The 144,179-nt window shown below is 39.7% G+C and overlaps 3 protein-coding genes and 2 long non-coding RNA genes across 6 annotated transcripts; 3 read left to right on the top strand and 2 right to left on the bottom strand.

Moving 5' to 3' along the window:
* Positions 1-24,906: 24,906 nt before the first annotated feature.
* LOC134638040 (uncharacterized) lies at positions 24,907-46,667 on the bottom strand. The gene is made up of 3 exons (XR_010095218.1): positions 46,559-46,667; positions 26,010-26,064; positions 24,907-25,917 (listed from the first exon to the last, which is right to left on the bottom strand). It is a non-coding gene; the product is annotated as an uncharacterized LOC134638040 (long non-coding RNA).
* A 32-nt stretch (positions 46,668-46,699) lies between these two features.
* LOC134638039 (ubiquitin-conjugating enzyme E2 E2) lies at positions 46,700-86,934 on the top strand. Its single transcript, XM_063488678.1, has 6 exons — positions 46,700-46,823; positions 50,133-50,316; positions 52,702-52,752; positions 75,295-75,427; positions 83,469-83,616; positions 86,101-86,934. Exons 2-6 carry the CDS (start codon positions 50,141-50,143, stop codon positions 86,196-86,198), a joined length of 606 nt encoding a protein of 201 aa, XP_063344748.1. The 5' UTR covers positions 46,700-46,823; positions 50,133-50,140; the 3' UTR covers positions 86,199-86,934.
* Positions 86,935-90,693: 3,759 nt separating this feature from the next.
* LOC134636544 (ubiquitin-conjugating enzyme E2 E1) lies at positions 90,694-104,731 on the top strand. Of its 2 annotated transcripts, none has more exons than XM_063486569.1 (6): positions 90,694-90,822; positions 92,863-93,046; positions 93,503-93,553; positions 98,050-98,182; positions 101,676-101,823; positions 104,452-104,731. In XM_063486569.1, exons 2-6 carry the CDS (start codon positions 92,892-92,894, stop codon positions 104,547-104,549), a joined length of 585 nt encoding a protein of 194 aa, XP_063342639.1. In that variant the 5' UTR covers positions 90,694-90,822; positions 92,863-92,891; the 3' UTR covers positions 104,550-104,731. The 2 variants fall into 2 exon arrangements, with proteins under 2 accessions (XP_063342639.1, XP_063342640.1); XM_063486570.1 differs by having other exon boundaries at positions 90,705-90,818.
* Positions 104,732-110,895: 6,164 nt separating this feature from the next.
* On the top strand, positions 110,896-117,641 carry nr1d2a (nuclear receptor subfamily 1, group D, member 2a). Its single transcript, XM_063486279.1, has 8 exons — positions 110,896-111,244; positions 113,841-114,077; positions 114,164-114,252; positions 114,355-114,499; positions 114,600-115,300; positions 115,406-115,591; positions 116,075-116,285; positions 116,412-117,641. Exons 1-8 carry the CDS (start codon positions 111,214-111,216, stop codon positions 116,609-116,611), a joined length of 1,800 nt encoding a protein of 599 aa, XP_063342349.1. The 5' UTR covers positions 110,896-111,213; the 3' UTR covers positions 116,612-117,641.
* An 11,090-nt stretch (positions 117,642-128,731) lies between these two features.
* On the bottom strand, positions 128,732-132,018 carry LOC134637459 (uncharacterized). The gene is made up of 5 exons (XR_010095121.1): positions 131,719-132,018; positions 131,371-131,437; positions 130,751-130,901; positions 130,336-130,412; positions 128,732-129,027 (listed from the first exon to the last, which is right to left on the bottom strand). It is a non-coding gene; the product is annotated as an uncharacterized LOC134637459 (long non-coding RNA).
* Between the last annotated feature and the right edge of the window lie 12,161 nt (positions 132,019-144,179).

The raw sequence follows: 144,179 nt of genomic DNA, 5'->3' as shown, positions 1-144,179 counted from the left end.
GACCTGGATGGTGGAGCCCTTCGTGCCTCTCAGAAGCATTTTCAGCACCTAACAGTATTTCAGATTTCAAAGGCTGATATGAGTCCCAGATTTCTGCTCACATTTCTCTTTGAGCAGCAGTCGCACTCTGTCCCACATCTGTTCCTGTCCCTTCCTGTTTTACAGCACACTGTCCTTGGATAGCCTGATAGGTTCTTAAAGTCCAATTTATCATTGTTATGCATTTCTGCGAACAGCCTCCAGCAATTATTCAAATGAGGACGGCGAAGAACAGACTCCTTGTGTGGGTTCAGACTCATTCTGATGGAGTCAGCGGCGAAACCGAATCTGATCCTCTTAAAAAGTGATCGTTTCCAAATGTAACTGCGATTAGAAGGAAATACTGTATATAGCTGTCATCTGTGCGTGTGTGTGTGTGTGTGTGTTAGGTGGAGAAGGGGTGGGGGTGCTGCTCATGGTGTGGTCATATACAGGGATGCAGTGTGGCTGGGGGAACGGAGGAGGGGAGTTGGGCTGATGGTGACGTTCATTACACGCACCGGTGCACACGCATAACCCTGGCTGAGACACACAGCCATCATTCATACACACACACACACACACACGAATACAAACTGGCCACACACACACATTACAGATATTCCTGCAGACAGACACGACAAACTTCCTGTCACACTCACCTCACAGAGACAAACAGGAATTCAATCCTGCCTTACCTTCTTTCTTTCATGGAACTGCAAATGTGCAGCTTCATCCATTCCTTTTCTTCTCTGACCTTCTCCTTCTTCAGAAACAGTCACATGAGTCCTGAGGTAAAACATCAGACAAAATTAATGATTTCTCTTGGAACCCCCCCCCCCCCAAAAAAGAAAAATGCTGTGAGTGCAATTATTTAATTTGCTGTGAAAACAAAAGTTTTGTGAAAAGCACGCCAGGCCTGTATGACTCCTTCTTTGGTTTTACAGAGTGAGTGGGCCCGTTGGGTTTCTCTTAATCATAAAATGCTCCAAAAACAAGTAAAAGTAATGCAATTAACTCAGCTACAGTGGTTTCAGGGTCTCTATCTGAAAACTCTATGTCCAGATAAACAGTAATTTGGGGATTTCCATACCATTAACAGAATATTATAATATCAAAAACACCAAGAATAGATCTCAAAAACAGCTGTTAAGTTAAAAAAATAAAATAAAAAACTGGAGTGCAGCGCCAACAATAAAAGAAAAACATGTCACAAAAGTTAAGAAAGAAAGAAAGGCTCTAATATAAATACTGGAGAAGAAGAAAAAAAGAATGAGTGAGGCGGGTGTGAGAAACGAAACTGCCACGGTCTCAGGATGTGTGTTGTTTTTGAGTTTTAGATTCTGGTGAATCACTGTTGAGTTCCTGTTTTGACTTCATTCTTTTATAATCACGTTAAGCTTCAGTTCTTCTGTTATCCTTCATCTCAGCTTCCTGTTTGGATTTCACTGTTTTTGTCTTTTGCTTTCTGTTTTGATTTTACTATTCTAGTCTCTCGTCTTTGCTCCCTCTGTCCCATTTATGAGTAGGCTCTCAGTAGCCTGAGAACTTGTTCAGTCGTCTGAGTGTTAGTTGCCTTTTGGTTGTTTTCTGTTTTATTTTTGGAGTTGTCTTTTTCATCTTCTGGTTTTACCTCTTACTTTGAGATAATTGTCTTCACCTGAGTTAACTGTTTCCACCTGCTGACCCTCAGGTGTGTTTTGTCGTCTGTGTGTATAAATATCTCTGCTGTCTGTTCTGCTTCTCGGTTTGCGTTACTTTTTACTCCTCGTGCTGTGTTGACCTTCCTTGTGTCTGAGCTGGATTCAGTTTTATGTTGGACTGTGTTCACTGTGCAGTTTCAGCCAGATAGAGGAGACACCTTTTGTACTTCACCTCCTTACATATCTCCAGAAACATCAAATCAATTCTAAAACAAATGACCAGCCAGTGCTGAATGTGCTCACTCTTCCTGGTTCTCATACAAACTGATGCATTTTGAACAATTTAAAGTCTGTTGATTGATTTCTTAATGCCTGCTAAAAGACCACTGCAGCCATCTAACAGAGAGGACATAAGCATGAATGACCATTTGAGTCTTGGTAAAACTCAGTATTGATCGTGTCCTGGCAATATTCCTCAGATGATAGTAGCAGCGCTGGACAACCTTGTTTATGTGTTTTTCTGAAAAGTGAAGCTCATATCAAATAGCACACGCAGCTTCCTGACAATTGATTTAACATTAACTGACAGGGGACCAAGGAAGGGCTGGATGATAGGATGGAGTTTATTGTAACTAATGATATGTGGTCGAAAGGAGAAACATCCCCCCCCCCCCCCCCCCCCCATTTTCCACCCAGCTGCAGATAAGTTTCTCAGTTTAATCAGTGTTTATTTTAGAAAAATCAGCAAACATTTTTTAAATATAAAACTATTTATAAGATGGGTTTTGTTAACGTGTCCGCTCTTTGCTTGTGACATGAGCTTTTGATTCACTAAAGGCCTGTTTAGTTGTGGGAAAGTGTTTTTTTTTTTGTTTTGTTTTTTTTGAATTATAGTATGCTGCGACAAATTAACCCTGCACAGTGGAAAAAACAAAGCTTTCCAGCATGTTTAAATAGAGCATCTGGCCCATTCCAGTATCGCCTTATTCCCAATGTCAGAGTAACAAATATTAATAAAACTGCAGTTTTTCAACACTGGGAAGAAAAATGTCTATGCAATGTGAAGAACTGCAACAATGTGTCCTTTACTGAAGATAAACAGCTAATAGTTTGATGTTTTATATATTTTAAATTAATTACATTTAAATAATTCAGATTGTGCTATTGAAATCTAAGTGGGCTATTTATTAAGGATTTTCTGGTGGTTTGTATTGTTTGTATCATTTTTGTGATGTGACCATGGTGCATACTCATCAGCTCAGTATTATTAAAGTCCTTAAGGGCGACTTCAAAATTTTAAACAAAGATCTTTTTATTTGAAAGCTGGTCAAACCAGACTGCTGTGATCATTAAGATAATCTATCTCATACACGCCCGGAGCTAGCTGCCTTCTTGAAACTATTGACCGTGGAAGGGGCTGGGAATTTTGTTGGTTTCCATCACTGCTCTGCTCCAACCCATTACAACAGATTCAGGTCAAGGAACATGACAAATGATTGGCTGTGTTTTGGTGACCCTCCAGGCCAATCAGCGCAGCACATGTGGATGAAATTGCAGGGCAGATAATGTTGCTGGCAGACTAATCATTAATTACTGCCCTTCTATCAATATCTAATTATACTGGCTGTCTGGCTGTGCAGTAAGGAAGATGAACCTCATACTGGAAGTCTGTATTGGCAATATAGCCAGCAATCCGTGATGCTGTCTGTCTGAAAGCAGCTGTTACCCAGCCAGGTCATCACTGCCCAGAGCTCTGCCGGATTTCATTTTAGCTGTTTAATCACAGACTATTTTACTGTAGGGATGCCAAGTGAATGCAATTAATTTCCATTAACCACCTTGCAGGACAGATAAAAAAGCAGCGGTGATGGATTGAGAAATGCCGCTTTAAAACACGCCCTTTCGCTCACAGCTCGTGTGTGTGTGTGTGTGTGTGTGTGTGTGTGTGTGTGTGTGTGTGTGTGTGTGTGTGTGTGTGTGTGTGTGTGTGTGTGTGTGTGTATTGGGTTGGTTCCTGTTCATTTTCACCTTATATTTGTAACAGCATAACAAGTTTGAACTGGGAAAAAAGATTTTCACACGGATGCTATCCCGCCATACGCTGCAAAAGATAGCAGCCAGAGTTTAATAAAAACAAGATGCTCTTTTAATATACTGCTTAGAAGATCATCCAAGTCAGAAAATAAAGCAAAAATGCTTGCTGAAAGAGGCCCATAGACTGGATTTTATGAATATTTAGGTCACAGTTCCCTTTAGAGGAAACCTAAGAATATCTTTTGACTAGTAAGTAACCAAACTGTGTACATTATGTTGGGGATTTAACCACAAAAATGCACAAAAAACTATATAAAACCTTTTTTTTTTGGGTTGCCAGTGGACACAAGATGCATAAGTAACCCTCTTTTATATATTTATAGATATTTTCCACACCACCATATCAATCACTGATGTTCTCTGCTTCAGCTGCCCTGAAGTTGAGAATTTTTTCAACTCAGTACTTCTCTCTTCATATCACTGTTATTTGCCTGTCATCACTACATGGAGCTGCATTTCACTGAGATTTCATGGTCTCTTGTAGCTATATCACTGAGAGTCTCTTTCAAACAGCAACCTCTGGAACTAAAAATGAAGCCACCGTGGACGTGCCACATGCCAGTGATAGTTTGCCCCTTCATAACAGCTGTGACAGCTGGTTTATTATTGTTCATTTTCATCCATTTGGACACTTGTAAGGTTAGGGGCTTGGAGACTTTAATTGGTGGGTGTGCCGCACAGGCAGCTGTAGCTGATTGATAGCTGTCTGCTAAGTCTCACCTCCACCAACTGGAGTCATTAAACTGGAACCCTCCAACCATGTTTGTGGTTTTGGTGCATTTTGGAGACTTTTTAACAGAAGAACCTGAAGAATAATATGATGTGGTGAGTGGTGTAGACTGACAATGAAGACTTTGGTTTTCAGAAGTTCTAGTTTTTTTATTAGTCTTAGTTCTAATAGGCAATCAGGCAACATGGCTTTAATCAAAATGCTGACAGTGAGGACTCAAACCAAAACCAAAGAGTAATGTTACAGGGGCTATATCCATGTTTATAGTCTGTTGACTTTCTAAACCTAACCAGATACTGCAAGCAAAATATCTAAGTTCAAAACAGCTTAGAAACAGAACATGCTGACAAACGTCTGAGTTGCTCCACAGCCGCCGATCCACCATCCAAAGGCAGACTTTGACGCTCTTTATCTCTCCTCGTACAATACTGCAGCTGCACAGACAACAAAGGACACCTTGTGCATATCTCTGCAATGCCAGCAGCATCGCACAGAACTGTATTTCACACCCTCAGATGACACTGCGCTGTATTGTTTTTCACAGAGAAGCCTAATAAATCTATCTCCAAAAGTTGATTCTGTTCATCTGGACGTAGCGTTTTCAGTGGGAGAAACGTTTCGTCACTCATCCAAGTGACTTTTTCAGTCTCAGCTGACTGCAGGTTTCCCCAATGGGCTGGGAGGTCACCTTCATCGTAATTATGAAAATTCTCATGCCTGTTTATAAGACTGGGGAAACTTACCTGGATGATTGAGAATGCATCAAGACCTAATAAATCTAGATCCCTAGACTTTTTAAACTATATAATGTTGTTAAATAACAAACTGAAAATATTCCTATAGATTTTTTGAGGGGGTGGAATTTAGGATGCGAAAGGTATCAATTTAAGATCTGATTATTCTTTGAGTTGATGTTGATCTAATGTTATTAAATGTGATTAACTCTGAGGAGTGCAGATCAAGAGAGTTGAAATCAGCTAGCGGCCTGCCAGTGTTTCCAGTGTCTAAATCTGCATCATTTGGAAAGAAAATGAAACCCCCTCTCACAAATGGTGCCATAAAGTCTTGAGGAGTTATAGCAGTGATAAACCTTAGCTATTTATTTTTATCAAAATAGATGTTTATATGGTGTATAATTTCTCAGAAATACAGTTCTTTGTATATTACATCAATAAAAACAGCTGAGAAGAAAGGTACTGCCAGATGAAAGTTTGGACCTGCAACAAAAACACCATTAAGGTTTTAATCAGCGTGCAGTGGGCAGAGACACAGTGCATTAACTGAGCTACGTAGCACAGAGCAGGCCAGTTATTTTGGCAGTTAGATCATTGTTTCATTAATGTGTTTTCCTCAAGAGGACAGTGCAGCTGTCCTTGAGTAAAGCACTTTAAATGCTATTGCTTCAATAAGCACTCGGCTACGGAGCATTCAAACAAGGGAAAAGACTACAGATGGACGGCCCTGCTGTTGTGCTATACACGAGAGTCGGGTTAAAGAACGAGAGCAGGATTTAATAATGTGCAATATATTTAAATCCAGATTTTATGAGTGAGCAAACGTGGTTAAACCTCATAATTTCCACCAGAGATTGTCTGAATAAAATAAGCTTGAATAAATAAAAACATGCAGGGTGCCGCTCAGTTAACTGTTAGTACAAACAAACACCAGATTCTCACAATATGGTGTTATGGTATGGTAGAGTCAAATTAAACTAGCCGGCGAAACTATGTTAATCTTATCAAAAGAACATGACATGCTGACAACAGGTTGGAAAATACAGCAGTAGTAGGGTCATTTCTCATTTTCTGTTGGTTTTTTTATTATTTTTTTTAATGCATTTAATTTAAAAAAAATTTTTAAAAAAAGCATGACTAGAGCCTCTATAGATAATTTTCTCCTTTATGACGACTGTACAACATTCATTTTTTTATATATTTCACCTCTTTAAATTTTTTGAACAACAGCAGACCAAGTTGGCACTAGTGCCTTCGTTAGGTGAATAATTTTGTGGGCTTGATTTCCTTCGACGCATTTTTAGTTCAGCTATCTGACAAAAAGATTATATATTTATTAAAAATAAAAAATAGACAGCCAAGATGCCAAACCCAAGGCTTAAAAAGGCCACAAATTACTGAATGCGTCAAGGTGGCTGTGTCTATGCTTTATATCAGTGACCTTGCATCGGGGGAAGCGAGGCAAGCGATGCTTACCCTTTAAAATCTGTGGACCTGCAATTTTAGGTGGTTGTGCTTTTATATGAATGTATGATCGTGTTGGTTTTTGATCACCATTTTTATGGATATGTCAGGGCAGAAACTCAGAGCTTCTCAGATTATGCAGAATTCGTGTTGACACAACCTAAAAAAATGCATTGTCCTCAGCACTAATATAAATTGTGATGCCACCATCTAAAACAGCACTCTTGTCCTCTGAAGCTTCTCCTGTTGCCTGTTGGTAAATTACTGCCATCTTGTGGCTGCAGTTGGATCTTGTCTCTGGAAGCAGGTTTAACTCTGCTGCTCAATTGGGATCTTCGGTTTCGAATTTGTTAACAAAGTCTGGATTTGCACAAGCTGAGAGGCCAGCACCTTTTCCTGGTTCGTTGGACATGTGCAGTGCAGGTAAACCTCTCATACATGAGACTGACAGAAGACCAGCATACGATACAAGCTGCTTTTGGCTCTGCATACATTCAACTTCTTCAGCTCTTTAGCATTGAAATCTAGAGAGGAGGACATCCATTTCCACAGTTTTCAGTTTAATAAAATAAACATTCTTCCACATCATTTGTCTGCTATTTCAAGTTAGTTGAACTGTATTTATTTATATAGCGCCAAATCATAACAACAATCGTCTCAAGGTGCATTACTGTATATTGTAAGGCAAAGACCAGACCCTACAATAATGCAGAGAAAACCCCAACAACTTCTGCCAAAAAGTGTGTGAGTAGAGAAAGCCAGCAGCACCATGTGAATCAGATCTAGTTGTCACATTTTTTGCTGCCTTCCTTTCCTGCAGATTTTAAAAGTATGAAAACTGCAGGCAGCTGCAGGTCAACTATCTTCAGTAAGCCAATGAGCACAGATTCTTTCACAAACAACTTATCAGTGATAATCAGTGTTGCCAGCTGTCAGCAGGAGTTACTTCAAAATTATTAACAAGACCAGAACAAGCTGTGGAGTACTTATATTTTTTAAGAAAAAAAAATTCTTTTAATTTATTTCTTTGTTCAGACACTCCTTATTATGCTTTCACACCAAATTATTCTCTCTCCTGTGTTCACTGGTCTTTAGATCTTTCAGGGAGGCTCAGCCAGAGGAAAACTTATTTAATATCTTGTATGCAAGAGATGTCTGCCATCTTTTTCTTTGCACAGACAAATTCATGCGGTGTTCTTGCAGAAACACGCTGACCTGTGCAAACCATTTAAAGGTCCAAATAGTATGATTTAACTCAGATGACTCCTGTACGTGAAACAGAATAGAGAACAACACAACACTGTAAGATATTTACAAATGTAACGCATATAAAAGTCTATCTTCAAAACGATGATATCTGACAAACTGCACTGTAAACTTTTACATAAAATAAAATGACGTTTGTTATTAAATGTTTACCATTTGTGTCCCCATAGGTAGACTGTGACATAGTTCTTTTGACATCATTTTGAACCCTCACTGTTAGTATTTTGGCTGCTACACCATACTTGGGGGTGGTGGGTGGGTGGGGTGGGGGTTGAGCCAACAGTAAGGTGCTTAGTTACGAGATGCCTTTTTCTGTCTTGGTTAGCTGCACGTATAATGTATGGATGTAATGCAAAGACATATATAACTGCTGATTTACATACTAGTAAAATAATAGAATTTCATTTACTAAAACTGAAGCATTTAGCATCTCACAATGAATGCTTTCAAATGCTGTAAAGTCATCAAGTTTAAAACATGGGTCCGTAGGGCTTCATTAACTTTTAACAATTGCAGATTTTTTAAATTTATTTATTAAACCACTTTGTGGCTGTAAACAAGTTATGAAGACAAAGCTAGCATATTATCAATTTTTAAATGAATAATGTTATTATAAGGCAATTTCTCGTTTGCACATCCAGCAGTTGTTGCGTAGTGATAGTGTAAATACCAGCATTCTAACACATATTGGTCTCACCCATATTTGCTGTTTTAGAGATCTAAAGAACAGGACCTGTGTTAGGAGGTCAGAGGGGTGACGGTGGAATAACCTACAGGTTTACAAATCAGGTGACCCGACCATGCTTTCAGTCTTATTTGTCTTCTTTGTGTTTTGCTTTTTCTTTTTAGTCATTTTGTTTTGCTTGTACTTTCTCTGGCTGGGTTATGTTCATGCTACAAAATGCCACCTTACAGCAGTAACCCTAGCAGCTGAAAAATGACAAGTTTGGAGATACGCAGCTACATGACGTGTAGTGCGTCACACATCGCTGCCAAAGGACACCTTGTGTGTCGGTGTGACACTCCACCAACTTTGAAGAAAAAAATGCATAATTTTACACCTCAGGGAGGAGGACAGGCTGAATATTGACTCTTCTTTTAGCTCTGTTTCTGCAGAACATCTGATGCTATAGCTGCTAAAAGCCCCATTACGTTCACCATGGAGTTGCTTTTGCTGTCTTTCTGCCATTTGGTGCTGAGCTGGCAGCGTAGACTTGATTTATCATTTCACTTATCTTTCTTTTTTTTGCTGAAAGCAGCTACTTTTCTTAGTGCAGTGACCAGTACAGTAAACTCACAGTATAGTGGGTTAAATCTTTCAATAAGGTTGAATAAATCCTGGACGCAGCTCAAAAATTTTCAAATTCTCATAATAATTAATCAGTGCATGGATTTACTCATATGATGTTGCTGTTATTATAAAACATATTTTAAAAGCAAATAAACTATGGTTAAGGTTAAGGTTAGAGGAAGATGATGATTACAACTAAAACGATAAAAAGTCAAATGCTAATTTGATGTCTGTGACAAGACAGCAGCTATTCGGCTGAAGGTTGAAGTAACTACGTAAAGGGCACACCACTTCCTGTGTTGGCCAATATGGAAATGATTCCCAGGACACTTGGGCTGAAAATGTCAGAAAGGGAAAAACACCCAAGGTGGCAGCAGTTTAATGTGGAAGTTTTGACCAATCAGCAGTAAGGAGCCAGAAGTTTCCGGCTTGTTGGAACATTTTCGCCCTCCAAAGCTGTCCTCTTACATGTGATTCAAAAACATTTGAATTTGTGTGCTTTTGAAATGTGTAGCTTTAATCCTACAAACATCTGATGCAAAATCATTGCGCAACTAAATGTTCAACAGATGTTTCAAAAAAAAAAAAAAAACATTCCCAAAATACCGCTGGTAAATTTATTATAGCGCTTGGTTCATTTGACCTCTATAATGTGGAAGGGCAGCATTATTTAATGTATGTTTGCTGATATAGAGCAAGAGGACATGGTATCTGTGAATTTAATTCTACTAAAATTTCTCCACTTTCTTACTTGCCAGTAATCAATGCTGCTGATTTTTTTTTTTTTTTTGTCCGAGTATCAAAATGGCAAAATGTGAAGGAGGGAAATTGAGAGCTGTAGCTGCAGGCGACTGAGCAGAGGATTAAGGTTCATTGTATTCCACTCGCTGTATAGAGAAAAATGTGAGAAATGAGAATCAGCAGAGCGGCGTTTCCTCGTCTGCAGGATTATCTCAGCCGGCCGTGTTGTATGAGGCACTCAGACGTGGTGTTCCTCGTTCTTCCTGCAGACACTTGACCTTAGGGGAAAAGACACACTTGACACCTCAAAATCCATGTCTTTGTCAGTCATACTACCAATCTGAAAGGAGTTAAAGCAGCTCCATATATATGACACATCTCTGTCTCATGAATTCTGGCTCCAGTGAGGATTGCCAGTTTATGAGCAAATCACTGTAATTAGTGCCTGTGGGATCTAAATATAATAAGTCTTTTCTCAGCAGAGCAAGCAATGCCTCACTCAATTTAAGGTACAGTTTACCTTAAATAAATGCAGCCATCATAACTAGATTTTTTTTATTTTTAATCACACAATTTGCCAGCAGTCATTGAAAACTTCACGTTTCATGACCTGTTTTTAATATTTGCTGCTGTGATTATGTGTTATAATAACATTTTATTCCAAGAGGAGCAGAAAATCAATTTGAAATAAATTAAAACTTTTATCCATGTTGGGCCAGGTTATACAAGTCACGTTTATCAGGGCAGAGATAATCACTGCATGAATTCAACTTCACTGCATGTTGTTTTCACAAATCAGACTTGCGTTCTACATTCTTGTACCGCACAATATTTATGAGTCTTGCATTTGCATCATTACGTAAAAGTCTCATGTAAATAATATCCTCTGTGTTGCGTAATAATAATAATCGCTCTTAGGCTTCACTTGCCAGTGGAAAGAAATTACCTCAGCAGTAAGATCAGTCCTCAAGATAACATTTTAATGTTTATACAATGCAATTTTATTCTTAAATAAACTGTAAAAGCAGACGGGCTTGCTCACATGTATTGTTAAGAAAAACACTCAAAGCATGAGATGTGTAAGTACAAAATTTCCAGCATGATTCTGCAGCCAAAATCAGCATCTGTGCCTTTCCTTTCAGCAGCCACGATCTCAGACTGAACTCCAACCAGCATTAGCCTGCAGTCATTTCCGATGTTCAGATTTTCCTCTTGCAAGATAAGAGGGGAATGAGACGAGGCAATTTTATTTCCAAAGCGTGTTTCCTACACAGAGGTAGGTTCAAGGTACAGAGAAAAGAAAACAGAAAAGATAAATCTGTAGTATGAAAAAAGGATAAAAGAATGAAAATTAATTAAAACTGTCAGGAATGCAAAATGTTACCTTAAAACTTTATCATTTAGTTAAAGGCTTTTGAGAGATGTCTGGCTATAAAGGTGGACTTAAACTCCAGTGCATAGTAACAACACATGTTTCAGAATAAATTTCATATATCTGTGTTATGTTTTGTAATATATAATTTCTCATTTAAATTACAGTAAGCAGCATGTAGCTGTTATTTCCCAGTTTAGTTTCTGTAATCTGCAAAATCTGTCAAACTGTAAATAGTAAAAACTATTATCCTCGTCTGCTGTACAGAATAGGACATTTCTGTTTTTGTTTCATTACCATATGTGTTCTGTTTGCCAATCAGAGACCAGCTATTTATTTTTCTTTGACCATTTATTCAATTTAGTGTCTTGGAGGAAGCTGGAGCAGTTTTCACCAGGCGTGAGGAGGGTACACCCTGGACAGGTCTCAGTCTGTGTGGCACACACCGGTTACCAGATTGTCTTGTTACTTTCTGCAATCAAACAGTCAAGCGATTTCTGCAAATATTGTTTTTCCTTAATTGCCATCATTTCCCTGTAGTTCCTCTTGTGTATGACATTTTACCTGGTTTATAGATCATGCTTTGTTGCCCCTTAATGAAAGTGTTTGCTAACTGAACGCCTGTCATAGACCTCATTATGTTAAAGATTGCAATAAAAATAATTTATCTATTGATGCAGTTTCTCTGTGGTACCTTAGCATGCCATATTCTGCCACTAGAGAGCTTCACTTTTAGATTTGTGAGTCCAAGAGTCTCCAAATTAAAGGCAAAGCTTTCAGGTCTCAGACACCCTCCCTACCTTTAAGATTAGATTTTAAACTTTCCTTTCAATAAATCTTATATTTAGAGCTGGATCAGTTCTAACTATAGCATCCCTTAATTATACTGCTATAGCCTCATAGTGCTGGGGGACTTCCCATGATGCACTGAGCATTTCTTATCTGCTCACCTCCTTTTTTTCACTCAACTAACAAATGGAATTATCTTTGTCTTATCTCTGCTATAGTTAAGATTAGGTCCCTGTCTCCCTTTGCTTCCCCCCACCCTCCCCCCGTGTCTCATGTCAGATGGCTGCCCCTCCCGGAGCCTAGTTCTGCATAAGGTCTCTTCCTGTTAAAAGTGAGTTCTTCCTTCCCACCTTTGACAAGTGTTGCCCACAAGGGATTGTCTGATTGTTCGGGGTTTCACTCTAATATTGTAGGTATTGTATTACTTTGCAGTATAAAGCACCCTAGGATGACTGTTTTTGTGAATTGTTTTCACATAAATGAAATTCTATGGGCTCAAATTGTGGTCATAAATATTTTGTACTTGTAAATCAAATGCATAGTTGTGAACTGAGTTTTCAGGACCTGAAGCTCAGTAAAGCACCCCACCGACAGCCAAACCCACCTGTTCTCTGACTGGATTGTTAAATTTGTGATTGACATTACATTGACCAATCAGCTGAAGGAAGAAAAATTTGGTTAAAATTCGTACTCGTAAGTTGAAATTCACACACAGTCAGGGAACTTGAGAGTTTTACACATAGTTTTTTTTTTGTAATCAGACCTTAACAAAAAAAATTTGTAACTTGTGTAAAAAAAAATTTTTTTTACAAAGACACAAATTCTCATTTGTAGATGCACAAACATAAAATTTTCAGACATTTTGGTTTACAAGGTTACAAAACTCAGTTCTCAACTACGCATTTGATTTACAAGTACAAAACATTTATGACCACAATTTGAGCCCCGTAAAATTCTATTTAATTAAGCTGAACTGAACTGACTTGCTCCCTCCAATTGCAAGGAGTGCATGTTTTAATACCATAAAGATGAACACTTGTTCTCAGTACCAAAAAACACTAGAAACTCCACATACTGTATATTATCAATAATCAAAGTGTAAACCCGGCATCTCTGAGATAACACTGCTAAATTAATATTTTTAACTTAAAGGTTTGCAAACATTCCGTTTGAGTCTTTGTTTTCGACAGCAGGAGAATGTTTAATGATCAGAGCGACTGCCCGTCCCCAGGTTGCTACGATATGTTGCGTTTTTTTTACATTTACTCTACACCAAATGATGGAGCTTTATATAAAATGATTTTGGTCAGATGATGAATTTTGGATGGATTCAAGCGACAGAGCAAGACTCAAGTCTGGTTTCATTGAAAACAAATGCTGTTGTATAGCAAGATTGCTATACAGTAGCTTGCTTTTTCTCAAAGGCATCAGTGTTTACAATATCCAGCTGTATTCACAAAGAACGGTACATTGCAGTACAAAAAGTACCATATTTTTACAGTAATTTGTAACAGTAAATTGTTGGAACCTTTCAAAGACCATCCAGCAGTTCATTCAAGCATTGCACTGCATCATGACTAAGAGTTGCTGCTCCTTCCTTTGATTTTGCTCAAGCAAAGCAACAGCAGCAACAGTCGTCTCACACTTGAGAGGTCTGTCAGGGCTATATTGTTCAAAGACACTGATGATGTCTTACAGTCATAGCTTGTCCCAGAGTCACCTTCATTCCATTTCAGTAATACAGCAAAACCTTTATTACAGTGCTCACTGATAACAGAAAAATAACCCAGAGTGAGTCCAGGTTAGCTCTTGGGGTTTGGTTTTATCTGCAGCTCCTGGCCAGTTATTTAAATTGTAAACTACAATTGAATAAAAATCTTTATACAAACAATGTAGATAACACAGGCTGAGTAATACTCCAGTGGAATCACTGCACGTCCAACAAACATTATAACTCAAAATTGGATTCAAAACACAAAACACAGCAGCTATTAAAAAAGACAAAATCTGTTTCTCATAATGGCACAAAACATGGAATAAATAATTTACTGTTTCGGAAATCATATTAGCCACATGCTGGGAGAACAAACTCGAAAATAAGCTTGAACTATTACTGTCGGCCCACTTTTGCCATTTCCAAGCTGAAGATCACACTACGACAGAGTTCTAGCTTGCTATTCAGTTTTATCCTTATTTTATTCTGCATTATTGTGAATAAACTCTATGTTATTGCTGTTATATGAGAGTTTATTTACTGTTACATTTAAACACTCATTGCTTCCCTTTCTGCATGACTTCACCTCCATTAACAGTTCTTGACAGACGCTGCAGCGGCTTTTAATGCAATCATTTGTTTCTGTTACTAAAGAAAAGTTTGGTTGAGTCAGTCCTCTGAATGTAAAGGCGCTCGGGAAGTCTGATGTTCGGCCGTGTGTGTCACCAGCAGCCCGGTCTCTCAATGTCCCAATTCAACAGGCCCTCAAGGACAAACCACGCAAGACACATAAAGCCCGGAGCATTAATTATTCAGAAAGGAGACGGTTGTCAGAGGCAGATAAATGTGTTTTACAATTCCACTCTTGCTTTTCACTGCAATTTAAGCTGGAGGGAGGGAAAAGCGGGGCTGTAGTTGTCCATTATCATGCACTTTATCTCCTGAAATGAACAAACCCTTCAAAACAAATGCAATTCAGTAAATTGAATGGCAGCAAATCCAGACAGCCGTAAGATGGGAGGGCTTGGGAAAGTTAGCATGCACATGGGAACATTTCATGATCAGGAGAAAACACCTTGAAACTTTTACTCATGCGTGTTGATGTGAGAATTTTGGTAAACATGGGTTTTTCTGAGCAAAACCTGATATTTTGAAAAGGTCCTTCCAGAGTAAAGATATTCAGAAAAGGCTCTGTTATTTCTGCATTTAAACGTGGACAAGGAAAACAAATTTGCTTCCGACTGTCAATAATGTGTAGTGTGATTTTCTTTGTAGGCTTCTGATTGGCCTACATTTCTTGAGAGAGGGTCATATCAAAGTGGCTTGCTTGCTTGCTTTTAAATGTACTTGAGAGCTGCACAATGTTGTTTTTGGGTGGATGTTCGTGTAGACAGAGCAGATCTACATGTAGATTTGTTAAGACTTGAATTTCTAAAACCAAAAAATCTCAAAAGGCAGAAAATTCCTGCAAAGGCACAACCCTATACCATTATTATGATGGGCGAAACTCGTGTTCTCCACACTGAAGCACCCTCGCCCTTTCCCCTTCACTTGAGATTCACATCATACTGTGTTGTTGCTACTGACCTGGAATATGAGAATACATGTTTACAGTCTTTGAGGTTTCTCTTTCTACCTGCAGTCAAAGAAAATTACCAGTCAGTTAAGCATAAAGTTTGAATAGTCTCCACAAATGAATGAGAGAAAACTGGCTATCAGCTCAGAAGGCCCATCCACGTGCTGATCTTCTAATTGGGAGGGGCAGCCAATCACAAGAAAGTTGGTTTACAAGGGATGTGACATGAAAGACAAAGGAGCAGGCTTGTTGCAGACAGCAGATGAACGGGTGGTGTGCAGAAAGCCCCAGTATGAGGCAAAAATTATAATGAACTTGCAAAGCTACTCTAGTGCAGACCAATCATAAAGATATGGAGCTTTAAATGAGCACAGGCCCCCTTTGATGTTGCAGGTCATAGAGGTGGAGGTAATCTTCTCTGTATACCGCTGGCTGTCTAACATGGAAGCGTTAAGTACTGAAAGATGTAATTACTCTAGAAAAGCTCAAGTATCTGAAAAGTGTACTGACATTTAGCACTTGAGTGAGTGTTTTTGCACTTTCCTGAAAACATGTGAAGCATGAAGCTTTGAAGTTGTTAAAAGCCACTTTTGTGTAATGTTAATTATGCCTCTGCTTTTGAGTACTTTAGCCTGCTCTTGTTACCCTGATATTTGCTGTTTTGTGTGACTCCTCATTTCTACAATCTCTAGAACAGAATCAGAAAGTGCTAAGCGACCCTGGCCTTGACCCACACAGCCACAATAGCCTGATTAATGAGCAATACACCAGGAAATAGACAAGGATTATCCTCCAAGCTGTGCCAGGTCCTTTATTTTCTGTCATTTTCATGCGACCACTTATGGGTTCTCACTGTATCGTAATTCAGCTGCCTGGCAGTATTAAAAGAAGGGTTTGAGTAATCTTTTCTCCACTTTCATAAGTTCTTATAAATTTTAGCCCAAAAGTAAGATCACTTTGCATAGTAAAACTCAGCGGTATTGAGAGCAGGCTGTGTACTAATCCCAGGGTTAGAGGTTTAAACCACAGCCACTCTGCATGCTGAGGTGTCGTTTCAGTCCTTCTGCCTTCTGTGTTTGAGCTCGAGCTGCTGAGTTTAAAGCTGCAGTTCAACCCAAAAGAAATCGTCATGCTTTTTCTTGCTTCTATGATGATATCCATCTCGATTATTTTTGCTTCATAGTGACAAAAAAAAACATCCGCAGGCTTTGATGTGAGCAGTTTCACGTAAGAACTATTTTCTATTTTACTGAACTGCACTCATTAATCCTATCACTCTGCAGATGCTTGTGACAACATGCCAGGAAGTAAATACCGATAACATCCCTCCCTAACGCCAAAGTCATTCAGGCCTAGAGGACATTGGCAAAGCTCTGTAGGGGGAAAATGTTGATGGGGAAAATGTGTATTCCCCAAACGGTTGGTCAGTGGTTGCTGGAGGTTGATGGCTGGTGCTTGGTAAAATCACTTGTAAAGTGGATGTTACAACAAAAATCTCCTTTTGGTTGCTATGGTCACCCTCAGCTTGTTTGGAAGATGCTGACTTGTGTGTAAACGCTACTTTTCAGGAAGTTGTCGTGAAAGCTGTGACGTAAAAGAGAAACAGAAAGTGATGCCCTTCAAAGTAAAGGTTTTGCCTGCCTGCTACAATCAACACATTTCACTAGGTGCAGCTTTTACTTTGAAAGTGAACATTCTCTGTTACCAGTTTTCCGCTGGCAAGTATTGGAGATTATGTATCGGAATTTCAGGAGAAGGACCACGCCTCCAAACACGCTCCTTCCAGTTGTCATCTATATAGGTTCCCCCAGTTCTGCAAGCTGTTCATTCTCGTTTACGTGCCTCACCCTCCCTCCCTCCTTGTTCTCAATTCTTTAACTTCTTCATTTCTATTTAGTGCATGGGGATCTGCCAGGCCCGGGAGCCATCGCCAGTCCCCTTCGAGGGCTTCCCCAAACCGCAGCTCAATTCATGTCAAAGCATTCACTTTTACCTACTAAAACGCTTTCAAACCTAAAATGAGGACGTGGGCCCAGCTAGTGAAGTTGGCAAGTGTTTGCAGACATACAGCCATCTGCCATGCAGACTAAGGTGACTGCGGCAACCTGCTAGCAACCAGGAAAACTGCAAGGAGTTGTTCAGTGAAGCACTGTATACCTCTTTGCAACCAATCCCACACTAACAACTGCTGGCAACCTCCAGCAACCAGTTTATACTTTTTCCCAGCAATCTGTGGTTGCCAACCAGTCTCTAGACCTGCTTGTAAACCAGAAAGTGGTTTACATCACATCATATCACATCACAAAAGTGTTGCCCTTCAAAGTAAAAGTTTTGCCTTACTGCTACAATCAACACAATGCCATTTGTCTGCAAACATTTGCCAACTACTTGCCAACCAGTCTCTAGACCTGCTTGAATGGGGCTTTGGCAATCAATTTCACAGGGACCACCATGGCAACTTAATAAAAAAAGAGACTGCTGTCTGTAGGCTGTATTATAATTATTCATTGTTTAGTTCTGTGATACAGCTGTGGTGTGTTGTAGACATTAGTATAAACTAAACATTTTTAATATTTCCATTAAACAGCTGGTGTGAAATAATGTAACAATATCCTCGCTGTTTAAAAAAACAGCCTAATATATACCAACGCAAACCGCCATCAGCTGAACCTACATATTTTAAACATAAACACTCAGCACTTGGAACTCTAGAACATCTTAAACTTTAAAGGGGTGAATAATTATTTTAGGAATTATTTTGGGGTGTATTTTTCCAACATCACCCTCAATCATACACCAGCATACATATAACCCTTCAAACAGCATGCCTGCCATATGTAACAGCCTTTCTTTACAAATCCTGATGAATTCAGACTCAAGCCACAGGAGACAATTCACTCTAAAAATAGCACTTCCCATTACTGGTTAACTGGCTTTGACATGGAAAATTGATGGAGGTCTCCCTTATAAATACCACAATTCCACAATCAGAGTTAAGACTGTGAATGAATTCATTATTTAATGCCCAAGAATCTGAGAACAACTGTATGCCTACCTCTTTTAAGCCTTTCCCCCTCTGACAGCAGTCATGTGTAGATTATGCCGTTGTCTGAATATGCATGGAAGAGTGTCTAAATGTTTATACGCTTTCTGATTAGCGCTGCATCTGCGAGCTGCTTCAGTTGTTGCGTGGGCAGTAAGATCTCAGCATCTCTGCATGCTCTGTCACAAAGTGCTCCACCTAAATGCCTCTACTACTTATCTTCCTCTGGGGATTACAAAGCATTGCAAATAAATGCCGAGCGGCGTAACTGACAACAGTCACATTATTGCAGCATGCCTGGCGATAAGGCCCACTGTGCACTGCAGGGCTCTCTGTGTGGCCTTTCTGCAGCTATTTAAAAGTGGAACACACACACACAGAAACGAGAATCTTTGCAGTATGAAATAGTTTTGATGTGATGATTAATGTTCCTCTCACAGCCGACTCACCAGAAGCCAGAGACGAAGAGCACAAGTGTCACTGGACCTACTCATTATTTTGCCTGACAAATAAAGCAAACGGGTTTCTCTGCCAGATGCCCCTCTCTACATATAATACAATTAACTCACATCTCTTCCACTTAATTTCCCCACCATCACCTCATCATTTTCTCCCTCCGCCCGTCGCTGCCTGGCCACAGCTCCGCCTCTGGCCACAAGACTGGAGAATGCCCTCAGTAAAGGTTATTACAGAAGGAGACTAACTTACACTGTGATCTTTAGCAGCAGGAGGCTTATCCACACAGGATTTTACACAATGTTAAATCTAACACATGGGCGTCTACTTATGATTAGCATTCTCGCACAGCCGAGGGCGCACGATTCTCTCTGTGGGAGGTGTTTTAAAGGCAGCTGAGGTTTTCAACAAAAAAATCAGAGAACTTGTCTCTCTTTCCTGAATACTTTCAAGTAATAAAACATGGCTTCATCAGATGGCTTTCACTTCAGCCAGCCCAATAAAAGTAAACTAAAGTGGGTGATGTGTGTGACCTCTGGCTTTTAAAAGGCTCCCTTAAAAACCTCTTACACTCAGAAAATAAAGTACCTTGTCGTACCCTTAGAGGAACAACGGCTTGTCACTGTGGTACTATCCTTTGTGGTATAGCTGTTATCCCTTTGACAAGGTGCACTTATGTGTATTAGTTTGTACCTTTTGTAATACAAAAACTGACCTGGTTTAGTGCTGTCAGCATTAATCTCGTTAAAATGAGGTTAACGCCTTAACTGCATTAACGCGGACGGCGCTGAAGCGTTGACGAGCTAACCGTGCTAATGCGTTGACGCCGTGCAGCCCCACGCACGGGGCGATCCACACTAACTCGCTAACGGAGATTTGGCGCGTTAATGCAGTTATGGCGTTAACGTCATTTTAACGAGATTTACGCACTAGAATAAATATAAAATATTGTATTGTTATTATGCATATTTGTTATCATTCAACTGCTCAGAAATAACGCATTTCTAGCCTTACTGACCGCTCAAAGCGTTATCTGTCTCACATCTGCACCTACAGCTACCTTAGAAACACCAGGTATATTTATATTGCTCATTTGGGGCCATCTGACTGTCGGGGCTTTAGCTGAGGCAACTGTTGTTGTGATTCAGCACTATAGAAATAAAACTGAATTAAAATTTGAAGTGAATTGAAAATTTTCACATCTGGAAAGAAAATAGAGCAACCAGAGAGAGCTCACCAGGCACCAGAGTACATATAAATCCACAGCCTAGTTGATGTGACAGATTCATAGTTATTCATTCAATTTAATAAAATAAAGGAACATCCATTTATTAGTTTTCTTTAGTTCTTATGAAATTCAATGGTACCCCAGCTGTCGCTGGTGCACCTTGGACAGATCACAGAATAACAAGACAGTAAAACTGTACTTTTATCTTATTTAATTTCCTGTTTGCTTAAACACAGTCTACCTTGTCATGCAGCACTTAAAAAGAAGAAGAAGAAGAAGAAACATGCACAAATGTTTACTTTTTAATGCTCGGGAACACATATGTACCATTTTGGGCCTCAAAAAGGTCAAATTGGGCTAATCAATTAAACTTCCAGTTGTAAAAACATACATTTCTGTAGATTGTACCCTTAAGGTGAGGAATGGCCTTTACCCCTACTTCTAAGAGTGTAGCTGTAAATTGAACTGCTGTAAGTAATCTTTTTGTCTGCTGAGTTACCTTACATGGCTGCTGCTGTTGCCGTGGAGAGAGGAAAATAACAGCCAGCTGCTCCAGAGGTGGAGCCGGTACGCATGAATGTAAGGTAGGCTGTCACTGGAAAACAACATGCACGCTCAGCAGAAGTCCTGGCCGGGTGAGGTAAGGTTAATAAAACCTCACAGCTTCCCAGAGCAAAGTCACGAAGGAACCTTGTTCTGTGCCGGAGGTTTCTACCAATTATATCAGATTATCTGCCCTTGAATGCATCGCTCTGTGAGCAAAATCGCAGAAAACTCCCCAGTATCCCAGTTACTTGATGCAAACCTCTGTTTTTCCCTTTGTTTCTCCCCCTTTTGAACCTGTCAGAAAACATCTCCATGAGCTTGTACACAGAGAACAGAGAGGACCTAATTTTACATGTCGCCGTTTTAAACCCAAGGGGGAAGTCAGCAATTTCACTGCTTTCCTTCTGCAGAGAAAAACACAGCTGGAGTCTGGTGAGAACAGCAACAGTCAGGGGGGTTAGTTGCTCCCCTCAGCATTTCAAATCTCAAAAGACATCAATGGGGTTACGCAGAGCTGTGAACGAAATGTCGTCTATTTTGATTGAGATGGATTTTTCCCCCCTCTGTACTTTTCCCAGATCTGCTGTAAATTTGTTTTTCATGGTGGCATTCATTCTGACAAAAACCTCGGTGCTGCAGGTTCAACTAAAAGGGCACAGAAGAAAGCACAGAGCACTAAGCTGGCTGCTGGCTGAAACACTGCTGGTTTCTGGAAACAGCTTGCACCAGAGCTAATCAAAGTTTTGTTTGTGGAAGTCTGGAAATGAGCTAAAAACTGGCCTGTCGAATTTTCATCACGTTACAATAAGGATGATTCGGTTCTCCTTCTTCTTCACGGTGCACGTGTTTGCATTATAAATATGCTACTGCTGTCACCTGCAGGGCAAACATAGCACTGCATGTCATCCTCTCTGAGTGTCGATTTGTTTTCCTGTACCAGAAAAAAGTCAAATTCATTAAAAATAGATGGGGCTGGAAAAGAGCAAACATCTCCTCCTCTGTCACGAATTATGTTTGCACAGATTTCTCTCCGCAAATAACATCCAGCGGCTTGTTAATGACAAGTCAGCAAAAAATCCAAGTTTCCCTGATGGGTTTCCAGAAAACACATTTACTGCAAAGAACAGGATGTACGGGTTCAGTAATGCAAAATGCAGCAGAAGGCAGAATTTAGATGTTAATCAGGAAAATTAAGACACACGAATATCATCACTGATCCGAGTTAATCGGGACGAAGGTAAAAGAAATTTAGATCCAGGTGGATTGTGGCATTTTGACTTTGGGCTGCTCCACTTGTGTTACAGTCTTTGAGTTTGTTTGTTTTGTTGAGCAGCTCTAACATTTAAATATCTGTAACTGACTGGATTAGACAGCTGCTGCTGAAACACATCTGAATCCACCGCTCTGACAGAAATACGTTTGCTTGACAGTGAACGCAAACACCAGATTGTTTAGTGTGCAGATATCGCTGCCATTACTCGATAAGACGATCTGTCAGGCAGCGAGGCTGAGAAACTCGCATGCACCTGATTGTATCGCCCTGTTTTATTTCAAACTTTTATCCAAACAAGTTGCGGTGTTTCTTCTCCGTGAATATAAAGCAGATCGCGATTATAACTTATCATCTTCTTCTGGGTCTTTGCTTCCAATTAAACGATGTTTTGATGATGAAAAAATAATTTCCTTTTGAAATACGGACTGATGAATTTTAGATTGCAGAAATTAAACCTTTCCCTTTTCCAAACACATTTATTCACTGATCTGTTCTTTCATTACACAGATAAGCCAAATAATTAGCATGTAAAGCTACACCAAGACCGTTCTCTCAGTCGTTTTTTTTCATTCATCGCCTCTTTCAACAACTGATACCAATTATGTTCGAGTTCAAATGGGGATTATGATCATGTTGTTGGGCTTCAAAGGTTGACGTCACTCTGTCCTCGGGGGCTAATGTGCAAACTAACCAGCTTTCAGCAATGAATAAACAAACATTTCCACATCTTCTCCTGCCAGACATTTTGCTTGGTTTCAAAAAATAACATCATTTGAAATGATACTGAACAGCTTCTGCTCACCTACCAGGCTCTCCCAAAGAGACCAGCGGAGCAGAGTCTGAAGCAGGATTTGGAGGGGGGGGGGCTCAAGACAGACCCACAGTCATGAAACTTTATTTCAGTGCCATATCCCAAAAATAGCACAGCTGAATATGATTTATTATCCTGCCAAACCACATGTTTTGAAACTATTTACTTTATGTGCCTCACAGTTTGTTTTATTGCCAACCAAATAATTTTTGCTATAATCCAAAAATATGATAATGGCACAGAAATCTCTGTGAAAACTGCTTCCCAGAACCACCTTCCCCATGACGGTGCTCCATTTCTGAAACTACCGCTCTAACATTTATATCCACCTCAGATGGTGACCGGCCATCTAGTGAAGGCGAGGCTGGAGCTTAGGGCTCTGCTGGCTCTGTTTTATTTATCACTCAACTATCTGTTTCTCTTTAAACATAGATTCCATATAAAAGATGGATGTAGGCATCATTAAGACCTCATGTGGGTACTTTTGGGGGGGTTTTCCTGTTGTCACCTCGAGTTTTTTTTCTATCCAGACGAGACCACAGTTGGACGAGAGGACAGAGACATAAATGAGGATAAGATAAAATACAGTTTATTTATCCCAAAAGACCAGAAATTATTCACACAGTGCACAACAGCCAAAACACTGAATACACCCTATAACAAATAAAGCTTAGACACATTAAATAAGCTCAATAAAAAATAAATACAATATAGATATAATACAATAAAAAACACAATAAATATCATCAATCAAAAACACTGGTATTCCCAATGGATGTATGTTGAGCCCAACGCACCATCTGCACCTCTGACTCCATAATTAATCATTGGCTTAATTTCTTTTTAGGATGAAAATAGCTACAGTCTGGCAGTGGACCATCTGACTGAGCACTCAGTCAGATGGTCCAGGGACAATGATCTGGCCCTAAACACCTCAAAAACAAAAGAGATGATTATTGACTTCAAGGAATCTGGGGTCAGGAAAAAAAATCTCCCACTCCACATTCATGGTGAAATAGTGGAGACTGTAGAGAGCCTTAAGTACCTGGGAGTCACCCTCTCAGTGCAGCTGACATGGTCCACTAACATCTCCCAGCTGGTCAAGGAGGCACAACAAAGACTCTTTATCCTCGGAAAGTTAAAACAAGCCAAACTTTTACAGAAAGTGTGCAGGAGTGCAGTGAAATCCATCCTGACAAATAGCAACAGTGTGGTATGCCAGCTGTGCTGCTGCAGAGAGGAAAGAGCTGCACCGAGTGGTGAGAGCATCAAAGAGCATTGTTGGGACGGAGCTCGCACATCTGGACTCCATCTCTGCCATCAGTTTGACGAAGGCAGGCAGTATCAGCAAGGACAGTACACCCCGATCAGTCTTGAACAGTTCTGAACAATCAAAACAGAAACAGGAACAGTTTTTACTCTAAAGTGACAACTTCCACCACACTACATACTTTACTGTAAACATGGCACTGAAATACACACTTCAATACAAACACATATAATATGTGCATAATGCTGCTGTTTCCCTCCTCTTTTGGTTATTCATTCTATTTACTTATTGTTTTTATTCAAAGGCAAAGCCTTTTTACTATGTTTATTGATAATAAAGATCATTCATTCAATCATCCGTATGCAGTTAAAATATAAAAAACCTCAAATGCTGTCTTTCTCCAAATAACCACTTGAATTCCTTTATTCTTATCTCTTTAAATTTAGCCTAAAAAACAAGCACAGAAGCCTTCATCAGGGAACGAAAGCAATAATATGAGGTAGTAAACTGTTTCTGTGTCTTTCCTTATGATAGCATAAGCTGAAACAGGTCATAGAGACAGTTTTCTCTTGCTTGCCGTGGGTGTCCATATTCACCACAGCTGCAGTTGTTTTGATGACCTCAGTGTCAGACTCAGATTATCATCCCTGTCTCCCTAAAAGTCCCAAAGCCAGATGCTGTAGCCTACAAAGTGCAGCATCATCTCTGTGAAACACACTGTACTGCATACTGTAATATAATGCATAATATAAAACCACATAATACTACTATATGCAGTTTTTGTACTAGAGAAAATGAAAATTGACAATCAAAAAAAAAAAACTTTTGGAAAAATGACATGGAAAAATGCTTGCAAAGGTTGGAGAATGATTTTTTTTTTTCTTAAAAAGAACAAAATGGTTTGATAGTTTAGGTTTAGGGAGAACACCAATGATAACTTGGACTTCAGTGAGTCACGCAGGCTAACTGAGGTCCAAGAGACCGGTGGGTGGCCCCGTGGCACCCACAGGTCACAAGGGAAAAATGTGTATTCTGACCAGCTAGTAACTGGTTGTTGACGGTTGGAAGGTCGGGTAGTCGGGTATAGTGCTGCACCAAAAGTCTCCCTGTGACTGTTTTGTTGTAAGCAGGTTGCTGCAGTCGCCAGTAGTTTGCATGGAAGACGCCGACTTGTCTGCAAACACTCGCTAACAGTTCAAAAGGTAGTGAAACTGAAAGGTGCTGAGAAACAAAGACCATTTATATTTAAAGCAAACATTATGCTTCTTGAAATATGTTGATTGCAGCAGTAAAGCAGGCCTTTAAATCTGAAGGTTTCAGGGTTTTTGCAGGTTTTGTCTCAAGTGTTTGCAGAAAAGATGCCATCGTCTATGCATCGTCTAACGGCATCCACTGCAACCTGCTAGAGATCAAAGTAATCGTAAGGAAGTTTTTAGTGCGGCAATATTTTTGGGGTGTTTTCATCTGATGAACAACATCCAGCAATGGCTCACCAACCACCAACCAGTCCAGGAGTATTCAGTACCCCACCCCTTTCTAGGCCTGCATGACTGAGGCCCAACATTCAAATTTGGGTTGGCATCAAGCATGATTTTGTCACGGCACACTGAGAGGACTCAAACTCAGAACTTACCACGATCAGTTTTACAAGATTTAACAAGGAAACTCAAGAATATTTTATGATCCCAATGGATCCGTCTACAGACAGGCTAAATACACAACCAGTGGTTTCCAACTTTCTTTATTAAGCTTCAGCTCTGAATAAAGAAATGCCAGTTTTTTTTATATTTAGAATCTCTTTATCACGTCCTCGTCAAGTCTTCCCAGCTCCCAGCAGCAGAGTCAGGGCTGAACAGCTCTGAAAATGTGAGAAGAGAAATTCAGTCAGAGTTCACATTTTCAGTTCCTCCCCTGAGGGACCGCTTCATTAGCTTCTGTGCTCTTCATCACCTGCTGATTATCGCAGTCTGCTCAGTTCGTCACCCAGATGTCCAGAGGTCAGAAGCTAAACACACAAATGAAAGAAAAATAACTGTAATGTGAACATAAACTCTAATTTTATGACCCATGTAAACGGTAAATCACATTTACACAGCTTCCTCCTCCCTGCCACTTTATCTTTCATAATATGTCCTGCATGTATCACCATCACATCACTGTGATAAGCAGCATGCAGGGAATGCAAACAAACCATTAATCTCCTTCTGCCAACAGAAAAACAACCCACACCGCAAACATTTCCTAAATAACCAACTCCTGCTTATTTACACCGCACTATTAAGGCTGCGAGGATGATGCAAACAATGAGACAGCGGTGTGTTTGCTTTAAAAAGGAACTGGAAGCAAAACCGTTTATGAATATTTTACTGTGGAGAGCGACGAAGAGGACGTCTGGAGTCAGCTTTTGATAGTTTTTAAACGGCCCTGTGTGTGTTTGTGCGGCGTATGAGTAAATAACTGGAAATAGCTGCGGCACTTTGTCTCCCTCGCTCTCTCTGAATACCTGCTGCCAAAGTACACAAGAGGAAATAATAAATAGAAGTGCGAAAAGAGAACATCTGGTGGGAACAGTTAAAAAAAACACATGAAAAATTATGACTATACTCAGGGAAAATACACAGGGACCTTACAATAAACGCATGTGTTTTCCTTTGTTAAAATGCATTGGATATTTCTCTCCGAGTTATGGCGCTGAAATCAGTCTCCCACACACAGAGCGAGCATTTTTTTTGGAAAGTGACCAATGCAGACATGAAAAGCAATCAGATGTGATTGTGTTGGTAATTGGAGAGGAGTTCTGTGTGGCTCCGTAGCAGAACATGGTTGATTGTGTTTGAATAGTTGCTGATTGACTGTAGCTCTGCTGCAGCCAAGCTGTGCACACTATGTGTCCAATAGTTTTCTTTTTCTTTTTTAAAAAAGGAACTTGAAAATTGCTTTGTGAACTAAGGAGTTAACCATTTAGTCCTCGTGCAATCATATTGCTCCTTAGGTCATAAATTCAGCCTGACTGCTGGACTGAAATAACTCTGGTGAAGAGTCGCCACTGGAAAGAAATGTGTGAGGATGGGTTTTGTAATGAAAAATGAACAAGCTGGGTGAGGCAAAGCACCGTGCTGTGTGGGAAATAACACAGAAGTATTCAAAAGTGCTACTCCTGTGGAGAGGTAATTATTTTCTTTCATAAAAATAATATTCTTAGAAATACGAGTCATTTTTGGGGTTGTACATGCCACATTTCTGGAAGTTTCCTGAACAATAAATAATCTCACATGCAATAATATCACATAATCTCAATCAAATTGTAGCTCCACAGCTTAGCAGTCAGATTAAAAGAGTAAAGACTGGGTATGTCTGAAGACAACTACACGAAAGAGGAGTGTAAAGGCAGGTAAACACTGTGAAATCTCAGATTAAAGACGACCACGATGAAAGAATCACAGTAAAATCTTCGGTCACAGTTACAGAGACACAAAGTAATATAATAATATTGTAACCAATGAAAGCCTGGGACAAAATTATGTTGTACCAGAAATTTTGTGTGACTCACAACACTTCATCCTACATCTGCTAACCAACCATCATCATCACATCCAGAAAGAATAAATAAAGTGGAAAAAAAGTGGAGGAATTGTAGATCTGCCTTCAAGTCAAGCAGAAACCTCTGGTGAACTCAAGCTGTCTCAATAAAAAATGAGAGCACTCACAGACTGTATATAAAAGATGGGCAGAGCTTCCAGAGGCCTGCGCTATGAAGTGAGTCTTATCCAGATAACTTCATGGTTAGGCTACAAACCTATGCTGCAAAGCTAAGATATCTAAGATATCAGCATGTATGAAATCTGCTCTTCAGAAAAAATCATCACCATTCCTGGAAGAGCCCTCAGACCTCTGTGTGCAGGTAGTGGGAGGTTTATCATTAATAAAGAGATTCTGAGGTGCAACTTTATTCCTTGAATTTTTCCCTGCTGATACAAACAATTTTACTAAAACTATTTTTCTATAAGCAAACATGACATCTACGCTGCTGACCTTATATCAAATTTGCACATAGACTAACCTTAGGTTTGAATTCTGTTGTTACATGTGAAACATCACTGAGGCTGTTAAATATTAATTTAATGGAATACTCAATGATAACCCATCCATTCATTTCATTAAATGATACAGTTGTAATACTGTTAACTCGTAACCAGCTTTGTGCGTCCTCTTATTCTGATCAATGTTGGGGTAGGTGAATCCAGATAACAGGAAGACATCCAGGGTATGTTGAACTTATTTGATAGTATAGGCAAAGGTCTTAAAAGTGCAATCAATGTTGTGTCTTAAACATGCATTCTTAATAACAACCAGCAGGTGGCAGCAATTCTGGTTGCAAAATAAAAGACATTTTGTTCGATGGCTGGAAATTGTACAAAGCATTTTGTAGAGGAGATCAAAATGGCGAATGTTTCCTTTCGTTGAAAGAGATCCTTCTGTTGTTTCTGACATCAATTTCAAACAGCTGCTGCAGTTGCTGTTTGGTTGGTTTTGGTAAAATGTTAGATAAATGGAGCGGAAACGGTTAATTTACCTCAGTAAAGAAACCTCAGTAAAAATGTGCATCATAATAAAAATCATATGTTCAATTTGAAATAACTTTTTTCTGAAATTAAATCCACTGAAGTCTATTTTCAGTATCCCAAAACCAATTTACGTTTATTTCTTATAGACTATTACAAATATCTCCTTCTATGGTTGTAACTGTACCCAGCAAGACAAAGGTCTGTGTTTACAGCACAGCAGGGCATCGCTGTGGTCTCCTTTCCCTTTCAGTGATGATCTGCCCTCTATCTTTTTTCTCCTCTCCCCATTTCTGCTATTATCTGTGTTCCCTCCATGGAGTCATGACTGTGACTGGTCTCACCTGGCTCGCTGGTTTGCACACCTGCACTCAATCGTTAATCAGTCTCCCTCTGCATTTAATCCCTCGCCCATCCATCCAATTTTGCCAGATTGCTCTGCTGGCTAAGTAGAGTTACCATTCAGGGTCGCCAGTATTTGCACTCTAATCTTTCTGGAGAGTTTAACTAAGACCAGAGCTTTTCCCTCTGGACATAACTGTGGGTTTTCTGTCTTTACTCTGACCTTCTCGTGTATGCCACCAGCAACCCTGCCTCCATTCCCTCTGCCTGCTCCCTGTCCTCACTATCTCTCTCCTTTAGTCATTTCATGTTTCTATACTTCTCTGCTTCAGTTCGCCACTCCAGACCTGTAACGTTAACAGAAATGTGACAACGCCCGTTAGTTGCTATGCTCCTTATTTTGAAACATCAGTGATTGTGTTTTAGACTCAGCTGTTGTTGTTGATGTTTCCATATTTGGCAGGATGGAGCAGTAACTTATCTTTTAGAGTTAGCAAGCCTGGTTAGCAACCTGCATTGTGCAACACGTGGCAAAAACAACAGATTTATTTGCACAGCCTGTACCTGTAACATTCCTAACCAAAGTAGGCACATCCCTAGCCTCAGGCTTCAACCAAACCAAATGGTTTTGTAATTTGTCAGTTGTTATGAATCAGCTATAGAGATTGATCAGGCTATTAAAAAAATCTTAATTTCATGCCAAGAATTGGACGCTTTAATGTGGGACTCTGAGGAAATACTTAAAATGCTTTTCAAGCCACCCTCAAACTAGAGAAGCTGCAGTTGTTTGACTTCATTTTTCAGCCAAGAAGATTGCCACTTGGTTTACAAGAAAACTTTCCAATGTCATCGACCACTTTGGGGAGGTGACGGTCTAGACATCTGTGGACTTTTCTTTGAAATAACTGAAAGATAAGTAGTTTTGATTGGAGCAGGAATCTTCAGGAGGGCTCTCATCTGAGTCATATTTGGGGTCTGCCTCTTGAGCATGACACCAAAGAGGAGGTAGTCCAGTAACTGACAAAAAGACCACTGAAAGCAGTGAAGTGCTGGTTTAAAATAAGCGAAGGATTGTATAAAGGGTTCAGTCAGGCAGCTCTGAGGGTTGTGGTAGATCTTTCTAGATTAAGTTTTACTGGGCTTTTGAAATATTTTCATATTCTAGAGGCTAAAGATCAAAGTCAAAGTCAAAAAGACTTTATTTATCCCCAAGGGGCAATTAAGATAGATGATACCTTGCCCGACCATACATACAATACACAAACATCACATTGGGGAGACAGGTCAGGCTAGGTAGCACTGGCCGGTTGACCACACGAGCAGCGACCCCGAACCGAAACCATAGAAAATGCACAGCATGAGGAAAGACGAGGAGAAAAAAAAGAACTCCCCCCAGACTGAGCTTCAGCAGGGAGATCAGTTTGAGAACAGAAAAAAAATCACCTCAGCACATAGCACATGAATCATCACATCTCACAACATAGAAGACATAAGCTTCGAAGGCGTTTGGAGGGGTTGGGGAGGTGAGTGCAGGTATGTGTAAGTGTACATGCGAGTGTGTGTGTGTGTGTGTGTGTGTGTGTGTGTGTTAAATTGCTGTGATGTGACACAACAGATGTGGGACATCAAAGGCAGGGTCACTGGTTTGCATCCAAAGCCCAGCTGCTCTCAGGAAAGACACAGACTGGCTTCCAGGGCTGGGGAACACCCAGGTGTGCTTATATGCTGAGCACATAAATGAAAATCATTTTCTATTGTGTGCAACATAAACCTGCTCACTAAATACATATAGGTAAACAATGTCTTGTTCAATGATCTTACAACAAACCCCTTAATTCAAATTCAGGAAGCATTTGCTCATTTTTTGCAGCAAAGTCTTCAGCTCTGACTCAGACTGGAATGCATCCAGCTCTGCTTGAAAATAGACTTGCACGAGACTGATCCTCAAACAGAACAAGACAGCAATAAAGACCTCCCCTGCAGCCTTGAATTTGATTTGTTTTGGTGCTATTGTGGGGAAAAATCAGCTTCATAGCGTTATGTGAGTGCTTTATTCTGAAGAGAGAAATCAACATCATCATCTCTGTTTTGAACTCACAAATATCAGAATGGAAGTCACGCAGGCAGACTAGACTCAATTTTCCAACCTCCAGCTCAGTGAGATTTCTTTTTTTCTGCTGACACAAGGTTTTCATTTGACAGTAAAGACATGCTTCTTGCTTCAGCTATTACCTGAGAGGTGTACCTTTTCTTCTCTTCCAGCTAAAATCCACTTTCATACCAACTTATAGCTGGTTTTAAGGACTCAATCCTATCAAAGAAACGCTATAAAAGTCCATTAGGACCAAATGCCTTTCTGTGACATTTCAGGAGGATGATTACACCTGGTAAAACAATTTAAAGCCTCAAAGGATCATTGAGCATCAAACGATTCTGGACCAGGAGTTCATTTTTCCATGCTTATGGGACTATAAGGAAAGCTTTTAAAGTACCTATCCTTCCCATGCTCCGCTGCCGAGCAGCTCTCACTTCTGAAAAAGAGAGATGATAGCTTTGAATGACCTTGACATGCTTTGCTTTGTCTCATCACTGAGCTGCAATTCCAAGCAAATCAAGCACTGCCATGCCTGAGCAAGAGAGAGAAAACAAGACCCTCAGGAATACACACACGCACATGCACACACACAATCTCCCAACCCGGTCACACCTTCTTCACTTCACCACCGTGACATTAAGATGACAGCAGCACCAAGAGGAAATGAGAAACATGAGAGTGGGAGGTCGGGTGATTAGCGCAGGTCTCACAGCCCCACCTTGTGTTCAAAGGCAGGAAGTGACACATACACACAAACACACACACATAATAGGGATGAAATAAAGATTATTCAGTTGCTGAACACATTAAAATAGAGTCCTCATAAGCAGATAGACATAAAGACAGTGGAGCTACAGTTTGCTGTAGAGTTCAGTTAAACCTGAACTGGAATCAGGTTAGGCTGTGCTGGAATTGCTACACTGTTGTCACTGACGCACTGGTGCACCTGTTATGCTGCTGCAACCTGTTTTGTACAATAATTCTCATTTTTGGCTCAAGGAATGGACTCATCATCCTTACAGTGCACGTAAAAAATGAAATAAACATTGCAAACAATCTGAAAATAAAGAATCCCTTTGATTTTACCTCTGCTGAATCATGAGGTCTGAATGAAACTAACTAGTAACTAATCAAGGGATAACCATCCAGTTCTGTTTCTCACAAGCTGATTTGTAATTACTTGAACTTGAAGGTACATATTTTATTTCACTGTTAATCAACCTATATGTAAAGTGCTTTTCAAGTTACATTTTATTATTTATTCATCAGAAAAACATTTCCAGCGGAATAAGCTTAATTTTATTTGACCACATGGCTCATTTAATCCTTCAACATGGAGACAGAAATTAAGTCAGACAGAGCAAGAGCTCGAAGAACAACTTAAGGGAAGCTAGAGGAGCTTAAACAGGGCACCATGTATGACAATCAATGGAAATTCTGGGATTGTGGACTAAACTAAATCCAAGACTAACAGTGCCATAAAGACCAGTTACTTAATGGATCGAGACTTCATCCGTAAAGATCTGCAACAGTATCTTTCATCTCAAAAATGGGTAATCAAAACTACCTTCATGGTTGTTCCTCTTGCAGAAAGTCGGCGCTTTCCCACAAGAACTTTCACACAGACTCACAAAATACTGGCAATAGAGAAAACAGACTTTTAAATTGGATCCACTATAAGAATACTGTGCATGTGATCAGTACAATCAATCAATAATAGCCTAATATGAAGTAACAGAAATCAATAGTGCAAATCAGCCTGTTACCAGTAATTCAGAAACCCCCCAGTTTTTTTTTAGAAATCTCTTGCTCTCTCTTTTTAAAAGCAGCATACATTAAATATATGTTGTAGTACGCCTCAGAGCCTGCATGTAAAATATGTGCAGTTCCCATTTTGCATGCTTATTAGCGACATTAGCATTCAGTTAAAAGCACCGCTGTGGCTAAGTGAAGCCTCACAGAGCTGATAGTCTCTTGTTTTCTGCTGCCCGTTTCTGAAGCAGATCATATCCCGGTTTTCAAACGTGTCATTAAACAGTAAACTGTCACTTTTACAGACACGCAGCCTGAACCTCTGATTGAATGCTGATTGCAGAACAGAGAAGAAGATCACGATGAAGCAGCAGAACAACACAACAGATGAATCCTGCTTGTTGGCATGAAAAATATTAAAGGCAGTCAACTGACATGGAGCAGACTAGCGTTTAGATGAATAATGAGAACGTACAGAGCTGGTAGATGGGCATATTCAGCATTGATGGTATGATTTCTCTCTCTCTCTGCACTATAAAAGACGTGACTACTAGCTGAGCTCATGTAGGCTGAACCAGTATTAAACTCATTATTTAATATTCAGTCTTAGCACAGCTCTCAGAAAAGGGGAATGAGAAGAAAAGCAGCTTGGGCTAAGGGGGATGGGGTGATTCCGAAATGTTGACAGTGGCCTCTTGCCATCAAAACCACTGAATCTTATCAGTTTTACAGACTTGTTTTTTGATTGTCGGCTTCATTTCTGCAGATGAATGCAGATTATTACAGATGGATTTCATTCCCCCTCTGTTCCTCCACCCCCGTGCCTTTTTCGCTCACAGCAACATCTGTGACAAATATAAAGAATACAATGAAACCCCACTTAAGCTCACTTAACACTCATCCATCCAATCTGCAGGCGGGTCCGATAACAAGGATCTGCCACAGGACTCGCAGCCTATTGCTTCTGGATTGGAGCAGGGGTGAACGAGGGGAGCTAGTGAACATGCAGGACCAGGTTTTGGATTGTTCTAGGGGTTAAACTTTATCCACTGGATTTCCATCACAAAAGCCTCCTCAGCAGTGAGCAGACGTGACCTTGGAGCCTGCCAGGGACAAACTGAGGAAGTGAATTCAATGAAGCGTCCTCCATTCACGTGCAGGCCTAATAGGTCGCTGTCTATCACACCAAGTACCCGACCCTAGGCACACCTCCTCCTCCTCTTACACTGGTCAGAGTCCCTTTATTATGCTGATCTAATGACTGTGGAGGGTAATCGCAAGGACCTTCATTTGAATAAGGGTGACGTGTTACGCACTCAGCCAGATTTGAACTGACACTGGGCCCCATACCTGCCAACTTGGGTGAGCGTTAAAGTCAGCCGTTGCAGTACCAAAACAAATTTATCCTTCTACAATTTGTGCATTCGTTTATTCTGATCTCATAGTAAAATCTCTTGATGCAAAAAAAACAAATACCTGCACACAAAGAAAGCAGTGGTAGAACATGTGCTGCAGACATATGATATTGCTGGATGGATCTGTCTTGTGTGGACAGTAATAGAAAATATCTCAGTGAGTCCAGTTTGACAACAAAATACAAATTATTTATAGAAATATTTGTGTCTTGATACTGACCCTAATGATTTAGTTTCAAGAATATCAACTTCACCAGCTCACCTGTGTGTTAATAAACTTAAAACTATCAGACAGATGGAACAACTGCCACCTACACATAAACCTTTAAATGTTTTTTGCCTTTTAATACACTGAAGAAGACCAAACAGAACCTGCCTGTCACTCGAAGTGATCACACCTCTAATAATGCAAAACTTTAACCCTTAATACAAATTAGAGGAGTTATACACATTAAAAGAATAAAGTAGAACCGCCATGAATGAGGTATTGGCCACAGGAATTAAAACGCCTTTATTTCTTCTGTAAAGTAGGGGTACTTTAATATGGGAGTATATGGCCAACCTCAAGGGGCCACTCAAGTAACTGCAGTTTTTTTTTACATTTGCACACTGCTTTAAACTGTAGTTTTGAGTTTTATTACTTATACTCATTTTATTGGAAAGGTGCCAAACAACCAGAAATGATGCCAAAAAATAAAAAGAAACAATTATTTTTTCCATAACTGAGTCACAGTGTAGACCTTTTATTTCCTGCTTTAAGGGAGAATATTTGTTTCACAGTTTAAGCATGATACATGTTCAACAAATAGACAAAGTGCTAAAGACGAAACTACTATTAACCACTTTGGTGTTCTGGAGAGCGGAAAAGACGGTACTGGATGCGATGTTTGCCATTACCATGATTGCTGACATGGTCAAAATAAATTGATGAGATTTAAATTTGTGACATACAACCTGTTTACCTTTTGGTATTCAGTCAAATACATCGCTAACTTTATTCATTGTGTGCTCATTTTTGGCACTTGAAATGCAGGGAAAATAAAAGTATTAGAAATTCTGGTGAAGATTAACCACAATGCACAAAAAGTATAAAAAATGTACAAGTTTTTACAAGTTATGAACATCTTTCAGTTTTTAAATGATCATCAGTGCTGCTGTACCACAAGTTCCCTGGTCTAAGTGAAGGTGTTGATCCAATTTGCTCATTTAGGTAAAAACAAAACTGTTTTTATTTCAGATTTATATTTTTCACTCATGAGAATTTATAACTCAGAGAGCTGCTGAGAGAGATGCAGACTCCCAGTCTTCTTTAATTAATGCTCAGCACAGTGAACTTCATAAATAAGTATTTTCTCAGACTTGGAGCCAACCCTCTTCAGCCCAGCAGACGATTTGGTGTGTCCCTGCCTGCAAACTCGTGTGAGATTATTCAAACCCAGAGCACAATTTTTAATTCTAGCCTAGATCCCAGAGTTTCCCAGGACACCAAATATGTTAAAGTGAATTACAGGGTAATGCAGTGAAAACAGTGCAGCAGAAGCCTAAAAAGAATCCACGTAATGAAATGCTGCAGTCATAAAAATATTCCCTCAAATTACACAGAAGTTTAATACAGCTTCATTAAATGATGCAAAATCTAAGTATATATATATGTTTGTGCTGTTTCCTAACTGTGAAGAGTTTTTTTCTTTTTTCGAGTCAAAGAGACATGGGAATAAAAGATGCAATAAAGCCTAATGTGTTGCCTTACCAACAAGGTTACAGCCTCAGGGCTCCAGCTCCCCCGGGCCCCATATTCACTCTGTGTCAGTCGCTTTATGAAAAATGCACCATTATATTCCATAAACCAACTGACCATTAAATTATAGTGTCAGCTCAAATGATAAAGCTCTCTGATAAGGCATCTTCATTTCCACACAGCCATTTTACCTTTGCTCTGATGTGCACGTTGCATATTCCCAAATGAATTTATGTTTCAACAAATTACCATAAATAGCGGGTAATCAGGGACTGCAAAGAAACTGTTCGCCCCGGGGCCCCTTTTCAGGGTTCATGTTTATGGGTCAAACAAATGAGTCATTCTCTGGTTTAAAAAAAAAAATCAGAGCTTAAGCAAATAAAACGCTGTTTTTTGTCCTTCCCTAATTCAAGCAAAGAATGTAAAGCATCTACACAGTGTGATTTTTATGAGGATTGGAGACAAACTGGTGTAAGAAGTCGATTTAAACGTCCTCTTTAAGATCCTTTAAAGCAACAGGAAGCCATCAACACCATAAAAACACACCAGAGAAAGTTGCAAACACAGCAGAATGTTTGGTGCTGGCAGTAAATTCAAAATAATCACTTTTCTTTCTTTTGTCCATCATCTCAGTACAGTTATGGTTAAATGCAGGCTTCCATGATTAGTAAACCATTTAATTTATTTATATTTCATACAGCTTCCCAAGTTGTTGAATTACATGGAAAACCTAATATTTTGCAAAAGTTCATATTCTAGTTTGTTTAGATATTACACACCTTTTACAACCTAATAATATAAAAGCTATTATGCCAGCACACGCCTTCAGTGCACGTGGCAAATTCTCAGGCTATAAATTTTCCAGTGAAAGTAAACAATCTCAGTCCGATAAATCTCTGTGTAAACAAAACATGAAAAGCCTGCTGCAATCACAGACTGAGCCTTTACGTGTTTTATTGATTCTTGAACAGTCATCCCACAGGGATATGAGTCTGCGAAGCATATTGGATAAATCATGATTTATTATTTTTCTGCATGTGAAGAAATGCTGCCAAAATATGCATAAATGTAATTAACTGACATTTCACTCAGGAGGAGTGAGTTCCCATCAGGCACTGGTTATCAGACAATTTATTTCTCGTAGTTTACGACCGAGCTTGCCCTCAGGCGTGCCCACAGATCACTGTGGATTGACTCTTGGGGAGGCAGAAGAAAAGAACAGTGCTTCCAAGTAAGTCATTACCTCTGCCTATGGGGTTATTAATCCACACAATAAAGGTTTTAGCTCTCAGCAACCCAGAAAGAGAGTTACAGTGATTATGGGGGGAAATGGTTTGATGTTTTACTCTGCGACAGTTTGAGTAACAGTGAGGGGTAACACTATATCTTATTAATCAGTGGTTGGGGGCATATTCACATCTGTTACCAGTGGTAAAAAGTAGCTAAGTACATAGAATACTCCTTGTCTGCTTTTCTTTATATTGGTCCTTGAATATCTGACTCTGCTCATTTTTATGACTTTAAGCTGCAGTTCTTAACTATCAAGGGATTTACCTCATTTAAATATGGATTTTAGACAAATGCCTCCCAGACAAATGTCCCTTCATGACAACAAAGGAATGTCATATAACTCCATCCACTGATACTAGTATGGTCTCTTTCTGTCCCAACAAGGAGCTGTAGCTGTCTGCTATGCATCACTTTAACTAATTTCAGTCACCAAACCACTTGTTTGTGGTGCTGATGCCTTTTCCAAAAAATTATAATATTGTTATCTGCAAGGCTTTGTGCCTCAGTTTTACTGAGAAAAGTTCTTGTATTTTAAATTACTGTATTATTAGAACTAAAAAAAAAAGCATGTGTCACTGTCAGTGTAGTTGTCTAACAAGGCTTGCCGGTCTTTTCTGGCACTCCACCCTTTCATCCAGATTCATTCATATCTGGTTTCAAACTACAAAGTCCAAAAACAAAGGGGTGGAGGCATCCATCTTTTATATACAGTCTACGATACAGTGACTCTATAGTCATGCAGCACCTTTGCCAAACCAAACAACTTTACAGCAGTGAGAATGAGGCTGTTTAAATACTGCCTGCTATGTGCTAAATATTTCTTAAAGAGATTAAGACCTTTGTTCATATTTATTAAGTTTCAACAACAAAATCTATTCTCTTGAATTTTCTGCCATTGCATATGTAAAGATCTTACACTGAGCTACATTAACAAACTTCCTTTTTTAATAAACAAATTCAATTATTTTGAAACTGTCTAACTCTAAGTTGCACATATTATTAAATCAATAAGTAATATAAAATACACCATGCTGAAATAGGTCATTCTACACAGTGTGTGCTATAATTGTATAGTAAGTTTGCATTTATATGCACTGTGTCGTTACTGCCGTCAATTAAATCTCATAAAACACCTGCATATAAAATGTCACTCAATTGAAAAGGAAAGAAAATTGTCACCTTTTGTTTTCTTATTATGTCCTCTAATAAGGCTATCGCTACTGATGAATTAATCGTTAATAAGCACTTACTTTCTAAAGCTGGTTTAAAACGACATCTGTCTTCCAGATTTTATAAGCATGTGTTTGTGTTCAATTTGAAAAATAGTAGAATGCTGTAATATAAATATAATGGCTTTTAGAGCAGAATATTCTTCTCTAAATTGTTGCATATAAACTGGTATTACATGAAAATACTAGTGCAAGTTCAGGCATTAAAGACTCTTTAGAAATGTAAGTTTGACTTTCATTTCTAGCGATCACTTTTCTTACATAAGGCACCGCATTCTCCTGGTTTACCTTTTTTCCTCTATGAAACTACATAATAGCACTTTACTACAGACAACGTTTATGTTCACTCGCCCTAACACATGGACGACTTAATCTGACTTGGCAGTCATATGGTTGCAGTTACCTTGCTTAAGCTGTTTTGTGTTAAGCATAATGAGAGCCATCAAACTCCGGTAAATGCGAGACACTCCTCAAAGACCCTCCGCTGAGGACTTTTCAAATGTGACACGGTAACAATTACATGTAAAGCAGGCCAGCAGGCTGGAATTTTAAAAAGTTGAAATACAAGAGCTGGATGAGAGCAGATGAAACTTTAATGAATGTTGGGAAGGATTCTGGTTATTTTAGCAGCATTTGAGCCAGAAAGAAGAAAAGATGTTAAATCAGATAAATAACTAAACCTGATGAAGTAAGGCAAATATTTTTCTTATGATTTCCTGTTCCTACTTCATATCAAGCTTTAATCCAGTTTTTAAAAGGTGATTTAATATCCTTTTAGTTATTTTCTGTCATTTGCATACAGATACTATTACAATGGCTGTCTGTGAAGGTTCTCAGTCATCCAGGTCGTCGTAGTCTAAAGAGCCTTGAAAGAAAAGCGTTTGGAGTTCTTTAAATTGCTTGAAGACGTTTCACCTCTCATCCGAGAAGCTTCTTCAGTTCTAGGGTCAAATGGCGCAGAGTCTCAGATTTAAGCCCTGCGGGAGGGTCCCCCCAAGAGGGACAATGGACCCCTAATGATCCTCTACCAAATCACATGAGCCAAGGTGTGAAAACGGGCGTAGGTCACAATCAGCCAGGGTTTCGGGTGAGCTTATTGTGAAACCTAACCCCACCCTATCATGTGATTTTGTGAGGTCAGATTCCCCAGGATGTGAGTGGGCGTTAAGGCGTCTGGGAAGGATCTCAACACTGGATTATAGATGGCAGACAGTTGGTGTCGTAAACCACCGCCTCTGTTCAACGATGGCCGTTCACAGAGAGTGGACTCTTTCAAACCGTCTGTTTATTACAATGGTTGATACTCATATTAAACACGGATACAGTTTCAAATAATGAGGTCAGAGTATGTACAAGTAATCCCTGTGAGACTGCTTTACAAAACTCAGTTTCAGACAGCTTTTTCTGCACTTGACTCTTTATAGATATTTCTAACTGGGTCATCTTCCCACTAAAAGCCTCAGTCATATAGACCTAGAGACCAGTCCACCACACCCTGGCAACATTCAGCCACTTGGGGGGAAAAAATCTGTATTCCCCAACCAAGTGCCGAGCAGTTGCTGGAGGCTGCTGGCTGTATGTAAATAAAATCAATCACAAAGGGGATGAGAAAAAATAATAATTACCTCAGTATAAGAAATAACAATCATACCAGCAGTGTAAGGATTCACAAATGTCAGCAAACTCTTGGAGATTTCTGAAACTATCGTAACGGATTTGAGGGGATGTGGAAAAATATGTTTACACCTGAAAAAAACACGACCACAACAAAGACCAGGGACTGAGGAGGGAAAAAAGTGCCAGTATTTTATTTGTTCCTGTCGTTTGGCCGGTGTATAAAACACTGGGACACGACCACATGGTAATTAACACATAATGTGCCTGCACAGGCATAAGTGCTGGCCACAACATCAGCCACCTACATAGGTTACATCCTAGACTCCACAAAGATTCCCCACAGAAGCCTAAATCAGGCATTTAGCCTGGCTTTAGCAATACATTTCACAGCAACTGCCAATAACCTCTAGAAATCCCCTTTTAACCTGTCAGGGAATACTAACTTTTTCCCCACGAGCAGTGGTTACCAGGTGGTTGCCAAGAGGTCTGTAGACCTGTGTGGCCCGAATGCTGCTCAAATCCTCTGCTTATGTGGGACAGACAATTAAGAGAAAATTGGTTTAAAAGGTGAGGGAGAACTGCTTGTGTAAAACAGAAGATGAGCAGGGATGAGAGTGCATGAATAAAAATGTGGAAATATTCATACGAGGTCCCTTTTAATAACTTAATGTTCCAATGAAACTACTATTTTACCCCAGCCTTCACCACAAGCAGTGTGTAAGTGCCTTAATGCAGCCATAAAATTCTTTAATCATGCTTCAGCTGCTAAGCTGAGGGTTTTACCATGTGTGGCTATAACAAGCAGTTAACACTATCTAGCAGCACCAAAGCTGTGATTTTAATAATGATAAATATGCCCGGTAATTCAGTAGTCAATTATTGTGTGGTGTGTTCATATTTACACTATGAAACGCAGACCTTGTGAAGAGTGCAATTATCTACCATCTATATGGAATTAAGGCTATTTAAAGATGGCAAATAGCAAGAGTAGTGTCTGCAAAATGAATTCATTCTTATTTTATCTGACCAGTTGGCAGTTATTTAACCTGAAGTGAAATGGGGATTGGAACTGCTGTTTGAGACTGAAGAAGTGCTTTAGTGCTTCACGGATGCTCAGCTGAGTGGATGGGAGAGTTTGCACGGTTTCACAGCGAGTGGGACCACACTTACTTTCAATATTTCATGAAAGTGCTGCACTAGCACAGTGTTGTTTGAATTGAGAGAATCACTGAACAAAGTATTTAATTCATGCATTGACTTTTCCACTACAGTTAAAACATCACAGAGCTGTTTCTTTGGGGTGTGGTTGTTCAGCTCAGCAGCGTTGGGTTTAGTCGATATTATCGTGCTGCCTGATGCAGAGCCTCGGGTCCTGTCCGCATTTGTTTCACCAAAAACGGTGATGTCACAGCTCTAGATATTGATGGATATCACGGGTTAATGGAGTGCACAAAGAACTCTATCCAAAAAGATGCCATTAAATGTCATCCGCCACCAAACTCGGAGTCAGTGTGTGGTTAAATTTAGGTGGGTGAAAGCTTCATGTGAGCGATTCCCCATGGCTACGTCGTGATTCACACGCTGCCTCAAAATGATGCTTTTTTTGGTTGATTTTCCGACTTCTTGCAACAGCTGTGAGGGCGATAATTCCAGCGTTACACAGGCACTGCGAGGAAATTAATTTCTCCACAGGCTATAAAAAGAATGAAAAATCACCTCTATGTTTCAGTTACTTATCTTAAGGCGATACTGTACCAGCTGGAGTCTAATGAGCACGGTCACACTGTAATTTTGGAAGTTCACACTGACCATTCACAGCCCAGCTTTTTGTACAAATTAAATTTGAATTCCCTCTTTTTTCCCCTTCAGATTGTGTTTATAAGACAGACAACATTTCAGGCTGCACTGACAATCATTTGGTCAGTGGGGCTCTTTTAAATTAACGCTTCTCACAGTTTCTTGTAGACAGACTCACAACAATGAAAGACCCACAGCAATATTTGTTAAACATGAAACAAGCTTGTTGCTCTTACATTGTCATCTCTGACTCCAGTGAAGCGTAATCTGCCTTTTGTGCAGACTCTGTTTGTGTGTTTCCTTCACTGTGCTGCGGTGACTGATGGATGCTTGTACACAGACTAAGAAAGAGCGAGAGAGATCTCTCAGTTGAAATGGGAACAGGCAAAAAGCATCTTGGACAAAGGCCTTAATCTCTTTGGAAATTAGACAGTTATTACGTATGTTGCAGGCCAACGAGGCCTACTTTGACTTTGCTGTGTGGGCGTGTTGTCTTGCTGTCTTCCCAGGCTTAGGTGCCACCCATCTTCCTGTATAACCAGGAAATGTCTTAGTAATTAACCCTGAGAGTGCTTAATCTATGTGTTTATTCTTGCTTGAGGGAGAGTGTGCGTTAATTCTCATCATCGTTTCCCAGTTTTATTTCTGCATTTTTGCTCTGTTTTTTTCTTGTTGAAAACAGGTGCTTGGCTGTCCCTTTAAGCTAAATTATCAATTAAACTCTTTTTTCCCTCCCTGTCTCCTTTTCCTCGTATACTTTTATTGTTCCTTCTCCACATCTGAAGCGTGGACTCTCTGGAGAACGTAACAAATGAACACTCATCTGGGATTCAGACCCAGGACTTCTTACACGTGTTATTTTTGCTTAGATTTCTTAGTTTTTGCTTAGTTTTCAAGTAAGCTGAACAATTCACAAGGACTACCAAAGTAATGCATAGTCATAAACATGTGCATAGCTATCTGTTATCGCAACTGCACACGTTTAAACGTGTGCTGGCTTGCAAGTGACACGTCAGTCTTGTTAGGTCCAACATTTAAAGATTTCTGTTTCTGCTGTTTTACAGAAATTGACCAGGGTGCTCAATCAGACATGCAGCAGACATAGAACAGAGGAACAGAGATGTTCCTGGATTAATGGAGAGGAGTGCACATTTGAAAGCAGCTTCAGACAAAAGATGTGACATTTACTGATGTAAGTGGCTCTCTTCTGAATTTTTGAGCATGGGGGGGGGGGGGTTTCTAGATCTTTGGGTACAGCATTTGTAACTCTTTAATCTCAAATACCCACTTACTATCTATTTGGATATACCATTTCATTGTGTAAATCACCATTGAATCGTGTAGTTGAAAGCTCCATAAAAATGCTGGTAGGTGAATGTATGAGCTCAGATTTTGTTGTTACGCTTCAATTCTCTTCTTTTTTTCCTCTTCACTGTCTTTTGCATGTGCCCCTGCTGCTTATGTAAAATCATGATTTTCACATGAATTGGCACAGAGCAGGGCGAATCTGTTATTGTTTGCTTGCATGCATCTTCAAAGCCACAGATTTCCACTCCTAGTTGGATGTGAAAGCACAGTCACGGCTCTGTGTTCAAGCTGGAGCCCAATGTCCCCTCTAAGCTCTAAGCGCTGAATGTTCACAGACTTTAACTGACGTCACCGCTGCTGTCGTGCCACGATCGGTGATGAAACACACCACTGCTTTCATGAACTGGGATGTTTTAGGGTGTTTTGTGAAGCCAGTTTGCCAGGCCTGAGATTCAATTCGTCACGTTAATTTATTAGGAATTTGACATTCAAAAGCAGATCTTTTTCACTTGAAAGTTTCTGCAAAGTATTCCAATCAGTACTCATGCTTTTAGACTGTGATTAAAAGAAACATAACAGGCAAACTTGATCCATAAGAGCACTGGATCAGACTGTGCTAACAGGACTACGCCATGCACTCAAAAGGTTTACTTTACTTTACTTTATTGTTTACTTCCCATATTCCTCCGTTTTCTGGCTCTTACCCAGGTCGAGGTTGCAGGGGCATGCTCCAACCACCTCGCCTAGGAGGCGTCAAGGAGGCATCCTGGTCAGAACCCTGAACCACCTCAACAGGTGGATGACAAGCTACTAACCCAGACACCCTTTTGAGGAACCTCATTTCTGTTGATCGTATCAGCGATCAACAGAAATGAGCTGTCACTTCCCACAGCTCATGGCCATAACACAGGAATGTAGATCGACCAGTAAATCTGCCTGCCTTCATGCTTACTTCTCTCTTTACCACAGACTGGTGCAGCATCCCCATCACTCCAATTCATCCATCAATCTGTGGCTCCACTCTCCCCCCACGCATGAATAAGAACCGAGATGCTTGAACTTCTCCACTTGAGACCCCAACTGATTCCCAAACCAAGAGTGGGCCCTCCACAGTTTCAAGAACCATAGCCTCAAACTTTTCATCCCAGCCATTTCACACTTAGCTGCAAACCACCACCATGAAAGCTGGAGGTTTTCACTCAATGAGGCCAACAGGATCTGCAAAAAGCAGAGACAATGATCCTGAGACCACAGACATGCCATCCCCCCATCTCTTGGATGCACCTAGAAATTCCTTTCATAAAAGCAATGAACAGAATCGGTAACTAAGGGCAGCAGTAGCGGTTTCTCCCAGAACAAGTCTGACTCGTGTAAGCTGCTGTGTGACTGAGAATCTTATAGTTGTGTCTAAACACGTCAGATTTCTTCAGTGTAAATTTGTGTGGTCACTGGTTGATGACTCGGTTCACGTAAATAAAACCACACGCATGCTCGCTGCGGGCTGTTTTACTGAACCAGATAATCCCGTTCGGTGCGAGGCTCATTCAAACCACCATTATGAAACACCTCTCAGTTCTAAAAACAGCAATATCATAAGATTAGTAACACGTGTTTTTATTTAACATCAAAACTTCCTCTGTGATGTGGAATCACACAGTCATCACTGTACAGCGCTAGAGTGCTGTGGGCTACGCATTCTCTCAAGCAGACTAAATGGAAAGCGTATATAAAGGGACAAAAAATTCAATCAGAAAGACCTCGACTACATACTGGTTTCACAGTGGGACGGCGCCGTCCTCTCACACGTGCATGTATCAAAGCTGAGCGCGTAAAGGGAGAGCACTGGAAACAGGCCTCTCAGCCACCGTTACAGCAATCCCTCATTCTGACTGAAACATGTTTACACAGAGTTAACAATGCGAAAGATTGAAACGTCAAACAAAGAGTTTCCATAAAATGTTGTGTAATAATGAACACCTGTCAACTGTGGCTTTCATTTCCGCAACATATTAAAATGTGAGGTGCAAGTGGATTTTCTTCCACTGCATGATTTAAAAATAGATATGTATTTCAGAGGAATGACTGCTTTCAGCAGAGGCAAAACGATCACATTTTCCTAAAGATGAATATATCTGAGTTTTGCACTTAATGATAAAGAAATTCACATCAGCCAAAGCCTATTATTCAAGACATTTAAATGTGTATGGATTAAAAACGCTTTCTGTCCTAAGCTCCACTAAACAGGCAAGTGTATGTTTATGCAACTAATTACATTTAAATGTATTTATATAGTGCCAGTTCACAACAACAGGAGTCATTTGTAAGGTAAAGACCCCACGTGAACACAGGCTGTAACTGTAGGCAGCTGCAAATATCCTACAGTGGAGGCTGCAGGACGGCAGGACTGTAAGTTGGACGGGTGAGATGCTCAATAATAAATAAATAGACTTGTTTTTAGCTATTTATTTACTTATTTGTAAATCTCCAGCAAAAAAAGGGAAAAGTATCCATTTGAATGTCAATAACTGGTGATTTTCCACACGTGGGAGGTGGGGGAAATACATACTGTGGAAAAAAGGTCTGAATTATTAATTATGGTCAATGCCATGAATCCTAGCTTCAGTTACAACATCCTGACAAACTGTAGGGTTTTTTTTGTTTGTTTGGGGGGGGGTTGTCCTGAGGAGCCAAAACCCCTGTAGCTTTAAACCCAGTTATCAATGTCCACCATTTCTGAGCTACTTTACACTCATAAAAGTGTTGATTATACCAAACAAATGTATAATAAATACTCTGTGTGTGCACAGGGTTGCAGGAGTTGGGACTTTAAGCTGTGTGCAATTCAATAGGGTAGAGAAGGAAAAATATAAAGGAGAAACATTTCCTGCACACACGGGGCTCGTAATTTGTGGCTCCGCTCCTGAACACACACAGTAAAATCTGATAAAGACATTTTATATGTTCCTTTACAACATACTGAAACCCTATTCAGATTTTCCCCCCAGAGACACCAAAAACATGTTCCCTACTGCAGCTTTAAATCCAGCTTTATTGTGATACACACAAACCAACTTTGCAGTCTTACAAGTGTCTACCAGAATAAGCAAACACATCATGCGCTACAATGTGTGTACATATGCTGCAATTTGGCTTAAATACCCGTGAGCTGTGTACATTGCAATAGGGTGGAGTTGGGAGGGGAGGTACTGGGGCTGGGGGGTATTTCTTGCACACATGGGGCTCATAATTTCTGGCTACGCTCCTGCACAGGCTGATAAAGACATTTTATATGGTGACTTATTGTTACACGACTAACGTCTTTTATTCCTCGTATTAAAAAAAGAAAAAACTTACTCATTAGGCCCTTTATTGCTTTGGCCTCGCGTAGGCTACTTCTCTCACCAATGCGGCGCACGTGCACGAGCGGTGTGCGCAGACCGGGAGCGCGCGCGGAGGCGGTCCGGGGCTTCCTCAGTTTTCTGTAATCGCTTTTCTGCTGCTGCTACCTCCAGTTAAATAGCAAGGACACGGGAGCGAGCAGGCGGCCGTGAGAGGATATACTTTTTTCGGTACCTTGGGATTACGACGCGGAATTGCAGCATCGACGGCCAGCTGTCAGGTAAGGTCGACACACGCGTTCAGCCGCCGTAGATCCGCGAAAAGTAAGTAAATGTCCCGTGAAAAGTGTCGTTTTCCAGTGAAGAAGAAGAAGAAGGGAGGAGGAGGAGGAAAAGAAGGGGGAGGTGGTGGTGGTGGATGTGTGGGACGAGCCTCCCTTTGTGCCGAGGCAGGGTCACTGCTCTTCACCGCACAATGTGGACACTCCAGAAACGGCGAGGAGCCACACGTTTACCCCCCCGCACCGCCACCGCACACCGCTCCGCTGGCACTGCCGCCGCTCACCGTCCTCCATCAGCCTCGCCGTCGGTTGTGTCGGACGAGTCCGGCATTAACGCCTTCTCCTATGCGCATTTTCATTGAGTTTAAAACACCGAGGCCTGCTTCTGTTTCTTTTTTTCCTTCAAATACCCCCCTCAGCGGTAATATAACGCACCCTTCTCCCCCGCCCCCCGGCCTTTTAACGTTAGCTAGCTCCCAATTATGTTTATGGTCGCTTTTGTTTTAGCCGGCCCCTTTTGTGTGCTTCACCCCCACAAATGTTGACCTCCTTGCTCTGACAAAGCAATGAAGTGATGTCTTATGCCACACACACCTCTTAACTTGTGTCCGTTGTTATTTTTGAGGGGATATACGGACCCTGGCATCTCGAAACCGGGTACGTTTCAGCCGTTGGTGTCCTTACCGTCACCGTGAAACGCCCCCCCTCATAGAAAGACGACCTATCCTCCGCTTCAGTTGGTCGCTTTGATTCATTTCGTGCCTATCAGAGAGCTTAAATCGATCAGTTTTGCTTTTAAAAAATAAGTTCATGGTATTTATTCAAGTCCAGGGGCGTTTCCAGGATTTAGAAAAACAAAACAAAAAATAGGTGGCATATTGGGGGGGTGGGGTGGCGGGCAGAGAAAAATCTGAATCAGAGATAAATACAGTGTGGAAAAATGTTGTAAAAACATGTTGGCTACCAATTTCAGGCTCATGGTGTGACATGAAAAATGGTGCTTAACCACAGCTTGGGAATTTTTTTTTCTTTTTTTGCAAAGTGGCAACACAGTCAAAGGGTAGCAACTAACAGCAACCAGACACTACTGACAATCAGCTGCACCCAGTAACTTCAGGAGGACAGATGCAACTGTGAGGCTTGAGATTGACATTTGAATGTGGTAAATGCATTAGAGGATTACCTTGCTACAAAGCATTTTGCCAAATTGCAGTACTTACTCGTTGTCCGTTGCTTTGTCACTGATGGTTTGTTGCTATTGGACATTCCCATCTCTGGTCAGTCACCTCTACCTTAGAATGTCCACTTTGCACCACCCCATCTAAATCACTGGATATGGTTTTCATTTGCCATGTTGCTGCCAGTTATGTTCTTTTTTTTTTTTTTTGGGCACCCCCTGGTGCATGCCCGCCAATTTCATAACTTTTAATGCAACATAATTACATGAAAAAGTAAGGGCTTGAATAGAGGTGGATATAGAATAGAAAATTAGCTTCACTCTGCACTGTGAAAACCCATCAGCTGGTATTCTCCTGACATCACTGATGATCAGAAATGGAGGGAAAGTTTACTGAGATCATTCGAGGGCAGCTAGCTGTGACTCTTTCTTTGATGCTTTTAGATGAAGAAAAGAAAAGAAGCATAGGGCCTCTGCAGGACTTCATGTTACTGTAATTTGACTCTCGCTATCGGCCTTACTCCTTATTCTTTTGACTCCTTGGGGTGAATACTCATGGGTTTTTAACACAAATGTATTCATGCAAGTAATGCAAAACTTACATCACTAGCTTTACTAGCTCACACAATGCTTATGTGTGAATATGCATTGAAACACAACGAATGATTTTTTTTGTATTATTTTATTTTTACGTAACATGAATTTAATCTAAAAGGTCATTATTATTATCAGTTTGTTTTTTTAAATGGTTTAAAACCTCCCAAGATGAGCTCAAGTTATCAGCTGAATCATCTGAAGTTCAGCAAGCGCTGGGCAGCACTTTCATGAAATACCAGTTATTACCACTAGATGAAGCATTGTAGGAAATTCTTAATCATAAAGATTTCCTGGCAAAAGCACAGGCACGTTTCTTGAGGAAATGGAGACTAGAGGTACAAAGAATTGCCAAAAGTAAAAAGAATAAAACATTTTAAGTTGCCCACAGGTAAAATGATGCCCCCTGGTGGTAAGGTTTTAGATAACTTACAAAACGTACCTGAAGTAAACGCTTAAGCTTCGGCTGCTACCACTGTGACCCGGCGGAAGAAAGTGAGTGTGTGTGTGTGTGTGTGTGTGTGTGTGTGGGGTGGGGGGGGGGGGGCAAAGAAAATGTATTCATTATGTAGAATCTAATATTATTGATTCATAATTATTGATTAATTAACATATAAATCACTGTAATGTTTCTGCTGTAGTTGATTTTAAACATTAGGGTCAAACTGTTTGACCTTCGTCTTAAGGAAAATAGATTTGATTAACTCAAAAATAAAATACAGAAGTGGACATTTTTGTTGTGAATTTAATTAGCGAGTTTGAAGAATTAACCTGAGCCAGTCACATCAGGGGTTTTCCTGCATGCAAAGAGTACAACCATAGAAAGGTGTTAGTGTAACCGGAGTTTTAATTTCCTCAAGAAAATAGGCATTTTTGTTTATTAACACAGAACCCCCAGAGGCCCATTCTGAGCAGGAAAAAACCCCTGCTTATTTACTGCTGAACATTCTTCTAACATAGCATAGGAGAAGTAGATTTATTTGTTTAAAATCTGCAAAAGAATATGTAAATAGTTTTCAGTCGGGGCTGAAGCCACCCCACGGCCCCCACTCTGGACACACCCCTGTTCCAGCGTTGTCTTTTTTGTTTGTAAACAAATGAGCAACAGAACCAGGGTAGTGTATTGATATTTATATTTTTCATCCACAAAGAGCTTTCTGTGTCTCAAACTACCACATTATCCAGTAAAGAAGAGGAGAGAGTATGACACAGAGCAGTGACAGGACCTCTAGTTTGTTTTAGAAATCTAGGCCAGTGGAGTCTACCTAATGACTGCTCTGTCTGTAACCCCTAGCAGATGATTGGGTGAATGTCTCATTATATTCTTAACAGGGGCCTTATACATGTGTAATCTGCTGCACTGTAAGCTTTGACAAATGTCTTTTCATCAGCTTTCACTCTGCACAATTTTAACCCTCGCCCACACCCAGCTTTTGATTTAAATTAAATACATTTTGCTATCCCCAGGTCTACCCAACTATCAGACATTGTGGAAACTTGCAACCTATTAATATTTGCATGTTCATTTATTGCTTTAGGGCCCACGATGTCCAGCGAAGTGCAGAGACCAGACGACAGCCCCAGCACAAGCGGGGGAAGCTCGGATATTGAGCAACGGGAATCGGTACCTGCTGAACAGGAGCGAGAGCAAGCACAGCCCAAAAAGAAGGAGACTAAGATCTCGAGTAAAACCGCTGCTAAACTTTCAACTAGTGCCAAGAGGTAAGAAAAGAAGAGAGGGCTTGAATCTGGCTTTGAGAGCCAAGCGTTTACACAGGAGTTGTTTGTTAAACTGAAGGCCTCTCCCCCTTCTTGTGCCCCGGGGGTGTGAAGTAATATAAAAAGACTACAGTCCCACAGGCATTGTCATTTCAAACATCCACGCGATTCAGTGTGACGCTTAACCCACAGAAAGGAAGAAACTCACACAGCTCTGCGCTGAGGTGTCACTGCTGTCATTTATAAAGAGAGATTCCCGTTCCAGCCTGTTTGTTCGACTGGATGCGCCTCGTGCTCCGCAGCCTACACCACCACCAACACTTACCTCCAACCAGTCTTCGCACTTATTCCCAAAAAAGACAGCCGATGAGAGAATTATGCAACCACTTGGCTTAGGCCACTGAGTCTTTTTATAACAGAGACTGACATTATGAACATCTCTGGGGGGGTTTTGTAAGCAGAAAAAGCCAAAACATGGGCGGACTTCAGCGTTGTTTTTGTGCAGCAGTGCCTGAATCCCAATTTTCTGGTTATCTGTAGCAAATGATCAAAGCTGTCTAATTTATCCTCGTGTTTAATAAACAGATAATAGGAATACTTAATCTGGTTATATTTGCGATCTAACACTTGAAATCTGCACTGTTATAAACTGTTAGTAGTTTTACTTTTACTCACACAAGCATGACTGATTTGCATATATTTAAGGCAACTATCAACAATTGTCCAAAACCACAACTTCAGTTCACTTCTCAGTTTCTTTTTTTTGGTGGTATGGCTGATGTGGAAGCTGCTGGCCAATAATTGACTTGTTTTAAACAGGAGGGTGGAAAAAAATCACACCAACGGACTAGTCTAAAAGTAAGAAAACATTTGGCAATCAAAGCTGAGCACAAGCTAATGGACAGAATTACATGCTCTCCATAGACATATTGCATTTTTATTATGAGCCATTTGAAACAGTTAAGTGTATTCTTAAGAAACCAAATCATATTTTTAATATCACTAAAATGTGTGGCACAAATTAGTAATTACTTCTTTCCTCGCGCGGATGTGCCGAATAAGGCTGCACTTGGCAATAACCAGTAGTATCACTGCAGGAGCGGAAGGAGAGGAGGTTAATGTGCACCTACTATTGTAGCACTGTCCACCCTCCATAATGCACGTGTGGCCCAAGTGGGTGGATGAGGGAGGACTACACAGACTGGGAGGTTATTTCTAACTTCCAGCATGAAGAGACTTTTACATGCCGACATACAATTATGGCTGAAAAGAAAAGTGGGTGGATATTAGGTGAAAGTGAAAAGGTGGAATTACATCATGACATATTTTGGCTCTTTGCTTCCTTACCTTCTTCACAGTTCTACTAACTCCTTCAGCCTGTTTTTAGATGTTTAAAATGTTGCACCTGCCTGTCCTCCACTCTTCATCATGCCAAACAACACACAGCAGCTTTCCACTGACAAAAATGCAAGCGTCTCTCCAAGTGCAATCGTATTACTCTGTAACTCAAAAATCAATCAAACTGTCAGAAATATCCTTCTGTTTTCTCCCACGATGCTGATAAATCAGTGTAACCGCTTCCCACACACAAACACACACACGAGCATGAGCTTGTCATGTCCATGTTGGTTGTTTGTGGAGCTTCTGAATGAAACTATAGTGAAGCATGTTCAGTTTAGTATGACTCTCATGAAAATGATCATATTAAAGCATCAATAATTATATCATCATCAGTGTGGAGAACTGTATTGCAAATCCACACTGTTATTACACATATTACATGTCAGCAAGTTAAATGTCAGGGCTGACATACAGCCAGTCATTGTCTATATGAACCTACTGCAGAACTTTCCACCTAACTTGAGGGGAAGTTCACATCTTCCCCTGACAGAGAGGATGAGGAGCACCACAGCCCCGGTTAGTGGTGGGCACGATTGTAAAATCACAGAAAACAGTTCCCTGGTGTTGGGATTTAATAAAATAAAGACAATTAATTTAAACAATTAGTATTTTAGGTGCAGACTATCGAGGGCAGCAATGTCTAATTGCGTAGTCGACCACAGGCGTGGACACTTGATTATGATTTAAGCAGACTCGACATGAGTACTGTGGTATCATATTGAGTTTTTAGAATCTCATTTATAAGCCATTTAATAGAAAAAAAGGTGTTTTCCAGTTGAGTAAACGGAATCCTAATTACAAGAAAAACTTTCTTTTAGGGGAAAGGCCAGAACCTCTTTGGAGGTCGTCTGCATCTCTTTTTCCATTAGAGATTTGGGTTAAAGGCAATGCACACCTCTTTGAAAGCTTTTGTATCACTGAATAAATGCACCAAGGAAATCTCCACTCTTTCAGATGAATTTTAATTTGCAAATCTTTCTTTTGCAGGATTCAAAAAGAGCTTGCGGAAATAACACTAGACCCACCTCCCAACTGCAGGTAAGGAGATGTTACACATTCGGAGCATTGCTGTAATGACTCATAACCCTGAGTGTAGATGGTAAAGCTGATATGGACAGCAGCAGTGTGCTGTTTTCATGGCTTTTCTCTGAAAAAAAGAAAAAGGAGATGTAATGCAATTGTGTTTTTGTAACTCACCCCATACTGCTGCTGTTTGTTTGTATTTTTTGTTTGGTGTATTCGAGTGACTTAAGGCCACTGTGGAGTTGTTGTTGCTGCTGCTGCATAATGCATGCTGCCTTTTTTTTCTTTAGATGACAGTATTCTGGTTCCTCTGAAATGGTGGAAAACGAGTGTGCGGTGTGACTTTAAAACCTGTTTCGATTCTCGTGTGGGTTCCCCCCCCCAGCTCGCTGCGCTGGGGATTTACCACAGACAATGGTTATTGTCTGCCACTGTCGCGGCTCTGAGCCCTTTGAGGAAGAGATACGGTCGCGAGCGAGCGGCAGGCCACATGTGCATCGGTCTCTGCGGACATGACAAAAGGCATACCTTTGGGAGGAAGCCAGCTTTTATTAACCCAAACCACACAAAGTGACATTGTCATTGATAATGCCTCTGTTTATTACTGCACAATAATTACTCTCTGAATCAGCACTCGACTGCAAATTAAGAAAGAAAATGGACGCCAGTGTTTGTTGACACTTGTGGGTGATGCTGATGTTTTCTGACCACTGTGATTGGCTATATCCGTTCAGGCACCTGCTTAAAATGATTAAGGAAAACCGCTTTGTGTGACTCATCTGGCAATTTGAAATTACTACACCCTAGACGGCCTTGTTTATTGCATGAATTAATCACCCCTGCTGGGTCTCATCAGAACCCCACCATCATTAACGATAAACATTGAGCTAACCTTTTCATTTCAGCTCACGGCTCGGTTTTGTTATTGTACCGGGGGCTAAAAGAGATGTTGTTTTTTTTTCCTCGAGGTCTCTAATCTATTTCACCCCCCCACCCCCCTCCGTCTTAAAACTAGGTTGGCTCACATGAAGGATTTAGCTTGAGGACACAGCTAAGTCATTTGAAAGTAAAATAATCGCTAGCGGAAATTTCACAGTCATCGTCTTAGTGGGGGAACTAGTTGCCTGGGAAACAATTAAGCTTCTTCAAGATAATCCTTTTTGTGTGTGTGTGTGTGTGTGTGTGTGTTGCCTTTCTGTATTTAAGATGACACCAAAAACCTAATAATGTGTTTTTTGGGTTTTTTTTCTCGTCTGATGTAGTGAACTAGATTAGCCCTGTGTTAACAATGACAGGGTGGGGGGGTCAGATGCATCAGAAAAGCAGACGATCACAGCACCGTTTATATTCTCGCACGACTGAGCACCCAGCCGCTGCGCTTGTGTCGTCATCATTTGTATGCCACACACTCCTCGCTCCTCCTGGCCAGGTTAGCCTGAGAGGTTATTCAATTCATTCCCCCCGCGACAAATAGAGGCACAGACTGTTGCCCCCCCTTTCATGAGGCAGATAGAGACTTGTGTCAAAAAGATTCACTTTTGTACTTTCAGTAAATGCAGCGTTGGTGGCCAGCTGACGTACGTTGTCTCAGCTCAGGAACCATCCAGATTATTCTTCCATTTGTGTCAACGGTCAGAGAGAATTTCTCTTTTTCTATCGTACAGCTAAAAATCTGCAGTCTCCTTTGTTTCACCGACAGTCTTTTCACCTTCAGGGCAGTGGAAGCGATCCCGCAGCTTTGCTGCCTGCAAAATGGAGAGCCCGTCTTTGCATATTTAGCCTTCTTTTTTTAAACATGCACAGCAGCTCTGAACTTTTTAGGACTTAAGATTAATTAATAGTACCTCATTGAGTAGGGCCTATGCTGTAGTGTATTTGAGGTGGTCTGGGCATCTGATCAGGATGGCCTCCCTTTAAAGGGTTTTCCAGGCATGTCTAAGTGAGAGGACACTTCGGGGTAAACCTGGAACTCACTGGAGACATTATATCTTTTGCCTGCACTGGAACCACCTCAGGATTCCCCCATGAGGAATTGGAAAGCAGTGCTAGGGAGGGCGAATACCATGGAATTTGGAATACCATGTTTAGTTGGAGTAGAAAATCGACAGATGGATGAAGAGTTTTTTTGCTTTCCATGTTTCTGGTGCTGTGTGCAGAAAACTGTGAAAAATATTCCCACCTGATTCTCCTGAAATTATCGAGTTCATGTGTAAAAATGGCTCATCAGTGAAGATGTGTGCTAAGAGTCCAAATTTACCTTTCACATCTTGGGAGGTGTTGAAGATCTAATTTAGTGAAGCATCTATGGCAGGAGGTTCCCACTAGATAAATATAATAAAACACCCACACATTTTCTTCATTCCACATTCCTGTGATAACCCTCAAAATGTGTTGTTTAAATGAGCTGCCTGTCTTGATAAATCTCTCTTACTAATGTTTCCTGTCTTTCTCTGGCTGTAGAGAGGCTGCAATATTAATGCTTAAGTTGTTTTAAAACAAAAAAATCAATTCCTATGCAGTGTGAACAAAACTGTCATACCTTCAGTGCAATGTCACCACTTGGAAATCGCAAGCCGGTATTTAAATGTGTCTCCAAGCTTTATCTCACCCTCGGCTTTGTGACAGTCTGCTTGTCACCTTGGCAGTTGTCATGCATCAAACGAACAGGAACATGTTGAAAGCCCAAGAGGATTTGACATGGCAATTATTCTCACTGTCATACACTTCAAGTATATTGTACAGGCAGCTTGTGCTTTTACACCTATTGAAGCGTATAAAGCAGCTTTTGCGACGAATTGTTGTTTTTTTTTTGGGGGGGGGGGGTCCCTCTCTTTCCATCAACATGTGCAAATATTGCATTGATCTTACTAGGATGAAGTTTTGATTAGATAGGCTTAAAGCGAAGCATGAAAGGCTTATCACTAATACCAGATTTTCAAAGCCACAGAGATTCAAATGTATGCTGCCATCATCTGAAAGTGTTGCACATCTTCAGACAGTTAATCAGGTTTACAAAGGCTGCTGACCCACTGAAGGCATTTTATTTTTCATAAGCCCTTTACTCTCCAGTAACAATACAGATTATTTTCCCCATTATTTGATTCTTTAAAACGGCAAGAAAAGGTCTCATCATTTCCTAAATCTCCCTGTAGCACAAATTCCGTGTGATGTGCCACTGTGCAAATAGTACCGCTAATATTCTGGTGCATTTAGTGCTTAATCAGATTTTAATCTCAATTGTGATTCTGGCTTCCAACGATTATGCAAGCAAAATAATTGGTATAAAGTGATAACCGACTTGATTTCACTTTAATTGAGTGAAAAGGTGTGTCATGAATCAAGCGCACACCTTTCCCTTACAGCGGTGTGTTTTTGCCGCTCCCTGAAAGCCCAGATTCATTTGCTGTTTGGCTAAGCTGAAGCCAAGGTGAGTAATGTGGGATTTATACTTCAGCTTTAAACCCTTCGGAAATCCTCCATCGTAGCCAAATAACATCCGTCCGACTGTGATTGGCCTGTTCGGTACCGTAGTGTCCTCCAGCACACTTCTTCTGCTGCTGCCATTTTTTTTTTTTCTTTTTTAAATCAGCTAAGAGAATTTATAAACTCAAGGAAAGATATTCCACCCCCAGCTAGTGTTTTGGCACAGAAAATCCAGAACAACACAGGCGTTGTGATGGTTACATCGTAGGCTCTGCATTAGGCTCGAGGCGGGGATTATACTGCGGTGCGAGCGTGGACAGCTGCACACACCACGGACGAGTAGTCATTTGTGTTGCGCTCCTTTTAAGGCTGTAAGGACGCATGTGGAGTTGGTCATTCGTCGTCGTAGTGTAGTCCCGGGGAGTCTACACTACGACGAGTCATAAAAAATGGGCAGGCGTGCAGACATCTGCAGAAATCACTGCACTTGCCATCTGACAAAATTTACATCACGTGAACCCAAGCACACACTAGCATACTCATGAACATGGAAATTATAGCCAAGTGAAGCATTTGTCAACAAGATCCAAGTAGTAAAGTTTTTGCAGTTGAACCCTTGGAAGGACTGTCGTCTGCCTGCAGCTGTCTTTGTTTCCGGATCTCTCTGGGTCTCTTACTCAGTCCACTTTTGGTAGTACACGATACTTAGCTTGGCTTCAGCTTGCTGTCACTCTTTTCCCCCAAGGCACTCAAGCCCATTGCTGCCTTAGGCTGTGTTCACCCTCATCTGCTCCCACAGTGGAGACAGGCTGGCAGGGATCAGCATTTGCCCTTGCAATAGGGGATTTTCTGTGAAAAACACCCACTAGTCAACTCCCTTTTAGGACAAACCTGTGTCCTCCACGCCTGGCTCTTTTCTTTTCTTTTTTTTTTTTTCGTTCATACATTTCTTTTTCATTTGAATTATATTTTAATGTTCAAGGAAACATACAGTAAAAACATGTGTTTTTAACATAACTGCATGTCTTTTAAGCTAATGAGTAGATGATCATTATTTTGCTTATGATCAGCAGCTTTACTAGTGAGTGGGTGTCACGTGTCCTGCCTCCTGCACGCTCAGTCCAGGTAATTACCTCATCCAAACCACAGAGAGTATTTTCAGCAGTGCAAACTCATCTGAGGCAGGCTATTTCCTGCTGTGTGAAAAAATGGCAAATGTGGAAAATATCCTGACTTAATTCTCCATAAACTGTCCGAAATTCATGTGCGAAAATGGCTTTTGGCACAAAACACAGAAAATATAGAAATCCCCACAATCTAAGAAGTGAAAACCAATGAATACCTGTCATTTTCAATGGACTGTGTGACTAAGAAATAAAAGCGTGAACTGTTTTCCACCTCTACCTTAATATTACAAGTTTGAGCTACAGCTAAAGAAGTTAAAACATAATGCCCGTCCAAGGCTGCAGGAACAAAGTGGAATCTTTTTTATCAGCTTTATCTGCTAAATCCATCTTCCTCTTCTGCTCTGTTTCTTTAAAATACTCTGGCCGAAAACACTCTGTTCTGCTTCTCAGCTTATTCCCTGACCGATCCCTTCTTCATTTCTATCAAATCATGAGTTGTTACTACTCAGCACAGCAGCATTTCAAACAAAAATCCAACCGGGGTCCAAAACCTGCTGGTCTGGACACTGTGCCATTTCATCTCACAGTCAGTCAAACAAAAACTTCCATTACACCCTCGGAGGAGCGATAGCCAAATAATGCTCAGCTGCTTGAAACGTTAATATTAAAAGCCAGCTTTTTGTGTCAGCCCATCCACACTCAGAAACAGCTGCTATTGTTCAGCAATCACGGCTGAATAATCCGTTGCTGAAGAGCTAGACATACCAATTTCTCCTCCTGAAGCAAATCGAATAGATTAAAAGCAGGGCAGCCACAACCTACGGTGCACTTTGAGTAACAAGTTCAGCTCTCTTTTCTGTCAGGATGCATTCAGGGAAATGTAGGAAACCACTAACTGAAGTAGATAAGGTTGAGGGAAACTTAATTAAAAAGTCGTTTAAAACAGAACAGCTTCTGTGCCGATTTGCCGATTATAAACTAAGAGCACTTAAACAGTGTAAAAACACACACAGTTAGTACACATTATTACTGTTTAGTAATTATTTTTTTAACCAGGTTTCTTAAAATTTTCTTGCTGCTTAAGTATCAGTTTAACAGTATGTCTGTGTTTATGCAGTACATCATAAAAGCAAAATCTAGGAAACCATTTGTTAACCAAACGGCAGGCTAGGTTAGTGACTGAGAGCCACTGCCAGTCCAACAGCTAGAGATTGCTAACCTATTCCTAGAGCTCCTTGCCACCCCTATTGTGATTTACAGTTTCATTATGTATTTAAAATGCTGATGGAGTAAACTAGTCGCACACAACTGACCCCAATGTAGGCCTGGGAATAAAGAACCATACCTGCTATGACCAGGTCCCTCCTATATTTTCAGATCATCTCCCTGCACTTTGCTCTTTATCATGGTAAACTCCCAAAATTTGTTTGGCCATAAAGCCTTATTAGGAGTATTATTATGAGTAACTTAACTTAAACACGTGCACCTATTTTTGTATCTATGAAAGTCACCGCACTACACATAATTACAACTAATCTGTCAGCACAACCTGGCAGTGCACACCCTGATTCAAGGGGCGTGTGTGTGTGTGTGTGTGTGTGTGTGTGTGTGTGTGTGTGTGTGTGTGTGTGATCTCTACACCGGCAAACACATCAGTTATATGCTCACTACCTTAGCAGCTGTTGTTGATTCACTACATCAGATGTCTTTACTATTAGAGGAAGACTTTAAAATACACTCAAATGAACAATTAAAATTAATGTTTTGGCAAGTTTCCATCAAAAACAGTCGTCCTTCAGTCTCAACAGAATCTTTCTGTAGAGCCAGCTGTGCAACATAAGAGGTACGACTGTCTATAAAGATAATAAAAATATATGGTTTTATGTTATGTTAAGCAAACAAAGACACTACAGCAAAGTTTTCCTGGCTAAGCATGATTGGTCCGTTTATAGTTGGGGCAAAAATCTGTGCTTGCTTACTTAAAAGTTTATTTATGTCCCTCATGTTTCTTCACTTTTTTTTTTTTTGTTATAAACAAAATGTTAAAAATGAATAAATCCTGATAATTTTCCTTCTGTGAAAGGTGGAACGTCATGGAATGTTAAATTAGACTCATTTTATATTCGGATTAATATTCTTGCTGCAGCTTTGTTTCCAATTATACCAACAAGTATAACTGATAATCATAACAAAACATCTGCTATTCTTAAATGTGAAAACTTCAGCTACTTTCTTGTTATGCAGGTTTTACACTGTTTTCTGACACATTCAAGACTAGATTAACGAAAAGGTTATCAGTAGGTTAGTAAAAAATAATCCCGTCTTGCAGGCCTTGTTATTGTTTGCTGCTTGCTTTGCGCGTCAGCTTGCTGCCTCACATTTCTGTCTTCCTTTTGTTTGGGTTTGAATTACAGATGTATTACATGGCTGACCTTTGGAGCAAATGGTCTTCTTTGGTCTATGCATTTCCTTTTGTGTTGACATGATTCCAGAACTAAGCTGTCACTGCTTGACGATATCAGGCAAGCTGTTAGAAAAATGTCCCTTTCGCACTGCATCACATGCTTGCTGGCTCACAGCCTTAACACGAGTACGCACCTCCATCATCATCAAGACTCTCACAGAAATGAGGCTGCTGTTCTCGTAGGTTCTGACCTCTAATTCTCTTCTCGCTGATGGGCTCGTCTTGGTGTCTGAGGTGGCTGTGCATTGGTTTTGTGCCGTGCCCCTCAGGGGATTATGTGTGAGTGACACAGCGTTAACATTAAGCACAGCAGGGAGGGCTTATCAATATTCATGAAGGGGCGGAGGGACCAGAGGAAAAGAGACCGGGGTGGGCTCCAGGAATACCTCCCGGGTGTTTGAATTGATAAACGTATTGTGTCTGGAAGCATCAGTGAATTATTATTGGTGGGATTTTAGTGCTATGATGTGCAGCAGATAAACAAGCACCTTTTCTGTGCTTCAAAGTGTTTCAACTGCTTACCTTTATGAAGTGTTTCTCCACTGTGTCAGCCGCCCAAATACAGAGACAGGCTGGATGACCGAGGAAAAAAGACATATACACACACACACCATCTGTCACTGGGGTCGATCATTCACTCTGTGATGGATTTGTTGTATTTCTGTGCTAATATTGCATGCAGAGTGTTTTTTTATGTAGATACACTTGCGTTATTTGCATCCTCCGGTCAAAAAAAATACATCATCCTTTTTGCGGGTTTTCTTTGATGTTCACTTCACTGTGGAGACTGATGCACGTGCTGAATTTCTCACCTTCATCTGCCATTTACACTGGTGTGATGCACGTGAAAATAGGTACACTGAAAATAGGCTTGTCTGTGAAATGGGAGACATCTCGTGCTCAAGTGTCAGTTAAAAGTATCGCAATTGATGGAATTTATTGTTTAGAAGAAAAATATAGACCACAGTTTTCCACAGTTCTGTCTTCGGGTGTTTTTCCTTTCTGTCTAACCAGCAGTCTTGAATAAAAGGCTATTTAATGCACAGCAAACTGAAAAAGATTATTTTTATATGTCACCAAATGTTATCGACTTTATGTCCTCTGGTCATCATGTTTTCTGTGTGAACACAGCTGTAGATTCTCCACTTCTGTTTTGTCTTTTATTCTGTTTCTTTTCCAATAACAGTCACTGACAGTAGTCACAAGTTATGTTTTTAATAAAACATTGGCAGTTAAAAAAACAAACTTCTTTTTCACTTAACCGAATGTCAAAATAAATCGCTTTCTGAAATGTTGGAGCAATCACCTTTCATATGTCAGCTCTGTAATTACACCTCCAAAACACTGGTTAGTGGCAGTCTTGGTAGATGTTTCATCTTTTTATTGTTTTCTGTCTGAGAGAGTAATATCTTCTGTTATAAGTTTCCTGGTGGAAAAGTTCATTCACCGTTAACCATCGAGCACAAGCGTTTTTCATCTCGTACCAGCTCGGGCAGACTCCGGGTCAGTGGTCTTGGAGTACAGCTGGTGACGCCTGCATGGCAGTTCAGTTGTAGGCTGTCTACAGGATGAGAACCTTAACCTGCAGGGATGAGAACCACTTGCCTCATAATCTGTGCGGTTTGATTATTTATTTAAGGGAGTGTGTATGCACCTACATGTACTTCATGTTGACATAAACTGAACATGTGGTCCAGACTGTATAATCCGTTGCTCATATGCACAAATGAACCAAGTGCTCTCAAAGACTATCAGAAAAATGAAAGATATCTTAAGTGTGCATCCGTTTTCGTGTCCCTACATAAAAGCTCCTGAAAAGAATCGTTTTTCCAGCCAAACAAATCTGTCCTGACTGTTTTTTCTCCTCGCAAAAAGTTTAATGTGCAAAGGTAATAAGTTGTTTCCTATAGATTGCAGCTAACATATGCTCTCCCTCTGACACAAGCCACAGTTTAATTCATCCTTAATGTTTTCCACTGTGGCACTTGTTTGACAGTGAACACGGTCCGCCTTGATTCATGTGTGTCATTGAATTCTCAATGTCCTCATTTGTGAGGTAGTTTTCTGGCAAACATTTGTCCGCAGTGTTATTAATGGGTTTGCGGGGAAGTCGAGCATGAAGCATGGCGTGTGGACATTTGGTGGTGGATTGTTGCCATTACAGCGCTGCTTTCACACAAGCAGTTTAGGTCATTGAGAATGACTGAATGGTAATCTGAGGCTGGCAAGTAAGCAAACAGAAGGAATCTTTTGGCAAGCGAACAAATACTGTAACTCACAAGTAAACAGTTGCTCTTAGATCCCATTACCCTTCTGACTGGGATCTTAAAACGTAATAGATTTCCCCCTGAAGTCACAAATCACAGCTCCTGCCAAGAAGCTTTAAAGTGTCTTAATGACATATTTGTGGTCTCTGGGATGAAATGTTAACACTCTTAACGTTCTGTTGTAAGTGGTGAAATGAATAATAACCAGGGAATAAAATCCCAAACGAATGACCTCTTCTTCTTCTCTTTGCTGGTTTGTTTAACGTGCAGCTTTAAAAAAAGATCTTGATACGTTTCTCTACCTGCAGACCTTGGGGCTAACACGGTGTCGGGGGAATAGACCAGAGAAATATCGGGCTGTGTAGCAGATCTGGCAGCTCAGCTTGTTCTGATCACTGACCTTTTTGGTAATAAGTCCACTCCCTCAGCCAGGAGACCAAATGGCTGCCCAGAGTAGCTTTGTGGAGGGTGCAGAGAGGCTGAAGAGATGGCTCCAATTACAGCTGAACAGACTTTAGTGGATGGCTGTAAAATGAAGAGTATTAACATTGCACACTTGACTAATTTAGTTCATAAATTGCAAGAGGGTGCAGTTTTGTCTCGGAGGCAAATCTGTTTTTTAGGCAGTTTTCTTTCCTGCAGTGTTCCTGCAAGTCCCTGCCCAGGCAACCAGTTTGCATGTCAGCACAAATTCTAGCTTATTTTATTCAAGCAGAGCAAACGTTTATAATTACCCCATGATAGAGTTCCATGCTCATAAAGCAATTATAAAAAGCTTCTGTACACACCAGTTATGATTTAGATCTCGGCATGTTCTTTGATTTTTATTTATTTTTGCCAAATTGTGCACATTTGGTTTGTCGGTCCTCATTTTAGGGAACCGAAGTTTCTCCTTAATAGATCTGTCGTCCTTCACTTTAGGTACACAGCATGTTCTTTGTCGACTAAGTGGTATTTTTATGACTCGTGATGGCTCTATGCTGTCGTTTATGCAAAGCATGTGTGCGTTATGCTAATGATATATGCTCTGCTTTATACATTTTTAGCTTGAGGCAAACATTTGCACTGCACCAGATGCTGGCAGCAAGCAGCAGGAACATGGAGAGGGAAAATGCTTACCACACTGAATTCTGTGTTGTACCTCAGAAGCATTGTGAAGAGATCAGATCCTCTGTTTATTTACAGCTTTGTGAACATGGGAAGAAAATGCACATTTATTAAGAACAAAATAAATCTATTTTCATGACTAGTAAAACCAAAGATAAGAGTTTATGTAAGTCCTGCAATCTGCTGTAAATTGCCTGTTTTGTTTTTTGTTTGTTTGTTTGGTTTTTTTGCCAATTCCTATCATTACTAAGTGTTTATTCTATTACTTCCAAAGTATATATCCCCAAGGCTTTTACTGTAAAGGAAAAGCCAGGAAGAAGCTCTAGCTGCACATGTGTAGAACAAACGGGCTTTCTAGTCCAGATCTGGCTCATTTCCCTTAAGCAGCCTTGCTTATGATTGGTTTCTCTGCTAGCAATCAGAGCTGTACTTTTAGGAAAAAATATTAAAAAAATAAATCAATAAATTTTGCTCTTGAAAACACAAAATAAAATGATAAGTTAAAGGTTTGATTTCTATGCGAGTGCTGTTTGTGATATATTCTAAATAGCCTTTTTCTTCACAGTAATTGAAATACAGCTGCATGAACATGAGACTTTTTAAGTAAAAGGCCTCTCTCATAAAGTATACTTCCTCAGTTCAATACTCACAACCGTGTGGATTGATTGAACCCAGCGCACACACAGTCGTCTCCCTGTGGGAATCAAACTGTATTATTCCCTTCGACTTGGAAACGCATGCATCCACCTACTCAACCATTTCCCTTGTTGCTGTATAAACCTTCCGGTCAGTAATTGCAGTATTCATTGTACAGACTAACAAAAAAAGGCTCGATTAAAAAAACAAACCATGTCATTTGAGACAATAAAGACGAGAGAACAGAGGAAGGAGGTGTCACCCCGGCTGTCGAGCTGCACAGTAATTGGTCTTGGGGCTCTTTCACGGTTGGGGGGAAAGAAGATTGCTTCATTATAGTTCCTCTTCTGATAACCGCCACAGCCGCTGATAGAAAAGAAGATCTTAACTGAATGGCGGTGCTGTTAGGGGGGGAAAAAGTGCCTGTGGGGAATGAACTGGAATGGCGAATAATACAGATAATAGCTTTATTTGTGCTTAGCGGTATTCACAAGCTCCAAAACATACTGATTCACATTCAATTACGAGTTTACCTCCCTGTTTTATTTATCAGCCCCTTGGTGCAGTTTGTGGCTCAGACAGCTATTTACCTGCCACTGTAAACAGCTCTGTGTGTGACAGGCTGCTTCTGGAGCTCTCTGTTTTTTGCTCTTTGTTTTGCTCACCCACACACACACAGCATCACGTTTGATTATGTTTGCATGTTTCTGTCGGTGACCTTTTAGATTATGTGCAAGCAATATTGGATCCAACAGCATCTTTTCAGTGTCACACTCCCTCACCCTTTTTACGCTTTCAAGGTGGCGGTGTAGTTTCTCGTTTCGGTGAGAGTGCCAGCTGTGGTTAGCTTGAAGTCATCGGCTTCCTGTAGAGACCAGTTTTTACAGTGGTTAGAGGGAAATAAAATCCATAGAAACCTTTAATAAAATTCCTGCAGCTCACAGCTGTACGTCTGTATGTTCTGTATATAAACAGTCATATTTTCAGAAAAACATTTCCAGAGTTGTTGAAGATATTAGTGACTGGGGAGCTAAATTCATCCATGTGTTTTTAATATAAAAATCAGCTGCAAAGGCTGGGAAAAAATTCTCGAAATATGTTGAAACATCCTTTCATGAGGGGAAAAAGCTGAAGACCAGCACTGAGGCTAGAAATTTCACAGATTACTCAACTTTTCACATAGTTGGTTAAAGGGGACCTATTATTATATCTATTTCCAGCTCCATATTTTTATTGTTGTAGTTTTGCATAATTCAGTCAAAAATCATCCCAGATTGTCACATGGTTTATTTTGTAGTGAGCTTTGTTCTGTGTGTAAATTTAAACAGCTCCCGTCACCACTGTCCTTTAAAATTTGTAGTAAATAATGTTTACATTAAGAGTAGTGTTAATGTATAGTAACAAACGTGGACAGTAAAAAGTAAGATGGCTTCCCGTTGCCAGACGCCTTCTTGGGTGCATCTTGTGTTGGGATTCTCCTTCTGACGCTCAGTTTACTTCAGCTGCACTCTGTTTTATCAAAATACCAGTATTCGTGTGGGGCTTGGCCCTAAACGTGCAGGTGAGGACTCGGTAAAAAGAATAGAGTCAAAGCTTTGAGCCACCCACCCGCAGCAGTTATGCACTTGCTTAGATAACATCTTCCCTTCTCATTCCACATAATATAGACTCCTAGTAGCAACTGTCACCACCACAGCAGGCAGCAAATAAGTTTTCTGTTGTTGTTGTTAAATTTTGTGCCACAAGAATACCAACGGTGGGTTTTTAACAGAAGAGGCGTTTGCACCGGCGCATACCATTTGTAAATCTGGCCCTGTGTCTCAGCAGCTTGGGAACGCCTCGTTGTTCTCCAGAAGAGCTGGAGGAGGAGTCTCAGCTTAAACTGCTACCCCCACAACCCAGATAAGTGGCAGATGATGGATGTTTAGCATGAACAGTATATATGACAGGATCAAATTAAAAAGCATAATAGTTCCCCTTTAATCTGATGGCTGTTCACATGCAGATTTATTTGATTATAGTCTGTTGACTGCAGCCTATGCACTGGACAGTCTGGCTTTAACATGGTGAGACCAGTAAAGAAGCCGTCTTTGAAGCCTTAGCGCTGTATTTGTTGGATGTGTTTCAGTGATGGCAAAGAGGGAATTTGTGTATTGTTTGTCTTAAAGTCGGTTTCTGAAAGACTCCATCACCACCACGCAGTCCTTTTAAGCACACATGGCGGATGTTCCTGCTGTTTCCCTGCAGCTGCGCTTTTCACTCGTGCATTCTTTAATAGTGGTTGCTTGCAGTGTTTTCTTTGATGTAGAAAAACTTAAGTTTATTCTGGTCTGACATTTCAGTTTGTTCCAGAGCATCCTCAAGTGGTATCTGATGTTTATCAATTCCCTCTTTAAGAGTCTAAGAGAAGCTTTTTCCTGTAAACATGATCAGAGCAGATAATTTTACATCGGCTTAGAAATTCAGAAGCATGTCTCATGACCAACAGTCTTTCATCAACTTAACCTGATCCCTGTTGGCTCTAGGTGACAATAACCATGAGATAGGTCAGCGATGATGTAAAGATTAGTCCTGCTCTCATGCTTTAAGATAAAGGTTATCTTTTGCCATTGGCACCTATCTGTGGATTACTCCGTCTATGAGGTGTGGTAGTGTGGGTGATTAAATGTGCGAAGGACTCTCTGGTTGCGCAGGCCGAGCCGTACCATGGGAAGGAAAGGTCATTTAATATATATGGAAATGTTACGGCTGGCTGTGATTATGTGGCGCAGCTTGGATAGTTTTTAGGAACTAAGAGTGAAAGGTAAAAATGACAAAGCAGGCCTGTTGTACAGTGTCCTCTTTATACACCACAAAGCAAACTGAAACCTCAAGACGGTTTGCAGAGGAAAAGGAAACTGTCCATTTTTATTTTCTCCCAGCTTTCAGTTCACTTGAGGATTTTCGTTGAGGCAAAATACTGAAGGGCGGTGTGAGGGGTCATTAAGTTGAACATCCTCACAGGCAACGCAGTCATGAATTCATTGCAGGTTTCATACACGCAGAAGTTGTAAGCCAGCTGGGGCGAATGTGAGAACACTGAGTTTTCTTATAAGGTCCATGGAAACCTCATTGAGTGTTTCCATTATTGTGAGTGCATCTGAAGCAGACTATTTCCTGCTGTGCTACATCTGAAAACAGACAACTGTGGAAAATATCCTGACCTGAGAAAATGACCAGAGGTTTGTGTGTGTGAAAACGGCTTTGGTGTTGTGCTCATTGTTGAGGTTTTTGATGAGACTTGAGGTCAGTGTGAGATTTGATTACTCGCTCCTTCTCACAGACACCGCCAGCATAAAAACGTGACTGAATCGTGTCAACTACACAGCCTGCTGCTGCTAATGTTAGCCATGCTCAACAAATCATCCTGTATGCCTTTTACAGGAGATTTATGTGAAGGTTAAATATATTTCTTATTTAAACAAACAAATATATAAAAATGGAGCAAAGAGAAGCAAAAATGATGGCGTGAAGAGGGTTGTTTATTAAGGGGTTAGGGCCAGGGTAGGCTGTGTTTTTGATCATGAGGTCCATGTCAGAGGACATGGGCCTTGGCCAGATGGTGAATTCACAGAAAAGATGCCTCAGAATAACTGTGGGGTAGTGGTATCCGTCATATGTCACCAAAAGAGGTGAAAGGCCCTGAGTAATTAGGACAAAGACAGAAACCTTTTTGGTATATGAATCTCATTGAATAAGGGCTCTGTTTTACTCATTTTGTCTGGAGCTGAACTAAGCAGTAAGTGAGTTTAGGTTTTAGGGAGGGGCTAAGATGCACCTCTGTAAAGGAAAGAGGTGCGTTTGTTTTGTAACCAAAGCAAAACAAGAGAGCTGTGTCCCAAAAGTGGAAGCGGCCTATATAACACCTCATTTTCATTTCACGTCACCGGAAGACAGAAATTTGATGTAAAATAAAATGTTTTTAATAACACAACACTCACGTATGTATATTTAACCACATCCATTAGATTTTGGTGCTGTTTTTTTCTGTTCTGTTTTAATCAACTGCTAAATTAGTCATCAGGAAAGTCCCTCATTCATCCCTAAAATAAATGTCCGGAGAAAGAATGAACCAAAAAGCAGAAGCGGGATGAATCTGTGGTGAAACGTCATATTGGGGCTCTGCTGTGTAGGAAGCAGCACAGCTGTCAAAGTGGGTTCCTCCGTGATCATAATCTCCGAGGACAAGGCAGTGGCAAGTTTCTCACGGACACCCGCACACTAATGCATCCCAGACCCCTCAAACAAATGACCCAAATACTACATCGAGGCGTTTGGCTGACAGTGCACTGCAGATGTAGCGTGTTATTGACCACAGATTATTGTTATTTCAGCCTGTAACAAAGCCTTTAAACAGCACTGTTAAGGTGGTGAACGTCATGTAAGTGTGCAGAGCTGCTTCTGTCTGCCTGAAGAGAGGATTGTTTTCCCACAGAGGCAGAGAAAGACAGAAGTGACGGGGAATATTTATGACTGTCACTCTCTATTTCAGGGTTGGTTGTAAGATTATTGCAGGTTAGCTCTTTTTCAGTTTCACAATTTCACTTGATTTTTATGTTTTGTTTTGTTTTTTTTTGGCAAGGCACCAGCCAAGCATGATCACACAGAATCCAAAATCGTGAGTAAATATGTAAAATATTACGTTTTTTCAAACAAGATTTTAATTACATTTACTTTAAAACAAAAGCCTCTCAGCAAGAAGCTCCTGGGTTTGAATCCACCATCTGTCTGGGGCCTTTCTGTGTGGAGTTCGCATGCTCTCCCCGTGCCTGTGTGGGCTCTCTCTGGGCGCTCTGGCTTCCTCCCACAGTCCAAAGACATGCAGTTAGTGGAGTTATGTTAACTGGTAATTCTAAATTGCCCGCATGTGTGACTGTGAATGCCAATGGTTGCCTGTCTCTTTGTTAGTCCTGCAACATGCTGCAAACCTGTCCATGGTATACCCCACCTCTCACCCAGTGGCAGCTGGGATAGGCTCCAGCCCCCACCCCTCTCCATTAGGATAAGAGGAACAAAATGCATGGATGAATGCAAGGAGGGAAAAAAAAAAACACCCGACTACAACGACTGCACTGAAATTTGTTTGTGATCAAATTATTATGGAGTCCCAGGTTTTTAGACTGGTAACACATAATTCAATCAAACATATCTTAATTTTTTTATTATTTTTTTTTAAACAAAAGAATTCTTTGAGCTATCAAAAATGTTTTTTCTTTTCTTTAATTCTTTTATACATAGAAAGCAAGGATGCATGGATGCATGGAGACCATAAAACACATCTACAAGCATGTGTGCGTATTAAAAAGACTGAGCCCAGGCAGCTTCTGTTTTTCCCAGCAGCAGTGAAGATGACACTGCGGTAAATTATGGTGAAGCTGGAGCCTCTCTGACACGCACACAGCGAGAAGCAAAGCGGAAGCTTCGTGATTGGATGGAGTGAAAGAAAATGGAGTTGCTTTGGAGGCGACAGTGACAGCTCTTGCTGCTGTAATCGCTATCACAATAGAATTTGAAGAAAAAGTGATCTTTTTGAACAAACCCGCATGCACTGCGGGTTTGTTTTCACAGTGACAAAGCTATAGAATAAGTCTGAATAAAGGCTGTCTGGTTGTACATAAACTGCTAGCTTACTTTGCAGTAATCTTTAAATTTTTTCCTGTAAATTTTGCTCCAAGCTGGCAGCAGCGACACCCTCTGTGTTGCGGGGTTTGACTAACGGGGGGTATACCCAGCTAGATTAATTGCAGAGCTTATTATTATGCAAAAATTTTGACTATTAATTTAAAATGGACTATTAAAATTACTACATAGTCATATTGTGGTGTTGCTGCCACAGTCTGATGTAGTGGGCAGAGGGCGAGCCTTCCTCAGTGTGTCGCACCCTCTCTGTGGTCATTAGGAGTTAGGTATTGTTTATACTTCCTAATAATTCTCTGATGAACAAATCCAGGTGACTTAGTGGTATTGTGATCCTTAGTGGTGTTGCTGCTGTTGTTATGGAGCACTTTTTTAATATGTATAATGTCTCTAAGTCATCGTTGGGGTTTTATTTAACTGACAGTTGCTACATCCGAAGCCAGTGTTGAACTCTGATAAAATAAAAATGGTAAATGGCCTGCATTTGTATAGTGCTTTACTTAGTCCCTAAGGACCCCAAAGCGCTTTACACTACATTCAGTCATTCAGTCAAAATAGAAATATCTTGGTTACTTGAGGTTTTAAAGGTGTATTTGCTGTGTTGGAACTCAAATACTGCCTTGGTTATCTGCTAACTACTCTATAAATGTGTGGAACAAAGAAAGTCAGGCATTTAACTCATCACCACAACAGCCTGGTGAAGGAAATCTCTTACAAACACTTAAAATTGTGCATCTGCAGATGAACTGACCCAACTCGAACTTTATGACGGCTGCAGCGCTCAAATCTCCCAAAACTAATAGCCTGTGAGAGAGAGACTGTCAGATCCTGAATGAGCTGGCCTTCAACCAGCTGCAACAAAGCACCATGGGAGCGCCGGAGCCGGTGGGGGGAGGAGGTCTCCAAGCAACAGCCAGTGGTGGCATGCACATTCAGCTATTGACTTAGCCTTTATCCACAGCCCTTGTGCGGTTGTCAGCTCCCCTACAGCAATCTCGCTGCTGAGCGCGCACCTCTGCCGTGCCCTATCATCACTATCTTTCCTTCATGTCTGAGTTATTATCGCCACTACAATCTCATCACCCTCAAAAGAAGTGAGCATCTCCTTCTATTGGGGATGCCAGAGAACGAAATAGTCACCTCTTTTATTCACCGCGGTGTCACAGAAGCTTTTGAATAGATGTGATAAAAGTGTTACCTTGATATGTGAGTGTGTCTGTGTGTATGTAGCACAGAAATGTAAGCTAAAGAGTCACAGAAGGAAGATATCCTCAAGCAAGAAAAATAAGCTGTCTTTGTGGTTCTTTCACCAGCAGGAAATACAGAGTAATGTTGAGCCAGTGAGTGGCTCAGTTCACTCGTCCACATTTGAAAAGAACTAAATCATTTATTTATCAGTCAGATTTACACTAAAAGGCCTGCGTTTGAAAGCCATACCCACTCACAGATAAAGGTGGGTGTATGCTTGGAATAAGCTAGATGTTATAAAGCGTCATTTGACAACATCTGAAGGTTGTTTTGAACAGTTGTTCAGACTAAAGGATGAGGTGAAAACCTGCTGTTAACAGCGAATGAGACACAAAATGAGTTCACAAAAAGGCAGGCGCTGACATAACGACTGTGGTGCCTGTTATGACAACATGTCCGGACCAATTTGGACCGAGCCTTTTCCAGGGTGGCTCAGCTTGTGTTCACGTTCAGCGGACAAACTAAGTGGTGTGTGATGTATAAAGATTGCAGTTGTTTTTGTTGCTCCAACATCAGCAGCCACGCAAAGATCTCATTTTTTGAAGATGTAAATTTTTCATTTTTTAACTCAATTTTATCATTCTTTTTTGTTTTTAAGTTAATCAAATCATTTGATTACAGATCAAATATATTTTCAAATCCACTTGTAAATAACACTTTCAAATAGTTTTCCGTGTTTTCAAAAAAGATCCAACCTCCAGTCCATTGTAGTATGTTAGCCTTCCACTTAGTCTCAGGCTACGTGGAGTATTTCAGACATCCTTCTCCCAGCAGAACTTTTTCCACTAATCTACCCCTCTAGATGAGCGTGCCTGAGAAACCTCCAAAGGCAGGCAGGCACACAGGACACATCCTAACCTGATGGCCAGACCAGCAGTAGCAGTTCAGCTGTTCTCCCTATCTCTACCCTACACTGGAAACTCATTTCAGCTGCTTGTATTTGCAAACTTGCTCTTTTAGATCTCATGACCACGGGAGGGTTGGAATAGGGATGGTAAAGCCTTTTGGCTCGGCTCTCTCTTTACAACAACAGTCTGGTGCAACGCCCACATTACTGCAGGACTTCCCAAGATACTTGAACTCCCTCGCTTGGGGCAGCCTTTCTTCCCCCAACCCAGAGAACCATAGCCTTCTGCTCCTCAGGCCTGAAACCCGTCCAATTCAGCTACTCGCCGGTGGTTTTCACTCATGACTCAATTGAATTAGTTTCTCACAGTCTGGACACTCTGCTCAGTCAGCTGTGATTCTCCCTGTTCTGTACAGGCTGCCATACTGCTGTTTCTTCACTTATCTGCTCTGGCTCAACATGCTATCCCCGACCCCGACCACAACTCCTCCCTCTTTATATTTATCTGTTAAAAAAATCAAGCTAGCATTTGGTCATCATATAACATGCATATCAAAATGTAAATTACAGCATTTAAGTAGCAGGAACTGGAAATGCACAGGAGGAAATGATGGTACCAAACCAGCCAATCACCGCTGTTCTTTCCTACATTGATTTTGAGAGGTGCTCATCAGGTTTCAGTGTAGGATTTTAACTTTTTATGTCCTTCAAAATGCCAGTGGATTCAACTGACCCACTTGTTCTAGTGTTGCCCATGTTTGACATTTCTGACTCTTATGATTGACACGTTACACTAAACAGATCTGCTGTCCTGAAAGCGCTAGTCCACTAGTCCTCTGCTCTGATTTAACTTCTCTTTAGAAGGGATAGTTGGATGAGAGGAGCAGTTCATAATGTGTGTTTTTCCTCACTTTATATTGTTATGACAGGCCCAAACTGCTGGCTATCAGATGTCAACATCTGTCTCTGTGTGCCTGTAAATCCTTCTTCTTTGTGGTCACTGCCTACAGTGACTTTAGCTGTTGTGCTCAGTCCGAACGTTTGTTTGGAGGCGAAACGAAGCCTGAAATTTTGGGGTTATTTGGTGTCTTTTCAGCATATTTAGACAGCATTGTTTGTGCCTGCCAAAACAAACTAAACCAGTGTTGTAACACTCCACGGTTTAAATGGACCCTCTTACCACGCGTGTGCTGTTTAACACCACCTGTGTCCTTTATGTGGCAATCACTCATCCAGCAGTCACCGTGCACCGTTTTAAATATCACACTTTAAAGTTTACAGATACAAATGACTAACACCACGATTCTTTTCAAAGTCAGATTGTTTTATTATTATATCAAGTGTATTCTGCTCTAATTCCCCAGAGAATAAGTAGTCATAATGAGCTAATTAAAGAAGGCTTAAGAGACGGGCAGTGTAAAAGTAGATTAGTGGAAATTTGTGTGTGTTGACACTGGAAGGAAGAGGGAAATGTCTCAAGTCTGATGTCTGATTTCTATTTACGGAGAGTGATCTATTGTCAGGGGCATGCTTAGAGCCAGATGCTGCTTTTAACAGTTTAACGTTGGAGGCTGTTGCAGAGTCTCTTCCAGGAAATATCTCTCAAGCTCTTGGTTTAAATAAAAGTGCTCTCACAGCCCTGTGTGCCTGCGCTTCATATGCACACATTTGTTAGCACATCTGCCAGACGCTAAGGTTTGGCGTTAAACACCATCCCTGGTAATTACATGAAATAGGAGGGATTGTTCATTGTCCCGGGCTTTGTGATCTGGACGTTGTCCCGGTCTCTAAATGGCTCTGTGCCAGATCAGGGTCTTATTGTAGACAATGGTGGTTGGGGGGAAGGAAGCCCTTAATATGGAAATGGTATTAATTACGGCGCCTATACAACAGATGTGACCTTCAATCTCCGCGCGACATAAATACTCCTCTAATGAAGACAAAAACAGCATGAATATTTAATCCTTTTGCACCAGTTGGGCCTTTAAATATCTCATGTAAAAGTCTTTAAGGTTATATTTGTCTTTTTTTTTTTTGTCATTTTTCAACAAAAAAGTAGAACAAATAAATCCCACAATCATGGCTGTCAGTGGTAAAATGAAATGCATATGGTGTCGGGAATAAAAAGTATAAATAAATAGAGAGAGAGAGAATGAATTGCTGGAAGGTACACCTAAATATAAGATTTCAAACACAAATATTTTTTTTCTGTGTACCTCAGTGAGACAGTTTTCACTTGTTCAAAGTTTAAATCGAATGAATGGTAGAAAACGAACTCGGCTAATATTCATTTATTTATGAGAATATGTTTTATGACCCATGAGCTTTACTCGAGTGGGTGGCCCCACTATCAAGAAAATCTCCACACTCTTTTTCAAAATTCAGTCTGCTAACCAGTCAGCCCCGGCCCTTCTCTCTCTTCATGTTTCCCTACGGGTGGGCTCATTTCCAGCTCCACCGTCTTGGGCTACTTGTGGTGACGGTTCTGTTATGAAGACTTGCTGTGAGCTGGTGGTCCGCTCTAACCAGAGCTTACAGCAGGTGGAGAGCTGGCTGAAGTGTAGCCACACTGACCACAAGGCTGCAGAGCAGAACGAGGACTACCATCACAAACTGCTGTTCAAGATGTGGAGTACAAGTCTGTCCACAGGAAGAGAAACAAAATGAAGAGAAGCGATAACCCGCTCTTTTATTGTCAGAGTGTATATATTATGATTTATTAATGTATTTAAGCGTGGGTGCACCTCCTTTCATGCTCACACACACGCGCTCCCTGCCCAAGCTTCATCTTTTATTGATGATTATAGCGGTGGTTTAGTTTTCCTTTTAGGAGAACTAAACAACCATATTCTTGGCCCATGTGCGTAACACTCACTCATATCCAGAGATCTGCTCCGTTAGTTCTTCCTAAAAAAAAAACAACAACTAAACAATAAAACTAAACTTGCAGAAAAAAATCATTGCATTTCATTTCACAGTCGGATACGATATCCAGTGTTTTTCCCAGCTTTCCCCAAATTGTGTAGTTGTGTAGTCTGAGAGAATATCAATTCTTCCATTTCACACATTTCCTGAAGTATTTTTATCCATTCAGGGAGAGCTGCAGAGTCTTTATGCAACTGTTTCTTAGTTATCGCTTTATCTGTCTTATTTTTAGAGCCCAGTTGGCACATTTTCCAAAAAAGTGTCACCAAAATGAATCTGTGGACTGATTATTGAGCTTATCTCTGTTACCACATCAACCAGTGAGAGGAAACCACAGGACAAAACCAAAGCACACTCTCTCTAACACTAGCCATTACTGTTTTTTATTTTTGGAGCATTAAAGCCTTTTTGCAGATGAATTATTTCCATGTACACGTGCGTTGTTGGTCTTCTACTGTTAGCTTTTTGTATGTCTTTCATTTATTGAGGTCTCATGCTCATGCAGTATCATTAGTGTGTGTCAGTTTTTCAGAAATGCTTCACTTCCTCGACCCCCCCCAGTGGCAAGAAATCCAATCTTCTGATCAAAATTTTGAAATATGGTGTAAATCCTTCAAAAATAGCCTTGAACTAAAAAACCCTCAACCCTCCATGGCTTCAGCATTCCCCAAATCTCCATCATTAACTTGTCAGAAGCAGGCATTTTACCGCCTCAGCTGCCCCCCCCGCACCGCCCCAAATCTCTATCAGCCCGCTGGCGGTCTGAACACCAGGATGTCGATTTCAATGCTCCGTGCTGATTAACATATTAACCAATCTTTTGTTTCAATTTTCCAGCGCCGGCCCCAAAGGAGACAACATCTACGAGTGGAGGTCGACCATCCTGGGGCCACCGGGCTCAGTGTACGAGGGAGGGGTCTTCTTCCTGGACATCGCCTTCACACCAGACTACCCTTTCAAACCCCCCAAGGTCAGCAGTCAGAAGACGCAATTGTTTAGTCGTTTGGATTTTTTAGCAGCGGGCCAAATATTAACTACACGCTGCACAGACTCTGGAAGGACTGTGGGGGTGTGGAGGATATATCTGGCTCATTTCTTAATCTGGAAACCAATGATTAGCCTGCAGCAGTGCACAAAGCATGACCACATATTTCCTTTCATAATAAAAGCGCATTCGTGTGATATTTTCGCAGCAGTAAGGTAAAGACCAACATCTGAACCTGCAATTCCCAAATGTAGACAGCCACGTCCCATTTTGAAATCTGAAAAGTATGTTTCCTTTGTTTTGTTTTCGCTGGTTGATTCTCCAGTAAGAGCTTAACTTCTGCTCTATTTGACTTCTTTTGTTGTTCAACATCAAACATGTTGTTTGAGGAATAAGTGCTGCAGTTGAGTTGAAAATTTGACCTGTCCTGTTTTCACTGTGTGAAGGACTCCCATTCTTGTAATATGTGGCGTTGTCTGCAGAGTACTTTTAGTGATGTCGAGTGGATGCTGTTTACTGAACATGCAGACTGTTGGGGACGATCTCTTTTAGTCTGTAGTGCTCCCGATTGTACTTTCACTTGGCCTTCATCCCCCCCCACACTCTCCATGTTAGTTATGTGCACCCCTCCCCGTGCTCCCTCACCCTCTTCTCTCCCTCTTCCTTGCTCTTTGTGCCATGTAACCACCAACTCTGTGTTTGACAGCAGACTCAAACAAATCCACAGGCTCCGGCCCAGCTTTCTGTAGCCAGAGGCAGCTTGAGTGTTTCCGCCCCCTTCAATACCGCCTACCCCTCCAACACACTGTGATCTACCTCCAACCCCCCCCCCCCCCCCACACACACACACACACACACACAGGTCTTCGTCCTTTAGCCACCGTACACTCCTCACTGCAGAAACACTTTCACATCTGAGGCTTGTGAATTTTAGCTCTACAGGCTGACCCGCTTTACAAGAAAATAAAAAAAGTCAACCTAACAAGTTCACCAGGTGGATGTGTTTGTGTTTCTGAGCCAGGAAAGAGGAGCGCTGTGTCCGCAGAGGCGGTGGGGGTGGGAGGGGTTGGTTATTTATAACGTCCTGCCTTGTGTGTGATTTTCAGCGCTGGCCCCAAAGGAGGGGATAGGTTGGGGGGGGTGCCAGCGCTCATTAGAGGTTTCCTCTGGAGGGTCAGGGTCAGGAGGGCCAGATGTTCATGATTGGAGAAGCAGAGGTGTCAAGTGTCAGGACCATACAGATGTCAAGCTCGAATCTGAGCGAGACGGCAGACATAAACAGCTCTGTGTTTGGAGGCTGTTAGCTGAGAGGGCGTGTTATGCAGTCTGTGTGGTTGCAGGAGCCTGTTTGCTGAGACAGGTAAGCTGATCAACTCTCGATGTGCTCGGTTGTTTTTACACCATGCTGCCCTCTGTTGGCCAGCCAGTTTCAGCAAAAATATAAAAATGTGAAAAATTCCAGAGGATAAAACCAAAAATAATGATGTTCACAATAATAAAAAACAGCTGTTTTAGATTAACTGTGTATTTATGGCTCAGTATTGATCCAGAAACTGTGACAAATAGTGCAGAATGGCCCTCAGTGGAGCGATCAGGCAGACCCATTATACTAGGGCTGATGCTGATGCTGATACATCAGTGTTAATGTGAGTAACGGAGAAAAGCTTTTAAGCTGCCCTCCTCTGTCTCACCTGTTATTATCACTGAAAGTATCAGACTACATGGTAAAATATTCTTTTTTTTTAAGATGATCTTTTATTTTATCCCACTTACAGCTAACATGCTGGTTTTACAGGCTTAATCATTTGTTGCCCTTTCAACTCATCTTCTGCAGGGTGGTGGCTTTCAGTGTTGGTTGAGTGTTAGTGTTTATGGAATTAAAACAGACTTCCACTTATCTGGATCCAGGTGCCGGGGGGGGGGGGGTTAACAGTGTAGGCAGAGATGTCTTGATGCATGCTCAATCATCCAGGTAAGTAAATCTCCAAAAGTTGATTCTACTCATCTGGATGTAGCGTTTTGTGGGAGAAACATTTCGTCACTCATCCAAGTGACTTCTTCAGTCCCAGCTGACTGCAGGTTTCCCCAATCTTATAAACAGTACATTTGCATAATGACTGAAACCAGCCCACTGAAGGAACAATGGGCTGGGAGGTCGGTTCCTTAATCTTAATTGTGTAGGCAGTGTAGGCAAGGCAAGGCAAGTTTATTTATATAGCACAATTCAACAACAAGGTGATTCAAAGTGCTTTACAGAGACATTAAAAACAAAAACAAATAAAAAGCATGATTTAAAATTGATTAAGACAAGCAAACAAACAAACAAACAAACAAACAAACAAAACAGTATTTAAAATCAAAAATCAAACAGTAGATAAAATCAGAACAGTAGATAAAGTCAGTAGTTAAAATGTAAGTTTTGAAATTTAAGCTTAAAAGTGTGGATTTGGTGCTTTATTCAAAAGCAGCTGAGAATAGGTGAGTCTTCAACCTGGATTTAAATAAACTGAGTGTTTCAGCTGATCTGAGGCTTTCTGGGAGTTTGTTCCAGATATATGGAGCATAAAAGCTGAATGCAGCTTCTCCGTGTTTGGTTCTGACTCTGGGAACTGATAAAAAACCGGATCCAGATGACCTGAGGGATCTGGAAGGTTCATACTGGGTCAGGAGGTCACTGATGTATTTTGGTCCTAAACCATTCAGAGCTTTATAGACCAGCATCAGAACTTTAAAGTCTATCCTCTGACGGACAGGCAGCCAGTGTAAAGACCTCAGAGCTGGACTGATGTGGTCCACTTTTTTGGTCTTAGTGAGGACTCTAGCAGCAGAGTTCTGAATGAGCTGTAGTTGTCTGACTGATTTTTTAGGTAGACCTGTAAAGATGCTGTTACAGTAATCAAGCCTACTAAAGATGAATGCATGGACTAGTTTTTCCAGGTCCTGTTGAGACATCAGATCTTTTATCCTTGAAATATTCTTGAGGTGATAGTAAGCTGATTTTGTTATTGTCTTAATGTGTTTTTCTAAGTTTAGGTCTGCATCCATCACTACACCCAAATTTCTCGCCTGGTTGGTGGTTTTTAGGTGTATAGATTGAAGTTCTCTGGTGACCTGTAATCGTTTTTCTTTGGCACCAAAGACTATTACTTCAGTTTTGTTTTTGTTTAGCTGGAGAAAATTGTGGCACAACCAGTCATTAATTTCCTCAATGCATTTACCAAGAGCCTGTACAGGGCCTCGGTCTCCTGGTGACATTGTGATATATATTTGTGTGTCATCTGCGTAGCTATGATAGTTTATTTTGTTGTTCTTTATAATCTGTGCCAGTGGGAGCATGTAGATGTTAAACAGAAGGGGTCCCAAGATGGAACCTTGGGGAACTCCACATGTGATACTTGTCTGCTCAGATGTGAAGTTACCTATTGATACAAAGTATTTCCTGTTTTCTAAGTATGTTTTGAACCAGTTTAGTACAGTTCCTGAAAGACCTGCCCAGTTCTCCAGTCGTTTGAGTAATATGTTGTGGTCAACTGTATCAAATGCTGCACTGAGATCCAGTAAAACTAAGACTGACATTTTTCCACTGTCTGTATTCAGACATATGTCATTAAACACTTTGGTCAGAGCGGTTTCAGTGCTGTGGTTCTGTCTAAAACCTGACTGGAAGGCATCATAGCAGTTATTCTGTGTTAAGAAGTAATTGAGCTGTTGAGAAACTGCTTTTTCAATGATCTTACTTAAAAATGGGAGGTTTGAGATCGGCCTGTAGTTATTCATTTGTGTCTTGTCAAGATTGTCCTTTTTCAGTATAGGTTTAATTACAGCAGTTTTTAGTGATTCTGGAAACACACCTGACGTTAAAGAAAAGTTTATGATCTGTAACAGGTCTGACTCCAAAGTCTTTGAGACCTTTTTGAAAAAACTTGTTGGCAGGACATCTAAACAGCAAGAGGAGGAGTTCAGTTGACCTAAGATGTCCTCCAGGTCTTTGTTGTTAATAGGGTGAAACTGTTTGATGGTGTTTAAACAGTTTTTTGGTGGACACAGTACATGTCCTGGATCTGCTGTTGATGTACCAATTGCTTGTCTAATCTTTTGGATTTTTTCTGTGAAGAATTTGGCAAAGTCATTGCAGGCCATGGTCGAATGAAGTTCAGCTGCCACTGTCACAGGAGGGTTTGTTAGCCTGTCAACTGTAGAAAATAGGACCCGAGCGTTATGACTGTTTTTGGTGATGATGTCAGAGAAGTAGGACCTCCTTGCACTCCTCAGTTGTAAATTATAATTGTGAAGTTTCTCTTTATAGATGTCATAATGAACCTGGAGGTTTGTTTTTCTCCATCTGCGCTCAGCTTTCCTACACTCTCTTTTTTCATTTTTCACCAGTGTGGAGTTTCTCCATGGAGACTTCTTCCTTCCAGAGATAACCTTCACCTTAATGGGAGCAATAGTGTCCATTACATTTAACATTTTAGCATTGAAGCTAGTGACGAGCTCATTGACTGAACCTCTGGACAGGTCAGGTGTTAATGGGAAGACCTGGTTAAAGATCTCACTACTGTGTTCAGTTATACACCGTTTTGTGATCACTGCTGTTGATATATTTGTGTGGGCTGAGATTTTACTTTCAAAGAAAACACAGTAATGATCAGACAGGCCCACATCAGACACAGTAACCTTTGAAATGCTCAGGCCCTTGGAGATCAGTAGGTCAAGAGTGTGTCCTCTATTATGTGTGGCCTCTGTTACATGCTGAGTCAGCCCAAAGTTGCCCAGAGTGTTACTCAGGTCTTTAGTCCCTTTGTCCTGAGGGTTGTCCACATGGATGTTAAAATCCCCAACAATAATTACACAGTCGAAATCAACACAGATCACAGACAGCAGTTCACTGAGGTCATTAAAAAAGTCTGTGCAGTATTTGGGAGGCCTGTAAACATTAAGAAACACAACTTTGGATGGGGCCTTCAGCTGTAACGCCACATATTCAAAAGACTGAAAACTTCCAGGAGATAGCTGCTTACATTGAAATGATTCATTAAATAAGACAGCAACCCCTCCTCCTCTCCTGCTCACCCTGGCCTCACTGATAAAACTGTAGTTAGGAGGGGTCGTCTCGATGAAAACAGCTCCACTGTTACTTTGGTCCAACCAAGTTTCAGTTAAAAACATAAAATCAAGGCTGTGCTCAGTGATTAAATCATTAATTAAAAATGTTTTCCCAGCTAAAGATCTAACGTTTAATAAAGCCAACTTAAGTGTTTTAGAGGTATTATTTGCCCCCTCGTGTTTGGGAGCAGTCTGTGGCACACAAGGTATGTTTACTACATTTAAAGATCTTTTAGAGTGCAGCTCTTTGTGTTTTGACCAGGCCACATGTCTCCTTCTGTCACCTAAAAGTACAGAAATTTTGAAACCTTCTAATAAACAGGGTCCCAGCTTCTCCTGGGAAAAGTCACCACTGTCATAATCCTCGCAGCCTGGACCCTCCACACATCACACATCAGACTGCGGAGACAGAGCATGAAGGTGGTAAGGAGGAACTAAGGGCGGCGAGGCTGCGCAGTGTAACTTTGATTGCTCTGTTGAGGGCGGGGCTCGATGGCGAACCTTTGGCTGCTCTGGTGGGGGGTTAATGGGGGACAAAAAGGGATTGGGCCGGGGGGTAGATCTGAGCCCAGCATTGACCCGCTCCATCATCTCCTCAGTGAATTTCAGGTGTGGGGAGGAGGGAGAAAGGGAGGGGGAGGAGGGTGATGGCCTGTCAGGGGTTTGGGGGACTGGGGAAGGTCGTGGTCCCTGGTCCTGGTCGTTGGTGTTGTTGAGAGAGGTGGAGGCAAATAGGGACCCCTCTTCTTGCCTCAGATGTCTCTCCTTTCTGAGGCTCTTCCCGGGTGGGGGCAGATGGAGCTCCTCCTCAAGGTTTCTGCTGGGCTTTGTTTGTTCTTGGAGTACTGTTTGTTCCTCTTTATTAGATAACTCCTCGTTTATCTCAGCCTTGGCACCAAGCACAGATGGATGACGTATGGAATAAAACAAGTTGGAGGTGAACAGTTTCACCCCTGACTTGTTAAAATTAAATCCATTTGCTTTAAACAGATGCCTGCGTTCCCAAAAAATATTAAAGTTGTTGATAAAATGCACTGAGTGGTCAGTACATGCTGATATAAGCCATTTATTCAGTGCAAACAATCTGCTGAATCTCTCGTCTCCTCCTCTGACGGGCGGTACAGGCCCACTGATGAATACAGCTGCATTCAGAGAGTTTACAGTATTTAATAATCCAATAAAGTCCCGTTTCAGAACCTCCGACTGTTGTTTGGACACATCGTTTGACCCTGTATGCAGAACAATATTTGTCACAGTTGGATATTCATCTGCAATCTGAAGAATTCTCTCCTTCAGGTTGTTGACCATATCATTAGGAAAGCATAGGACTTTAGTGTTCTTACCGCACATCCTTTGTACATCCTTTACGGCAGAGTCACCCACAATCAGGGTTTCAGGCCTAGCCTTTAGCTTTCCCTGTGGCCTTTTACTTTTCAACAGATTTTCAGACCTTATTTCGCTACTTTTAGATGGATGGTTGTCCGATATAGATCCAGGGTCCTTTGATAGTGGAGCAAATCTGTTCTGCAGTTTCACATTCAGTTGTTTTGGAGGTTTGTTGTTAACCTTTCTATTCACGGTTGTCCAGTCCTGTTTCCTCCCGTATACAGGGGTAGAAGAGCTTCTCTGTCTCGTAGGAAGTGAAGGCCAGTCGGTTTCAGAGATTTCAGCTCGCTGTGTTCTGCCTGTGATACGTCCTCCCCCTTCTAGGAAACATGATTTGTGTCTTGGTTTTGCACCAGGACAGTCCAAGGGGGGATTATCGCTTGATGATTTATAGTAATGCACAGAGTCTACTTTCTTGGTCATATTATCTGTGCTCCTTAGCTGTGTACTAGCTTGCTCATCGCCATTGCTTTGAATCAAAGGCAAGGTTGTTTCATTTCCACACAGTCCATTTACCTCCACATTTACTTCTAAGCGATGAATTTTTGTCTCCAGTACTGCAATCTTCTGCAGGAGTTTGTGGTAGTCATCTGTGGAGAGGGAAGGCATCTTGTTGCTAGTTAGCCTAGCTAGTTAGCCTAGTTAGCCTAGCAGTTAGCACCTTTCCAGGCTATTGAGGCTGTTCGGAGTCCAGACGCTGTAATCAGGCTTCAGCTGTGTCTAGGCCACAGACACACGGAGCGCTAAGGATAAGGTAACTAAAAATGTTGCTGTTTCTGTTAAGAACACTTTAGTCCTAATGATCTATAAGTGTCCAGAAGCTTTCGCAGGTAGGCTCATACAGAAAAAAGGGAAAAAATCAGCATAAAAATCAATAAAAATCAATAAAAGAAGCAAAGCATTTGAAGAGCAAAGAGAGGAAGCGTCCACACTCACAAAAGGGGGCGGATAGTGTAGGCAGAGATGCCTTCCCAATGCCACTGCTTTTAGTTTCTCTGGAGAAGAGACAGAGGTGTTCCCAGGGAAGCCAAGGTCCTGGTTCTGCCCCGGGGTCTCCTCCCAGTTGGTGTTGCACAAAGCATCTCATCAAGCTGGCATCCAGGAAGCATCCTGATCAGAAGCTGGAACCATTTTAATTGGATCCTTTTGGAGGAGTAGCGGCTCTACTCAGAGTCCCTCTTGCATGACCGAACTCCTCGTCCTGTCTCTAAGGGGAGCTCTTTCAAAGGTAGCGCATTTCCACCCCTTGTACCCGGAGTCTTATTCTTTTCTCCCCAGAGCTCACGGTGATATTTGAGGGTGGTTACATAGAGCAGCCAGTAAATCAACAGCTCTGCCTTGACAATCAGCTCTGGATTCACCTGGTATGATGTCCACAAGGCAAAGGGAAAAAGGGATTTCATGTTTTGTTTAATGCAGAGATCACCAAATAAAAACATAAACAGCACTGATGGGAAAATGTCAAAAATGTTTCTCTTATTTTCTTTTTTTAAAGCCCTTCTTCTCTAAAGTGCATTTGTCTTTGTGTCTGCAGGTAACTTTCCGTACCAGGATCTATCACTGCAACATCAACAGTCAGGGGGTGATCTGCCTGGACATCCTGAAGGACAACTGGAGCCCCGCCCTCACCATCTCCAAGGTGTTGCTGTCCATCTGCTCCCTGCTCACAGACTGTAACCCAGGTATCTGTTTAATGCTGTTTGTTATGGCCGAAGACTTTTTAATGTAGGTAAAGTAGGTAACTGTTCTGTCTTCATCTTTCTGTCCTTTGAATGCAGTGTTTGTTTTTACTTAACTCTGATGTGAAATGTGGTCTTATGTTTCCAGAATGCTAACTATTCCAGTGTATTAAAGAAACCACAGCCAATTCAAGCCCTCATTGTTTCCCCAAGGCCGTCAGATGCTGACAGATATTTGGCACAATTAGAAGCTTAAAATTGTAAATACCAAAACCACATTTCTCAGCAGGAAAGAACAACTGACCCACAGTCTTATAAGAAAAAACACAATGTCATGTAAAAAAAAAAACCCAAAAAAAACACTGGGCTGTTATTAGCTTTGTGGCTTCAGAGCAAGATGTTATGTTTGCACAGTGTCGGCAACAATTAAGCAGCTACACTTGAAGAGGTGAGACAGGAAGTAGCAGGAACTCAGGACTTTATGTAGAAAAATGTAAGGTTATCAAATGTTAACGTTATTTACACTAATTTTAAGCTTAATGCTTTGAAAGTGAGTCATTGTTGGGTGTATAGTGTATGATGAGACCCTATTAAAGAGTCTTCCTCATAGCTATACTGCAAAAAAGTTATTCGGGTGAGGTTTGGCCAGCTGCTGGTCCAGTGACTCTTTTTCCAGCAGCAGCTTGAGTTCACAGGCTAAAGGGAACGTGAACAACAGAGATTTTAGTTTGCTGTTAATACACTCAGAAAAATAATTATTGGCCCTCTTCAACAGTAGTTTTTAATAAATTCTAATTAAAAATTTAAAAAAATCAAAGCTTTTTATTATTCATTAAGGAAAATATGCTTGGTATAAACTCAATCTATATGAGTCTAGTGAATTTTATTTGACCCAATTCCATTAACTTTAACATTTTACTTGTGTAACAAAATTACAAGGAAAGTCTAAATGTAATCAAAGTACCGAAAGTCAGAAGTTTAGACATCAGTATTTTTTCAAGTGTATCCTGTTTTCAAATACAGGAAGTGTTTACGGTTACCAAAATAAGAGACTGTTCTTACTCCTAGTTTATACTTGCCTTTGTTGCCCTGGTGAGTGGCAGCACAAGCCAAAGTGCAGGTGCACGCCTTGCTTTGTACGGGCAGGTTGGTCTTTACTGCAGTTTCACTGCTATCGTACAGAAGCTCAGAGAGTCTCTGCTTCAGCATCTTCAAAAGATGAATCATTCTGGGAAAAACAACTTTAAAATCTGTGTGACTGCTTTCTTGACCGTACCAGTGTTGGGCTGTGTTCTGTTCTTTTTGTTCTGCATGGTGACACCTACAGAGCACCAGGATAAATGGTTTATAGGGCTGCGGTGTACACACAGTAGCAGAGCGTAACAACGATGGCAATGATTGTAAGCACAGCAGGAAGACGTTTGCGGCTAAAAATAGACACGTGCAAAGTGTAAAACAGGAAACCTGTTCATGAACTTGTTCATGAATCAGAGTTATTAAGGTCCAGCCCAGGCAGCCTTAAGTCTTCTCAACAAACAGATTTATAACAGCAGCAGTGAAGCAATCAAAACTTTGCAGGCAAAAAGCCACTGAAGATCTTATCAGTCCACCTTATCAAGAAGCTTAAAAGCTGAAGGAAAAACATCTTTTCAGCAGCTCCCATCCACAGCTGGTTTCTTTTAAAAAGCATCCAACTTAAGGTTCTGAGGTCTAAACCATCATCAGTGAGGACCCTGACTGTGAGCTATCAGATAATGTCGCTTTTGTTCTCCGAAGCCAAAGACACACGTCAAAACCCATTTACATTTTTAACCAACAAGTACTTTTTGCTTTTCTCCGAAACATAGGATTAGGATTAAGAACTCACAGGATTAAAAAGAAAGAAAGTCTGTCGGTGTGTGCAGATAAACAGCTTGTTTAGTTTGCCTCAATCTTTAAATTTTGCAGTTTCTTTGTAAACGTTGCTGCCGTCTGACAGCAGCCCTCCAGCTTGCAGGGATGTGTCTAAACCGGAGAGCAGAGTGTACTCAGCGATATTTATTCCAGCTCTTGAGATGTTTTTGGTTTTCTTGGCCAGTTAGGGGAAAATGGTTACTTTGGAAACCATTTCTTTAGGACAGTTTGTTTATTTCTTTATTCATTAGGACTCCCAATGGCTGTAACACAAAGCACAGCTAGTCAGCATTAAATACATCCAACAACTTTAACCGTGCACTAAAATGAATGAAAGCAGGCAAAGTTCAGTGATGAAGAAAGATTAATCAGTCACATCAAAATAAAGATCCACAGGTTTTCCTTCAGTGACTGCTTGAATGAGCCTCTGTTTGATATTGTTTGGCAACCAGAGCGCTCAACCATAATGATCTACATTCTTCTGTTATGCTGCGTTTCCATTGCTTATATTATTTGACGTGCTGTTTGTTTTACATGTAGACTTTTGAGTCTGTAATAAAGATTTATTGATCTCTCTCTCTCCCTGTGTTTCAGCCGACCCTCTGGTGGGAAGCATCGCCACACAGTACTTGACCAACAGAACAGAGCATGACAGAATAGCCAAACAATGGACGAAGAGATACGCCACATAGACTCCCTGCCGTGACCCGCCCCCTCCTTCACCTCCCTCACCCCTCACTGAACCTCTCTCTACCTCTCTCACCCCTTAGTCTGTCAAAGCACACTCACTAAGTGCAGCGGTAAATCTGCCCTCCTGTCGCCCTTCCTCTTCCATCTTCCTCCTCTTTCTCCTCTTCTTCTTCTTCTTCTTCCCCCTTTTATCTACCTTTTCTGTGTAAAAACAAAAAACAAACGAAAGAAAACAAAAAAAAATGTCCTTTGTTCCTTGTTGACTTGAAAGCTTCTTTTTTATACAAAGAGTAGATTGGGATTTTTATTTTCCAATATCTGAATGTTGGAAGTATTGTATTGGAGAAAAAAACACAGAATATTATAATTATCATAAGCATTGTCCTTCAGCTATACATTATGTATTCTCATTTTCTTAGTGGCACCTGGAACAAACATGCAGAGTATGCTTTTACTTTGTTTTCCTCGTTTTTATTTTTTTGGTTGTCACCAGTATGATATCTGCATGGAACAGGAAAGTGGCTCCTTCATGCTTTTTAACTTTCTCTGATTTTGTTTGTACTGTATGTATTTTTTCAAAGGCTTTTGAGGCAGACCGCAAAAGTATAGGTCTGCCTGTGAAAGAGGCAGGACTTGTATATTTACTGGCTACCCGCCACCTCTGCAATTGCAGAGTGGTTTGTTGTGCACTTGTATTACTGAAGCACCCAATAAAACACACTGTGGTTGGCTTGTGAGAAAACGCTCTGCTCTCTGTGTGTAAGTGCAACCTCTTCACCCTTAAATATTTACACTTGTTCATTCAGTCGCGCACCTCCTGACTGCTGATGTTGCATGTTTCACATACGCAAACACGCCTGATTATGAAACATTACAGTCATAAACATTACAGTCATAAACATTACAGCGCTTCTTGGCACACACTGGGTGAGGGGTAGCTTTTATTACCCACATCAAGAAGATGTGAAGTTTTTAAGTTAGCTAGTCTTACACCTCAGAAACTCAAAATGGGCCTCCAGTTTGTGGACAGAAAGACAAACCTTTTGAAGATATTGCAGAGACTGTATACAAAAGATGGATGTAGTCCCCGATTGGTTTTCATTGTATTTTTAATTGAAGCCATTAGAATTTTGGATCCTGCTGTGCTGACTTTTGTTTTTTGTTTGTTTGCTTTTTTGGGGTTTTTTTTTTTTGTTTGTTTGTTTGTTTGTTTGGTTGGTTGGTTGGTTGGTTGGTTGGGGTTTTTTTGGGGGGGAGGGGGTGCTAATAGGCTAATAAAATCTGAGCTCTTGACGCATCAAAACTGAAAAAGACAAAGATCTTAGAATGTCTTTGTCTCATAGCAGGTTGTGTTACTTATCAAATATTTCCATTAGACTAGTTCAATAACTCTGAATAGATTGCTGTTATCCAGATGGATGAGTATAAAAACATAAATAAATGACCCCCTCACTCCCTCGGATGTGTGATCAAGGGGAAAGTTAACTATAGAGACCCAAACCCTTTTAGTCCAGACTATAAAAATATTTATTTCTGCTGTTTTGGAACCAGCCTCAAGTGGCCACTAGTGGAACTGCGGTTTTTCTGGCACACTGGCTTCTTTTTCTTTTTTCTTTTTTTTAGCTTCAGAGGACGTGACTTAATTAATTAATTTAGTCAACTCAACTAAAAGCAACTTTAGAATTTATTTTAAAAAATAAAGTTTGCTTTTATTGAGTTACCTGTGCTTTTAGCCTGTTTACGACGACCAAAACTATTACACCATCATTTAACCATAGGAATTCACATGGACATATTCATATGGAGAACATTCAAAGGTTGAATAACCATAATAAACATGAGCTCATCTTTAACTTGATTTATTATGAGGTTTGTCACTTTTTCAGCAAAAGACAATAAAATGCATGAAGGTGGAGAGACAAACCAGAAATGTTCGCTAAAAACAGAACAGTGCAGGGAAGGGGAGGGGGTGACGACAGGAAATCGTGAGGGGAAGTTGTATATGCAGAAATAAATTACTTTATGTTTCAGCTCATTGTAGGGTGTCTTCCTCTCTCTTGTGCTCACATTTATTAAACATATTACCAACATAGGACAGTCTTGTGAGGGAGCCACTGGGGGGACCAGCAAATGGTGGCGTGTACTGTGTACTGTCATTTCAAAGGAAGATTACTGTTCTAAATCACAGAAACACATCACGGTGGCTCTTTGGCGTAACCACATTAGTAGAAAAGTTATAAAGCTGCAATTAACCATTCAGAAAAAAAGCACTCCTGATGCGAAATACAGCCAAAAGTTGCCCTTTGTAATTTCTGCACCCTGAAAAGGCCTCCAGTGGGCCTGGTTGGACCTTTCAGCGTGCTATTATGGCCCAGGGACCTTATGTTTGATACCCCTGGTTTATACCGTTCTAATAAAAAGGTTCATGTACTTTTTTTCTCCATTAAACAGTCAGTACATCCCTTCTGTTTATTTGTAGAATTGATGATGTTTTCCAAGAAAATAAATATCCAGTCCTTAAAAAGGATTTTCTTTTTTTAAGAGTATGTGAGCTGGGGTCCACAGTGAGTCCAGAACTATTAAAATATTCAAAACAGAAAGAATGGACCTGCAGGGGGATTAAAAAAAACACAAACTAAACTTTGTAGTACTTCACACAATATGTTTGGCGGTGTGCCATGTTTGAATCATAAATGAGTCATAGAGCAAAAAGCTTTTAAGCCTTTTCAACAGAACAAGAGCTGACTCGATCCCTTGTTTCTTACAGATTTGGTATTTCGGTTGCTCTCCTGATTAATGCTCCAATTGGCTGGTGCTTTGCATAAGTAATAACGTGGCCATTAGACTGTAAGACTAGCCAGAAGGCTGCTCGCCAAACGGGATAAAGTCTCCATCTCAGACTAAATTGGTGCTTAAAATAACTGCATTTTTACCACACATTAGATTACAGGATTAGGTTGATGTGTTGCTTTTAAAACAGCAATCTAACCTTTGCTGGCTCCCATGCAGTTCTTATTGCCCGTGTACAGTACATGTTTTTTTCCCCCAAGATAATAAAGGAGAATTGTATTCCAATTTCAGTCCATTACAGCATTTTAGGCTAAATTTTTCCACTCGATGTACTTTAAAACTTCACTGAAGTGCCTAAACAGATAGTCAAAAACCTTTAAAACAACACTTGAAATTGGTTAAAGAAAATAGTATTCCACTATCAAAACACAGCAGTAGTCACCGTTTGACTAAATTACCCCATTAACCTCTTAAACCTGCGCACCCTCCACAGGTAACTGCATCATGATGTACTTCGTGGGTCATTTAACAGCTGCAAGGCACCTTTCCCTTACAAATCTATTAATATGTAATTTATCAGTAATTGAGCCACGGCCAGCCCAAATAACAAGGGCCTGAATTTTTGTTGTTGTTGTTTGTTTTGTTTTTTGCACATAATGGCAGGTACAAGCGCAGAGAATTGATGCGCCTTTAACACAGAAATACAAACTATTCGCCATTAACCTTTCAAAACTGTGAAAATGTGCTTTCGTGCCAATTTTGGTTGCAATACTTTCAACTCGTGGTCCTGCAATAACACGTCGTGAGTAATTATTGGATGAGTCCACAGACATGTGGTCAGTTTAAGTGGGTTTTTTGTCAGTTTCTGTGGCCGATGAGGCAGCAGCTTAGTCATAGCTAAAGATCTGTTAAATAAGACCTCCTGAATACAGCAGACAGAACATCACACTTTTCAGATTATCTGCTTTAGGTATTGCAAATGTGACCAGTGTGTAATAATCACCTCACATACTGTTTGTTAAATCTAGCCCATGCACTTTAGCTGCCTTCTGTGGTCCTCCAGGTCACATAATGTGCTAGAGTGTTGATTTGGCCACTGCTATTTATTTTTTATTTTTTTGCTCTTATTGCTTTATTGATTTTTTTCTTCTTCAGCCTAACATGGCCTCCTTCAGCTGTTGGGTCTAATATTTATAACCTAAGAGACGTCTTTGAGATCTTTCATGGAATAATAAGGGAAAGGCCCATGTATGAAACGGCTTCTTGGTCAACTGCTTTTAAGCCTCTAAAGCGGGAGTATGTATGAAACATTTAATTCAATACTTTCGTTAAACCCCTTAAAATCAACCTGGAAGCCTACACTTCACTGCACAGTTACTGGTGTGCAGGAGAAAAGACAAAAGCAGTGTCATTGTCCAAATATGCACGGCCCTGACTGTGTAATCCTGCATTCAGGATTTTGCTCAAGCTTAAAATGCTTTAATGAATGTGCTGATTAATTAAAGGTGCAGTAATGATGGCTGCAACTGAGCCTACTTTAAGATATTCCTCCTGTTTCTAGAAACACTGAATCAACTGCCTGTTAATTTCCTAATCATTACTCTTTCTTCTTGTGTACTGAATTGGACTGCAGCGCCTGAAATAAACTTTTTTTAATTATTTTTAATATTATGTAACCTGCGTGAAGCACTCGTTGCAGGCCTGTACTGTTTCCAGAGTAGGACCGGTGCCGTTCAGCCCACTGCAGCCGCGGTAGGCTACTTCCGTTCCGCAGAGGGCGACAAGCACCAGCCAGCTAGCCTCTACTGTGGCGGAGGTCCAGACACAATAGAGTGGGTAAGTTTTATTAGCGAATAAAAATGGCTTAATGGCATTTATTTATCAGACTCATGTGAACTGTCTGCGTCTCTGTGTGTGTTTGTTCAGTCGAAGTCGATGGTTTAAAAAGAGAGGAGCACACGAACGAGAAGGTCGCGGTTATCACTTAGTCGCACGGAAAACGGGCTCCGACTATGTGCTGGAGCGCAGCTGTTGCTCCCGTCTAGTACCTGACGCGTTTAATGTTTCACTCTCAAACTGACACCCTTCATACGACAAGTTTGATATACGACAATACAATGCAACCATTTGTGGTGCTACACAACCCGACATTTAAATATATATTACTGCAGAAGGCCAGAGTCTTTGCTAGTTGAAGTTGGGGTAAGAGTGAGGAGATCTGAGGGGACAAGGGGGGCGTTAGCCGGTAGCATTAGCTTTGGTGGAGGGTGTCACCACAGGGATAAACGTAAGATCATCTGAATTTTTTAGCATTGACCCCTCGGCAGGCATACTGAGCTTCTTGGCTGTGAAATTATTCGTTTCAGAGTTTACATAGCGCTAGCTAGCTAGCTTGTTCGTCTGCTAACGTTAGCTAACGTTTTCCGTGACGCTAACGTTAAATCAGCATTCGCAAACGGCTTTGTTTGCGCCACCTCCTCTCCCACACGCGTACCCCCCGAACCTGAACAGACGAACAGGTAGTCGCTAAATATTGCTCACATTTACGTGTTGTCTTTGTTGACTTATTACGTAACCTAAATTACTTCGACTGCATCCAGTTAATCGAGTCGAAGCGACGTTTTCGCGAAACAGAGTTCGCTTAAATCGAAAGAGTTCAGCCGCAGCGAAACGTTCGCATCGCCGCGTCTCGAAAACCGATCAGCTGGTGTTCTTCTGAGGCCACCGTCGATCAGAGACGGAAGACCAGCTTAATTACGCCCTCTGAGGGCAGCTGGAGCTGAACGGTTCGTTTTCGCTTCGGATTTGGTGAAAAAACTCCACGGGGCTGCTGTTAAATAGTCCAAACACTTTCACCTCGTTTTGCTGATCACCTTTCCTTCAATCCCCCCTGAGGATGTTGCTGAGGTCGACCTTTTGTGGTGAAACTGCAATGTCCAGAAGATGGACTTTAAAATGCATAAATAGCCCCTGAAGTGAAACCAATTCCCATCAGTGATCCAGGACAACTCTGACCTTTATAAAGACAAAGAGTCTGCGTTAACTTGCTTGACAGAGCTCTGTGACTTTAACTGTTAATTCTGATCATTTAAAAATTAATTTTAAGGTTGAGTATATTGAAACAGACTTTAAAAAAACAGGAAAACCCTGTTTATGCTTCAGTAAATAAAACACAAATAAATATATTTTATCACCATCTAGGTGATTTTTTTTTTTCTAATTTTATTTTCCATAAGTTGTATTGGTCAATTAAATATGAACAAATTCTTTGGACCGCAATGAGGTTTTGTGGTACAATATCAAACATCAAATATGCTTTGGATCATTTTGAGGTTGAAGAAAAGCTCAAACAGAAAATGTTGGAGGCTGTAGCTCAGGGGGTAGAAGAGGTCAGAATATATTAACACCAAGTTCACATTCTGTTAGATAAAAAGCACTTAAGCATAGAAAAAAAAGTGCTGGTGTGAATAGGTGAATGAGAAATGTTGTATAAAGTGCTTTGAATGCTTCAGTAGAGTAGAAAAGTGCTCTATAAGAACCAGTCTATTTACCAGAACTAGTAATACTTTTATGTATAGTCTTGGTTCAGACTTGGTTATGAGCTTCTTTCTTTCATAAAGGATGTTCTGGCGTCTCCTCTGCTTCAGTATTTGTAGAATTCAGCCAGTTCTTGTTAAGTCTGCCATACATTCACATAAAAAACCTTCAGCTGCAAATGAAGGTGGTTTAAAGCTCTATTTTTCTTCCTCGATCCTCCGCTGCGCTCCTAAACATTCACAACATGGAAGTGGCTTATTGAATGGCTGCTTGGAGGTCAAACTAACAAAAGCCCCATTTAGAAATGACTCTGAATCTGTTCGGCTTTCCACCTTTTAGGTTCCGGCTCTTCTCCAAACCAAACCGGTATGTCGGATGAAGACTCCCGTGCCAGCACCAGCTCTTCGTCATCGCCGCCTTCCTCCAGCCAGACCAGACAGAAGGACACTTCTTGCAAGAAGAAACGGGAGAGCAAAGCCAGCATGAGCAAGAACTCCAAGCTGCTTTCCACCAGCGCTAAACGGTAAAAAACCTAAACCATAAATCAGAAGTATCTCAAGGACATCCCCGTAATTCTCTTTAATGTCAAGAATTTGATTGTTGGGGGGTTTCTGTGTTAACAAAAATTCTGTGGGTTTATTTTTAGGGGTAAATTTTAACATAATTTATAAGAAGAAGTCCATTAGAGACATGTGTTTCAGCACGCCACAAGATTGTCTTTTAGCACTTCCCTTTTCTCTTCTGTGTGTGTGTGTGTGTGTGTCTGTCTCTGTGTGTCTGTCTGTATCTATATATCTGCACTTTCAGTCTCACTTTCACCAACACTTGTTCTTTTACACAAGGAATTGTAGCAGAAATTACATTAATTAATCCCCAAGTGAATATGTAAATTTCACATTTAAATAAGAGGGTCTGAGTCGTAAATTCTGTGATTTCTGGAGTAATTATTACTGTAACTGACTATTTCTTTGATATGCAGGATTCAAAAAGAGCTGGCTGACATTACACTGGACCCTCCGCCAAACTGCAGGTGGGTTTCACTCTGTACCACATGTCAGTTATCTACCTAGCTGCATTGGTAATAAAACCTATCACTGTATTTTTCCTCAGATACCAGCCGCTGTAATATACAATACAGAGCAATACTGTGGTCAAATCCAGATCATAATTACAATGGTTAACATTTTTTCAGAATTTGTCCGCTGTGGAGATAAAATATGGCTTTTTTAAAATCTAAAACTAATAATTGACTGCTGTTTCCAAGATATTCCTTATATTTAACACCTGTGTACATTCTTAGAAAGCATTGCAGGGTTACTTCTCCTGAATTCACAAAGTTGCTGCACTGAGTTTATTTAGAGCTCAACTTGTAAGGTCAGGTCAAGATGCTGGGTCTAGTTGGGAAACATCATTTTCATCATTTACTTAGAATATTATGAAATGTAGATATGTGGGTTTTTGCCGCATGTCATGTATGTCTCCATAACCAAACGTATTTATTCACCGACTTAGAGCACCAATAGGGGAAATGCAAAGTTAGACAAATTAGTGCATATTTAATGAACTAGGGCCTCTAATGCAAAAAAGTCTTTATGTAAGTAATCAACTGGGGAAGTTTGATATTTATTACTTTTTTAAGCAGTGAATACTAGTGTCCAGTTAAAATGAATTCCATCATGTGCACATTTTAAGGCTGTTTTCACAAATTGTCTCATGCTCTGATCCTGAAATCTTCTATTCAGCAGCTCTTAGGTCCACCAGGCTTAGCAGTAGTATTCCTGCCTATACACTCAGAGCTTTGGCTGAAAAGTGTGTTCTTTTAACACCTTCAGCTTGATTTATTGAGTATTTTACTCCTGAAAAAAGTTAAATGGATTTTTTTCTGACTGATGACTAACGTTTCTGATTTATGGAGAGATGGGATATCCAGAGTTTTGGTTTTTTGTTTTTTTGTTTTTTTTAACACTTTACGATGCGATATCTGAACATTACCCAGTGTTCATATAGCTGTATTTAATGCATACTTGCATGCATTTCTGTATTTGCATATTTAAACACAAACATTTCAGAGAGCTTGTAATGATTAATGTAATTAATTATGTTAAATGTTTGTAATTACTAAGTACTAGTTTCTAACTAAAAACGTCTAAACATATACGATAAATAAGGACTCTATTTTTTTTCTTATACTTTTAACTAGAAATCTTCACTTTAGACACTTTACAAACTGCACACACACCAATCCAGTTTTAATCTTTTTATTCTGAGATATTTTACATTAACAGTCAGTATACTAAATGTAACACTTCAGATTCTCGGGGAAAAGTAGTGATTATTTAATAACTTAGTCCTTAAATGTTAAAAGTAGCAATGCACCGCTGTGATTGGAAAGACTGTGCTTAAAACTGACATGTTTGAGTTTAGCCTTTGCCTGCAGTGTCCTCAGGCAAATCACTGAGCCCCACCACACTCCAGGTGGCTGTTCGGCAGCTGCGTCTGACCTTTGACCTCTCTGTGAAAGGAGGGAGAGAGGGAGAGGAATCTGTCCCACTGTGGCTCAGCAGATCAGACAAACAACCTCAGGCTACAGACCATCACACAAATGAACGCTGTCTGGATGTTTGCAGATAGATGAAAGAAACAGGAATTGGTGTCAGTTCACAGCCACGGTCCTAAAAGAAACGGCGGTTTCTGCTTTGACTTCAGTTGTTACTGCTGCCACTTTTCAGAAAACAGCAGCTTCTCGGGCTCCTTCAGGCATCAGACAGAAACTGGCCACTTTCATGTTGTTGCCTCTACCTGATTCTCGCTTCTGTAGATGTCCAGCTGTTTTCAGACATTTTACAGACAGGAGAATGAGGTCAGAATATTTCCCACAGATGCTCCTTTCTCACATGTGGCAAACAGCAGAAAATGGTCCCCTTCAGGCATGTTCACATTACTTGACGTGCCATGTGTTTAGAAAAGTTTCAGCCTGTTTACTAAATCAGACTGTTGGCTGCAGGGATGCACACAGCACAACGTTTATCTAATAGTCACTTAAAATCCTACGGTGTGGTTTTTTTTTTTGGGGGGGGGGGGGGGGGGGGGGTTTCCTCTCTTTTAATTGTTGTTCGGTAGTTTAACAAGTTTAGAAGCCACTGCAGATCTTGTCTATGTTGTGAAGGCAGGAAGCATTATAAGAGCTGTTTATTGTTTGTTTCAATCCTGGCACAGAATCATCAAATGAAGATAATCTAGCTGTTGTCTTGACTCATGACTTAGTGAAGAAAAGTCTTTTTTTTTTTTTTTTTTTTTTTTTTGTGAAACAGGTGACTTAAGGCAAGGTGCAGCCTGCTGAATTGTTGGTTGATTGATTTTTGGCCTGTACAATCTGAGTCAATAACAATAATTCAGTATTATCTGCCTGTTACAGGTGACAGGTTCACATTTTATTCTACAAATCATGTTTTCAGGCCAAATCCACCTCATTAAAAAATCAGAATATTTAAAATCATTTAAAAAGTTAATGTAGTTTAGAGCTCATGATAGAGCAGCTGGCCCTGTCACTTCCTGTCCTATAAGGTCATTCTAGTTTAAACAGCACTGCGACTGTTTCAAAGGTCCTTTTTGAAGACACTTTATAGTGCAAACATGATAGCCATCCTGCTGTTTTCAAACTATGCACCACCTTGTTTTAACCCATAAAAGAGGTAGGTGGAGTCCAGTTATCTTAGACCAATATAGCTCAAGTAAGTCATATCCTATATGACGGCAACATTAATGTCTCATAAGGGTGCTACTTTAAGCTGATTAGCAGTGTGGAAAGAGTCTTATAATTAGAATTCATCCACTTGAAAGTCAGAGCCTTTCATCTATAACATTTGCTGTTATATCTTTTAACATCCAGATAATTAGTCCAGACGGTGCTCCCTGGATCGATATCCCATGTTGTCGTTGGCAGTGAAGCTCTGTGCTAACCTTGATTAAAAGCGAACAGAAGAGCGCAATATCTAACCCTACCCAGCGTCCCTGCTGCACCACAGGAGCTTTCAATCAATACTGATATTATGGCTCATAGCGATGAACCCTGAGGGGTTCACAGCCGCATGTTCTGCATGTCAGAGGGATAAAGGCTGGGCTGCTTTGAGGAAAAATCAATACAGATTACAGATCATGAGGCAGAGACGCATCACTGGGGATTTGCTTTCAACTCTGGCATCTTCTGAATGATGCTCAAGGGAAAAAGCTTCGACTCTCCATGTTTGAAGGAAAATATGCTACAAGTACAGTGCTTCTCTTTTTTTGTCCAGTGTTTGTTAATGGAATTTACAGCTGTTTCCCCCACGTGTCACGTGTAGGGAAGTCGTGAAGTTGCCGTTTTCAAGAGAGAACAGCCAAACGGATACATTTGCTGAATGTGTGTGATATATAATTTTTTTTGTTAATCCAAACGTCTCGTCGTCTTTTGTTTTCCTCTTTCCCATTTTCTCCTTCTCTGTAACAGTGTTTCAGCTACATATTTTTCCAATTGGAGAATGTAAATTAGTCTCAACAATGATGAATTAAATTAAATATTTATTTTCCAGGTTCATATGCATGTAGTTTTTTGTTTTTTTTTCCTCTCCTGCTCTCTGGGCAGCAGATGGAGAGTTGTAAGTAAGATGACCATTAGTAAGACAAAAATATGCTTTTAAAATGGTTAGGAGTGACTCTTGAAGCTCTTTTCTGAACTGAGAGGTTTCTGTCATATTTCAGGTCTGCTTATAGAACAGAATGATTGGCTGTGCATCAGATGTTAGCGAGGGAGGTCGCTGCCTGTGCAGCAACCTTTGGAAAAATCCGGATACTATTCTAATGGCTATTAAAACCAGATCTTTACTGATATATACTGAGATGTTAGAACTAATCGCTAAGGTTACAGGTGGGAGGGTTACTTTGGGTGGGATTTCCCTTTAGTAGCCCACTGAATTCATCTGTTGAATTAAAAACGTGGCATTTATCATCAGCTTTAGCTCCTTTCTGACGCCTTCTTCAGCGTGCTGCCAGTAAACGTGAATTGTATTGTGATTCATTGTGTTTTATACACACAGTACGTGAATGAATGTGACTTTCATACTGTAGTACACACTGCTTTGATCACTGCCGCTGATGCACATCCACTGTGCAGCTTGTAATCTACAGTCTGTGTGTGGGTGTCTTTTTTTTTTCTTTCTTTGTTTCTTTCCTCCCTTTCTGACTTCATTTGCGTTGGTGTGTCTGCTCTGTGGATGTTGTCTGTTTGCAGATGAGATTTGTATCGGCAAAGCTTTTTCCCCCTCCTTCGTTATTATTGATGTAGTATGATAAACACCAGAGATGACCGACAAAGATTAGAACTTTCATTCTTTAAAATGTGACTCATGGCACAGCAGCAAATAAATATTGTATTTTAGGCTTATGTGGGTGGTGCAATAAACTAAGTGCACCTTGATGTTTTCAGAATATTTTTGTGGCTTCACTAGAACATAAATCCAGTTTAAATGAATTTAATCCTTCTGATTGCAGTGCTGGTCCAAAAGGAGACAATATCTATGAGTGGAGGTCGACCATCCTGGGACCGCCGGGCTCTGTGTACGAGGGAGGCGTCTTCTTCCTAGATATCGCCTTCACACCCGACTACCCCTTTAAACCTCCCAAGGTACTGACACACAATACTAGAACCTCATGTCTGTTAACTGTACCTCAGAAGCAGGCAGCAGGTGTTTGGACTGAAACTGTTTCAGCTGCAGGGTTTTAGATAACATCAAATCCAGTTCAAGGACTATATCTATGATTTAAAAGACAAGATGTACTATGTTTAACCCAAAAGTTTTAAGGTTGCGTTATTAAATGTAGCAAAACAAACAGATGTCACCTGATATAAAAGTAGCTCAGCATAACGGTGTAAAGTTTGACAGTGCAGGGTTGAAAAAACCCCCCATCTGTTTTCTCAAGTCAGTACATCTGTTAACTTGAGAAAACAGATGTGTTACTTTATGAAGAATCAGTTTTGCTTATCAGATACCAAGACGGAGCTTTATTAGCTACACATTTGCTCGCTTCTTATCAAGAATATATTTATTTCAAACAGCAGGAAAAGTAGAAATATACAGTCTGCTTCTTTTAATAAACACACATATCTCAAAGGGATTTTTTGTCATAAATAATTTCCAGAAAAATGGGAAACAAACAATTAAGAAAAAACTGTTCACACTGACTTCCAGTTAAATCTCCATCCCCACACTGTTCCAAAAACACGTCGGTGTTTATTTATGTTTTCAGTTCAGTTTCAGATTGCTTCCAGTGTGGGCTTGATTCTTTCACTTTATTTTTTCCTGTGGTTTTGCTTTAGTTTTTATGCATTCATTGTAATAAAGGTAAGCCTTTGTTACAAGGCAAAACTGAGCATGTTCAGAAATATATTAGACATAGTATAATTTAAATTTTTACTTTGTCTAGTGAAAAACATTTTAATTAGACAATGTAGTTTTAGTTACCTTTGCTAACCTCTCACTGAGACACTGTACAGTTTCATAACACCAGGATACAGGACTTTACACGAAATATGTTTCTCATTTAAAAAAAAAAAAAAAAATCTTGACACAGATAAGCACTGTGGTTTTCAGTCATTACTCAAACAGGAGTACCGTATTAGTCATCTGTTGGTCTTTTTTTAAGCTGTAGATTTTGTGCTTCATTGCATGTTGCTGAGAGGTTTTAACATTATAAAGCTCTGTAGTACACAAGATTTTCTGACAACCAGTCCTGTGAATGTGAAAATCACCAGATCATTTTATTTTTAAAACGAAATGATGCTCCAAGCTTCAGTAAAACTTAGCTTTATTCTTTATTAGCGACGGTGAATATAAACATGGATCTCTTAAGAGAAAACGCGCCCTCTCTGGGCACACAGTATTAAATACGCTATAGAATACATATTCAAATAGCACAAAAAAGCCTCCAGCTCCACTCCCACACACAACACACAAAACAAACACATTGTACAACCTTTTGTTTGCCAGATTGCTTTTACTGAGTCCCTGCTCCTCTTGCTTTTATAACAGCACAGCAGCTCATGATGGTCACATTTAACCTCTAAAATTACAGCCTAATTATCCCAAACACAGTTTAAAAAAAAAAAAAAAAAAAAGTGGATTCAGTCCAGATTTCTGGGAAATCGGTGCTTCTACTTTCCAATTCAGGCATTTATGCATTATTCTTTTTTTTTTTTTGTGCTAATGTTTGCAATTTCATGTTTGGAAGCGTTTTCTTTTTCCATCATATAACTGCTTCAGCTGCTTACTCTGGATCAGCATCACACATATACAGAGTTTACAAATGACTGGACGAGTGTTTCATTTGTTTTTCCCCAGAGGATTATTTGAATGATTTAAGCAGCATTTTTTAACATACAGAGTCACAGCGGTGACAGTGAAAACTCTCATCCCAGTGGATGTGTATAGTTTCATCAAGACTGTTTCCCAGTGGAATGAAACAAAACAAATACATGGTAAAAAGCCCAAACAGCAGTGGGAAACAACCTGTTCTGATGGGATTACAAATAAAGTAATAAACCACCACAAAATATTAAATGATGCTAAAAATGGACTAATTTAAACCCGAAGCATAACCTTAGCTATGCTTCGGGTTTAAATTTAAATTAAGCATACTTAATTGGCCCATTTATTACATTTATTTTTAATAAAATAAACATCTGGTCTCTATGTTTGAGTAAAATTTATTTTGTTATGTAAATATCAACAGGAAATCTGCTCTGTTAAACAAAAGCAAAAGTGAAGATTATATGTAAGCACATTTCTGATAATCACAGCGTTTTACTATTCATGTCTGTGTAGGTGCAGTTTTTGTTTGTGGTTTGTGGTTAGGGACACTTGACGCAATCAGATTTTAATTTCGTACCTTTGCTGCTTCAGTTCATGATGGAAATATAAATTCATGTAAAAAGAAAACATATACTGGCTGTTTTCATAAGTAACTTATTTGAGGAGAAAATTTTATGACCATGCGAGTCATTCAGTAAAAATTGGTCATCGTCTTTTATCTGAACCCTCAGACTCCCAGATTTTTTTATTTTTTTTAAACAATAATTTCAAAGTCATGCAATATTTTATTTTCATACTATGAAAAAACTGAAGTTACAGGCCCTCAAAGTACACAAACAATTACTTTATTTATGGTTAGATGATGAGCCTGGTGTCAAATGTAGATCAAAATGAGACATCTCAGAAGTTCTGTTCTGAGCAGTCACCTATTCATCGTGGTGACACGACCTGTGAAAGCTTTCCAGTGAATTATAATAGAAGAGAACAGTATCAGTGCTGGTTTCTATTCCTCCACGCTACACACATTGAGTTATTGCAGTTTTGCTACTGAACAAAAGTAATCATGAAAAAAAAGCAACATTAAGGGTTTAGATTGTGACACTTCAGGTGGGTGTAAAATTGATTTGGGGAGGGTTTTTGGTCTAAAAGCATCATCACCCTGGTGGGGTTCTCTGTGTGTTTCCTGTAATTTATTTTTTAGTCTTAGATTATATTTGTAATGTCTGTGAGAAGTGATACAGCATGATAAATACCAGAGATGACCAACTGAGACAAAAACAAACTATCATTCTTGGAAATCTTGAGTCACGCTACAGTAGCGCATAAACTGAGTGTTTTTGTCTCTTTGGGGGGAAAAATGAGTATTAGACATTGTACGCTGAGATGAAAAGGACTCAAATTTCCTCCGAATGTTTTCCACACTTCACTTGTTCCACAATAATTTTGCATTCAGTTTTGACACGGAACATTTACTGTAAATGACTCACTGTTCATGGCTGATTGTTGTACTGATAAGGAAAAGTGAGGTTTCCTTCCAAGACAGTTAAGATGACGTACTTCTTTTCAGCCACTAGGGGGCTTTTGTCTACTGAAGAGGTTTCACTGCAGTCCAACACTGACTGAAATTCTCTACACATAACAAATATTTTGTCATATCTTGAGTTGTGTGAGTGCTTCATTTTGTTTTTAATAACACATGTGAAAGTGATCAATACAGGAGTGTTTGTACTGTGTTCTGCATTTCTCTTCATGCTTTTTTTTTTTTTTTTTTTTGTAAGTGTTTTTCATGCAGGATCTTTGTGTCTACAGGTAACTTTCCGTACCAGGATCTATCACTGCAACATCAACAGTCAGGGGGTGATCTGTCTGGACATCCTGAAGGACAACTGGAGCCCCGCGCTCACCATCTCCAAGGTGCTGCTGTCCATCTGCTCCCTGCTCACAGACTGTAACCCAGGTAAGACCGGCACGCTGACGAAAGCTGCATCATTTGAGTACTCAGAAAGCAAAGATGTATTTTTGTAACAGCTGTAACATCTGACAATTACTCATTAAGAAACATGGATTTATTTCAATGTAATCTGATGCCCATGAAAAACAAACGCAGTGAAGGGAAAACTGGGTCATCCAGGCTTGGGCCAGCAGGTGTTTTTTATTGAAAAACTTTATTCATTGTTTATGGTGTAGATTTAATGTAAAAGTATAACTCCTATATGTAGCGTCTTCATGTAAGGTACAGCAGTGGTCCCCAACCCCTGGGCCACAGACCGGTACCGGGCTGTGAGAGTTGAGGCTCGGTCGTGAAATTTATGGTTTTCAGGGTTTTTATCGTTAACTCTGTTTCCCTGGGCCTTTTCCTGTGTTGTACTTGTTTGTCTGATTTTAAAAGAAATAATTATGCATTACCATAGCGACCAGAGAGCATTAAGGGGCAGAGAAGAGGATGTTACTCTCGATGTGGTTAGCGCATTTCAGGAGGACGCTGCTAATAAAGTTACACATTTACACAATACTACATTTTTTTTATTTATTTATTTTTTTAATTTTGGTCCTATCATTTTATTTTGTTGTATTTATCCGCGACACCTTAAAGGCCGCTCCGTGAAAATATTGTCTGACATTAAACCGGTCCATGGCGCAAAAAAGGTTGGGGACTGCTGGTGTAGAGTAATGGAAGAAGCGGCGTTACAGACAGACTGATCCTCAAAACACTGTCCCGCTGAGCTTTAATGAAAATGAGAAGTGCAACACAAACAGGAGGAGGGAAGATAAAATGTTGCCCCTTTTTGAAAACATGTTGGCTGAGAGCTGAGGCTTTTACTTTGAAGGTGAACTTTTTCCATTTCCAGTTTGTAAAACTTCAGGTTTTACCACCACTCGGCTAATCATTAGCAAGTATTTGCAGACAAACTTGAAAAACTAAAGGTAACCATGGCAATTCGCCACCAACTGTCACATTCAATATGGAGGACAACTCTTGAGCAATGCCTGCATCACGTCATGTGACAAACCTCGTTGCTGCCAAAAGCAGAGAGGTGAGAGACCCTCAGATGTCAAATCGTTAATGATCTTTTTACAGGTTTACAATTGTGAAACTCGCACTCTTTCCAGTGCATCATCAAATCAACTGCATCATTTCTGTTTACAGCAGTGGGTTTTTGTACCTCCTAAAAAGGGCAGACTCACTGGACAGAAGTAAAAGCCGTGAAAGTTTTTCAGATTGAGCCTGTTAATCGTGGCCCTGTCAGGATTGCCGCTGTCAGCTCTCTGTCACCAATGTGCAGGTCTCCTGAGGCAGTAAAAAAAAAAAAAAAAAAAAAAGTTCATAGTCATTGGAAGCCAAAGGAGTGATTAAAATAAAAAAAAATTAGATGAATGGCCCTTCCCTAATGCATGTCACACTGGTTTTATTGGTATCTTACTTAGTGTGAGACTGAAGAGTCTTTGGTGAATAGCAGCACTGTTGCCAGTCGGCTGCCTCAGGTCAGGGATTCTAAAAATGAGGCGCTGCAAAGTTTTCCTCTTTTCCTCACCCTGCTCAGTCACTGTGTTTTGAATTGACATGCGCTGTTACAGTCACACTGTGGGAAACTGATACAAATTTAATAGCCTGCTGCTCCACATTTACTGCAGGTGGGCGCGTCTCACCGCTGTTTTGACAACCATTCGAATTGATGACCCCGTATTTTTACCACATACCTTCCACAGCTGTGAACTCTGATCTCATGACCCCAAAGCTGCACATTGTAAACGCGGCCAGATTTTATGTGCTCAGCATGCTGCTGCAGGCAGCTAGCATAAAAGTTTTACTCTGATTCATTCACCAGTGAGGAGAACCTGTCTGAAAGACAAGACAGCAGCCGTGTTGTAAAAGAGAGGGTGTAATTTAGCTTTTATGCAGCGTGAAGCATTAAGAAAGAAGGCAGAGTTCAAAGTGAGGTGCAGTTTTAGAAATGTGATGTGAATTCCAGCTGACGGCCCACCTAAACATTTATATGATTTCATAAAATGGAAACATGTGACTCAAGTTTGTGTAAACCATCAATTTTATCATTTTATTTTTTCCAAAAAAGTAAATTGCAGTTGTATAAGAATGACTAATCTTTCAAAATAAGAGCAGTTTCTCAGTCAGTGTCACTGAGAAACTGTGCTCAGATCCAGATGTTCAATAATTAAAAAGAAAAAAAACTTCTTAAACAATTCAAACTGTTTAATTTGCTTCAGTTTTTTGTTTTTGTAGCATTCATGCACAGAGATCATGAAAAAGCAGTTTCGAAATGAATGTTTTCCAAGTCTTAAATTGTTGCCGACCAGCCTACGAGCTTTTTTATTTGAAGTTTTTAATCCGTATTAAAGAGACTATCGAACCTTTTCACCCTGCCATGAAGACGCTTCTGGGAGCTCTGAATTTTAATTCCAAATATGGTGGAATGTTAATTTATAACTTAAACTGTCATTTGGGGGTTTTAGATGGCAAATCGGAAGAACAGATTTGAATGTACTGCACATGCATTCCAGCCGAAATGTTTCTAAAGTAATTTATTCCTATTTATTCTGATTATTCCCGTTTCTTCTGTTCACCCAGCCGATCCCCTGGTGGGAAGCATCGCCACCCAATACACGACTAACAGAGCAGAACATGACCGAACAGCCAAACAGTGGACAAAGCGATACGCCACATAAACCCACAGAGGACGGCAGCAGCAGGAAAAGGAGGAGGAGGGTCGAAGGGTCGCTGGGTTGCTTGTTTTGGGGGGAGGGGGTGTTATTTCTATCTCAGATTTTTAGTACTTTATTGTCTGTTATATTTTTTGCTTCCTGATTAAGTTATCTCCAGAAACGTGGTAATAAAGGAACACAATGGAAAGGAAGTGATGAGTCTGCCTCTTTTCTTTTTTTAAAAAAAAAACATTGTTAATTGAAAACTGAATTCCACATACAACTCTGTGCATGTTGAAACTTCCGCTACAAGCATTGTAAAAATATTTGTGAAGACAGAAGAATGCATCGTGAAGCATGCCACACACCCATCGGCATTTATAGCCTAAGAAGAGCTGCCAAAATAAATGACATATACAGTAAACAAAAACACTAGTACAAAGCATAAACTGTAGTAAAGAGAAGCTGTATACACGACTGCAGTGCCGACCCTCTTTAAAAACTGAAAACGTACATTAGGGGACTGATAGTCAGGCACCCCTGTTTAGCTTTTATGGAGTCATTTAGTTGAAAGTAGATGCATTTAGTGTTTATATATGCTAAATAAGTGTTTAGCTTATCCATAAAAATGCACATTTTTCTTTTTATTTTTACCTGTCCTGTATTTCTTTACAGCTGTAAGAAGAGCGCCTGCTAACATGCAGGATTAACCATGTGTCAGAGAAAAGTAGTGTTCTAAGAGAAAGCATGCCTTCCATACCTGAGGGAACATGCTTAATTTTAGTGTTTGTCAGTTTGGTGACATCTGACAACCCAACCTGTCCAACAAGGCTTTGATGGACATGTGTGACACTATGGACGTTTACATGACTGTGAGCCAGCAGCCTTCACAAATTGTTGTCTTTGTATTGTAACACCTGTTCTGAAACTCTTACATCTTGCTCTTGAAGCAAACACGAAAACAGATGGAAACTAAACTGAAGCGAGCAGACATGCTCGGGGAAACTACCGAAACTGAATTCAAAACAAAAAGTCAGAATAGAAGAAAAACTGATCTGAAAATACGAAACTACATTAACTCAGCGAGTAATTCAGTTTAGGCCTGTATGTGCTGTTACAGGCCTGTATTAAATCATATCATTAGCTGCTTTAGTACATTTCTATGAAGTAGTATTTTTTAAACAGACACATAAGTTTAACTAAATGAAACTTATCATAAAGGGTTATATTCAGCCTATGAATCCTGAATAGACTCAAAAAGTTGTGATATTTTTGAAGTGGTTATTCAATTTAGCTTAACAAGTGTATCGGGTAGTTTTAACTCCCAGGACACGATAATTGCTCTTTGTGACCTCTCTCACTTAGAGCTGGTGTTGGATTAAACACAGAAGTCTGCAGACTGAAATTAGAATCTACAGTATAGTGCAAAAGTCTTGAATTGCCACTTATCCTTTATATTTTGCTTCCAAGGTGCCAGACTTTGTTGTAGTTTTTAAAGCGGTCTGGAGTAGTAGTTCTCCAGGCTGTCTGAAGGTCTTTCAAAGTTGTTGCTTTTAGACATTGGCTGCTTTTTCACTCGTTTTCAAACCAGTCTTTAAACCTGACTATTTTCAGTTGAATGAGTTTTGCATATCCAGCCTCTTACCACTGACCTATGAATCATATGTCAAGCATAAAAAAGCACCTAACTCAAATGAACCATGTTGTGTCAGACAACAAAGAATTAGCTTTAAATTTAGAACCTTTGTTAGCAGCCTGTCTCAAAAACACAATTTTTTCCCCATTTCTGTAGTTGAATCTATGAAAAATCCCAAAGAAGACAGACATAAAATGGTATTAAAGCCATTAGCTGAAAACTTCAGCATGATGTGCAGTGTGTCTTTAAAAAAAATCACTGGAAACTGAACAAGTGGAAGTCCTAAAAACCTTAAAACAGTTCATACCAGATGAACAATGATTTAAAGTCCTTCAAATAACAGGAAGACATCCAAAAAATACCTGATGCAGAACTGAAAGATGCATTTAGCTCTTCAGATGATTCATCTAGCCCACATTTTCAGCTGCATTTCAGCCTGTGGTGTTGGGATTTTGTCAAATGAACACAGAAAAGTACCATCAGATTTTGATCTGCCATGGATCTGATTGGCAACAGCTTAATTTTTAATGCCTTAATTTTTCCACCATGACAGTGATCCCAAACATCCAGAGAGGACCTTCAAGAACTATTCCTGAAGACTACTTAAATTATGAGAACACTTCCTCAGAGAGTTCAGGCAGTCTTTAAAAATAAAGGCAGTCATACAAAATATTGATTTTCAAGCTCACTAGAACTGAATAAACTCTGCTTTTGCTTTATATATTGTATGTCCAAGTATGTTTGGATGTTTTTCAACAAATCACTGAATCTATTTCCCATTTTCCTAGTAAAATATAAAGAAAATGAGTGGCTGAAGACTTCTGCACAGCACTGAAAGGTAAAAGTGGTTTGTTCTGCCAACGTGCAGAAGCTTTGACAGTTAACTAAAGATGAAACTGCTGCTGGCTTTTACCAAATATAGAAGGTCTCTGATGTGGGTTTTAGGTGAGTGTCGAGTATGTAGATCACAGAGGTCAGGTCAAACCCAGGTCACCACCGGGGATGCCATGTTCCAGATTTTTCTGCACTGGGTCAGCATCACTTTGGAAAAAAAGAACAGTGCTGATCATCATGGTTGCACGTATGAGCAGGAAAAAAAAAGATTAAATACATGCATGAGTAACAAGAGGGCGAGCTGTCAATTGTTTAAATGTTGTAAATGCACTAAATCAAAGCAGGGAACTTATAAGAAACTGGAAATCCAATATGTGTTCAGCACTTATTATTTAATTTTATTATGATTTTATTTAATTCAGTTGTAGTTTTAGGCTCTTGTTATGCACTCAGCTGTTAACAAAATGTGTGTCAGTCTTCTTAAAATACTTCTGCTGGGTGATGGGGTGTGGAGCATCGGCGACCTGCAGAGTGAGAATCATTCCAAGGATGCCTGAACGCTGGGCAGACAGACAAATCTGGTCAATGAGCACTTAGTCACACAGTCACTGTGCATGTGTTTGCACCCAAAACGTTTAAATCATGACAACTTCATATAAACTGGCTTTTTTTCAAGAAACCAGTGAATCAAAGTTATAATTTCCAAAACAGTTGGATTTGTACATGCTCAAACAACAAATTCCAAATTCAGGCAACACTAAATTCATTAAGCTAGCTATAAATGTTACTGTATAGTATAAATGTTAATCATTCATCTCACTCAATCTCATTGTAGATATCGTGGCAGTGTAGCATTCAAGGCTACAAGTCATTTATGATATGGTAAGTATAATAAACATGGTTTTATTGCATGCCGTTGAAATGAATAATGAATATCAAAGACACAGTCCTCCAAAGTTTTGTTAATAGTTGCCAAATATGCAAAAACTGATCAGTTCGATTACAGTGAAATTATTTGATTGTATTTTAAGTGAGTAAATCAGGGCATCTTCAGTTACAGTGTAAGCATGCGTCACTCATCTGTGGTGCTGCTTTAAGTGAGCTACTGCCAGCCACACGGTATTAAACTACTACTGCAGGTGTATTTTTTCCTAATACCAGGTTCATCATCCAGCCCTTCATTTAAAAAGTGCCATCTTCTCAGAAATCATCTGAATCTTTCCATCAAATACATTATCATGGCATCTCAGAGATAACAGACCCAGTGTAGAGATCTGCAAAGTCCACGTTAGGAAGTTGGAGGGTTGGCTGTGTTATAAATCACCGGTTTTTCAGCCAGGAGGATGAGCCATGTGTGTTTTACTTCTACTTCTATATAATCCTGTGCAATGTAATACAGAATCCTTGCCATAAGTTTTCAGGTTATAGTTTGTAATGTTGAGTTTGTGTTATTAGAAGTTTGTAAATTACTGAAGCACATATATGATTGAGTTCAATTTGAATGTAAGTAAACATTGCTCATTGATTTGACCACCTGTCTTCACAATATTATGATAAATCTTGTTCAGGGTTTGCCACTATCATCTGCCTCCATCTCTCTCATCTCTCTCAACAACTCTCTCCAAGTCCTCCTTCACTCCATCATCTCTTTTTTCACCCACCATCAGGTCCATCTTCAACATCCTTTGTCCAATTTCCTCTGCAGTTATTTTTTCTCTGCACAAATACGCATGTCAATTTAAAAAAGTTACATATAATTTCAAAACCATTTCCATCTAAAAAGTTATTTCACACTTTACTAAAAATTAAAAGGAAAAATAATCCTGTTTCATAGCGAGCGTTTTTCCCCAGGTAATTTGCAATAGCTACTCCAAGACTACTGCAAAAAAACCACGGAGACCACCTGGGTTCACTGACAAATAGATTGGTGCAAGAACACAGTAATTGAATTACAGGTTTTACAAAGTGAGCATTTCTTTTTCAAGAGTCCAGCGCCATAATCAGAGGTATTTCCAGGGTGCTTTACATGGGGACGTGGCAAAGGGAGGATCAAGAAGTGGTCAGCCCTGCTCTGAATCCCCACTGCTGTTGACGATGTCACTTTTTGCATATATGCTTCTGTGTGGGCCTCATCATAAGAAATGCTGAGCTAAATATATGGTGGACTTGGAGCTCATGAAAGGTTTACTCGAAGGAGAAAAGTCTTCAGAACAACTGAGTGTATACACACTGTCAGAGCTATGAAAGCAGCACATATACACACTGACAGTGTACCAGCTAATGCATTACTAGTGCATTAGCATAATGAACAAATGAGATACAATTACAGCATAACACACTGCCTCATGGAGGCATTATCCTTGTGCTAATCGATATACTGTGTTTACACTCCACATTACTACCATAGCTCCATATTTTAGTGATTTACTTTGCAAGCAAAATTTTGCTAGTTCAGCTGCAGGTTGTGTCAGGAAGGAAATGTAGAGTTAAAAAAAAACTATCAAAACATGAAGAGTTATCTGCCTGAGACTCCTTGTGACAAGGAAGCAGCTCAAATTAGCTTTCTATTACTAACCACCATATTCTTTTAGCAATTTTTTGCAACCAGGGATTGGGCTGCCAGGGCCTCCTTCAATGACAACCAATCAATCCAACCTCTACAGGCCTGTTCAGGGTGGTGGGCTGGTTTAGCTCTGTGGGCTTAGGCCTGAACAGCAGACGCTCGCCCTCGAACCCCAGGACCCAGGGCAGATTAATTTTGTCCCTTGCTTTCCTCATTGACAAGGTTGGAGCACACCTCTCAGGGCAAGCGGCAGGTACAATCCACTAGTCACCAGTCCAAGATGGAGACAGTCATGCGTTCACTTCACAAGGTTCTGCAGTAGTAAGAAATTTGAGAACCAGACCGATGCAGATAGAGGGAGAAGAGCAAACTCCAACAAGGAAGCTTAAACCAGGAACCTTCTCACTGTGAGGTGACAACACAAACCGCTGCAAAAATATACATTTCTAAAAAGATTACCTTCTTTCTGAGTGTTAAACAACTGAACTATGCAAAAATATTAACATTTAGAGCCAGTTAAAGAAACTTCTTTCCTTTTACAGTTTTTTTCTCTTATAGAACCTCTTGTACATACTTTTATTGCGACCTTTATTTTGTCTAATTGTAGTTAAATTGTAACTAACATTTGTTTATTTCTATCAATTACACTTTACAACTACAGCTTCAAAGTTTAAACGTCAGCCCAGGTTTAAACAGTTAGCGAAACAGTCATAAACATCCATCTATGGCCGTGTGGTTGGACATGAATGTCAAAGAAAAAAAAGCATTCCACATTTATAAACTGCAGATATCACAGCTGGAATCATGCGAGGGACAGATGTTTACACTTATAGTTGTCTTATTTTAAATATATCGTTAATTATTAGGGTTAGGACGCAACAGTGGCCACTTTTTTCCAAAGCTTGTTTTGTTGGTTTACTTGGTGACGCCTGTCCACGGAATGGTCTAGAAAACACGCTGGCGACAGGAAGCAATTTCAAAGTCGTGGTGACTGACTAGAAAAACTCGGCAGTTGGCGTCCGTGGACAGAAACACGGGGCCGTGCATGTCTGGTGGGCTGTGAGGGGAAGGAGAGGCGTTATTCAATCAAACTTGAATAACTCAACGGTTCGCCTGCAGCCGCAGCGGGAACTGCAGAGCTTTTTGGGGCTTCTCCACTTCACGTTGTGCTTTGCAACGTGACCGCTGTTACCCAGTCCTCTGTTACGTCGACGGGGCGCTTGGCTCCGCCCCCACCAGTGTCCTGAAAGTGTGTCACTGGGTTAAAGTGGCTCGAGCAGCCCTGGCGGAGGGGCGTGGCTGACAAATGGGTCACATGGGCGAGCCCACTATTGAGAACATTTAGTTCTCTCCACGAACCCGCAGTCACAAACACGGCGAAAAAAGAGGGGGGAGTTCCTCCCTATTCAGCTGCCTATACTCGACCTGCTCTTTCTCAGACGCGCCTTCATGACTCACCGAGTTGGACCTGCAGAATTTTCCCGAAATAGAAGCTCGATGTGAGCTCGTGCACCGTCTTTGACTATCAGAGTTCAGTACCAGTCGTTGATCTGTGAAGTGGCAGAATAAATCCTGATAGACCGTGCGAATTTAGTCAGATATCTGTTGGACTTTTACATTTTTTTTTTTACATTTTCTTAATTCATTGATCGGAGATGCCTGAGGACATTGGGACAGCCAAGCCTGGTAAGTTTGTTTTTCTTTAATAGTTAAAGTAATAGATATTTAAGCCTGTCACATCCATTGCATGCACTGTGCAGAGACGCTACTGCTACTACTACTACTGCTGCTGTGTTTTTTGATTAACGGTGTCAGCTGCTTTTAATATATTTATTACAAAAAAGTTTATTTATATGGGCTTTTGACGGTTGTGGATGGGCTTCCCATTAAAGGTATGCGTGACATTGACTTGTACTTGTGTGTACCTGTGTGTCATGCACTTATTTAGTGAATAATAAGGAATTTAAAGTGTTTTAAACAGCAGGACGTGAATGAATGGCGTCCTAGCGAGTGGACAGTATTTTAACGCAATAATCAGACTTAACGTTTGAACACCATCATGTTTTTTCTATAGACTTGTGTTACGTTAAGTTGTCGCAGGTTTTAAAGTGTGCTAATAGACGTATTTTCGCTGTATTACCGTGTTTTAAAACGAGGTTAGGAGTGCCACTGAGGCGCTGCGGCGTTTACATTTGACACAACAACAGTGTTCCACTTCCCCGAGCCCTCTCACATGGACAGCGTATCCTGGCCATGTGCCTCTGTGTACACGCTCCCAGGGAACACTGCTCTGATTGGTCGAGGGGCGTTCCCTTCTTGGGCGCACGCTTCGGCGGTGCTCTACTCCGATTGGTCGGGACGAAGCCCATGACGTAGGGTGTTGCATAATCCACTCCGAATGCGGCTCTCCTGGCGCGAGGCTCTCTTGCTGGGTACACGTGAGCCGGGGAGAAACAACAGCGAGCTGACCTAGATTTTTTTTTTTGTCTTGGCGTTTCGCTTTCACAGAAATTCATGACAGGTCCACGTGTGGGAGGGCCGTGAAAGAGAGCAGTCATGGCTCGGGTTAGGTAATCGTCTGCCGCGGCCTCTGGCACCAAGGGGCTTTTTAAAGAAAGGGTTAATGAAGAAAAACAGTTCAGCTTTCACGCAGGTATTCCAGTAAACCCCGACTCTTCACACGTACATGTTATATTCGTGGAAATTTCCCAAGTATGTTTGGCAGGGGCGTTTCCAGGAGTTTATAGACGGGGTGGCACTGGTGTGACCCAGAATGACTTGGCGCAGACGGTGCTGTGTGAAAAGTAGCACAACACATAAGTTTTAATTTTTTTTTTAACGTATTGAATATCTGCCACCAGTCATACTCAGTACTGCAACACACAGCTTCAAAGTATATTTATAAGGTACATGAGGTAAGAAGTAGAAGTTACACAGAATTATACAATATTGGCTCTTAACTAGCGACTAGTTTTATACTTGAAAAGTTTTAAAGTTAGTGGCATAAAAAGGCCATGGGCTTCCAAACTGAAGGGTCTCGAGAGCTTTTACAGAAGACCCGCAGATGCAGTTTTCTCAGTAAACCGTGTTTTTGAACTTGATCTTACAAAGCATGTTTGGCATTTAACATCTGCACCACCCTACTTCCCATTCATTCACTTCAACAAACTGGCGTTTGCCCTGAGGGAATTAACAGGTTATTTTAAATTTGAAGGACTTTCATGAACACTTTAAGCAGACATGTCTGTGGATCTGTTGGCATAAAAATTGCGGGGCTAAAACACGGGGCCAGCCCGCTGAGATTTTCTTGCTGAACATGTCATTACGTAACACACGGTGGATGTTTTTCCTTTGTGTTACTTGCCTCCTACACGTGTTGCCTTGCTCTGGTGCTTCACTGACCCCGTCTAGTCGTTAAGTCATTGGAGCACGCTCCCATAGCACAGAGACCCAGGCTTGTTATGTAACAGTGTTATCCAACCAGCAAGCACTGGAGGTGATAAAACAGGTCAATCACAGTGTTGAATAAGCCAACCAGGAACCGCACATGCTGGACTGCTGTGCTGCCTGGGTGTGTCAGAGGCACCTGTTTCTACTGTAGATGTTTGTGTTATTGTTTTATTCCCGTTACCGTTTCTGTTTCACAATAAGAGTTGGCACGCTTGTTGTTTTGTACCGTCAGAAAGACAAATATCTAGATCTGCTGATACGGCTGCAATGCACCATAATTCTTGGTATCAGGTTTACATGGAAACGGGCTATCACAGGTCCACAGATAGCAGTGTTTACCTTGTGTGTTTGCACTGGTTCACTTTTGTGTTAGAATTAGGGTGGACACCCCCCCCCCCCCCCCCCCCACACACACACACACACACCCACCCAAGGCTATTCTGACAGGCAACGTAAGCAAAAGTTGTAGGTTACAGTGAAAATAATGCTGAAAGCAAAATCCACCTCAAATGCTGTATGAACATTTACATTAGCCAGTTCTTTTTATATGCATCTCTGCACAGGCCACTGAAGAAAGCCATTGTATTGGAATGAATTTAAACAGCAGTACATTAAAGCCATTTTGCCTCGAGAATCCTAAGGATAATGTTGCTTCTTGTTGATTTTTCCAGGCCATATTTTGCTAATGTGTGTATTAGAACAACAGCAGTAAGTTGCGTCTGAATTTCTATGTTGAGAAAGACTAAATTCATGGTTTTTGGATGGAGTAAGTATATAAGTAAAGAGTCTTTCCCTGATTTTAAAGTGACCCTCTTGTCCTCTTTTTTTGCAGGAGGTGTAATTGCCTATATTTCCTCCGGGTCTGCCCCCAGCCCAGAGTCCTGCATGAGCAGCAGCTCCAGCAGCGGCTACCTGTCGACGTCACCAACTCCTTCCCGCCCCTCGCTGCCTAGCAGGGCCGTAGGCATGGTAGTGGATATTGCTCCACCAGCCAAGAACGGCAGCCCGCGCGGCCACGGCGGTGAAAAGGCCGGCCGCTCATCTGCGTCTTCAAAGAGCAGCATCACAAGTAAGCACTAAAGCCTTCATTTTATGATCAGCACGCTTATTTATGTGTCACATGTGGTGAACCCCTGTTCATCTTTTTCTTTAAAGAAATCAACGGCATGGTGCTGCTGTGCAAAGTGTGCGGGGATGTGGCGTCAGGCTTCCACTACGGTGTCCACGCTTGCGAAGGATGCAAGGTGAGACGCATCCCTAGAAGGATTCATTTAAAATTAAATTCACATCCTCTTGTGCACATGGCCCATGCTCATCACTGGGGGATCTTGGGAATTTGTTTTTAGGGCTTCTTCAGGAGGAGCATCCAGCAGAACATCCAATATAAGAAGTGTCTAAAGATGGAGAACTGCACCATCATGAGGATAAACCGCAACCGCTGTCAACAGTGTCGCTTTAAGAAGTGCCTGGCTGTTGGGATGTCTAGAGATGGTGAGAGTTAAGATTTATTTACATTCAGAAAGCAAAAAACACCCTGTGATTTATGTTTACGCTAAAAGCTTAGTAAACTTAATGACTGGTTCTCTCTCAGCTGTTAGATTTGGCCGTATCCCAAAAAGAGAAAAACAGAGGATGCTGCTTGAGATGCAGAACGCCATGAATAACATGATGAGCAACAACAGCCAGTTGCACAGCATGCTCCAAGGACACCAGAGCCCCCCGCTGCCCATGGAGGCCATGACAAGTGACTCCAACTCCTTTCCATCCTCTTCCTCCTCTTCCTCTGCTTCCGATTCGCCGTCGTGTTCCAGTCCGTCCTCCCCGCAGTGCGCTCAGGACTCAGAGTCAGTGGTTTCTATGGACACCACCTCAAGCTCATCCTGCTCATCAGACAGCGGTGAGGACGAGGCACTTGTCACATTGAACAGGCAGCACCAAGATGCCTTAGCTTTCACCCAGCAGAGATCACCAATGCAAGGTCAGACCTCACCAGCCACAGTCTCCGTGGAGACGGGGTGTGAAAGACGAATGGAGGAGCAGCAGGATAGGTGGAACTGCTGGAACAACAGCGTGGCGGTGAGAGATTACCAGAACTGTCCTTACAGCAGCGGCCAACATGTCACCAACCCGGCCTACAGGGAGGAGAGGGGAGGTTGCCAGCAGCAGCTCAACAGCACCCCTAGCTGTGAACAGTCAGAAGACAGCCAAAGACAACAGACAGAGCTCCACACACAACCTGCCTCACATGGTTATAATGGACCAAACAGCTGTGTGAATAACAGGGCACACTTGGTGAGTGATTTCATTTCTCCCTCTTTGAAAGTCTTCAGAGTCCAATGAAAAGAAAAGCTGGATTAATTTTCGTCACACTGACACCTTTCTTGTTTGTTTTTCCAGCTGTGCCCGATGAACACCTCACCTTACGTGGACCCCTGCAAGCCCAGCCAGGAGGTCTGGGAGGAGTTCTCCATGAGCTTCACACCAGCCGTGCGAGAAGTGGTCGAGTTTGCCAAAGGGATCCCGGGCTTCCGCGACCTACCCGAGCACGATCAAGTCGGCCTGCTGAAGGCTGGAACCTTTGAGGTAAGAAGGCAAACAGGCTGAACACAAACACTCGTGTTATTTTATCCTCGCTTTGAAGTCAGACACTGCAGGCTCGTTAATACCAGGAATACAGGAGCCACAGTGAGCAATCTGCCAGCTGTGTGCACAGGCAAATATTTGTTCTGATAACAGTTGGGATAGAAATGAAAGAGGCTTATCGAATCTTCTGTTTCAACTGTGTACCAGTAAATTCTTGTCAGATTCTTCGAGGAGCTGAACCTCAGTTAATTTAAAGAAAAAATTGATACAGTGCAAAGTTGCAGATTCTTGGTCTTATACCAGCTACAGTATGCAGTGAAATGACCCTGCTCTTAAGTATGGTGCCAAAGGTTTAAAGTGGGATGAGACTATTAGGCATTTATTACATTATAAAGTGAGAAATGCAGTTATTCGTATATTTCTGTTGGCTTGATCAAAGTCTTTGTCATGGTCTAAATAATTAATTCCCGTCTTTGCTTCCAGGTGCTGATGGTTCGATTTGCCTCTCTGTTCAACATCGCCGAGCGGACGGTGACCTTCCTGAGTGGCAAACGCTACAGCCTTGACACACTACGCTCATTGGGTGCTGGCGAGCTCCTCAACTCCATGTGCGAGTTCAGCGAGAAGTTGGCGGCGCTGCGGCTCAGTGCAGACGAAATGAGCCTCTTCACCGCTGTGGTGCTTGTCTCAGCTGGTGAGTAACATACACCATACATATATGGACTACAGTTTAACGGCACAACTAGCAGTATTATCACAACGGAAGGAGTTCTCCAGTAATAATGCCCTCTCTCTCTTTGTTCTCTTTGTTCCGGCTCAGACCGCTCAGGGATCCAGGACCTAAAATCAGTGGAGGCTCTGCAGGACAAACTTATCCGAGCACTGAGAAACCTGGTGATGCAGAACCATGGCGACGAGTCGGCCACCACATTCACCAAGCTGCTGCTCAAACTTCCTGAACTGCGCTCGCTCAACAACATGCACTCAGAGGAACTGCTCTCATTCAAAGTGCACCCTTAAAAAGCTTCCTGAGCGGGTACTTGTGTAACTTCCACTTCCTCCACACACACCTCCACCTGGACCTGCCTCTTACCGTGCCCTCTCAGCCCCCCTTTCCCTGCAAACTGACCAACCCAGTTGTGTGTTTGTTTCTAGAATGTATGAAACTGTTTTGTTTTTTTTTATTCTATTTTTGTTGAAAAGAGAACAATTAAAAATGTACTGTATTTATAGAAGACGTAGCTTACGCTTGTTGCACACAAACACACGCAAGTGCTCGTGTGTCAGAGGTTTATAGTTTTGCAGTTCGATGCAGTTTTCTATTTTTAAAAGCACGAAGAGTATTTAACTGGCTTAATGAGAATATAGAATAGAAACTAATTAGTCCATGATATTGATTATTTTTTAACATGTTTCCTCCAAAAGCCATTTAATTCCAAAGTGTATTCTCTAATGAGCGGGTGAATGTGAGAGATTATATATACCCATCTATATATACATATATATATATGTATAGGTAGATATATATAGACATATACTGTACCTTACACACATTTTTTTGACTGCTACATGTTTGTTGAGGAAAACAAGCTATCAGAAAAATATTGAAAATTGTGTGAAGATTGCTGCTAATGCATGGCTGTATTAATGCAAAACTACTATTATTTCCCCCCCCTCAGAAAGCATCTGTTCAGTTAATTGACTCGCTAAATCTACAGTTCTACGCTTTGTGTTTAATTTGGTTTTCATACTCATGTCCATGCCAACTGCTGGTTCACCTTCCAGTGATTTCTGGGCAAAGTCAATAAGGCTTGAAGCAAAAACACTACACTTTCAGCACACAAATGTTTTTGCCTTTTTCCACCTTTTTGGTGGAAAAATCAAACTGTGTTTTCAGCCCAGCCCAGCACTGAATTTGAATTTGTTTTTGTCAGCCATTTTGTTAAAATGTTTCTTCTACTGGCAGCACTGCCACCTGTAAATAAATATAAATATATAAATATCTGAGGAATATAGAATATAAATATGATATAGTATAAATAAAAACAATGGAAGAATAATTTGTCTGCAGTGTGTGGTTTTTTTTTTTTTAATTAAAAAAATATTTTTATACTGTACATGTCCAGAAATTTTGGGGATGTAATGGTTGTTATCTACCACTAGATGGAGCAATGTGCACATGGTGTCTCTATTTAAACATGGAAACCTCACTCTTGAAAAACAAAATGTTATTTATCCTAAAAGGAACTGCTGCCAAAGTGCCTCAGGTAGGAACGGAGACAGTAATTAAGCAATGAAATATTGTAGACTTCACCCCTGACTGGAAAAGTCTGGCCTGAAGGGCAGCTTCAGAACTCAAGCACTAGATTCATAAAGGTAAGGGTCCATAAAGTAGCAGGGAATGTTGCAAAGAAAAAAATAACATTGTAATTCTTTAATTAAGCCCCACGACTCAGATAACTTAAACTTCACATTAGAGCCACAAGGGGGCAAACCACTACATCAAGACCCAACATAGGACCTTAGAGATGCATCCGGCCCTTTAATTGATCTACAGTTCAGTGAATCCTCGTCAAAAATGGAGTCTGTGGAAGTGTGGCTGTCAAGAAACCATGTTTTAAGAGGCAGTTTTTCATGATTTTGTTGGATAACATACAGTGAAGATTAGACAGGAAAGCATGGAGTCAGGGATAACACACAGCAAAGGGCCTTGGGTCAGACTCAAATCCAGGCTGGTACATTTAGCGTTGCGGCATGTGATCGCCTGATCAACCTAGTGAGATAAACTGGCACCCAAGAATCCATTCTTAAAGAAGGGAAAGACAGTGGAGGCTCTGTCATGGCCTGGGCTTCATTTCAGCCTGTGGCTTCTAATGAATGCAGAAAAGTACAGTCAGATTTTCATCTACCAGAGAAAAACAACTATAAAGCACCAGATTGGCAGCAACTTCATTTTTCAGCATGACAATGATCCAAAACACAATGCTAAAAGAATACCTGGATAGAAAACAATCACCATGGATCACCATTACTAGCCTCCCAAGAGCCTGGACCTCAACATTATTAAAGCTGTGTGGGGTCTTCTTAATGGAGAAAAGAACTACCGTAAAGACATCCAACATTCAAAGAAAAACTTTGAATGTCCTTCAAGAAGCCTGGAGAACTATTCCTGAAGACTACTTAAAGAAAATTCAAGAAAACTGGTAAAGAGAGTTCAGGCTGCCAAATCTGGATTTTTAAGCTTGAGTAGTTTCAAATCTGAAACTTAAAGTTTTAAAAATAAATAACCTTGAACACAAAGTACGATACTTTCATTCAAAATACAGTTGAATAGAAGTAGAAAGCAGCATGACAGAAATATACATGAGGTGCAATCAACCTGTACTTTAGCAAAATAACTGAGTGGGTTTTTAGGTATAATTTAAAGATTAAATTGTTTTATTGTATCAATATGTTGTTTATTATGAGGTATTTGTGTAGACATTTACAATAATTTAATATATGTAACGAGATAACTTATTAATCACGCAGTGTGTCAGGGGCAGAGAGTTTGATCGTGCAGCTGATTATCCTAAACTGTAAAAATCTGACACAAACGCAGGGCTGCATGGGGACATTTACCAGGATTTTTTTTATTGTTACATTCAACCACTGACATTTCGTGGTCCAAACATTTGAATGAATCATTAATGGAGGTTTGAAGCTTTCGAGTTACTCGAATGTTTTCTCAGTGCTCAGGTACCCGTGTAATGACCTGGATCACAAACAATGAAATGTCTACCATGTTTTAACAATGAGGAAAACTCAATGTAAGCACACATTTTTACAAGGAAACCCCAGCTTTAATCTATAAAGTACAGTAATTGCACAACACCTAAATTCTTCAGAGAGAAATATGCTTAAGAGAGCTTAGATATATGGCGATTTTATGTAGAAGCTAATTTGAATGTCGTAGCTTTCTTTTTTCTTACGTCTGAGCTGGCATTGTGCAACCCTTTGGATTTGAATGATACCTCAAGGGAGCTTTGAATGCAAACACACACAGAAAAAAAGTTCAACCAAGCAAACAAACAATTAAAAAACAAGTTAAGAAAAAACAAACAAGCTCCACACTCATTTTTACTCATTTTATTAATGATGTTTTGTCCTCAGGCTCATTCATTGATATGCATTTATTCAAAAGTAAAAATTTCACTTTTGCAAGTGTAAGATTTTCTGTGTTCATTCATAACTTTTCCTGCTGTGAGGTATTTGTTAAATTCTAGTTCATCAAGTAATAATTCAGTGCTCTTTCCCACCTTGAACTTTCAAGAGACACGATAACTGACCAATAAGACCACAACACTGCAGAATTTTCCTTTAATTGACATTTGAGGACAGCTTCAAATCATCATAGTACTAATCATCTACTATCATTTAATAGACGAAGCATAATCAGTACTGTGGGGGTAATTGTACATTTCTATTTGTATTGTAGAGTACTAGTTGACTGAAAAGTTCATTATGTTTAGTATATGGAAGCAATATTTTAAAAATTACATAAATACCTTTGACAAATTAATTCAGATCAAGCACAGAAATATTACTGTGAAATATTACTGAGCTTCAGTCTGTTTTTAGAGGTCACAGTTAGTTCAGTTCTTTAGTTCAGTGTGGAGAAGTTGGCATACACTCATAACCGGCCTAAAACATTCCCCCAAATCTATCCTTAGGCTACGTCCACACGTACCCGGGTATTTTTGAAAACGCAGATTTTTCTGTGCGTTTGCACCTTTCGTCCACACGTAAACGGCGTTTTCGGTCACTGAAAACGGAGATTTTTAAAAACGCCTGCCAGGGTGGATATTTTCGAAGACTCCGTTTTTGCATTTGTGTGGACGAGGAAAACGGAGAAAACGCAGTGTCAAAGGTCAAAGGTGTGCGCCTTTTCTGACGTCACACTGTGCGCCACGTTATTGTTTGGTGAAATGAATTTCTACAATGGGGGACTTACACAAAATACTGTTACTGTTAATTGTACTGTCTGCAGTGTTTAAATGCTTACATATACACACACAGTTACTGTCCCTCCACACATAGGACTCGGTTCTGCTTCTATGCGCCATCTTTGTTTACCGAGGCTTCTAGACTTCTGATTGGCTAACATTTCTACAGGTTAGGAATATATCGCCACCTGTTGCTTTGGCATGTTCCTAGTAGCGTTTTCCTTCATTTTTGCGTTTACGTGTGGACGGGATTATTTTTTAAAACGAATTTTATTCTTTTATAACCCACACACAACAACATGATAGATACACATATGGCAAAGTATCTACATAAGCTTTTTGTGGTTTTTTGTCATGATGTTGTCGTTTCAGTGCAGCAGACCCACGACAGCAACATCCATCGCATTATTGAAGAGCCTTCTCTAACTGCAGTCACGAGCTCCTGTCCTGAGTGCTTATGAAAGTCTTTTCCACACAGTTTCTGGATGTCATGATGTTTTCTATTGAAATTAAGTGATTAGGAAAAGGAAGCCTTTCATGATCAAAACATCAACATTTATACTGAGTGCTGTGAAATGTTGACATTCTTTTGAAAAATGGTCTTTCAGCCCACATTGTTTCCACACAAACCATGTTTGAAAACTAATATTTCACAAACTAAATGTAAGCGCCTAAAATTTTCCCTGATTTTTCTTGCCATCAAAATGAATCAAGAGCTGTTTTGGGACCATTACATTAAAAATGTTCAATAGTTTACCAGTTTAAATTGATAAAAAATATTTCAATGATATATAGTTAAATTTTACAAAATTGCTAAATAAAGCACAAAATACTTTACAGCATGAAATTAATAATCCCAAAAATGAAAAAACCATCATTCAACTTTCATGCTGCACTGCTCAAATATGAAGAATTGTACCTAAAAAACAATATTAGTAGATTGTGCTATCCAAATAGAACAAAATTTCTATTTTCCAGTAGAAAATAGTCCAGAGTTTCCAGTTTGTACTTTCATAATAATTGATAAAATAATTTTGTTAAATATATGCATAATTTTCATGACCTACAATTAAGTAAAAAATTAAGTGCAATCATGGTCCTATCACAGTAGTCTTATTTTTATTCTTGTGAGCCTCTTTTATGACAAATATGATCAAAAAATGTTATTCTTTTATTTGTTTAAGGGAAATAAAACTGTCACTCAATAACAATACTAATGTTTAGCAGCTATGAGCTTATGTAATATTTACATGTTCATAATCATAGTTATTATTATAATAACTTGTTTAAACTACAACAAATTCTTATGGGGCTACCAGTTTTAGTTTTACGTGTATGTGTAAACAATGGACGGATGCTACTTACGTTAACTAAAAAACTCGGTTGTGACCCCCAAATAATTTTAAACAAACAAACAAATAATAGCAATAATTGTTGAAGTTGATTCAATTTAAAATCCTAATGAAGAAAAAATAATGATGCAAACACTATTTACAAACCAATTTAATTTAATTTCCTCCAAAATTCCTCACACATCAGGTGGTGCTTCTGAAGACTTTTCATATTGTTACATTTCAGCTATCATATTTGGTAATGTAAAATGGATTTTGTAATAGATTTTTACAGGTTGTCATTATGTGGTCTGAACATTTGAATGAATCAGTGGAGGTCTGCATGCACATCCGCACAAGCTTGCAACATTCCTAAAAGTTTTTTCAGTGCTCAATTTCAATAAAATTTTCACCTGTTATTAAATAGATACAATGTGGAGTTTTACCACTGATGTAATTTACTTTGGTAAAACTCAGTTCAAACAAAAATGTGACTTATGTTGGCGTCACATCGTGCTGTGAATACTTATGTTAATCAACTATAACCAAAGTGAAAAAGAGAATTCTTTCATAAGAAATCATGGAAGTTGTAAATCTCTAAAGAGAGCACAGTTTATATGGGAGGGTCACGAGAAAGCCTCACAGTGTCATCAAGGGTGTGTCACAAGTGAAATTTAAACTTTCCACTTATTTGCATTATATTATAACAGCAACCTCAGCGAGAAAGGAACACACAGTGACGAGCAGCTGTTCGTGTTTGGTAACTCAAGAAGTGTGGTAAGTTCTTATCTATCTATCTACATATATACAACTTTCCTTTTGAATTTGCTGTAGTAATAGAGTTTTATATTAAGGTATAAACATTAACACGAGGCCCTTAACTAAATGCAAAAATATAGAGGAGATTTCTATATTATATATTTAAAGCTCGTTAGTTAGTGTCAGGTTAAACGTTCAAGAAAACAAGACACAAAACATTTTGTGGTATGTTTAAATACCTGTAAGAATTTCGGTCCTTTCTAATCGCTTTGTTTTTTAACCACTCTCATTCTAACAGTGAATGTTGTATATTTATTATAGCTTTCAATTTATAAATTCTGCTGAATTTCTTTTCTCAACAGTTAATCAAAGTGAACATGGATGTGTTTGTAGTCCTTCTCATGCTTTCAGGTAATATTTCAGGAGTGTGCTGTTTGTTAAATTCTTGTTCAGCATGTAATTATAATTATAAGTCACTGTTCTTTTCCAAATATAAATTGTTTCTACCTTGATTTTTTTTATAAGAGAGGTAATAACTGACCAAATATTGCTTGGAGTTTTATGAAATGATATTTGAAGACCGCTGTTGCTCCAACATTATGACTATAATTAAATGAATAAAAAGTAAGGAATTAACTAAATGTAAAAATAAATAAATAATAATACAACACAGGGACAGAAAAGTTGTAGACTGAAATTTTAGCTTAATATATTTATTATTCATTTATCTACAATTGCAGTACTCTCCTGCTGTTTTTCATAGTGCTGTATGTTTTTCTCTCTTAACTTCACTTCTTTCTCAATGAAAAGCTAATTGTGTTTTCTAATTTGAGAAATCATGGTTTGATAGAATGCTGATTTCAGATACCGCAGGAGCGCGTATCAACTTAGAAATGTTCAGATTCACTAACATAAGTACAATTTAAAAAGTGTCTTCGATCTACACATTAGTGAGTTGAGCCATCACTTACATATTTCTCCTATTATAGGATCTACTGAGGAAATCTCATTTAAGGAATTATTTACTGTAGAAAGTAACATTTTCTTCAGTACCGAGTATACAAACATTCTGAATAAATATAAACAGTATTTCTTCGTAAAACGTCAAATAAAAATCTATTTTATTCTTCAGGTTTCTGTGTCTCCACTGCTTCCTTTCCAAACATCTATTACTTTATCAGTGAGAATAAGACCTGGGATGAGGCCAATGCTTACTGCATCATGGAGTACACTGGACTTGCCCAAATTACTTATCCAGAGAACAACACTGCACTGATGAACACCTCAGCTCGAGGATACACAGGCAAAGCCTGGATAGGACTTGTGGGCCCTTTAGGGTGGGTCTGGCTGGATGGAACACAAGCCACAAATTTCATGTGGGACTATAAAGAACCACAGGCTTCTGACACTGGGTACTGTGGGTTCACAAATTACCATGGGTGGTATAGTCAAATATGTGAATACAGGTTTTATTTCATTTGTTTTAATGGTAGGTATCAATCAAGATTATTTGTTGTAAGATTTCACTCCACTAGATTAAATTGACCTTGGTACTTATTTTGCAGAACAAGGCTCAAAACATAAAAATACAACTTTTTTATACTCTAGTTTGAGACTGGAATAAAGCTCATGGTGAAACTCAAACCTGATGGATACTCAGTAAAATAATAATGAAGTAAAGTATATATGCAGTACTGACATATGATTTATGTAGTGTATTTAAATCACAGGTTTATTCTGCACAGGCTATTTTACAAAACATAAATGAAATCATTAATACAGGTATAATGTTTCTAATGGAATCTATAACTTCTGTTTCTTTAACAAGCAGCGATTACATTGTTAATATGAAATATGTGACTTGGAATGAGGCCAAAACCAGCTGCGAAAATAAAAATTCAACTCTGGCACAAATCCTTGATGTGGTAACATTTGATAAAGTCAGGCGTGTATTTCCAAATAATAATCTTAACAAATATGAACCACTGTGGATTGGCCTTTGTTTTTCTCCAGTCTGGTTTTGGTCAGAAACCAAACAAATCAGCACATTCGTGAACTGGAAAACAGGACAACCTAACAATGAGAATAATTGTGCTGCTGTATTGGTGGAAAATGGAACCTGGACCACTGAACCCTGTAGTGAACAACATCCTTTCTTCTGCTATGAAGGTATGAACGACATTTCCCTAGTTTTAATATTCAAGTCAGTTACCACAGATGGTACAACCAGAAAATATTTAATGCAAGATATAACGAAAATAATACACTTCTTTGTTTTGTTTAATTCTTGAAATCTTAAGCTTCATATTTCAAATAATTTTTATTCACTTTATCTACATTTAGCACAAAGACTAACAAAAAATTGACAAATTTATACAAAAAGAAATTCCAATAATAAAAGCTATGAGGTTCATTCAGGTCAAAAGAGTGCATTGAATTTGGACAGCATCTCTCCAAACACCATAAAGTTACAATTTTGTTCTGGAAATTTTAACAAGGTTTTGGTATTTGCTGAAGACATTATATTTTAATCTAAGAACATCTAATAATATGCTAATATAGTATTAATAACTTCCTCTAAACCAAGTATTTGTCAAATTTGATCCAATTTATTCTGAAATGATTTGTTTTTGCGTAGTTTACAAATCAAAGAAAACAGTGTTGAGCATGAATATCCAAACTGATGTCGACCTGGAAACTCCAGATAACCAGGCTGCGCTGATGGAGCAGGTATACCGTGTGTGTGTGTGTGCCATAAACAAGTTAGTCCTGCTTGATTATTACGATCATAGGATTTTGTTACATTCATTTTTGTGCTTTGTGCAAATAATTCAATCAAATTAACTTTGACTGAGAGAATGGAGACAGCTCTTTTACTGGTTACTGACAGTGTTGTGTCCACCTTTATCTGTGTTTTTATTCTTGTTTCCTTTTGGGCACACACACACACACACACACACACACACACACACACACACACACACACACACACACACACACACACACACACACACACACACACAAAATGTTTCATCTATGTTTATCCTGGTTTGTTCAAAAGATGGATTAACGGAAATTTAATTCAATTCCATTTTATTTTATACCACTAAATAACTACAGCATTCATCTCAATGTGATTTACATTGTAAGCTAAAGGCTAAGGGTGCAGCTTTAAAGTATTTTAGTAATCAAGTAATCTATTGATTAGGTCATCGCTTAATCAAGTAATTCGATAAGAAATAGTTTTGTCCTACTAATGATCAGTAACAAATATTCAAAAGAGAAAAAATAGAGGTCTTTCAAAATGTACTTCTCATTCGTTTCCATTTAAAAAATTTCAGTGTTTGTGTTTCATCCATCATCTTTTTCATTTGTCAAACTACAAAAAACCCCAAACCCTTTGTATTTATGTGTCATAATGAAATTTAGTTTTAAAGAAAATGTGAAAAATGTTCTCATCTCTGTTCGCTTCCATGTAAAATAGGACAGCTACCATCACCCTTCAGAAAGCTGTATAATTTAAACATGTTTCAACAGTAAGAAAGGAACCAAGCTGAAACACCAAGATTCAGCTTGGATCCTCTCTTACTGTTAATGACCGATAGAAAATAGCATTATATGGGGAATTTCTCCACTCCTGAAATCATGTATTTTAGAGGTAGCACGAATTATAGTAAGGGTACTGATAAGAAAGGAATGTGAGTGTCAAACACAAATATGACAGGCGTAAAAGTGCTCCCTCCAAAAAAGCTACGAAATAAAAAGTAACACGATTTATCTTTTTTCCTCTTATTTAGCTGCAAGCAGCACTCGCTAAGCAGGGTGTGACTGACTTCAAACTGAAATGGACGAAACAGCCTGTGCAGAAGAGCAGGAAGAAAACTGATGGTACACACACACACACACACACACACACACACACACACACACACACACACACACACACACACCAAGTTTTCTCTGAATATTTAAATGGTTTTATCTCATTTCAGATGCTTGTTTGAATGTGTGAGATCGACTCCCAGAAGACGGTGCTATAACACTATTCATTCAAAGAGGGATTACTTTAAATTGTTCACTCTTTAAGTTTGTTATTAGTTAATTATATTAGTCCAGGTATAAAACTGCATGATTTGTGTGCATTAAGTCTGAATTGTAAACATTTAACTTTTTTCCATTTCAGTTTTGCATTTAAAGGTAGTATGTTTGACACCACATGTGTGACTTTGAAGTAATACATCAGTGATCAATTTTCATTCCCCCAAGGCATCAAATAATGCTGTTTTGTTAAACCTGTTGGTGTATGTCAGTTGTCCCAACCCTTTCAGCATGTATGGTTCCATGCAGTTGTGAGGGTAGAAATTTATATCGCTGTAGATGTACACCAGTACATCTGTCAATTTCCAGCACCACTCTCCCCGCACTTGTTAAAAACCCCAATGCTCCATTTAAATTCTCCAGTCACACTGAATATTGATGTCATTATTTTTTTCATAGTTAACAATGTTGTTACTTATCCTCATGAAAACATAATTAGGTTATCAGGTATGAGTTCAAATGGATTCTTTACACTGTAAAATATAACTTGTTGTTTTAACTTAAAAATATCAGGTACAGGGCTGCCTTAAAATTTTAAGTTAAGTCAAGAAATAGAGTTTGTTCTTATAACACAACCAATTGTTATCTTAATGAAAAATCACATGTTGTCTAAACTTTTGTCTTAGTTTAGTTGACTGAGATTTATTAGTCAGTTCAACTCCTTTAATTGTCATCTTTACTTGGGAAAACCCTTTCAGCTAAATTAAAATAATCTATTGTTTAAACTCTTGTCCTAGTTCAGTTGACTTGGGTTTTTTAGTTAATTCAAATACTTTAGTAGTTCTTTTAACTTAGGAATCTATTTTAGCTTAACTAACATAATCTGTTAGCTAAGTTGATTTAAGTTTATTAATTAACTGAGCTCCTTAAGGTAGCTGAGTGAACTTGTGAATCAGTTTCATTTTAATTATCAGAGTTGATTGACTGGATGTAAAGAAAAATGTGTATTGAACATCTTAAGTATTTTTCTTTTTTTTTTTTAGCTTTCTAACATCCATTTCAGCAAAACTACCTGTTAGGTTTATCTTAGAGCTCAGGTTTAAATATCTACATTCCTTTAAATTAATTTTCTGTTGTTTACAGAAAAAAATAAACCCACACATTCCATTAAAGTGTATCTGATCATTTCATACAGAAAGTTTGTTTTAAGAACATGACAAGACAATTACTCATGAGCACCCAACATTCACCATTTATTGTGCCATCTTAGTCATCTGAGAAACAGAAAAATCAGTGACGTAGCTCATCTTTCTCACAATCCATCAAAACTCAAAGGCTGCTCCCTGTGAAACAATAAATTTGAACTTGGTCTTGAGCCCAGTTTGGGTGAAGATGAAATTCTGACCAATACTCTAGGAGCAGTAGTGATTCTTGTGAAGTAACAACATAAAGTCTGCATTAATGTAATGTATCAACGGGACACTTGCTATTTTAGAAAAGTTATTCTTTACATTTGCAAAATTTTTAAACTTCATTGTGCTCAGTCACACCTGTTAGCATAAAACGTAAAATATTAAAATAGTACAAAACCTTTGATAAGTGACAGTAAAGATCAGTTTATAACAACTAAGACATCAAACTCTTGTATTTGTCTTCGTTTACAATTGCAACAAATTCCACAGAACCAATATCTCTGAAAATGAGTGCATGCTTCTGAAACATTTGATAATATGGATATTTCAGAAACATTAGTTTGAGTCTGCTCAATTGCAAAACAAAGGAAAAACTACTGACTTGCATGAGATAAGCATCTGCAGAGTCCACCATTATATTGTTGTTCACATAAGTTTCTTAAACCATGAACAAATGAGTAATTGTCTAATCTGGAATGTAAAGTGTAGTCATTTAGTGACATACAAAAGTGAGAATGAGAACTTGCAAGAATAAAAAAACAAACAGTAAAATAAAAACTGTCCTTAACACTAAGGCAATTGTATGGTGTGAGCATACAGTTACAGTTCTGCATGGCTTTCTGCAAGAGTCTGTTTCTTAGACCATGCACTAGTGAGATGCACTGACTTCCACCAATGTTCATTAGGATGTTCTGAATGACTTCAAAGATGTCCTTAAGTTCCTTTGGATAGTCTATGTTGAGGGCAAAAAGAAGGCCCATCAGCATGGAAATGGCACTTGAGACATCCCTCAGATTAGACAGGATTACTGCCGCCTCAAGGACAACCAACACATCGATGATGTCTTCTTCTTTCACCATCACAATGCCAACTTTCATCCTCTTAGAAAACGTGTCTTCAATACCTGTCGGCTATAAAAGGGTTCAAAGACAAAAAATAAAATAAAATTACACAATTACAATTACACAATATCCCGTGTGCTTAACAATTCATGTCTTTCCAAAGAAGAGCCATACTGATGCTTTGGATGATGGTGATTGGCTTTGGGTAACACTTATTAGTTGTTAAAGTTTTTTCAGAATGAGATATGCATCCCCATGTTACAAATCCATTTCTTGCTTTAAACAAAGACCATGTTCATAAATAACTGAGCATGTCTTCAATTGCAGAATTCAAACAATTTTCAATTTAAATGGTAAATGGCCTGTATTTGTATAGCGCTTTACTAGTCCCCTAAGGACTCCAAAGTGCTTTACACATTCAGTCATTCACACACATGGGTGGATGACTGAATCGTGGCTCAAGAGTTGACAGTTCGTCTTATAATTGGAAGGTTGCCGGTTCGAGCCCCGGCTCCGACAGTTTCAGTCGTTGTGTCCTTGGGCAAGACACTTCACCTGTTGCCTACTGGTGGTGGTCAGTGGGCCCGGTGGTGCCAGTGTCCGGCAGCCTCGCCTCTGTCAGTGCGCCCCAGGGTGGCTGTGGCTACAATGTAGCTTGCCATCACCAGTGTGTGAATTTAAATCTACTTATGCTAAATATTGGCTGTGCTCTAAACCAAATCTGGCTGAGAATACATGAAATGTGCAAACTGCAGCTACACTACAGGATCAGATTATGGCTCCATAGACAATGCTTCTTTAATCAGTTTATTGATTAAAGTTTATGTTTTTCCCCCTATATTAACAGCATGAAAAAAGAGCATATAGACATGGCTGAACAGGTTGCATAATTGGCACTGAATATCAACATCCACCTTCACCCAGCTGCCCAATCACACTGGTCCAGTAACCTTTAATTGCTTACCCAGTCTACACAGTCTCTTTTCCAGGGTCCAGGACATTTCACCAAAGTATTGCCCCCCACAGCTGTAGCAGCCACTGCAGCCCCTTAAATATCCTAATATCTCTGCCATTACAATATACAGTGTGAGAAATCAAACGTAAAGCTGAAGTGAACAGTACAGCAGCGAAATGTCAAAGACCCTGGTGAAGACATGAATAAACACAAGACACTAATAATATCAATGCTAGCTTGCCAGTTAGTTTCTCTAAAACCCAGACCAAATCCAGTGTCAAAGATCTTGTAATAATACATTTGGTGAGGAAAAGTACACATGTTATCATGTGGCATCTATTGTTTCATAGATGCCACATGTTTAATTTAAATTCCACTGTGGTGCTGTCATTATTAAATTTACTAAAAGAAACAATGCTAACCTTCACAGTCTTGAAAGTGTGTGAGGGATCTTCCTTTAGAAAATGAGGTCCTCTGTCCTCTTCCTTTGTGTAGGGCTCTGGTCAAAGAAGTCAAAAAGAAAACAAAAACACTTTTTAAACAGTGTTTATGAAGCATGTAGACAGCTCCAAATTCGCAGCGTTTTGATACATAATTCCATCAATATATGATTATCATTGGAAATTTTGAATCAGGCTTATCAGGACATTCAAGTAGAATATGATATCCAACCTACCACCAATATACATAGATTCTGTAAAAGTTACCACACTAAATGTCCAGTTGTGAAATATGATCACAGACTTTACTTATCAGCTTTCTTTCAATGAGTTCATCAGTTGAACTGGATAACCTAAAACTTAAACAAAGGAGAACATTTCACAGTTGAACACTTACATCATCATCGAAGCATTTTATGAGCCTAGTTAGCCCTCCTATGCCGCTCTTGATTTTGTACAGCTCCACGAACCTCTCCATAATGGTCAAGCACAGCAAAAAGGAACCCTTTCAGGTCAACAGATGTAAGACGGGCAAATTCTGCTTCAACCTGAGCAATAGAAGAAGAGGGGTGGAGAGTACAGGCAGAATAAAAAAAAGATTCTTTGAGACCCAAATTTAAGCAAACGGTCATCTGAGGCCCATTAGAGAAAACACAAACACACAAAAGCAAACAAACAAAAAGATGCACTTTACCTGCCGTTCAGCAAACAAGGAAGTTCAGAGAACAATAAGCTCTGTCTTGAAGTCTTTTAAAGTAGAATGATTGTGAAAATGACTTATGTGATGTAAAACTTTAGTAAACATGCGATTAAAAGAACACTGAGTAAAAGGACAAGTAACAATTTCCTTTTTCCTCCGATGTTTACCTTGATGAGCAATACTGTTTTAGTCCAACTGCCTCATTAAAGTTACACAACAGGCTTTTTACATTAAAGCCAGCAAGTCCATTACATACTCCCTTTTTAGATCTGAAATACTGTGCACATTCTGTGTATATGTAGTGGACAGCAATTTACCCCAAAGAGCGCAAAGTTTGCAAGTCCACCTCATTTAAATGACAAAGACAGATGTGATCATCTAGACCTGTGAAAATAAATTAATGACAAACCTGCAGTTATGGATGTTATTACAACCACAAGAACCTAAACAGTCTGCTCCATTGCTTTTGTTAATGAATCATTTGTTGGTAGCACGTCTGAATATTTAGTTTATGCCACCTGCATGTGATCATCAATAGTGCCATATTACTTCTTAAGAAGTACCCTGACACTACAATCTTTATATCATTTGTTCTACAGAGCTATTAAATTACAATATAATCTGAGGTGTTTCCAGTATGACAAAATGCACAAATTGTAACTTACCATTTGACTCCACTGACAAAAATAAATCCCCAGCATCAAGTTTGGCTTCACAGACCTAAAATAAGTAAAATAAAAATATATGTTATAATTATATTGATCTTGCCATTTATTCATGTTTGCTAATTTTCTGACATATAAACAATGTTAGTTTTGTTACAATACAGAGAATGCAGTTTAATTAAAAGGTAAATTATGCAAAAAAAAAAAAAAACTTCTGCAGTATACCATGCCAAAAATCAGTGTCTCTGATGCCAATTATTTTATCACTACAGCTCGTTTAGTATGGAAACTCACACAATCTAGTCATACTGATCACAAGAGTTCAAAAATAAGTCAAAATAGTGAACTGTTGTTAAGCATAAAGCATTTCAGGGTAACAAATAACTGCACAATATAATTAAAGCAAAAAATAAGCACACTGGAGGACTATCTGATAAAAACTAATATAATGCTGGTTTGTAGACCATATTTTGTCTCTGTCCTCAGTGCACTCTTGCAGCTTAGCATGCAGCAGTTAATAACAACTTAAGTGATTACATAGGGATAAACAGATGACAACAAGCATCCGAGTCCTGCCAAAAAGGTCTTTTTGAACCCAGCCAATTATTGGAAATATTGCCAAAATGAACTTCCACCAAAATACAACAGCCTGTGAACTTGAAAGAAATTTACAAGTACAGAGACAATATGAAATAAGCTTTATTAATTAGCTGAGTTAGCTTGCTAATATCGCAACAGTGGTTGAGTGCACAACCTTAAAGCTAGCGGCACAATACTTGTGATTTGGTCAGCGCTACATTAAACCCATAAAAAAGGCCATATGTCAGTTTATTAGGTCAAGTTTGGTCATGACACACAAGCTGGACCTTGTCGGCTAAAGTTACATTAGCTAAAGCAAACATTTCGGTAAAAGAGAAAAACACACATCATGCCATAAATTCAAAACATGTTCCAACTTTTGTAGCTCTCTTTCCTTATAGTTATAACCAATGTTACTCACCTTGAAAGCATATTCCAAAGAAGACGATTAGAAAACGTCCAAGTAAAGTGAGCATGTCGTTAACCGCCAATTCCCCATGATGCACCTCGATAGCAGTCACGTGGGACAGTTTTGAATCCTGCTGTGCTCAACTTCCCCACATTGTCAAGTTCACATAAGTTGCTGATTTAGCTGGACATGAGTTTTCAAGTTAGCTTTTTTTGGTGTAATTGGGACGTTTTTAACTTGTAATTCTATGTTATAACAACAACTTCAGTCATCTATCGTCAAACTGATATAGAATAATATGTTGAAATAACAAACATCTAGAATTACATTTTACAGTGTACACACTAAGATGATTATTCATCTTAAATCTTCCTTACTGTAAATCCTAAGTTCAAAACGACCTGATAGCGCTGATTCCTCTGTGGCAATATGGGTTGAAATCATCAAAAATATTAGCCCCACCAGTCACTGATATATTTTTTTTATATATTACATTCACATATCCAGTGTAGTTATTTATACACTTAATCTAAAGTGCATTGTTAAGCATCTATAAACACTTTCTGGCTATACAACTCCCCAGTCAGAACTGGTTGTGTATGACGGCAAAGTTACTGGATCGACTGGTTCTTTGGACTGTTGTTAAAAGAAGGTGGCGTGCTACACAGTAGCAAACATGCCATATGCTAACTTTTTTGAGATGTGTCGTCATTTTCCATGAAAGACTCAGCTGTCCATCTGCATCTAAAGGACAAAGGTCACTCTTTCGAGGATGCCAATGTTCACATTTTGGACAGAGAGGACAGATGGTTTGAAAGAGGAGTGAAAGAAGCCATTTACGTCCACTGTGAGCGACCATCTTTGAACAGAGGCGGTGGTTTACGACACCAACTGTCTGCCATCTACAATCCAGTTTTGAGAACCCTTCCCAGACGCCTTAATGCCCACTCACATCCTGGGCCATCTGACCTCAGGAAATCACATGATAGGGTGGTGCCAGGTTTCACAATGAGCTCACCCGAAACCCTGGCTGATTGTGACCCACACCCGCTTTCACACCTTGGCTCATGTGATTAGGTAGAGGATCATCAGGGGGTCCTTTGTCCCTCTTTGGGGGGAAACTCCCACTGGGTTTAAATCTGGGACCCTTCCACCATTTGACCCTTAGAACTGAAGAAGCTTCCTGATGAGAGGTGAAACGTCTTCAAGCAACTCAAAGAAGTCCAGACGCTTTTCTTTCCAAGCTCCTTAGACTCATGAAAGACTAACGTGTCTCAGTTTAAACATTTGATGTGTTTCTATGCTCTGTTGTGAATAAAATATAGGTTTATTGCACTGCAAATCATTGAATTTTGTTTTTATTTACCTTTTATTTACCTATTTTAAATTGGGGGTACTTAAGATAAGATAAGATAACCTTTATTAGTCCCACACGTGGGAACTTTGTTTTGTCACAGCAGGAAGTGGACAGTGCAAAAGTTATGAAGCAAAAATTAGAATAAAATAAAATAAGAATAAATACAGTATACAACTGTACAGAATAGAATAAAATAAAATACTATATACAGTAGAATAAAATAGAATAAAATATGCAATAACATAAAAATAGAATTTAATACATGTAAATTGAAGTGAACTGTTTGATGAAAAGGCTACAAGTGAAGGTTTGCCACTGATGAAATTTATTTTACTAAAAGTAAATGTTTACAGGTAAAGAGTAGCTTAAACTAATATATAAGCACCAGGTAGAAATGACTGTGTACCTTTTCCAGCCCTGAGCTGGATAAGCAGTTAATTCAATGGATGGATGGATGGATGTGAGTTACATAAACTAAAACATTAATTTATGATCCAAAATGTTTTATTCATACTTAGAAAAATATCAAAACAGTAGGCCCCAGGGTCTGTTATTTTTGAGTATTTTTGAGTAACCTTCAAGACCTATTCATGCTAATGAGGATTATTACTTAGATTTTTACCTTTACTGTTTCACAAAGGGTTAAAAAGGGAGTGTCGACAATTTAGACTTTATTGCAGGATATTTTAATAAAGAACAAAAGCAGTACGAACTGATATTAATCACAAAATAATAATCAAATCACCTGAAACTATACTTATCTATGAGCATGAGCATGTCTTGGTCAACAATGTTGGAATATCTTTCATGTAGGTCACCACCCCCACGTCCTGTCTTGGCCTGGGCTTCATTTTGGTCTGTGGCTTCTAATGAATCCAAAAAAGTACAGTCAGATTTTGATCCACCAGAGAAAAACATCTATAAAGCACCAGATAGCAACTTCATTTTTCAGCATGACAAAGATCCAAATCACAATGCCAAAAGAATACCTGGACAGAAAACAATCACCATGGATTGCCATTACTAGCCTCCCAAGAGCCTGGACCTCAACATTATTAAAGCAGTGTGGGGTCATCTTAATGGAGAAAAGAACTAAAGACATCCAACATTCAAAGAAAAACTTTGAATGTCCTTCAAGAAGCCTGGAGAACTACTCCTAATGACTACTTAAAGAAAACTAAAGAAAGCTGGCAAAGAGAGTTCAGGCTGTTTTGAAGAGTAAAGGCAGACATGCCAAATTTTGACTTTTAAGAAACTTAAAATAAATACGCTTGAACACAAAGTACAATATTTTCATTGAAAATATAGTTGAATGGACGTAGAAAGCAGCATGACAGAAATATACATGTGCATACAACCTGTACTTTAGCAAAGTAACTGACTAAATTCACAATTATATTGCACCACTGCCCCTAACCATGCTTTGGTGCATTTAAATTTATTATTATTTATTATAAATTTATTTATTAACTATTAATATTAACTGTACTCTAAATCAGTGGAGGGAGCTGCCATATTTTGGGGGTAAGTGCCCTGGTGCAAGAAATATTAATCATTAGGCACTTTATAATTCAACATCTCTTCAACATCTGGATGTAATTAAAGTTCCAACCCTGTGATGCTCAGTGAGAAATATACAAAATGCAGCAAAAAGTTTAAATCTACCTGTGAAGATATTGTGTGTAGGAGTTGAATTACAACATGACACGCATGGGTGGAGCACTCACTTGTGTCCTCTACAGGGTGTTTGGGCAAATGTGTCCCCAGGGGTCAGAGCAGCATTTAAAGGTTCCGGATTGGACAAAGGAAGAGATGGAGTTGGGGAGTAAGTTTTTAGGTATAATTTAAAGATTGAATTGTTTTATTGATGCATTAATGCATTTGTCATGGCTGTGTGCAGGAGACAGGAAAGAAGGACCTAAATACAGACTCAAATGCAAAAGCAGAAGGTGAACTAAAAAAGCAGCTTTATTGCTGGACATGGAGATAAACTAACTAAACTGAGAAATACAAACTAGACTGGCAAAGCAGACAGCACACACAGTTTGGTGAGGGTATGACACGATACTGACAGAGAGAAACACAGGGCTTAAATACACTGAGGGAAAATGAGGGAATGAGACACAGGAGGGAAACACAGCTTGGAGAAATTAGACTTAACGATACAAGGGAAGCAAAACTAAAGACACTGACATGAGACAGACTTTCAATATATGTAACGAGATAACTTAACTTTTTAATCACACATGGTGGAAAGGTGGAAAAGGTGGAAAGTTTGATCATGCAGTTGATTAATCCTAAAGAACTGTAAAAAATCTGAGTTGTTTGTAGAGTCCTCCTTCTGTTATGGTTTGTACGTTCCTGCAGTGAATCATTTACACACGCTTCAGGTGAGGATACACCTGTGCATCATCAGTTAGCTTCTCTAACAAATGTCCTCATTCCTCTGGATTCTTTAACCTCAAGCACAGAGATTGCTTTAACTTTAAGTTGTGCTCACCTGAAAGTTTGTTTCTGTGATTTGAAAAAAAGAAGAAAGAAAAACTGCAACCAAAATGCAATAATCTGAAATTGAGTAGAATCAAAATCCTGATACAAATATGAATAAATAAAATGTATTTATCCTGCAAAATAATTAGAATTTCGATCAAGACTTTGACACAAACGCAGGGCTGCATGAGGACATTTGCTAGGATTTTTCTTATTGCTACATTCAACCACTGACATTTCGTGGTCCAGACATTTGAATGAATCATTAATGGAGGTTTGAATGCAAATAAGGACAAGCTTGCGACTTACCAGAATGTTTTTTCAGTGCTCAGGTTATAAAATTTACCTGCATAATGATCTGGATCACAAACAATTTAATGCCTACCACTTTTTAACAATGAGGAAAACTCAATGTAAGCACATATTTTTACAAGGAAACTCCAGGTTTAATCTTTATATTACAGTAAATGCACAACATTTAAATTCTTCAAAGCGAGAGAAATCTGTTCAAGAAATTTATGATATATGGTGATTTTAGGTATAAACTAATTTGCATGTTGTACTTTTCTTACATCTGAGCTGGCCTTGTGCAACCCTTTGGATTTGAATGATACCTTAAGGGAGCTTTGAATGCAAACACACATAGAAAAAAAACTCAACCAAGCAAACAAACAAGATAAAAAACAAACAAACAAAAAAACGCCCACACTCATTTTCACTCATTTTAATAATGTTTTTTTTTCTCAGGCTCATTGATTGATATATTTATAAAAAAGTAAATATTTCCATCACACTTTTATTATCATCTTATAAATCTAAGTCACAGACTGAAGAGCAGAGACACCGTAATAGTGCTGTTTGTGTTCGGTAAGAAATCTGGGAAGCTGTTAACTCACAAATACAGACTTGAATTTAAAAAGAAAAATATTTTTTTTCAGTTCTTGTTCTGTATTTCGTTCTGTTGTAGCAATGCAGAGTGAAAAGTTAAACATAACATACAGTAGCTGTCTTGTTTTTCTCTTCTTCAACGGTCACAATTCATAAATAAAAGTCGAATCTATTTTGGAACGTTAAACACCCAAAGTGCTTGCTCATAGGGGGTCATATGATTGTTGGGTTTCTCTCTGTATCTGTTATTATAGGATATACTGTACAATATAAAGTGCCTTGAGGCGACTTCTGTTGTGATTTGGCGCTATATAAATAAAATTGAATTGAATTGTTAGAATTACTCTGCTATTCAGGTTTTATTTATGCATATTACTTCATTTTATGTTTTTAATGTAGCTATGATTAAAAAAAAAAAAAAAAAAAAAAAAAAAAAAAAAAAGTAGAATGTTTATTAAAGCTTCCAAAACATTATTTCTCCTCAATCAAATCTCATGTTGAATCTGATTAACTCTGGAGTCAAAAAAAAAGTTAACATGGACGCGTTTGTAGTCCTTCTGCTTTAACCTCCTAGGACCTGACGTCCACATATGTGGACATCACATTTTGGGTTATTTAGACCAAAATAATCAATTTTGCTCTACAATGGCCTGATATCCACTTATGATGACATTATACTGCTACTGTTCTATCAAAATTTTAAATGAATATCCTCATATGTGGCTCTCATTTTTCTTAGAAACAAAAATCAGGTAAAAAAATAAAATAAATACATCTGGTAATTCTTTGTTTTTACATTCATGAGGTCCCAAAAATGCCCAAATATCAAAAATAACTTAAAAATGCATGCCGTGGAAGAGTTCAGGTCTTAGGAGGTTAAGGTAAGATTTTCCCCCAAAAAATCAAAAATTGATTTTTGGACATCAAATATTTAAATATTACTTAAATATTTAATAAGCTTTATTACTAATAATAAAATCAACCCAACGATCTTCCCCGTGGTACACAACTGTCGACAACTGGTATTTGAGAGTGGACCTGAATATGGCTCAATAAATAAATAAAAGCTACTTCATGTCATGTGAAGGCTGTTGCAGGCAGGAGTGGTGGTAAGGAGGACCCACAGTGCAGACACTCGGAGGCAAAATGTAAACTCAAAAACCAGCTTTAAAGCTGAACTTAAAAGTTACAAAACTGAAAATTACAAAATAGACTCACGCTGGCAGACAGAACACACAGTAAGATGAGTGTAGATCATGACACAGACAGATGAAAACACAGGACTTAAATACGCAGAGGGAGCAGTCAGGGAATGAGAGACAGGAGGGGAACACAGCTGGGGCAAATCAGGGCTGACGAGACAAAGGAAGCAAAACCAGACACATTATCGTGAGACGCAGCCTTTCAAAGTAAAACAGGAAACATAAAACAGAGACGCGGACTTGAGAAGGGGATACTGCAGACAGGGGAGACAGAGCAACTAAGGAACACAGACAGAAACCAGAAAGCAGAAATAACAAAGGAACAAAAAGACGAGAAATAACATTAAATAACATCAAAATCAGAGTTCAGTGATAAAGTAAACTCAAAACTCTGGGTCGATGACCCAGGTCTCCTAACACTTTAAGCCTATCGCTTATTCACACAGGGTTACCACATTTGATTTGTTGGGTTTTTAAAGGATGCTCTTCCTGATATTAAGAGGGGATTTGTGCCTTCCCAGACTCAAATCACTTTTTCTGTTTCACTTGTTGTAATGTGTAAACCACTGCACTGTGAAAAAACTGCTATGGGACCCAGTTGGATTTTCTGGATTTTCCAGTTGGCAACACACAGTGGTCTCTTCAGGAACCAAAAGGACAAAACCCATGTAGGGCCCTAAAGGGCAAAACTGCTGTGTGTGTACACCCATTTGAAGCCTACATGGGATAAATGTGGGTTGGCCCTGCCCACACAGCCCCACAGAGTTTCCCGATACTGGTTGAGAGTGCATCTACACAAGATGAGAGGCTCATTGCCTTCCCTTCAGTTGAGCTGTAATGTTAGTGAGCTACATCCTTCTTTTGGTTGGCAGTTGTAGGTTATGATGGAATTTGTCCCATTTAATCTTTTGAGGTCTAGGTTGTCACTGGTAAGGACCTCAACCCCAACACTAACCCGAGATAATAGAATATCTAATTTTTGTTTTCATTAAATTGTTTTGGCCATCAGGAAATAAATAACATGATCATCCTAACTGACACATATCAAAAACTATCTGTCAGTTGTCACCTTCTCCAACATATAGGGTTAGGTTTAGAGTCACCATCCACGATGGGGTAGACCTCACTGGGTTAACTGCATAGTATTACCTTTCGCTGGTCGTATAATGCTGCAGTTATTGTCATTGTTCAGTCTACATGACAAAAACATATGTAACTATTTGTTCTACTTCTTCAACAAGTAGCCTTTACTTTGTTGATGGGACACTGCTGACTTAGAGAGAAGCCAAAACCAACTGTGAACAGATAAATTCAACTCTGGTAGTAATCTACGACAGCACTGAAAATATTAAGGTCAAGAATCTAATGCCAAAAGGTCAGTCAGTTTGGATTGGCGTCCATATGTCTCCACTGTGGTTATGGTCAGAAACCAACAGAATCAACAGATTCACGAACAACCAGAAGGGAAATTAAATCTGTGCTGCTGTAGCGGTGAGAAATGGAAACTGGACCAATGAGCTGTGCAATGCACAATATCCTTTCTTCTGCTATGGAAGTACGAATTACATTTCTGTCATTTCAGAGCTTGAGAGAGATATTAGAGGCCTCACATTTAGACCTGAATTATCATGCGCATTAGTAAAGAGACCTTGAAGATGACACAGTTCTTGCTTTTGATGTTATTTCTGCATCTGACCAACGACACAGCTAAAAGTGTGATATCCTTAACTTGGGATTTTACTTTATTTTTCCACATGTGGTAGCTGCTGTTGTAGACTTACAGTGTAATTTAACTAGTTTCAATCAATCCAGTAAAAATATATAAAATGTAATTTAAAAAAAAAAAAAAACATCTGGTAGTACTCAGCGACTTTATAGAAGGCCTTATTGTACTTCTATATTCTTTTATGAAACTTGTATTTGAAAGGTACTCCAGAAAGACATACAGATGTGGACAAAATTGTTGGTACCCTTTGGTCAATGAAAGAAAAACTCACAATGCTCACAGAAATAACTTTAATCTGACAAAGTTATGGTTAATAAATAAAAATTCTATAAATCTTAACCAATGAAAGTCAGACATTGCTTTTCAACCATGCTTCAACTGAATTATTGAAAAAAATAAATGCATGAAACAGGCCTGGACAAAAATGATGGTACCCACAACTTAATATTTTGTTGCACAACCTTTTGAGGCAATCACTGCAATCAAACGATTCCTGTAACTTTCAATGAGACTTCTGCACCTCTCAGCAGGTATTTTGGCCCACTCCTCATGAGCAAACTGCTCCAGTTGTTTCTGGTTTGAAGGGCGCCTTTTCCAGACTGCATGTTTCAGCTCCTTCCAAAGATGCTCAATAGGATTGAGGTCAGGGCTCATAGAGGGCCACTTTAAAATAGTCCAATGTTTCCCTCTTAGCCATTCTTGGGTGTTTTTAGCTGTGTGTTTTGGGTCATTGTCCTGTTGTAAGACCCATGACCTGCGACTGAGACCAAGCTTTCTGACACTGGCCAGCACATTTCTCTCTAGAATCCCTTGATAGTCTTGAGATTTCATTGTACCCTGCACAGATTCAAGACACCCTGTGCCAGATGCAGCAAAGCAGCTCCAGAACATAACCGAGCCCCCCACATGTTTCACAGTTGGGACAGTACTCTTTTCTTGATATGCTTCATTTTTCCGTCTGTGAACATAGAGCTGATGTGCCTTGGCAAAAAGTTCAATTTTTGTCTCATCTGTCCACAGGACATTCTCCCAGAAGCTTTGCAGCTTGTCAACATGTAGTTTGGCATATTCCAGTCCGGCTTTTTTATGATTTGTTTTCAACAATGTGTCCTCCTTGGTCGTCTCCCATGTAAACCACTTTGGCTCAAACAACGACGGATGGTGCGATCTGACACTGATGTTCCTTGAGCATGAAGTTCAGCTTGGGTCTCTTTAGAAGTCTTTCTGGGTTATTTTGTAACCATTTGGATTATCCGTCTCTTTGATCTGTCATCAATTTTCCTCCTGCGGCCACGTCCAGGGAGGTTGGCAGGTTGATTTTCTTTCTAATCTCCTGAGACAACTCTTTCCTTTGCTTCCTCTGGTCCATGTTGAGTGTCGTACACACCATGTCACCAAACAACACAGTGACTACCTGGAGTCCTATATATAGGCCTATTGACTGATTACAAGATTGTAGACACCTGTGATGCTGATTAGTGGACACACCTTGGATTAACGTGTCCCTTTGGTCACATTATTTTCATTCTTTTCTAGGGGTACCACCATTTTGGGCCAGGCCTGTTTCATGCATTTATTTTATAAATAATTTGGTTGAAGCATGGTTGAAAAGCAATGTCTGACTTTCATTGGTTAAGATTTATAGAAATTGTATTTATTATTACTTTTGTCAGATTAAAGTTATTTCTGTGAGCATTATGAGATTTTCTTTCATTGACCGAAGGGTACCAACAATTTTGTCCATGTCTGTAAGACATTAAAAATAATTCAAGAATAAATGTTCATTTCAATGTTTCATCAGCAAACTTACATAAGAAATATTTCTACCTGTTCATTCAGCCCAAATTGATCATATGTGACCTAATAAGACACAGTATAATTTTGGAGTAGCTAAAGAGCTGAATCTTCTATTTTAAACATGCCATCTTGATGTGATTTGAATGTACGAATATGAGCACTTGAGATTTCTCTGATAAATTCTGTTAACCAAGTATTTGCTAGATTTCTTTTCTTGTTTTACAGTACTCAAATCAAAGAAAACAGTGGTGAGCCTGAATTTCCAAACTGACGCAAACCTGGAAAATCCAGACAACAGCCTCGCTCTGATGAAGCAGGTAATAGTCTCTGTGTGTGTCAGAATTAGGGTTTTGATTAGAAGACATATTTTAAAGCATGATATTGAGGAGATGGGTGCAGTTGAGGAACATTTTATCCTGATTTCCAAATGTGGGGCACCAACAGATTACTGCAAGTGGGGTGTGGATGATCATACACCAAACAACCAAGTGATTTCAGCTATGTGTTGCATGTTTTGCTAAATTTTTGTTTTTGTTAGATCAGAGCTGTCTCAACTTAGTTTTACATGTTTCACAAGGCCTGTGTGTATTGACTTTGGTCCTGACTCATGCAAATGTTCAATTAAGCGAGAACTGTCAGTAATTAATAGAAAAGCTGTTGACCTTAAGCTGTTTTATTTAAGATTTGAGAACCACTGAGTGAAAGTAAAGGTGATGGTAGGAATTAGATATGTGAGAGTTTCAAATGAAAGATAAGAGAGGAAAGTGAAGAGCAAATAAAACAACTATGCAAAACAACACACTTGAACATGTGTGTAACATGAAACATTCGACTTTTCACATTTCAGTTTTGCATTTAAAGGTAGTATTTGTGACACCACATGTGTGACTTTGAGGTAATACATTGAGTGAGCTTGTTCTCATTCTGCAAGGGCATCAAATATGTTAAAGCTTGTGGTGCATCTCAGTTCATCTCAGTCTTGACACATGACACTACTCATTATTATATTTAGCTTGTTTAGTTTTCTGTGCCTGAAACTAAAAAGCAAGCCTAAATTAACGGTAAGAACTCGGCAGGATCTGACAAAATTACAGTATTTGATACTCCAGGAAGAGAACACATTGGATTGACTTCCATCTTCTATTGCTTATCCAAATTTGGGTTGTGGGGCCAGCAGAGATGCTCAACTTTACTGTCACCATCACCTGCCAGATCCACCTAAACTGGCTGCTTTCAATCTGGTGTAGGGGCTCTACTCTAGACCCCAGAACCACACTTAAAGTTTCCAAACAAACAAACTGAATAATGTTGTCAATATTTTTTTTTCAGTGTCTACCAGTGTTGTTATCGTATCAAACAAAAACATAAATAAGCAAATACATAAATATATAAAGTCTAAAATCACTTTACAGTACTGGTTCCTCTGTGGCATTACTAATCAAAATTATAACAAACATCAGCTCTACCACTCACCTACGTAATTCACTTCCTGCACATACCCATTGTAGTTATTTTGGCTTAATCTGAAGTGCACTGTTCTGTAGCTGTATATAATTTCTGCCTATACAAACGTGTATATCACTGAGCAATTAATCTTCAAGAAATTCAAAATAAGCTAATATTTTTCATGAAATTGTAATATGTTTCAGTTGATATGTTTTATTGTGAAGAAAATACAGTTTTGCAAGTCACTGGATTCTGTTTTTTTGTTTGTTTGTTTTTTTTTATACTTTTTATTAGAATTTTTTTTTTTAATCTTTAATACATGTGTTCCTCATTATTTCCAATTTTATAACTACCTCCTAATTTTTATCACGCTTTTATGGTTTACCTAATATCACACATTTATGTCTTATATTGCACTAACACCACTAGGCGAAAACAACTATAAATCTTGGTGTTAGGGATCCACGAATACATCAGGAAGATGGTCCCAAAGGACCACGTGCTCAGTGAATACCTCAGGCAGCAGAAACCCAAGAAAGAGGAGGAAGAGGAGGAACCATCATGACA

Source organism: Pelmatolapia mariae, linkage group LG10_11, assembly GCF_036321145.2.
Source record: "Pelmatolapia mariae isolate MD_Pm_ZW linkage group LG10_11, Pm_UMD_F_2, whole genome shotgun sequence".
NCBI lineage: Eukaryota > Metazoa > Chordata > Actinopteri > Cichliformes > Cichlidae > Pelmatolapia > Pelmatolapia mariae.
The sequence above is the reverse complement of the archived record's forward strand: the minus strand, read 5'-3'. Positions and strand labels throughout refer to the sequence as shown.

Excerpts from the sequence above, each read along its gene's own strand:
- LOC134636544 (XM_063486569.1), top strand. The coding sequence starts at position 92,892 with ATGTCGGATGAAGACTCCCGTGCCAGCACCAGCTCTTCGTCATCGCCG. Across the intron at positions 93,047-93,502 it reads CTTTCCACCAGCGCTAAACG|GATTCAAAAAGAGCTGGCTG; the intron begins GTAAAAAACCTA and ends TTTGATATGCAG. Across the intron at positions 101,824-104,451 it reads GCTCACAGACTGTAACCCAG|CCGATCCCCTGGTGGGAAGC; the intron begins GTAAGACCGGCA and ends CTGTTCACCCAG.
- LOC134638039 (XM_063488678.1), top strand. The coding sequence starts at position 50,141 with ATGTCCAGCGAAGTGCAGAGACCAGACGACAGCCCCAGCACAAGCGGG. Across the intron at positions 50,317-52,701 it reads CTTTCAACTAGTGCCAAGAG|GATTCAAAAAGAGCTTGCGG; the intron begins GTAAGAAAAGAA and ends TTTCTTTTGCAG. Across the intron at positions 75,428-83,468 it reads ACCCTTTCAAACCCCCCAAG|GTAACTTTCCGTACCAGGAT; the intron begins GTCAGCAGTCAG and ends TTGTGTCTGCAG.
- nr1d2a (XM_063486279.1), top strand. The coding sequence starts at position 111,214 with ATGCCTGAGGACATTGGGACAGCCAAGCCTG. Across the intron at positions 115,592-116,074 it reads TGAAGGCTGGAACCTTTGAG|GTGCTGATGGTTCGATTTGC; the intron begins GTAAGAAGGCAA and ends CTTTGCTTCCAG. Across the intron at positions 116,286-116,411 it reads TGTGGTGCTTGTCTCAGCTG|ACCGCTCAGGGATCCAGGAC; the intron begins GTGAGTAACATA and ends GTTCCGGCTCAG.